Source organism: Micromys minutus (genome assembly GCF_963924665.1).
Source record: "Micromys minutus genome assembly, chromosome: 16".
In the NCBI taxonomy this organism is placed as follows: domain Eukaryota; kingdom Metazoa; phylum Chordata; class Mammalia; order Rodentia; family Muridae; genus Micromys; species Micromys minutus.
In genome coordinates, this window is record NC_137985.1 from 52,247,831 (window position 1) to 52,390,745 (window position 142,915).

At 48.6% G+C, this 142,915-nt stretch overlaps 3 protein-coding genes across 4 annotated transcripts; all 3 read right to left on the minus strand.

Annotated features, from left to right (window-relative positions):
• Positions 1-52,654: 52,654 nt before the first annotated feature.
• RPLP1 (ribosomal protein lateral stalk subunit P1) lies at positions 52,655-53,981 on the minus strand. The gene is made up of 3 exons (XM_080930210.1): positions 53,794-53,981; positions 53,333-53,407; positions 52,655-52,892 (listed from the first exon to the last, which is right to left on the minus strand). Exons 1-3 carry the CDS (start codon positions 53,863-53,865, stop codon positions 52,695-52,697), a joined length of 345 nt encoding a protein of 114 aa, XP_080786336.1. The 5' UTR covers positions 53,866-53,981; the 3' UTR covers positions 52,655-52,694.
• A 2,886-nt stretch (positions 53,982-56,867) lies between these two features.
• Positions 56,868-78,782, minus strand: KIF23 (kinesin family member 23; the record flags this gene model as incomplete). Its single annotated transcript, XM_080930606.1, has 24 exons — positions 56,868-56,990; positions 57,872-57,942; positions 58,539-58,617; positions 58,800-58,882; positions 59,597-59,824; positions 62,286-62,597; positions 63,035-63,214; positions 63,378-63,551; positions 63,864-64,021; positions 64,723-64,881; positions 65,182-65,308; positions 65,494-65,613; positions 65,698-65,777; positions 67,919-68,021; positions 69,599-69,720; positions 69,875-69,987; positions 70,811-70,852; positions 72,598-72,768; positions 73,499-73,608; positions 73,907-74,043; positions 74,235-74,340; positions 77,348-77,476; positions 78,446-78,515; positions 78,709-78,782. 24 exons carry the CDS (start codon positions 78,780-78,782, stop codon positions 56,975-56,977), a joined length of 2,964 nt encoding a protein of 987 aa, XP_080786732.1. The 3' UTR covers positions 56,868-56,974.
• A 10,271-nt stretch (positions 78,783-89,053) lies between these two features.
• PAQR5 (progestin and adipoQ receptor family member 5) lies at positions 89,054-121,297 on the minus strand (the record flags this gene model as incomplete). 2 transcript variants are annotated; one of them, XM_080929703.1, is made up of 7 exons in its annotated part: positions 89,054-89,295; positions 93,355-93,496; positions 95,209-95,305; positions 99,481-99,607; positions 103,531-103,736; positions 106,671-106,798; positions 121,247-121,297. In XM_080929703.1, 7 exons carry the CDS (start codon positions 121,295-121,297, stop codon positions 89,054-89,056), a joined length of 993 nt encoding a protein of 330 aa, XP_080785829.1. The 2 variants fall into 2 exon arrangements, with proteins under 2 accessions (XP_080785829.1, XP_080785830.1); XM_080929704.1 differs by lacking the exons at positions 103,531-103,736; positions 121,247-121,297 and having other exon boundaries at positions 106,671-106,710.
• Between the last annotated feature and the right edge of the window lie 21,618 nt (positions 121,298-142,915).

Below are 142,915 nucleotides of genomic sequence, written 5' to 3' on the forward strand. Positions count from 1 at the left end.
AAATCACAGTGCAGGTGTAGAAAGCAAAGGCTGGTGAGAGTCAGGGGTTTGCCTGAGAACGCAGCTAATAAATGTGAGAGTCATGATTTGAACCCAAACCCATTATTTTTTCTGTCACATGGGGTGTCAGGAAGGCTTTGGAGTCAAGGCAGGGTCCCTAGGGCAGTCAGTGCGTAACTGCTGTCCTCAGAAAATACACACTTGCTCTAGATACAGGGCCACAGGGAAGGCAAGCTGGCCCGGACCTTGGAGAATGGCTTGGACCCACGGGACAGGCAGGAAGCACAGTTCAAGGCCAGAGAGTAGGTAAAGGGGAAGGGGTTCTGGATCGTAGACTAAGGGGTGACGGGAGAGGGGATAAGTCTTCCCAGAACAGAGAGAACAGGTGAGTAACAGGAAGCAGGCTGGGCAGAGATAGCTCAGTCAGTAAATTGATTACACCAAAGCAAGAGGACCCTGGTGCTCATGGCCAGTCGGCCTAATCAATGAGCTCTGGGTTAAAGCCTCACATCCCAAGCAGAACAGAATGTGGCACAGAGGGACAGGACAGAGATGCTTGCAAGCAGCTTCTTCACAAGACGGGAGACTCCTGGAAGGACTAGGTGAAGAGGCCGGTGAGACTAAGCCGGAAGCCCAAGAGATTTCTAAAGCCTAGGTGTCCTGAACTAATGTGGGGGTGGTAAACGTGGCGGCTGATTTTGACTAGGGAGGAAACAGGCTATGCCACACGATGTCGGAGGATAATATGCTGCCTCCGTACACCGTCTCATTATTCCACACATTCGTTATCTGCCCAGATTGCGTGGTAGCTGCCTTTTGAGACCATCTTCTCTTTTAGCTCCCACAACTTCTCTTCGTGCAGGGCTGAGCTCGTAGCAGGAGCCCAGTAAAAACCAATAGCTGTAAATTTCAAGAATATAAAATGACCCTGCCCCCCACAATCTGTGAAAGATTGTTCCGGAGAGATAGCTGCTAACCCACTATTTCTCCAAAAAGCATTTAGCAGTAGTTATCTGATACCAGGTTGCTGAACCATGAGATCCCGCCCTGGAGGTAGAGAACACTCCTTCACTAGAGGCATCCAAGAAGAAACCAGCTATCAAGGGCTCTCTGGGGGTGGCAAGTCTATGTTGAGAAGGACCCTGGACAGAACAGCTCCCACAACCCCCACTATGTCTCAGACGCCATGGTTCAGCAATGCTGAGAATTTGATCTCGTGCTGGGTTGGCATGTCCCATTCAGAAATAACCAGACTAACTTAAAAAAAGAAATCTCTGCGCCTTATTCTATTTCTTTCAAACTCTTTAAATGTCAAGTTCCAGCCCAGTGCTCTGCCTTGCCGGGTGGTTGGATACCAAAACCATGAGTGCCGGGTTTAGAATAGCGCCTGGCCAGAGGGGGAGGCCGACTTCATGCGTGTCTATTTTTACAGCCACGAGACGCATCGCCTTCCCTCGCTGTTCACATCAATATCACACAGGGACGCTGACACAGGGCCATCTGTCCTCGCAGACTCGTTCTTTTGGGAAGGGGAAGCAGAGAGACGGAGAGGGGGATATGCCTTTTTTGTTGTAAGTCTGAGAGTTTGGCTTGAGCTGTGATAACTACCAAAGCTGGCCAGAGAGGGCTGGGGCTTGGGGACAGAGTCTTGGGGTCCTGTGCTGTCGGCTCCTGCTGAAGTTGAGACATTGTACAAGAGTCCGTTCAATTCCTCAGTGACAGGGTCACTTGCCTGCCACATGCTAGTTCCAGGTCACATAGATCTTTCCCAGGCTGGACGTCTCTGGGGATGAGAAGGTGGAGAGGGCCAGGGGCTAGCAGCAGAGGGAAAAGGTTCTTCCCAGACCATTTGGCACACTCAGGGAGGGCCTGTTACTGAAGTTGTCATTGTCATACCTTAGCTCCTGCAGCCGTAAAAGGCTGGGCTTGGGCCACTTCTCCTCAATAGGCCAAGTAAAGACACAGTGAAAATCAGTGCCCTGACGAGGTATGGGAGCTGTGTGAGATCTCTTCCTGGAGACAAGATCCCCCTCTGGTTGGCAACTGCCTTCAGTCCTTTCCTTTTCCCCAAGTGAGACTCCTGGAAATTCCATTTTTTTTTTAAATGGTCTGATTTCCAAACTGAGGGGCATCTCTTTGGGAGATCTTCATTTCAGCCAAGATGCTTCTGTGCCCAACCCACAAAACCACCCCAGCAGGAGCAGCCCCTGAAGCAAGGATCTCCAACGTCTACTGAGACAAGTGAGTCCAGGCCTGAGAACCAAACCAGAAGAGCTCCTAGTGGGCCCACACAAAGAAGGATGGGGCTCTGGGCTCAGTAGCTGTGTCCCCAGGACCTGGTTAGAGCTGGTGATCCTGAGAGCATTCCACATTGAGGACAGTAACCCGAAGCCTCAGACCAAGTGAGTGGACCGCTGGAGCGTACTCACTGGACACTTGCTATGAATGCTAATTCCCAGTGTCTTTGGGTGCTGTGTGGTTTGCATATGCTTGGCCCAGAACGTGGCACTATTAGGAAGTGTGGCCTTGTTGGAGGAAGTGTGTCACTGTGAGGGTGGGCAATGAGACCCTCCTCCTAATTACATGGGAGCCAATCTTTTCCCAGTGGCCTTCAGATGAAGATGTAGAACTCTCAGCTCCTCCTCCCCATGATGTTTCCACCTTGATGATAATGGACTGAACCTCTGAACCTGTAAGCCAGCTCCATTTAAATTCTGTCCTTATAAGAGTTGCCTTGGTCATGGTATCTGTTCACAGCAGTAAGACAGGGGCCTACTACACTTCTCCTCTTCCTCCTCCTCCTCCTTGTGGCCCTAACCTTAGCTGATGGCCTGAGGTGCCAATCAATCAGGACACACCCCACTTTTCCTTGGTAACAAATGTAGGTCTGGCCCCATCTCATTCAAATGCTCTGAAGGGGGACATGGTGACGAGTTCAGGAGACCTTGGAACTGCCAGTGCTGCCAGTCTGAAGCTGTCTGAGGAGCCTCCCACCACTGCCAACCAGGAGATAGCATCTGTAAAGGATCAGTGTATGACCAACAGATCGAGTCTCCCAATCCAACCCTTCCAACTCCACAGGGAAAAGTAACCCTAGCCGCACCTGGCTCTCCTAACATGCAGGAAGCCCCAGGTCTGTCCCCAGCACACATAAAACTAGGGATAATGGCACAGAGCAGTAATCCCAGCACTCAAATAGTTGATGTAGGTAGATCAGAGGTTCAAGGTCAGCCTTGGTTACATATTGAGCTGGAGGCCACAGGAGGACTCCAAAAAGAGAAAAAGGAAACACACACACACACTGACATGCAAACATACAGACACACACACACACATATACACACATACACACACACACATACACACAAATTAATTGTGAAGCTTAAAGCCAGCCAGAGGCTACAGACGACAAAAGACAAGAGATGTGATTTAATGACTTGGGTGAGCTCACGTTGGCTGCGGCCATCTATGAATGATGGTGTGTTATTTCCCTCTTGAACAAACGAGTCTTGAACTCACAGGTTTCCTTGCCGATTGGTCCAGACCATCTCCAGCAAGGCCTTGGCAATACTTAGATTCGCCCCCTGAGGAAGGGGTGATATAGACCAAGAGCAACCTTGGAGTCTCTGCTTTGCTCATATGACCTCAGGTCACACTCGTGCCTACAGCTGCAGCTGCGTGACTGAGCACATCCCAGTCTTTGGATGTCCCTGCCTGGGGAGCATCTTCTGGATCTAAGAGAGCTGTCACTCTGCTACAGCTCTGGGAACATCATGGACCAGGATCTTGTACTATTCAAAAATATCCAGACATGTGGGGCCCCTGGGAAATGGCGCCCAGGGAGGAGGCTCAGCCCCTTTTTGCAGCCCTCACTAAGCAGGTGTCATTGTGGTTATAAAGCTGTCTACCTTGTTCTCCACAGCACAGGAGCTTCCTCAGAACCCCAGATCTTGGGGAGGGGGAAGGAAGACCGACTCCAAGCAGATCCAGGCAGAGACAGACTGTGGTGTAAGGCTGGAGAGGTGGCTCAGGGGTTAACAGTACTTGTTGCTCAGAGGACAAGGGTTTGGTTCCCAGTGCCCAATCAGGCAATTCATAACCATCTGTGACTCCAGTTTCAGGGGATCCAGCACCCCTTTCTATCCTCCATGGGTCACAGGCACACACACAGTGTACACACATATATGAGAGCAAAATCTATGCACGGTAAAATAAAAATAAATACATCTTTTTTAAAAAGTGGGCACCACCAAGTAATGTCAGCTGAGGTTCCCTTATGAATACATACATATGTATTGTATGTATTTGCACATACACAAGCACATATTAATTCTGCAAGTGGTAGCCAATCAATAATAGGACAGGCACACTTCATAATCCTTTACCCTCCTTGTGGGTTGTGTAGTCACCCGTAGCCACCTAAGAAAGTCACTCAGAATTTATAGCTCAAAAGGTAAGATTCTGTGGGTTGCCATAAGTTTCCAACCAGACTTGTCTTGCTGTCCAGTATTGCTGCCCTGAGGCCAGCCTCTTATAAGGGGGTCCCCTGAGCCACCTTGGTGATGACTACAAGCTGAAGCCACAGGAATGCTCAGAATCTCCAGCTGACCTGTGTGAGGCTGTTGGACACAGAGAACGCTGAGTGCAGGGTACGGGGCTTCTGAGCTCGGAAGAGAATGTATAGGATGCGCGTTCTGAAGTGTGTACGCTAGGCAAACGGAAGGAAGGGGTCAAATGTGCATGCAGCAACCTGATGGATCTTAAAGCCACAGGGGAAGGAAACACTCAGCCCAAGGACTGTGATTGATAACCCATTAAAGATGCGAGGTGGAATCATTTTGTAAGAGTGTGTGCGAACAGGTTAATGAGAAAGCCTATCCGAATGACTGCTGGAGATGTGAGGGGGTGGGAAGAGGGAGATTAACCGCTGTAAATGAATTCATAAACACAGGGGCTTGTAGAAACCAGACGCAGTGGAGCCTCATGCAGGAAACTAGCTCAACCCTCTCTCTACACCTGAAGTGACAGGAAGCAGCCCTCTTTCCCACCTGGTCACTTGGGGTGATGCCACCTACTTCACAATGGCTTTTGAGAGAAGCTTCCTTGTGAGTGACTGATTTGTAGGTGCTGGTGGCTGGTGCTTGGTTTCATTTTGTATCCAGATTTATCTTCAGCTCTTTAGCTCTCTCACTTTCTCTCTCTCTCTCTCTCTCTCTCTCTCTCTCTCTCTCTCTCTGTGTGTGTGTGTGTGTGTGTGTGTGTGTGTGTGTGTGTGTGTGTGTATGTCTTTGTGTGTCTCTGTTTCTGTGTATCTCTGTGTGTTTCTCTCTGTGTGTCTCTGTGTGTCTCCTATCTCTGTCTCTCTCTGTGTGTCTCTGTGTGTCTCTGTCTCTCTCTCTCCCCAGACTACCCCCTCACCCCCCCCCCCACGTGGCACAGAGTGAGACCCATCTCCCCCATCCCCTTCCTCTCCCCGGGAAAACCCACCAGCACTCAGTAATCTAATGGCAGATCTCGGCTGCCTTCTCAGCCCTAGATCTCCAAGGCCCTCTGGTTGCAGCGTAGATTACCACCACCCCCTTCACGGATCAAGCCCTCTTGACTGTCAAGCAGGAATATGAAGGACACTTGCTCTTATATCAACTATGACTCTTCAGGTTGCACGTAACAGCACACAAACAGCTCAAACTCACTGAAATAAAAAACTGTTGGATGCCGGAGCAAGCCTGGTGTCTAACTCCGGGCTCAGTTCCTGCCACTTTAGGTGGGCACTGCCCAGCAAACCTCTCAGACACAGTGGCCTCTAGTGGTTACTTCTGGTCTTACACCTTCTGTATTGGCTAGCTTGGTAGGATCAGGAATCAACTAAGGGCAAGATTCCTCCTCCGTTCCAGGACTTCAGGGAGAGAGTGATCTCATCCCAAAATGTGCCTTGTTCTCTTTGGGTCATACGAACATCCCAGAACCAACCACCTTGGCCAGGGAAATCTCTGATTGGCTGGGTCTGAATTCCACGTTATAGCTCAATACAGGGGTAGAGGCACAATGCCTGAGAGTGGGGCCAAATAGAGGCTCTTGACAGGAGAAAGCAGGGACTGGTGAACACCAGAAGGGTATGTGAAACCCAGCGGCTCCATGAGACACAGTCAAATGACATCCCTGACCTAAAGAAGGACCTCGGCGCATCTGCCAACCATTGCTTTCGCTCATCTGCCGGTCACTGACATCAGCACAGCAGTGGTAAGTTGGGGTGGCGGTTAGAACATATTGTGTTAAGAACTAGAAATTCTAAACTTCAGTGTGAGCCCGACTGTCCTCAAGCCTCCATCAAAGGCAGGTCCTGCAGTCTGTGCATACAGTTTGTTTTACTTTCATAGACCGGAAAACATTTTTATTTTTTGAGACAAGGTCTCACTGTGTAGTTCCAGACTGACCTGGAACTCACTATGTAGACCAGACTCATCTCGAATTCACAGAGATCTGCCTGCCTCTGCCTCCCAAGTGCTGGGAGCGAAGGTGTGAGCCACTATGCCTATCTGCGTCACAATCCCTTAGTATATAAGTACAGTGTTTGGTGTCAGAGCGACAGTCTCAAACTAAAGACACTATGAATCTTTAAAGACACCGATCAGAATCTTTGTGAGAGGAAGAAATATTCTAGTCCATCAGAAGTCCTGTGCGTGTACGTGTGTGTGTGTGTGTGTGCATGTGTTCGTGTGTATGTGTGTTCATGTGTGTGTGTGTTTGTGTGTATGTGCGTACACGTATGTGTACATGTTCATGTGTGTGTGCGTCTGCGTGTTCGTGTGCATGTGTGTTCATGTGTGTGTTTGTGTGTGTATGTGCGTTCACGTATGTGTACATGTTCATGTGTTTGTGTGTACGTGTTCATGTGCATGTGTGTTCGTGTGCATGTACGTGTATATGTATACTTATGTATGGGTACACATGAAGAGGCCAGAGGTCAACATCTGTGTCTTCTATTGCTCTCATTTTTTGGGTCACGGTCTCTAGTCCCACCTGGTGCTCCCCTGTTGGGCTACACTGGCTAGCCGCCTATCTCCGTGCCTCTCAGCCCTGAGACTACAGGCAGGTGCCCCACGCCTACCTTCTATGTGGCTACTGAAGATCGGAGTTCAGGTTCTTAAGATTATGCAGGAAGCACTTTGTCTACCGACTCCCCCCGCCCCCCCCCCCCCCCGGTCTCATTCTCGAAGGCCTTTGTATGCCCAGGTCTTCCTGTCCCATCCAGGACGGGTGTTCCAGGAGGCTGAGCCCCTCCACACACCTTCTGAGTGCCCCAAAGATGCCTGGGAGGGTGAACACTTCCGAATTGGTTATCCCGCCAGCTGACCCACTGTCTGGCTGTCTGGCTGGCAGTGCAGCCTGGATCCCAGCAGTTGGCGGAGTTCCCATCTGTCTGCATATCCCACATCCCCACTGCCAACCAGGACTTACGCCCCACCATTAGACTTCGTTTGTGCCACTAATGGGAGCGTGGGCAACAGCTGCTGGAGCAGGTGCAAAGACAAACAGAGCCCAGCTCTGGAGAGAAATCTTTTGCTCGTTGGAACCAGCTGTAGAGACAGTGTGTCGAAGTGGGAGGGGGAGTTCTTTCTGAAAACCACAGAACAGGGTAAGTGTGGTCTGGGCCACCGTCACCTTGGAGTGAGTCTGATGGGCCAGCTGGTGGTCCACACAATCACCCCAGAGCAGAATACCCTTCTCAGAGCCTGGGATGTTCCCACCTGCTCTTCTCTCTCTACAAAGAGGTTCTTACTCTGCCCCCCAAGCCCCAGAGTTTCATCCGGAGCTTTCAGAACATACTCTCAGGCCCACCCCAAACCTCCGTAATCCAAATTGGCAGCTTAAAGTTTTCCCTGGTGACCACAAAGGCTAAGAAGTACTTGTCAGGCAGTCAAGATTCCACTCGCTGCCTGGTGCTAGTGCAACCACCGAGTGTACACCAGGGTTCGTGTGCACTCTGCAGGAGAGGAAGGCTCCCGTTTATCAGAAGTCCTGCAGTACCCCCACGTGTCCTGTGACACACACACACCAGCTCTGACTCAAGTTCTTGGGGAGCCCAATAAGGTCAAAGGAGGGGCCCGTGAAATGGTTCCGTGGATAAAGGTGATTGATATCAAGGACAGGACCCGCATAATGAAAGAAGAGAACCAATTCCCCCAAATTTCCCTCTGACTTCCTCATAGGACCTGTGTTTTACTCTTGCTACCCTCCCCCCCCCAATAAATAAATAAATGAATAAGTCAATGTGGGTCTAACCGTGTCAAGGAGGTAAGCATGGTGGTGCACATCTGTGACTAACTCTCCGGAGGTAGAAAGATCCTGAGTTCACAGGAAGAGCCTGTCTCGCAAAGCAGCAAACACAAAAAACGCTAGTGAGTAATGAGCAAGCAGGAGGGGCAGGCGCAGGGAGGAGGGGCCTGGACCGGAAGGGGAGGAGCAGCAGAGGGAAGGAGAGAAGGCAGCCAATGGGCTGGCTTATCCAAGGCTAAGGGAGTTTCTACGAGGTAGGACTTTCTGTTTGAAAACGGTGGTCACTCTGCAAAGATGTGGGTAGATGGGTCCAGAGAACGGAGGTGGCACCCAGCTGGCTGTCTCGTTCCCGGTGAGGCTCTCCAGTTGCAGATTTGTGGCCTAAATGCTCACTGAAATGGAGACTCCTGGGCCCCTGCCAGCCGTCCTGAGTCTCATACGAACCCTCATTAGATCCCTGTGGTATCTTGTCCACTTTGGCAAGGATTGGCCTTACTTTGAATTGGCCAGAGTTTCATTGCTGAGAGAAATAACTGGATGGAGGAAAGATTTGTTTGGGCTCACAGGCTCAGGGGTGTCAGTCCGAGCTCAGCTGGTCCCATTCTTTTTGACTTAAGATGAAGCAGCAGACACAGCATAAGCCATCCCATGCCCCAGTTGCTTCTTAAGTTATATATCTTCTTCATTTATTTGTGTGCATGTGCGTGCATGAGTGGGTGCGTGCGTGTGTGTGTGTGTGTGTGTGTGTGTGTGTGCATGTTCATGACACAGCATACATGTGGTGGTAAGATGACAACTCCCAGGAGTCACTTCTCTCCTTCCACCATGTGGGTCCCAGGAATCGAACTCAGGTCATCAGGCTTGGCAGAAAGCACTTTTGGCTGCAGTCACCTTGCCAGCCCCCTCCCCGCCCCAATCACTTCTTAATAAAGGTACCAGCTGGGCACCAAGCCTGAGCCTCTTCATCTCCAAACCCTCTGAGTGAGATGGGCCTCTATCTCAGATGAAGTGTCTCTGTGTTTAACAAGCTGCCAAGTCAACCACAGCCTGAGGGAGAGGACAATGGGGTGACACCTGGGAGAACCAGCGGAGGGATAAGTAATAGAGCGTCTGCTGGCCCAGCATGGACACAAGAAAACAGGAAATTACTCTGCTCTGGATACTTCTCAGGGGGCCTTAGGGTTACAGTGAAGAGCACTTTCTCCCAACCCCAGAGTTCTCATCCAAATCGTGTGTATCTATCCCATCTTCCTAACAACCTATGGGATTTACATATGGAAGTCCCACGATGGGGGAATAGACCTGCCTTGGGGACCCCATTGCCAAGCCAGCCATGGCCACACAATGTTCTGCTGGACTCTGAAAGCCTGGAGGAGGGGAGGTCAGAAAGGAAAAGACTGGGACAACGATAATACTTCCCAACAGACCTGTCTTCACATCAAAACTAAGTTCCAGAATGCTGAGTGCTCCAGGGCCGGAGGAGAGAGCATCCTGACCCTGTGCAGTCCTGCCGGAGTCCACCCAGGCCTCCTGCGTCTCCCCTTGCCTGTTGGGACAAGCCCTGAGAGCACTCTTCACTGACACTCAAGCGTATCTTCTCCGTGGGGTCACCCACTGTACTTCCAAGTTCATCCTTTCGCACCACGGCTCACCCAACTCGTACAGGCCTCCACCACGTCCTGCCCCAGAACTAAGCCTGCTCTGTAGCCTGTCTCTAAACAGCAGCTACTGGCGTCCTGTCTCTGACCACAGCTTCCCCTCCCCCAAGACTCTGTGTGTGTGTGTGTGTGTGTGTGTGTGTGTGTACACATGCAGGTACACACACGCATCTTTGTGGGCTTGAATCCAGGTCCTCACACTTGTTCAGCATCAGCCCCTCTCCCTCTTCCTGTAGGAAGCAGCCCATACATAGGGTCAAAGAGTCATGCTCACCAGAGCCCACCGACCTCATCCAGACTCCCTCCAGAACCCTCCAGAACCTAGAAACCTGGAATTCCTGTGCACCTGGGACTCGTTCACCCTCCCCTCAAGTGAAGCCTACTAAAGGGGACCAGGTCATATGTACAGCAAGGTCAGCTGCATGCATGGGGCTGTGTTGGGGACAGGGACATCATCACTAAAGTGTTTACAGAGAGAGGACCAAGCTGTGGTGGAAAGAGGACCAATGACGGTATGTCTGAGGCATCCTGACTCAAAAGCCAGTTGGTGTGAAGCCCCTCAGCTGATGGCTGCCCTCCAGACTATTTGGTAGATCTGAGCGTTCAGATGATCAGATAAGCCTGTTTCTCAGGTCAGGCTGCTAATGAGTCCTGCTTTTGTTGATTTAGACATCCGTGCAGTGGCCTGCGTTTGCACTTTTACCTCGGGCCTCACAGATGTTCTGGCCAGGCAAATGGCAGGCACCTTGACCCTCCGTGGAGCACACCACCCTCCTCTCCTGGCTCCTGATCTGAAATCCATTCAAGACCCACAGCGATCCGCAGCGTGCTGCCTGCACGGATCCTTTTCAGCTGTTGCCTGGAGTTTCATTTACTGGAAGACTCACTCATCCGTGGCTTGGTATGACTGAGCTCCTAATGGCCAGTCTGTTACAAATGTTACAAAAGACAGCCCAGCACAGGAGGAGGAGGGCAGACCAGTCATGGACAAGGAGGGAAAAGTCCCCTCCTCCCCACAAAGAACTCTGCACGAGCCTCTGGACCCGACCACACCAGAACCTCCTCTGCCTCTGAGCTTCACAGTTCCCCAAGCCGGTTACTGGCTAGAGCTGAGTCTCTAATAGCATCTCTGATTCATAGAATATGTAGGTTTCAGAGCCTGAGGGACCTCAGAAACCTTCATTAAAAGTTCAGTAGGCTGGAGACATAGCTCAGTGGTTCAGAGCACATGCTGCTCTTCCATAGCACCCAGGCTCAGTTCCCAGGATACACATGTCAACTTGCAGTCATCCGTAACTGCAGTCCTGGGACTTCTGATGCCCTCCTCTGGCCTCCATAGTCACCAAGGCATTCGATATTCATGCAGACAAAACATTCATACATATAAAAAATTTTTTAAATTCATTAGTTAAAGTGTTAGCCTTGCAAACACTGTTGAGAACCCAAATTGAAGCCTATGTTTAAAAAAAAAAATCCAGGGGCTAGAGAGATGCTCAGCAGTTAAGAACACTGACTGCTCTTCCAGGAGACCCGGGTTCAATTCCCAGCACCCACTTGGCAGCTTACAACTGCCTGTCGTTCCAGTTTTAGGAGGCCCAACACTCTCATGTAGACACAGGTACAAGAAAAACACTGATGCACACAAAATAAAAATAGATGAACCATTTAAGGAGCCAGCATAATGGCGCACAACTGCAGCTCCAGCACAGGGAGGCAGAGGCAGGAGGGTCCCCGAGGTGGCAGCCAGTCAGCATGTCAGAATGCCCCGGGTCCCAGTGAGAAAGTCTGTGGGGCCAGCAAGATGTCCCAGCAGGTGCTTGCCACCAAACCTGATGACCCGAGTTTGATCCCTGGGACCCAGGGGGTAGAAGGAGAGAATCAATTCCTGTAGGTTGTCCTCAGCTTTGTTCACGTTCAACATGAAACACGCAAATACATACATGTGTTCTTTTGAAAGAGTAACCTTGTTGAAAAGGACAGCTGAGGCTGTCCTCTCACCTCTGCATGTGTACAAATACAGGCAGGAACACACGTACACACACACACACACACTGCACCTGTACACACAATTATGCACATGAATAAGTAAATAAGCTTTCGCTGATTGCTGTGTATAGACTGCAAGACCAAGAAAGGTGAGAATAAAGGGTTATCCCTGTTGGCATCGTGCATCTGGTCCACAGTCCATGTCCTCGGCCTCACCCTGCCCCACGTCTCATCTCCACGACATCCCAAGAGCCGCCCCTCCTTCCCACAACAGCAGAGTGCCTTGACCTCAATCAGCCATTTCTTATGTTGCATATCTGTAACGAGATTGTCCACTGTGTCCCAAAGGAGGGACAGCAGAGCTCACCCCCTGCCCCCGGATTCACAGGACCAGCCCTAGTTTGGGCACACTGCAGGGGCGGAAGGCGGCTCACTAGATTTCAAAGCAGAGCCTCCATGTGTGACTGGCTAACCCTCCTCTCTCCCCATCCACCAGGCGTCTTTGAGAAAATGTCTCTCACGGGCCAGCCTCTAATCTAACAAGCCATTTCCCGGGCTATTAGCGGAAAAACGCCAAGTGAAAGCAGGAATGTTCCGTGGCTTCTCTCCCCGACATCTCCCTTTGTTTCCCGTGTTCTGCCCACGGCGCTCTTTCCTCTCCGTTCCCTTCTTCTTTCGCAGCCCGAGTTGCTAAATTGCTCATTGGCAGCTGCTCCTGTGGGCTCCATCCTTAAGTGTAACAGATACCCCGCGAGCCGTACTTCTCTTCAGGAGGGGCTGGTGAGGCGTGTGCTAAAATTGCATTTCCATTTCGGTGCCTATGTTTTTAAGCTGTTATTTTAGCATTTCTGACTACTTCACAGTTGACACCTACTGGTGGAAAATTAAATGAAACTTGGCCAAGAACAAGCCTCCCCTCTCCTCCCCAGGCTGGGTTCTAGCTCATTTTTATAAAGACACTCAGCTGTAGAGGGGCAGAAGGATGCTCAGACATGGAAACTAAGGGTTACCACGCAGTCCCAGCTTCTGCAACTAAAAGTCCCCTAGGGCAGAGGTGAAGAGGTGGCATGTCACCTAAGCTCTGAATGGTGTCTTCTCATCTGTGAGTTGGAAGTACACCTGCTTCATAAGGCTAATGAGCTATAAGCCCATACAATGACTTGAGTCTTTTCCAAAGCCCTAGCACATGCTAGGTCAATTAATTCTATCCTTATATTTTTCCTCTTGGGTGCTTTATGCCCATGTTCATGTGTGTACACATATGTACACGTACATGTGAAGACCAAAGTTCATGGTGTCTTTTTCTATCACTTGGTGCTTGATTTTTTGAGGCAACCGAATTTGGAGCTATAGGTGGGCAAAGCTAAGGTTGTGTCCAGTGAGCTCTAGGGGTCCTCTCTTTCCCCTGCCCCAGCACTGGAGTTACAGACACACACACTCCTACACCCAGCTTTTCCAAGAGCGCTGCAGACCTGACCCAAAGTCCTCATCTGCATAGCAGGTACTTTCTGGACTGAGCCCTCCCCCCAGCCCCTGTCTCTTATTCCTTCACCATTAAATCAGACAGACAGGGCTAAACAAGATCATCAGGATTTGGGACTGGCTTGTTGTCTAAGCCTCTTAAGTGACTACACAAAATAACTGAAAGGTCTGTCTCCTTGCTTAGCTGGACGGACCATGCCTCAAATGTAAGCGACACCATGACCGTGAGGGTGACCTCCACTGAGACCTTCAGCCATCTTCCTGAGGATGACATCCAGACTCCAGACAGCCACACAGGGATAAAGGTGAGGCTCAGCAACAGAGTGCTGGTCAAACACGCTTCACGTTCTGGACCCAATCCCCTGCAACAAAAGCAAGCACAGTACTAGTGACACTCCCTCCAGCACACTACATTTCCCAGCATCCTCTCCTCCTGCCCATCTCTCCTGTCACACCCCCAAGTGGGCTGTGGCAAAAGCAACTTCCTGCCTGCAACCTGGTAAGAAGCATGCTCTGTACCTGTGGTCTTTGCTCTCCCCTGACCTGGTGCCTCTCCCGAGGCCCATCCTGATGGTCTTGTCTAGCCCTTGTCTATCTGAACTGCCTCAGTAACGTTGCTACACCTGTACAGTGTTACCTGTAGGGCTAGACAAACACTTGTGTGAATGCTGGAGGAATTCGGGGACATACTCTTTTTGAGGTATAGCAGGAGTGGAGAACAGGACTACCGGGTGTGTCTCAACTGACAGAGTGCCTGTCTAGCATGCATGAGGCCCTGGGCTCACGCCACAACATCATATAAACCAGGTAATCCCATCACTCAGGAAGTTCAGGCTCATCCTTGTGTATGTGGTCAGTGTGACGCCATCCTAGGCTACAAGAATCCCTGTCTCAGGACAAGTGGGAGGATATGAAATGGGGATTGTATGTGAGAAGGAAGAGATTCAATATGTAAACACAGAAACTCCTTCAGTTGTGTTTAAATATATGCAGGGGGTGTGGATGAGAGCACCCCTATATTTGAACTATTTGGGAAGGGATAAAAGATATGGCCTTGTCAGAATATATCACTGGAGGTATATCCTTCTCTCTCTCTCTCTCTCTCTCTCTCTCTCTCTATCTCTCTCTCTCTCTCTCTCTCTCTCTCTCACACACACTCTCTCTCTCTCCCTCCCTCCCTCCCTCCCTCTCCCTCCTGCTATGGATTAAACTAAGGCACCATGCTTACCTGTCTGCTGCCATGCTTCCCACCATGATGGCCATGGATTCTAATGCTCTGAAACCACAAACTCCCAAGTAAATTCTTCCTTTAGGAAGTTGCCTTAGTAGTGGTGTTTCCATCACTGTCGTAGAAAAAGTAAGATGAATTCCAATCCAGACTCCAGTGGGATATTTTTATGAAACTTTTAAGAGTTTCTAACTCACACGCTGTCAAATTTTGAAATGTAAATTCATGAAATGGTCAACTTGACACAAACTAGAGTCCCTAGGAAGAGAGAACCTCAAGTGATGAATTACCTCCATCAGATTGCCCTTAGGCAAATCTGTGAGGCATTTTCTAGCTTGATGATGGATGGGGAGGCTCCGCCCATTGTGGGCTGGAACACCCCTGGGCTGATGGCCCTGGGTCTATAAGCAAGCCATGGAGAGCAAGCCAGTCAGTAGCACCCCTCCATGGCCTCTGCATCAGCTCCTGCCTCTGGGTTCCTTCAGTAATGGACTGTAAGCTAACCAAACACTTTCCTTCCCAAGTTGGTTCAGTCAGAGTTTTATCACAGTAACAACAATAGATTAAATAGATAGATAGATAGATAGATAGATAGATAGATAGATAGATAGTGGGGGGTCAGGGGGTGGATGGGTGGGTGGGTGGATGGATGGATGGATAGACAGACAGACAGGTAGGGGTGGATGGATGGATAGATAGATAGATCACAAAAAAGCATTAATAGTATGTTCATAATCATCATCAATTTAAATTGCTAATCCTGGAAGAAGTCACATCAGATGGATAGATGGACTGGATCAAATGTACTAGTATACAATGGCCAGATGTACAGCTGCCCATGTGTGACATGGGACAGGTGACCACATGTCTTCTATCAGTGGTAAAAGTAGTTCCGGACAAACAGGTGGAAAGTCAACTTCCAGCTGTCTACATGGGAAAAGTGAAAGCCAGATGCTCTCAGGGGCCATCGAGGCCAGGAGAAGCTACACTACAGCCCTGTCTCCAGGTCTCTCCTCAGTGCCCCCTGATAAGAACCATCCCCTCCCTCCCAGGCCTTGACCCCACACGGTCCTCATTCTTGTGCTGCATTTCTATAACCAGCTCACCTTCTCCAGTGGGCAGTGTGTCCCAGAGGAAGAACACCTCTCCTGCTGACCTCAGGGCACCAGCCCCACGCTGGGCAAGGACCAGCCAGGCAGTGAGGGTTTGAGAAACGTTCCCGAACTCATGGTTCGCCTGCTTAGAGTGGTGTTGAGCTGAGAGAAGTAGAAACAGGGAGAGAAGCCCAAAGGGCAAAGGAACTTGCAGCTGAGCCCCACCACCTGGGAACCCACTTGATGGGAGCATAGACTCAATTTCTGTGGATTGTCCTCTGACCTCCAGGCACAAGACTCCCCACCCATAAAACAAACAAATGACCGGCAGGCCCGGAACCCATGGCAGCAGAAGGTGTTTCTAAGAAGAATAAAAAGACAATGTAAGGAATTGGCAACTGGGAACACAGGAGTAAATGGGGTGAGACATGCTGCCCCCCACCCCAGCCACGCAGACCAACCAATATGGAAAACACCTCTTCCTGACTACACAAAAATGGTTGCCCTGGCCCTACAGGGATAAAGAGCATCATTAGGCATAGACAGAATTCACCTTGGTCCCATTTCTACCTCGTGACTTTGGCAACCTCCACCGCTCCCCCACCCTCTTCCCCAGCCCCGGGCTTCAATTCTTGGGCTGAAAATTAGCCCAACCTTTGATTCCCCTCTTGCCTTTTGAGGAGAGCCCTAGAATTTTCCATGGGGCAGTTGCACAAAAGAGTGCCATTTAGAACTAGAGCTGATGCCTGCTATGGGGACCCAGGACTGGGCTCTGCTCTTGGGAATGGCAGCTGGGGACCACAGGACGCCTCCAGAGGCCCCACCAGAGGCACAGCCTGCCCAAGAGGCTCCGCTCTTGTCAGAATATTAACACCCTGGGTGCATTTGTGTGTCACTCATGATTGCGACCACGGTTGCAAAAGAATTATGCGGCATGCATATTTATGAGACAAGCCCAGACAAAGACTACCGCATTTTAAAAGATGCAATTATCTCTAAAAAGTTCAGCTTTATTTTCATGCTAATGAATACAATATTTTTAAGCAAACCTAATTGGTTTGCCTGGGCTGCTCTAAAGGCCCTCAACTCATTAGAGCTCCGAGGTCCCCTTCAGAAGGGGCTTTAGACGGAACCAGGGGACCCGAAGGGGGCTGAGGCACAGCGCCCCAGCCCCCTTCCTGAGCTCTCTGTCTAGGCGACCAGGAGGGCCTCCAGGAGGGCCACCCTGGTAGTCTGGGAATGAGGAGATCAGGGAACTGAGGGGCAAAACGAATATCCTCCCTCCTCTGCAGGGTAGGAGGAGCCGCACCAGCTACCACAGAGCTCAGAAGTCTGGCTTCCTAGCAGTCATTGGAATGGCCTTTAGGAAGGAGACCTTTTCCTACCACACCATCAGCCAAGGGCCTCAGGGTAAAGTGGATCAGAGGTGGATAGCCCAAGGTCCTTATCGTTTGCATGGGGCTGGAGATGGAGCTAGCTAACTCTGGGCTGTAGGCTGTGCAAGCCTGGCTCCGTGCTTTCCCCTCACAGCCTGGTGGAGATCAGGTTGCTCTCACTACTTTACAGATGAAGAAGAGGAGCAGACCCTAGGTGTCCCCGTGACAAGCCTAAATGACCACCCTGCAGTTTAAGCAGGGTCTTCGCTTACATCCCTGCTTATGCCTGCACCCCCAGACACACGCAGGGCACGGGGCACAGCGCTCACACTGCAGCGCTCACACTGATGTGCTCTCTGAACAGTGGCTCTGGAGTCCATTCCTGCAGCACCATTCCCAACTCTGCGGACGTTGCTTCCACTGGCTTCCTGTGGGGCCATTTGAGGATCGTATGCCTGCAAAGGTGTACGAGAAAGATTTATGGGTCCAACCTGCACATTTCTGCTTGAACAACTCCCCTTAACCACGTCCTCGGGGCCAAAATCCAGGAGCCTAGTAACAGAATGCTGTTCAGGAAATGACAGTCAGGCGGGGGAAGCCAGAAGACCGGCAAAGCAGAAACCGAGGCAAGCATAGGCTGGGAGTCGGGGGCAGGGCAGCCTCCAGCCTTGGAGATGAAGAGAGAGAATGTGGCCAACTCCAAGATCTCCTGCTTTCTGGTCTGCAAACGAGGAGCCCGAGTCTGCTGATCTCTGAGGTCCCACTCTGCAGACATCTTTCATTTCTAGGAAGACTTTGCACGGGGGGGGGGGGGGGGGGCAACACCTCAAAGCCAGAACAGAGCTGTAAATAAAACAGAAAGGTGCTAACAGGATGACTGGAGCCAAGTTCCAGAAGTTGCCCTTTGACCCCCTTGAGCACACATACACACAACAATTTTTTAAAAATAAGAACAGGAAAAAGAGAAACATTTGTGAATAAGCCACCCAGGGTATGACTCTAGCCACCCCTGTTGGCATTCTCCGTGCCTGCCTCACAGCTGCAGAACCACCAAGTCACTGAGCGGAGAGCAAGGAGGTTTCTGCCGGGGCTGGGTCCCAGCAGCACGGCCAAGGCTGAGGAGAAAGCCAGTGGCCTGGTCAGACACTGCAGAAGCAAGGTTTCCACACAGCACTTGAAGCCTCACTGCTACCTAAGAGGAAACACCCCCTGCTGTATGAGGAAGTCACTGGAAAGCAAGGATGTTGAGTAGTTGGTCTGAGGCTACCTCGAGTCCGCCGTCTGCCCGACACCCCCTCCCCCAATTCGGTTATTGCTTTCACTAAATGTCCAAGGGTAGGTGTGTCCTGTAGGGCTGGGCATGGTGGAACAAGCCTGGAATTTAGGCAGCTGAAGCTGGGAGATTATGATGTCAAAGTCAATGGGGCCACCCAGAGACTCAGATAAGCAAGGGCTGGGGAGGTGGCTTAGTCCTCAATGTGCTTGTCCCCAAAACATGAAGTCCTGAGTTTATATCCCCAGAAACCGTGCAAGTGAAGGTCAGCCATGTGGCACTTCCCTATAGTCCCAGTCCTGGGGAGGCAGGGACAAGACGAGCCTTGGAATACATCAGCCTCGCTGAACTGGTGAGATCCAGATTTAACGAGAGACACGGTCTCAAAAAGTAACGTGGGACGCTGTCAACCAAGGCATGAATGTCAACATACACAAGCACATACATGCGTGTGTGCACCCAGGCGCACACACAAACATGTACACACATACAAACATGTATACACACAAACATGTACACACACATATGTACACACACATGTACACACAAACATGTACACAAGCATGTACACACAAACATGTACATACACAAATGTACACACACACAAGCATGTATGCACACAAACATGTATACACACAAACATGTATACGCACAAACATGTATACACACAAACATGTATACACACAAACATGTACACACACAAGCATGTATACACACAAACGTGTACACACACTTATGTACACACACACAAGTATGTACACACACATGTCTCTAAGCAAAGGGATGAACCCTACTCTGAGAGTGTTCACATCAGAGGCTAGCTGGGACAGCCTAGCCAGGGTGACCCTGATTCTGAGTCTAGCCACAAGGTACAAGACTTTATACTTCTCTCTGTAGAAACTACACTTCCTGCTACCCACAGAGCCTTCCAGGGGTCAAGTCTGTAAATCAAATGCTTCAGGAGCTAGACTCCCGACCTAGGGGCATCCCAGTAGGAACCCAACCAAAGCTCAGATCCACCCCCACCCCCCAGAGTCTCTACACCCCGCCTAATAGGCCTGGATTTATCAAAGTAATTTTAAGGGGGAATTTTATATGAAAGTAATTATGCTCCACTGAACTAATTTTATTAAATAGTGCTGCCTTAATGACAAACAAATCTGTTATTAATTTGTAACTGAGCAGCTATTTCTTTCAATTTGTAGCATCTGTAATGAGCCCTGTGGCCACTGCAGCCCAGAAGCACTGTTGTTGGGGAGCAGAAAGGCCTGGGAGCAGGCAGAACCCGGGGCCTGGCCTAGTGCAGCTAAGGACACCATGTACCTCCAAAGGACCCTCTGTCTTTGGGTTGTTTTTTCTCTGCAAGATGAAAGACTCAACCAGCAGTGCCTGGGGATGTGCACAGGACAGTATGGGGGCTGGTGGCGCTGGGTGGTGCCTGGAACTCCTCATCTATAAACTAGGGATAACAACACTGCCTATCAGTAAGCTGGGCATTAACTGAGCATGATGTAAGAGCCTAAGTCATCGGAAAGTGACACAAATCCCCTCCTCCTCCTCCCTACCTGGACACTGGCCAGGTAGCTCAGCAGCTGAGCGTACACAGCGCTCTTGCACAGAGTTCGGTTCCCACATTAGGTGGTTTATAACCTACGTATAACTACAACTCCATCAATCTAATATCCTCAAGCTTTAAAACACAGGCTTTAAAAAATAAATAAATAAATAAATAAATAAATAAATAAATAAATAAATAAATAAAATACTTGAAGTAAAGGTGACAGGGACTAAGACTTAAAATGAACAGGAGCCCGTGCCTACCGCCATAGTCAATTTTTGTCAACCTAACACAGATCTAGGTATACTCTCAACTGTTGAGTTACATCCATTAGACTGACCCATAGGCAAGTCTGTACAGCATTTTCTTGATTGATGTTTGATACGGGAGGGCCCAGCCCAATGTGGGTGGCACCACCTCTGGGTGGTGGTCCTGGGTCCAATAAAGAAAGCAGGCTTAGCAAGATAAAGAAAATAAACCAGTAAGCAGCGTTCCTCCACGGTTTCTGCCTCCGTTCCTGCCTCCAAGTTCTTTCTTGGCTTCCCTTCATGATGGATAACAGTAAACAGGAAGAAGCTCTTTCCTTCCCCAATTGTTTATGGTCCCTGTTTTATCACAGCATCAGCAACAACAACATTTAACACCTACCCAATGTTAGCACCTCCTAAATCTGGGTTTTCTTGGGCAACAGCCTTCAGCATAGATAATAGGAAGTGTGGAATCCTTCCCCCAGGTCTCCTTCGCAGTTTTAACTATGCAAAGCAAACCACCAAGGCTGGCCTTGTAGGTCAGCACCATCCTAGGACCAGCAGTAGCTCTCAAATGCACCACCTGGTAGACCCAACCACCAAGTCTGATGGGAAATGTGGTCCCGGTGACTCAGTCCCCCAAATGTACGTGGTGGGGTGTCCCCTGGAGAGTCTCAGCCTCTCTGACAGGTTTCTACACCTGTGCTGCTGTAGAGAAAGGGCTGGTGACAAGCATTGTCAGGGGAACTCAGGGTCAAACTCAGGGATGTGTGAAGAGGGTCTGGAACAGGACACAGAACCTGCCCTGGTTTTAATGTTTTCCTATATAGGTGAGGATGGGTGAGCCGAGCCTCCTGCCTCCACCTTGCAGTGCGGGGAATTACAGGCGAGTGTGGCCATGCTTGGTTTATGTGGAGCTTGGGATCGAATCTAAAGCTCTGGGCATGCTAGGTAATCTCTCTACCAACTGAGCCAGAGAACAGAGTCCAGAGGCCCAATCCCCAGCCTAGAGACAGAGTCTCCGCCAGTGCCCAGGGCAACAGTGCCCCGCCCAGCTGAGGAAGCGGTCCCCAGCCCCACTTAACGACCCGCGCTTGATTTAATGTGAGCAGCTGATCTCTCGACTTCCATTGCAAGTTTAATTTGGTGGGAAAGCGAGTTGGGGAAGTTCTAATAACACGGAGCCGCAAATAATACCAAAGAGAGTTTGCATTACGATAACTTTCCAATTAAAATGGATTAATGGAGGGGAAACAACGGCGGCGGCGTCTAGACAACATATTACCAAGTCCTTGGAGAAGGACCCCGAAAGGAGCTGGGGGAATGCAGGATCCAAACAGGTGAGCTTCAGAAGCCGGAAGCACGTGGCCTTGCGAGGGATCAGCAGGGGCGCCCGAGCCCGGTTGTCCCATCAGCTACAGCGCCTGGCTTTCTGCCATGTAGTGGGGGCGTGAGGATCAGCCTCGGGCCCTAGAGGCCTTTGGTATCTTACATTCCTTATTAAAATGCAAATAGTACCTTCACTCTGCTGGCTGGCTCCTGAGTGGGGAGGAGCCTGCAGCTACCACAAGGCACTTCCCGCCCTGCAAAGGCTGTGGAGTCTGGGGATTAACCAAGTCTGCCTCTGAACTTCACAGCAGTACCTTGAAGAATTCCCCACGTCGCTGAGGGATCCGAGTGGTCTAACCTTCATACAACCCAGCCCCCACACACACACATACACACACCCTGAGTCTTTGGCCTGAGAGGGACACCAAAATCTGGCCACTAAGGCTTGGACTCCTTCAGGCAGGCACCAGGAGGAAAGAAAGTCATGAACTGCAGCTGAAGTTCCTGAGCTGCCTCGGGCTCTCTGCCTCACCATCAGGTTAATGAATTCTCCATTCTATGGCGTGCTATGGCAACCAGGGTCCTCTCTTTCGCATGCATCTTATTCGTTTATTCATCCACTTACTTACATTAGGACAGGATCTCTTGTGTCCCCAGCTAGCCTCCAACTCAATGGGTACCAAACAAGATCTATCTTGCTTCCTTCATTCAAGCAGTGGGATTATAGAGGAGTGTCACACCCCTGATTATGCAGGGCTGAGAATTGAATTTAGAATTTCACGCACGCCAAGCAAGCAGTCAATGGGCTGAGTCACATCCCTGTCCAAATAGCCAGGCGTCTTCAGAGGCTAATATGTCACATCTTTTTCTGCAGAACTTGGACAGTGTCGCTTGCCCTGGCTGGCCTCTGATTACCTTTCCGTAAGTTGGGGAAACGTGCCTCTCCGCAGCTTCCCTCCTGTGTTTAATCAAGTGGGACATAAGAATTCCATCTCATTTAGGTCACATGTGGCTTTGAAGAGGGAGATTTTAGTAGTGGTCCTAGGGGCTGAGGAAAGGCTAGCTGGTCTACAGAGGCTAGGAGACCATGAAGTCCAAGATCCACACCCGCATTTCCCCAGCATCTCCATCCCACAGAGAATCTCAGCATCCTGAGCTCCTTGAAGTCAACAATCCCTAGGCCTGGGAAGGCTCTGGTTTCTAAGCACAGCAGTGAGCTAGTCCTGTGGGTGAAGCGCTGGCCTTGTGCTGCCCCCTGCAGGCCTTCGGTCCTCATTAAGTAGCCAAAGAGTTGAAAAAACAAGACCCCAATGGTGTTTGCTAGGTCTGAATAACTCCCTCCCTGAACCTTAGCTTTCTCCCGGTAAGACAAGGATAAAGGACAGCAGGGTCTCAAAGGCCTTTTAGACAGAAGTCCAAGTAGACAAGAGTCACTAAAGTCTGGACCACAGTGAAGTTCACAGCAGCAGGTCACTACCGACCCCTGCTCTGTAGAGTCCCAGCTCCAGTATTTCCTACAACCAGGACTCCTCCAATCTGTGCCTTTTAAAAAGCAACAGTAACTTGGTTACAGTGTGATTACTACAAAATTACTCCTGTGTGGTCCACAAAACACATTCACAACCATCTCACTTTGCATGGCAGAGAACACTAAGAGAAAGGCTGTCGCTAGTCTCAGCCAGCCCACAAAGTAGCCGGCCTGGGCTGGCTCAGATGCTGCGCTCACCAGTGAATAACCAGGCAGAGGAAATAGGCTGAGGAGGGAAGGGCCCGAAGAAACTTGCATCCTATATTGATTCCATAGTTACTTTTCTGCACGGTCTCATAAATGCACAACCATAAGGTGAAGTCGGAGGGTAACAAACAGCACACTAACATTTTCAACAGCCACGTTCTGCTCTAAAATGAAAACCCAGTTCTGCCTTCCACTAGCCCTGAGCCCTTCTGTTGCTCAGAGAAGCCTAACTTCCTTCCCCAGCAACATCCCTTCGCTGGCTGGGGACCCTCTTGGACCCCTGAGCCCCACCGCTCCCTTCTACGTAGACAGTTTGTCAGAAAGTCAAATATAGAACTATCACATGACCCTCCCCAAGGGTACTTACCCCCAAAGATGAGAACATAGCCCCACGTAGCTCCTGCTAAATGATTGTTCATGACGACAACTTCCATCGTCGTAAGATGTTAAAAATGACTTTAAGGTCCATAAGGCAAGGAGCAGATAAACACGCTGGTTTATCCGTTCAACTGAGTAATGTTCAACCAAACATTGTCACGTACTACAGTGTAAGTGAACATCAGAAACAGGATGGGAAGTGAGGTAGCCAGTCAGGACCACGTGTAATTTCTTCAGAGGTAGATTCAGGAGACCCAAGTCAGGAAGCAGGGAAGCGACTGCCTGAAGCTGGTCGGGAAAGGTGAGTGACTCGCTGGTGGGATGAAGGGCAAAAAAGTGGGCAGAAGGTGTGGCTACACATGGCTGGGAGTTCACGGGGAGCCGCCAGGTTATACATTACGATACTGGAGTTCTGTTTCATCTCAGTTTCCAAAAAATAAAAAATCCTGAAGAGACAGGCTGGCAAGACGGCTCAGACTGGCTCAGACTGGCTCAGACCGGCTCAGACGGGCTCTAGCTGGCAAGGCTGACCACAGGAGGCAGGAGTATTGCCCTCCGACCCTCACATGCATCCTACACTCGCCTTCCCCCACAGCACATACAGTAAATAAATGTGGAGAACTTAATAATAAAATGTTTTTGTTTGAAGCGACCTAGGGCCAGTAGGATGGCTGGATAGGTGAAAACACTTGCTGCCAAGTCTGATGGCCTGAATCTGAACGCCGGGATCCACGTGGCGGAAGAAGACTGACCGAAGAGCTGTCCTCTGACCCCCACATGCACACCATGGTCTATGTGTATACATAACACACGCGCACACACACACGTGCACATACAGTAAGTAAATGGACTTTTACAAGACATTTTAAAAAGACCTAGAGATAGCCAAGTCAAAACAGCAACAAGGTTGGAGAGAGAGGTGGGGGGAGAGAAGAGAGAGAGGGGGGAGAGAGGGAGAGAGATGGGGGGGTGATGAACAGTCAGAACAAACCATAGCCCATTACAAGAAATTTATTTGTGCTATTCGGTCAGCGGGTTGCCAGCTAAATTTAATATGGATCTATATACAAAGAAAACTCCTTGTTCTACATAATGAATATTTAATCATGCATGGGTCAGGCAATTTCACAGAAGTAATTAAAAGCAGTCTTTTGTTTATTGCTCAAAAATGATAGCAACCTGCTGTCCCGAGCCGCAGATACACTGACATCCTGAAAACATTACCCACTGACACATGTGATTAAAGAGGAATTAAGGGTCACTTTCTTCCTGTCCCCTCAGATGTCTGCTCAGAAGCAGAGTTCAGTTTCAGGGAGGTCTCCTCCCAGACAAAACTGGAGGCTAGGCCAGCCTCGATTGGTCCACACCTTCCCCAGACATAAATCAGAACGTATGTGAGGACACTTAGGAAAACCCCAGGAGAGCTGGGATGTTGCTCAGATGGTACAGCGTTTGCCTGGCATAAATGGTCCCCAACACTGCATAGAGACAGGTATGGTGGCGCATAGTTGCAAACCCGTGAAGGAGGGAGAGGAAGGGGGTCTAGAAGTCCAAGGTCATTCCTGGATTTATAGTGAGTCCAGTCTGAGCTATAGAAGATCCTGAAGACATCTGGGGGTGGGGCGGAGAACAGTGGGAGTGATCACCATAACACTATGGTGGTTCGAAGGAGAAACGCCCTTCACAGTCTTGGGCATTTGAACACTTGGTCTCTAGTTGGTGGCGCTGTTTGGAGAGATTTAAGAAGTCTGTCCTGCCTACTTCCAGTTTTTTGTTTTTTTTTTTTTCCTCTCTCTGCTTCCAGCTTGTGACTCAAGATGTGAGCACCCAACTTCCTGTCCCTGCCCCCGTGCCCACTGCTTGTTGCCATGGCTCTGCCCATCACCAGGGAACCGTAAGCCAAATAAAACAGAAAAATAATGCCATGTCCCATGCATACAAAGTACTTCCCGAAATGCTAGCCATTGTTGCTTTGTGTTTTCAATGCTAGGAATGGACCCAGAGCCTTCTGCATGGCAGATCAAGGACATATCACTGACCCTCACCCATACCCTGTGGTGGTTTTTTTTTTTTTTTATAACTCCTTCAAAAAGGTGGAGCCTGATTCCTCTCCCCCTGACTGTCCTCCAGGCTCAGCGACCGGCCACTAGCAATTAGACTGGAGTAACTGATGGTGTAGAAGGTAATACTAGGTCATTCGTGTACTCTCTTTGGGTGGGACGTTCACAGGACCTTCACAGCTGGCTGTCATGCCATGGGCAAGCCCCAAGAGCCTGGAGAATGCTTAGGTGGGAGGGAACCAAGGTTTCCTGCCAATGACTGGTGCTAACTTAAAAGCTAATGTGAACCCTGTCATGGAAGATGACACCCAAGTTTTATCTGCATCTTCAGAGGTGACATCCCAGGAAGACATCTTAACTATCTACCACCCGAGCCCCTAGCCAGACCCTGTGTCTCTCCTGGACTCATCTCTTGACCTACAGCACTGTGCATGTGTTTCTAACACAAAGATCTGAAGGGATTTTTTTTTTTAAAGTGGAGAAACACATAAATAAACCAGTCACCATTAGAAACAAGAGGACCTGAATCCATTATCTTTAAATACCCATCTCATGTTCTGCTAGTATCTGTGTGTGTGTGTGTGTGTGTGTGTGTGTGTGTGTGCATATGAGTGTGGGTACCTGTGAGCTTTGGGTGTTTGTGAGACACTAGATGTAAGTGCTGGGAACCAAACTTCGGTCCTCTAGAAGAGTAGCAAGTGACCTAAGTGCTGATCAATCTCTCCAGCCCCATGGAGTTCTTACAGAGGGAGGAGACTCCCACGACGGTCACCCCAAAGAAGAAACAGCCAGGAGACAGCAGAACCCAGGGACACCAAATGCCACCAAGAGAAAGGGAAGCGACTCATTCTTCCCAGCAGCCTTTGCAGAAATCAGCTCTACAGTTGCCTTGACCTTGGACTTCCAGCCTTCCAGCTCCCAGAGCCCCATGTCTGACTCAGACAGTGGTGGTAATGGTGGTACATCATGGCGACAGTCCTCAGAAACCGATGTTCGGCTGTAGGAAGCTGCTTCCCGGGTTGTATTAGTTGAGACCTTTGCCTGTCTTGTTCCACCGGAAAGATGCCCCTGTAGATGACAAAGCAGGCAGAACACAAGGATGGTGACAGGCAGAACTGGGGCAGTGGGCTTGGGAAGTGACAGGCTGAAAAGCTGTTGAGGCCCTTGGGTGCCAGATGCAAAAGTCAGCCCCTAAAAATAACCCTCTGTGGTGCAGGGAGCTCAGCAAGGGACCGTCTTGCCCTGAACCAACTCAGGTGAAACCTGTACTCCCCACGGCAACGGCCACACCCCCTTTACCCTCGGGGTTGAGCACGTGACTATAAGCGCAGAGCAGAGACCCAGGTAGAATAATTCGAATAATTCGTCTGCACCCCAACTGCTGCTGAGCCCAGAGACGCGGGAACTTTCTAGAGCCGCGGGCAATCAGGTCCTCACTGGACCGAGGCGCCGTATGGCTGACCTTTCTGCTCGAAGCCCTCTCCTTTGCCGGGGTGATACGCATAATTGAGATCTGTGAACAAAGAAAGATGAGACAGGAAGGGACTTGAGCGAATGACACCCCGCGTGCTGGGGCAGGGCAGGGTTCGTGCCCTCACTAACAGAGCTGGCCCTCAGCCCAGTATCTGCGTGACGAACATGAAAGCCACCAACTCAATTATCTCGAAGGCCTTTTCCTTCTCCATTTTTTTCTCACTACAGGGGCTGTGCACCCTGCCAGAGGCCTCCTGGTCTCCCAGCCCTTCATCCTACCCCCGCCCCACCCCACCCCCATCTCCCAACCCGTGCTAATGGCTGCCATGCTCCCGGCACATCCCAGGTTGCACTCTGCTGAGCAACAGGCAAAATCCGGAAAGCTGATCGGGTCGGGAGAGGGGCCGCAGAACCTCTCTTTCAGATGCGTCCGTGAAGAAGGCTCCAGGCTGGAGAGGATGCGGGGTCTGGAAAGTGTTTGCCTTACAGCATGAGGGCTTGAGATGGACCCGGTGTCAAAACATCCTGGTGAGTGTGGTGGCCATGGCTCCTGGGAGGCAGAGACAGGTGGATCCCTGGGACGCTGGTCAGACATCCTAGCCTAATCGATAAACCTAGGGGCTCAGTGAGAGACTCTGCCTCGTAAGATAAGGCGAATGGTTTCTAAGGAATGATTTCCAGTACCAGGTAGATTCTTATATCCACACACATTTGTATCCACACACATACATTCGCGCATGAGCGCTTGTGCATATGTGTGTGTGTGTGTGTGTGTGTGTGTGTGTGTGTGTGTGGAGAGAGAGAGAGAGAGAGAGAGAGAGAGAGAGAGAGGAGAGAGAGAGAGGAGAGAGAGAGAGAGAGAGAGAAAGAGAGACACTGAGAGCAGGGACCACAGGTCCTTTTGTTCACCGAGAAGCGCCATCTGCAATCACAGACCTGACCCACAGCAGGGGCTCAGTAGATATTGTAGCATGGACTAGAGACCACTTCATGCACACTGTATCTGGACATGCAGAACAGAAAAGGTAGCGGGCTTCACGGTCCCCGTGGTAAGGATCAGTTTCCTGCCACCTCACCCCGTCCCAGAGACAAGGACGTGGACACAACACCCAGAGCTGACCCAGAGCCCGTGGTGAGACTGTGGCTGCAAGCTTGTGCATTCTCTCAACCATCGGGCTAAATATAAAACGGGAGAAATGAAAGGGGATGTGGACAGGACACGCGGGAGATCGACCGAGAGGAGGAAGCAAAGGGAAGCCGGCGACCAGCCTGTTTGGTGATAAGCAAGATCATTGCAGAGGAAATTAAAAGTGAGTTTCCTTGGAGGAGCGGGGAGAGAGAAAGAAAGTATAACCGGTTCCCTCTGCTCCTGTGTTCCAGCCCACGTCCTCCATCTGCACCCAGAGCAGTTATGGGAGGGCAGAGGACTGGTCGTCTGAAACCCTTTCAGGCAGCTGAGAATGCAAACACATCCATACATGCATGTACGTATACACACACACAAGCACACACATACATGCACGTATACACATACACACCCATAAACACACACACTTGCACATGCACATATACACATACATAAACACACACACATACTCACACGTGCACATATACACATGCACACATCCATAAACTCATACCCACATATGTATATACACATACACACATACATAAACACATACACATGCTAACACACACATCAAAACCCCATCAAACTCACAAACAGATATACACATGCAACATACACACTCCAGAGAAATTAAAGACATAACATACAAAATAAATAAAAAACACTTCAAGGTTTCTGTTGCCTTTTTGGTTTGTTCTGTGTTATTGGGCAGTTTTGTTGGGTTTTGTTTTACATTATTTATCTGGGGACAGCACATGTACACCATGACAAGCATGCAAAGGTCAGAGGACAACTTGTGTGAGTCAGGCCTTTCCTTCCACTCTGTGAATCCTGGAATAGAAATCAGGTCTTCAGGGATGATAGCTGTCCTCACCCGCTGAGCCATCTCGGTGGTCCCTGTGTTACTGAGGGTTCTGTGTGGCCTTGTTTGTTTCGAGATACAGTCTTATGCATCCCAACATGGCCTGGAGTTCGCTGTGTGGAGGCCATTGCCCGGGACCTTCCTATGATCCCTGATGACTGAAGAGACTGAAACTTCATCTTCCTCCCTGACAAACCTTCAAGTGACTCTGTGGCCTACTAGACCGGCCTGGCTTTACGAGTCACTCCCCGCAGCAGGAGCCTGTCCCTCTTCTCAGTCCTACCTCATCAGCTCATCCGGTGTGGGGTCCCTGAGCCCCTGCGTGTGTCCCCTCCGATCCTTTGCTTTCTCCTGCCCTTCATTCCATCACATCTCATGGCACAGTACCAGGCTCCCCTGAGGCCCAACCCAGACAAGCCACTTTCTGCCCAGAACTGACGGCCACCCCAACGCAACGTTGGTCACCCCTCTGGCTTGTCTGTGTGCCAGTGTACCGTGGAGGGCTCCAGACTAGAGGGAACTGCACCGTTTGCCCGCCGGCATCACTTTCTGGAGTTGCTTCCTAGCTCTGTCCTCTACAGCTCTGCCAGGTCCAGCTGCTGGGGCCATCTTTGAAGACGTTCCAGTTAGGTGGGAAAATTCCCTGTCAGCTCCAGTAGCAGCGAGCTGGCCCCAACTCCCAGTGGATGAATGCCCCGAGCCAAATCCCCAGACCCTCCGAGTTGCCATGCAGGCAGACAGCCAACGGCCCCCAGAGGAAGACCCAGGGAAGATGCCATCGTAAAAGATGAAGGGGTGACACGGAGGAAGGTTAGACCGCAGCCAGAGAGGGAATGTGCTGTGTTGAATGGTACAGAATGTTCTCACAGGTGAGTCTGCCCAAAAGATAGCACAAGACCAGTCTAAGGCGAGGAGTCAGGAGCAGGATTCCTCACCTCTGAACTCCCACGAGGCTGCAGGAGTCTCTCTCCCTCCCTCCCCCCTCTGTCTCTCTGTCTGTCTCTCTGTCTGTCTCTCTCTCTCTCTCTCTCTCTCTCTCTCTCTGTGTGTGTGTGTGTGTGTGTGTGTGTCTGCATCCAACCTGCACATCCCACAATGAACATGTAGAGGCCAGAGAACAGCCTTCACCCTCAACCTTATCGAGACAGGTCCTACAAAATTTCCTACTGCTTCATGCTCCAGGCTTGCTGGCCTGTGGTCTTCTAGGGCATCTCCTGTTTCTCCCTCCCATGTCATAGTGGGAGCATTGGGATTACAGATGTGCACCACCATATCTGGCTTTATGTGAGCTCTGGGGGACATCTGAATCCAGGTGCTCAGGCTGCAGAGCAAGTAAGTGCCTTATCAACTGAGCCATCTCCCTAGGCCAGCCTTTAATCTTTCTGAGGATTCATTTTTTACATATTAAATTTATTAATTGTGTCCCCTACTCCCCTATGAATATGATGGGGGATGGGCACATGTGCCTTGGGCAGATGGTCAGATTTGGAGACCAGAGCCCACTCGTGAAGTCAGGCTCTAAGGTGGTTCTAGGAATCAAAGGTTTCACAGTAAGAGCATTCACCCACTGATCCTTCTCTTGGCCCAAGGCAATCTCTTCCTGTAAAACAGGTTCCTCACCCCGTGTTTGCCTGCATGTATGTCTGTGAACCATATGGGCACTTGGTACCCACAGGGTCCAAAAGAGGCCTTCAAATCCCCTGGAACTAGAGGTTCATATGGTCATGAGCAACCGTGTGTATGCTGGGAACTGAACCCAGGTCCTCTAGAAGAACAACCGGTGCTCTTAGCCACTGAGCCACCTCTCCAGCCCCTCCCGGCAGGTTTTGATAAATGCACTTGCTGGCTGCAGCAGCTGAACTCTGCAGTGAAATAGGAGGGGAAAGAATTTGACATCTAAAGCAGGGAAGGTCAATACATCAAAACAAAAACAAAAAAACAAAACAAAACAAAACACAGAAGGAGAGAAGCCAGTGGGCAAAGGGGCAGTTAAGAGTGTCGAGCAGGGGGAGTGACCCCAGCAGGATTCTAAGTCAGGTGGTCAGCCATGTTCACAGGCTTCTCTCAGAGCTTGGGAGAGTCCCCCACATGTGGATCCTGTGAGCACAGGCTCTTAGATGTGGAAGAAAGCAAAGGACTGATTCAACTCTGGGCCTCATCTGAACCTCAAGAGCTTGGGGACCCTCAGGACTCAGCTGGAATCGATGCATACATGAAGGGGGGGCTTCATCTAGAGGCCCAGGACCGTCAGCAGGTCTGAGGCGTCCCCTGCTGACAGCAAGCACAGTGGTGGAATGCTCAGCATCCCACAGACTCAGAGGAAGCCATTGGGCCTTTACAAAGAGCATCTACACACTCTCGCACATCAAGGCTTTGCAAGCATGTGTGCGTGTCCACCATGTGATGGTGTGACGTGTTAAACACTCTCCTTATACTTGGCCGAAGACCACAGCCACCCAGGGTTGGGAGTGTCCACAGAGAGCCAGAGAGGCAGGAAAGGGGAGTAACTTTCTGGAAAGTGCACAGCTTTGGTCGAGAGCCCAAACCACATCTCCTGACCCCTAGGCTCCAGCATTTCCCCCGGAGTGTCGTGGCCACTGTGAGGGAGGTTGCAGGCAGCATGGGTTTGAGGAGGTTCCTTCAGAGCATGTCCTGAGAGTCAGGAGGGAAGACAGTCAGGCCTTGTTCCCCGAGTGACTCCCAGCCAACACATTCCTGAATCCCTGCCACCATGACTCCAGAAGTTACACATGGCCTTTGTCTATCTACAAATAAGAGAGCCACAGGATGCTAGGGTCCAGAGGAGACAAGCTCTCGGCAGTCTCCCCTGCCAACATCTGTGCAGCCTAAGAATCTGAATTCTCGGCCAGACACCTTTCTAGTTCTACTCGTACATGGTGATTGTCTTCGGGAACTACTCCCACATGGTAAATATTTTAAAATCTATTTTTACTTCCTTTATGAAGCAAAAACAACAATAGGCATCCAATGAACTGCAGTCAAGGTTTTGCAAAATATTGAACTTATTCAACCCATCAAGAATCCATTTCTTCAAGAATGGAAGAATACTGAGAGTTGGGGTGTACCCCAGTGGAGGGGTGCTGAGCCTAACATGCTAGAAGCACCAGGTTCAAGACCCCAGCATGGGAGGAGTGAGGAGGCGGGGGGGGGGGGTGAATGCATCATGGACATGTTACATCATTATTTCTCTTTCTGTGTTGTGTTGTGTTGTGTTAGTGTGTTTGAGATAGGATCTCACGTCACCCAGGCTGACCTTGGACTTGCTATCTAGTCAAGGATAACCTTGAACCTATGATCCTTCTGCTTCTACCTCCCAAATGCTAGAATTACAGGCCTGTTCATGCTCTACCACACACCATTTATGCAATTCTGGGAATGAAATCCAGGGCTCTGTCCATACAAACCTCTATCAACTGAACCACATCCCCAGTCTACCACAAGTGTACGTGTGTGTGTGTGTGTGTGTGTGTGTGTGTGTGTGTGTGTGTGTGTGTGTGTATTTTAGGCCTGCCCGCATCTCACATCAATGTTTATTTTTCTATTGATTAAAAGGGGGAGGGGAAGGGGATAGTTCAGTGGTCAATAGTTCATGCAGCTACTTAAGAGGACCCAGGCTCAGTTCCCAGAACCCACACTGGATGGCTCACAATCATAACTCCAGCTCCATGGGATCCAGCACTGCCCTCTTCTGACATCCTTAGGTGCTTGTATTCATACGCACATATTAAGACACACACAAATACATACCTTTAATCCCAGCACTCAGGAGGCAGAGGCAGGTAGATCACTGTGAGTTCAAGACCAGCCTGGTCTACAGAGCTAATTCTAGGACAGCCAAGGCTACAAAAAGAAATCCTGTCTTAGATAGATAGATAGATAGATAGATAGATAGATAGATACATACATACATACATACATACATACATACATACATAGATGATAGATCATAGATAGATAAATAGATGATAGATAAATATATACATAGATGATAGATAATAGATAGCTAGATAACTAGATGATAGATACATGATAGATAGATAGATAGATAGATACATGATAGATAGATAGATAGATAGATAGATAGATAGATCATAGATAGATTGCCCACTTTGCAATGATGTGACTCAAATCTACCTCACCACTATTCCATGTCCTACAAAAGGGGGACACCTCACCTGGAAATTTGCTTGGGGAGTCTCAGAGATGACCATGTCTGGCTTGGCTTGCTGGCACATGCCTGTAATCCCAATACTCTGGAGGCTGAAGCAGAAGTATTGTCATCCAAGACTAGAGCGAAATTCATAGCTAGACTCTGCTTCCAAGACAAGAACATGGCTGAAAGGTGCCTGACCCATGGCAGGCCCTCAACGGGTACCAGCATCTTCCAAAGTCCCACACTTTGTCACATCGTGGACCACCTGCAAGGACTTAATAGTTCTCTATGGATTGATTCCTTTCCTCTGACAAACTTCATCTTCCACAGAGAGCAAGCCAGCAGAGCTGGGGAAACTCGGATGACCTCATTTAATCAACGTGTATCAAGCACTCAGCGTGGCTGTTCTGAGAACCAGGGAACAGCAACGATCCTTGGACCTTTCCCACAGAGTATAACCTCCAGCAGAGAGGTGGGGGACAAACAGAATGTGACAGCAGACACTGAGTGTCACACAGTGGCAACAGAGAATCCAGAGCAGGGCCACTCCAGAGACCCTACTTCATAAGACAAGATGGAGACCTCACCCAAAGCACCTAAGGCCTCAGCTTCAGGGTGACTTGCTGACTTGGCCCCTCCCTGTGGCCATTCCAGACCAAACATCACGTTCCTTATTGTTTACTCTTTTTCTGAAGAGAAATGCTCAAAGATTGTACGGCTGGACTCCTGAAAGGCTCAGTGGATAAAGATACTGATGCTAAGCCTACCAATTCCCTGGTACGTGTTGGAAAGGAAGGCACAAAGCAACTCCCAAAATGGCCTCCATGTGCGTGCTCCAGTGTGGCCTTCCCTCTCCTGACTAACAAAAGGCAAAACAAAAAGGGTGTTTTTGAACTGTTTAAACTCAGGCCTCACCAAGCCTTGCTTTGTTCCTAGTAGTCATGAAGAGCCCCTGAGACGGAGGCATTGGAACCTAGACAGAAGAAACAGGAAGTAAATACTTCTGACCAAACTTTCTGGGAATCTGTTTGCCTGCTTTTACTGTACGTGTATGCTCTTTTTCCAAAACAGAGTTTTTGGTAAACTGGGTCGGCAAGATGGCTCAAAGGGTGAAGTGTCCGTGGCTCAAACCTGACAACCTATGTTTGCTCTCTGGTGCCACATAGGTGGAAGAAGAAAACCAACTCGACACAAGATGTCCTCTGGCCCACACACACACACACACACACACACACACACACACACCATATACACCCACATAATAACAGTAAATCTTAAGAAGGAAAGTAACCATGGACAAAAGCCAAGTGGAGTCCCTGAGAAAGGCAGCCAGGAGGTTCTAAAAAGCTGGGCCACTCTGCTTTGCTGAGTTAAAGGCTCCATTTGAATTTCTCTTTCAGGCCAGGCGTCAAAGTCAAGTTGATCTGGGATTCCCACATCTTGAGTGACTAGCATTATGCCAAGGCTGAAGCCAGGCCCGGGAAGTTGATCTGGGGAAGAGGTAAGAGAAATGAGAAGCTGTGGAGGACCTGGAACTCTTGGGGTTGGACACTGGAGGATGAAGAAGGACAAACAGACAACCAGATTGCTCATCGCCTCTGAGGATGCAAAGGCACACAGGGTTGTGGCAAACAGTCCCACTGTTTCTTTTAAAATGAGTCACGGGGCTCAGTGACATGGCTGGGGGCATAAAGGCCCCCACCACAAAGTCTAATGATCTGAGTTCCATCCCCAAAATCCACATGCTAAGAGGAGAGAACAGACTCCCACAAGTTGTCCTCCGACCTCCATATGCACACCATGGCACCTGCGCACTTATGTGTGTGTGCCCACACAATAAATAAAGTAAAATTAGAGTATGTAGCATACGTCTGAGCATTCGCTATCACTGGAATGTACCTCAGAGAATAAAAACGTAGTCATCCCAAAATCCATCCACAGAGAGAAGCAGAACCTTCATCCATAGCGGCCAAGAGATGGAAGGTGGGCCAGAAGCAGCCTAACCGTTCACACTGAGGGTCCTCCCATGAGTAGAGACCACATGCATGACAAGCTGTGAGTGGCTGACACACTGTCCCAAGTGTCGTGGACACAACACAGGAGAGAAGGCAGATACATAAGAACTTACCTGCACCTTAGTTATAGGAGCTCCGCCATCACAGGCTGGTGAGCAGACGGGAGATGGGGGATGACTGACAGGCCCTGGGGAGATCATTTACCAAAACCCACCGAGTTGTGTGCCTCAAATGAGTGAATTTTCCTATCTATGGGAAAACCAACAGGGAAGTCACACCAAGCTGGCATACCAGCGTGTACCTGTGTCCCAACTCCTGGGGAGGCTGAGGTCACTGACTTGAAAGTGGGTGGGTTGGTTCACACCTGTAATGCTGACATTCGGGAGGCGAAAACTGGAGAATGACACAAGCTTAAGGCGCTATAAACTGTCTTGTAAAAGCTGGCAAATTAGCACAGTGGGTGTATGTAAGGACAGTGAATGCATGTGAGTTCAAGAGCAGCCCAGGCAGTGTACAGAAACCCCCTTCAAAGTGGAAACTAGCCCCCTAAAACGAGTGGCCAAGGTCACATACATAGTGGATTAGGGCTGTTAGCCATGAGTACTTGTTTATTGTTGGAACTAGTGGTGGTGAATTTTGGGGGCTGGTTTTACGGTAGGATGAGTGTCATGTATCCCTTAGAATTTCTATGTAGCAAAGGATAACCTTGAACTCCTGATCCCCCTGCCTCCCAAGTACTGGGATTACAGCCGCGCACCATCCCCCCTAGTTTATGTGGTGCTGGGGACCAAACCCAGAACTTCTTGTGTGCCAAGCAAGCTCTCTACGGATGAGGCCACAAGCCCAGCTAGACAGTGAGTAACTGGATGGCTCCTGGAACTGTTGCCTTTGGTTAGCAGTGTCTTGGCTCTGGGCCACAGCAGTACTGCTGACATGGGACTAGACCATCAGAAAACACGGTCAAGATCACACGGTGACCTACCTGCACGAAAAGCTGCTGCTGCCAGCGTGGGACTACAAGCCTCTTCCCTCTTCCCACACACTCTCCTCCAGGCAAAGGGCAGCTGGGAGGTCCTGACTGACTCCAGTGCTCAGGGCCCAGCTAGGTGCTCCCCACGGGCAGAGGAAACTGAGAGGTGGGCTCACAGATGATTTGAGTTCTGGGCGGCTATGGGCTGACCACTACCTACCATCAGGAGGAGCTTCCCACCCTTTGGCAGGGAGAAGTAGATGGACGGAGAGCCCATGCTTTGCTCACAAAGATCTAGTCTCCCCTAGAAGCTTTTCCCAGCAGTGCTAGCCAAGAGATTGAGATCTCAGAGACCAATGTGGCTGCTGGAATTGGTCTGTTCGAGATCTGACTCCAACCAGCAGGGTGAAACTATGCCAGGTCCCACCGGAGATAATGAGAGGAGAGAGGAGAGGGGGTGGGGTGCTCCGTGCAGGTAGTACAAATGAGCCTCAGGCCAAGCCCAGGAGAACCGGGACTTCTGGGTCCCTGAAGACCCTCAATCTCGCCTCAGGCTCTTCCTGCTGTTAGTGGGCTCTCTTGAGGGAGACTTCCAGCCTAGTTGATGCCTTGGTTCTGCTGAGCCAGTCAGGGTTGAGAGGAATTCAGTTGGGAAGGCTAGAGCCAAGGGGAGGGGGGAGCAGAAGGGAGAGGAGGAGCTGGGTGTATACAAGCTAGATCCTTGAGAGTAAACAGATGGACATTGTTTACACAGTGAAATCCTCCTGCTGAGATTCAGTAACATCTCCACCATTAGTGACCTTGGAGTGGGCAGGTCAAGGAAAAAGATGCAGGCCCCAGGCTGGAGAGATGGCTCAGTGGTTAAGAGTACTGACTGCTCTTCCAGAGGTCCTGAGTTCAAATCCCAGCAACCACATGGTGGCTCACAACCATCTGTAATGAAATTCAATGCTCTCTTCTGGTGTGTCTGAACCTCCACCCCCATACTGGCTGGTTTTGTGTCAACTTGACACGAGCTGGAGTTATCACAGAGAAAGGAGCCTCCCTTGAGAAAATGCCTCCATGAGATCCAGCTGTAAGGCATTTTCTCAACTAGTGATCAAGGGGGAGGAGGGTCCAGCCCACTGTGGGTGGTGCCATCCCTGGGCTGGTAGACCTGGGTTATAAGAAAGCAGGCTGAGCAAGCCAGAGGAAGCAAGCCAGTAAGTGACATCCCTCCATGGCCTCTGCATCAGCTGCTGCTTCCAGACCTACTTGGGTTCCAGTCCTGACTTCCTCTGGTGATGAGCAGCAATGTGGAAGTGTAAGCTGAATAAACCCTTCCCTCCCCAACTTGCTTCTTGGTCATGATGTTTGTACAGGAATAGAAACCCCGACTAAGACACCCCCCATATTTGGCTCGACTCTAATAAAAAGCTAGCAAAGGAAAGCGGGTCAAGGCTGCTGGCTAAAGGCAAAGTGGAAACTTAAACTTTTCACGAAGTTGGACCTTAAAGGGCTCTGGGATCCCCCAGAGCAGAAAATAAGGGACCAGTCACTCCCATCCGACCTGTGGTGGCTGAGTACCACCTGTATAAGCCAGAACACGTGCCCAGCTGCCCAGTCACAAGCAGGCGAGACAAGCATACAAAAGAGAAAAGAGGAGACCGGAGCTTGGGAAAGAATAAAAAGGGGGTGAAAGGGGAGCTGAGAGCCAGAGCTGAGAGCCAGAGAGACGGGCAAGGGGCTCAGCCTGTAAAGTCAGGCCTGGCGACCCGAGTTCAATCCCTTCCTCACAGAAAAGAACCAACTTCGAAAAGCTGCCCTCTGACCTCCATATGCATACCTGAGGTCCACACACAGCAATAAGTAAGAGGGATACAGAGAGGCTAGAAGCCTGCAGAGGCCCTGTGATAGAGTGGAGCATCTCTAAGACTCATCCCCTCCGGTCCCTCGTGCCCATGGCTTCTTGGCATTGCTCATACCCCTCAGCCTCCCTCATGCAGCTGGTCCTGAGGCCACCAGCTTCAACCTGTCAGGTACCATCTGCTAACTGCCCCTCACCTCCCGTCCAGCCCCTGGTTCTTCAGCCTAAGAGGCTGAGACTCAGGACTGGACAGGATGTGTCCTAGAGGTCCAGTGGACTCCTAGCATCAAAGATGGCGTGGGAAGACATTATCCTGCTGAGCTCCCTGCCCAGCTCCCTGAGCAGCGGCAGTTTCTGTGAGGAAGATCCCATGGGACTGCATCTTACTGGGTGTCCACTGCTGATTTCAGCATCCACCCTGTTTTTCCACTTCCAGAGAATGTTCTAGAGATAGGCATGGCACAGAGCCTGGGGAAGCCACCTAAGAGACCCAAAGTGTCACACCAAAAGAAGAATACCAGAAACAAAATGTGGCTGTTAGAAGCCAGCAGCTCTGTCCTCCCCACTCCGGGGACAGGCACGGGCACAAACAGGTTTCTCAGTGACCCACACACATGCCCCAGGTCTGCTTGCCCAGGCCCTGGGCTGGCACTCACACCCTGGCTTGCTTTCAGGGAAATGCCTAATCTGTTCTCCAGCCTGAGCTCTGTAAACAACCAGCAGGTGTATTTACTGAGAGCCCTTGACCTTCCGAACACAGTGACAAGGATCACAGTCGGCTCCTTGAGCGCAGCCGGCAATGTCCGTATGTGAAATGATTTGTCCAGTAAGCCCGTCCAGCGCCCTGCTTTAATTAGCACAACCGCTCCAGGGCAGACCTGAGATCCTGATGCAAAGCCCAGAGTCACCACCTAAACCCAGGGAGCCTGACTTCCCAACTGAATCTTGAGTGCATGCCTCCTCCTGTGCACGGAGCACAAGCCTCAGGAATGCCCTGCAGAAGCCTCCTGGTAACACGCTCCTACAGGACCACTCTTCCCTGGACTTAGACATCTTCAAGAGCAGGCTTGGTGGGCAGTGTTTACATGAGAAGAACAAAATGTTGCATGTGTGTCCGAATTGCAATGCACCCTTATCTTACATTGCCCTTTATATTACACACGTGTATACACGTGTGTGCCTGGGCACACATGTGGAAATTAGAGGACAACTTGAGAGAATCAACTCCTGCCTTCCATCATGAGAGTCCTGGGAATCGAACTTGGGTCCCTGACCTTCTGAGCCGTCTTGCCAGTGCTGGTGCAACTTTTGTTATTGTTGCTGCTGCTGTTGTTGTTTTAACAGAACAGTGCTTGAGAGGGATGGAGGGACTCTCTTAACAATTAGTAGAATGAATCAAGTTGTATTCTAAATGACATGAAGGTGAGACAAAGGGAACGGTGCCCTTGGCCATGGCCGACACTAAGTGGCAGAGTCCTGGGCAGAATGGCTGCTTGTTAATGTCCCCATTCGTCCTGCCACGGCCAGGAAGCAAAGCTATAAGTTTTTTACAGCCGGACACGATTGTGTGGAGCACGGATAAACACGGTGGCTTATTTTATTAGGTTTTAGGATATTGGTTAAGAGGCTTGGGCTGACAACTTACAATATAAATTATCCCCTTTGAAAATAATAGAAAAGTGGGGTGTGGTGACTAATACCCCGTGACTCCAAAGCTCTGGAGGTGGAGGCAGGAGGATCAGAAGTTCAAGGTCATCCTATCCTCGGCTACACGGTGAGTTTGAGACCAGTCTGGGATAGATGAAATTCTGTCTCAAATAAGATTGTCCCTGCTGAAACAAAGCAAGACACAAATGTTAAAAACAAAAGTGTTTAATATAAAACCAAGGGGCTAATGGAGATGAAGTTTCAGTAAGTACTGGGCCTGAGTCCAGGTCCCCAGCACCAACTCAGAAGCCAAGCAGGGCTGGCCGCAGCTGTCACCCCAACACTAAGGGGACAGAGACATCCCATGCACTTGCTAGCCAACCAGCCTAACTGAAATGGTAAGCTCTGGGTCCCATGAGAGACACTATCCCAAAATCCCAGGTGCAGAGCAGTAGAGGAGACATCAGATGTCAGTCTCTGCTTCCACAGGACGTCTTAGTCCCTTGTCCACACTCATTCAGACGCCCCACCCCCCAGTTTCCAGTAACCGATGAACTCACACACTTCCAGGTCAGAGACCTGTGTCATCTAAGGAAGTAGAATCACACAGTATATGCCTAGCCTAATCACTTTCAACTCCATCCCCATGGGAGCTCCAGGCAAGGGAGGAACTGGAGGCTGGAGAGACAGATGGCTCCGCGGTCAAGAGCAATGGCTACTCTTCCAGACGCCTCGATTTGATTCCCAGCAACCACATGGCAATTCACAATCATCCACAACTCCATTTTCAGGGTATCTTATGACCTCTTTAGGCCTCTGTGTTCACCAGGCACACACGTGGTGCTTAGACATTCATGCAGATAAAACACCTATACACATAAAATAATTTTAAAAGAGAGAGAGAAAGAGAAGAAATAGACAGCTCCTGAGAAACAGCACCCAAAGTTGACCTCTGGCCTCTGCAGACACATTCACACACATGCATGTATGAACACACACACACACACACACACACAGAGGAAAGAGGAGATTCTAAAGCACCTACCTCATGAGTCTCTCTCTGGTCCTCGGCTCTCAGGCAGAAATTCCCTCACTGACTTCATCCAGGCTGAGCCTCTCCCCCCCCTCCCCCCCGGCCCCCAGCCCATCCCGGCTCAGGGAAGCAGCGGCTCTCTGCTGGTACCATGGCGCCCCCTGCTGTCCACTCTCATTCCTCCTGCTGGATCAGGTCACACTGGGGTTCATGGGTTCCAAGGACTGGTTCCAGAACTCCACTTTCTCACTAATGCCTTTACCCTGTTGAAATCGATCCTGGAGCATGGGGCAAAACAGGGAGAAATGTGGCTATCCCTGTCTTCTACTCTATGACAAAAAAGGACCTCCCCCCCTCCGTCACCAATAAGGAAAAGAGGAACTCTGGATTCTGTCAGAGACAGCAAGGTCACCTTCACCTCCAGCTCTCCCCACTCTTTAGGTCTGGGTAAACTGAGTCTTAGGTTCCTCATCAGCAAATCAGACCCCACGTGCAGGGGATTGGGGGGAGGGTGACAGGACACTGTGTGTCTGGTACCCAGAGTCTAGCATCTCTTTCCTGACCCACAGCTTCCTCTTCTGGTGGACCGTAGGCTTCAGGCCGTCACCTGAGAAACTAAGGCCCAAGGGCATCAAGCCTTTTGCCTCAGATGATGGAGCTGGCAAAACCCATTGACAAGATTTCAACTCTGGCAGCCTGATTCTGATTGCTAGACTCACAATCACACTGTCACAGGGTGCCCCAGTGTGCAACAGAAACCATGGTGTCTCATATACTGCCGGATGTGTGGAGTCCGTGCAAGGGCGGGTAAGCAACAAGAAGGCAGAGCACCGAAGAATTTACTTCGATCAACACGGGCCATCCCTGCAGGCATCCTAGAGAAGCCATAGGCCGAGTCAAATCTCAGTACAGCGGTTATGGAGATTAGTGGAAACAGCTGTCCTCCCGAGAAGTGTGCACCCAGAAAGGCTGACGTCTCCCAGGATCACAGGGTCCTAGGGGGAGGAGGGAAGGATGGCCAGCTGGGTCCACTACGTAATGAACACATGGGTGGTGTATCCACCCAGACCAGGTACAGCCCAAGTCATCCTACCCTGACCTGACTGTAGTGCCACTGCACCCTGACATCTGCGTAGTTGGCTTTCCCAAGGCCTCATGGTTTCAAGTGAAAACTCAAGTCACAGCCCTGCGCCCCACACAGCAAAGCCGCACGCGGCTCCCCTTCCTGGGTCCTCACTCTCCTCTCAGCTCCACACGGGTGGTCCTCCTGGGCGCTCTCCCTGGAGACTTCGGAAAAACTCGATGGAAAAAAAAAGTGAACCACCTCCTTCCCAGCCTTCATTCAGAAAGACGCTTGGGTAATTGAAGAAACCTGATCTGGTCCGTACGATGAGTTCCGTGTCTCTGCTGCCCCCTGCTGCTCAAAAGAGGAATGCCACAGACTGCCCCCAACAGAGTACCAGGGAGGCCACCTTTGAAACAGGCACAGGTAGCCCTTGAGGTTTGTTATTTATTTCTATCGTTAATCGGCAGATGATAATGGTATGTATTTTCAGTGTGCCGTGTGGCATGTGATAACTGTAGAACAAGTGGAGATAAATAACCTATCCATCGCCCACAATCCTTATTTTCCACTGTGAGAGTGTTTCACGCTCACACTTGGGCAGTTTGGAAGTATATAACGCTTTTGTGTTAACTACAACAGACCTCAGGAATCTCATTCCTTTTGCCTGAATGATCCATAGACCCCCGACTCTACCACCACCACCCCACTTCTGGTAAATACCATTCTATACTGCTTTTATGCTGGATTCTGAAGCCAGGTATGAGGACACCTTCCTGTAAAGCTAAGCACTGGGGAGTCCGAGGCAGGAGGATCACCATAAGTTTGAAAGCAACCTGGCCTATGTAGTGAGTTTCAGGCTACCTAGGATTACAGAGCAGGACTTTGTCTCAACTTTGTCTCTTCATCCCCACCAAAAACACACACATTTAGGTTCACCATTGCTGTCATTAGGTACCAAGCTGACAGGGAGCCACGTCCCCAGTGGTGAGAAAGTGACTGTCACTGAGATGCATCCTCTGCTCAGTCCAGCAGTTTCTGGCTTTACATGAGCGATTTCTCATGTCCATCCTCCTGTGTCTGACATGTCCATTCGGGCTGCTGTCAAGAATGACAGACAAGACTTCCTTCATGAAGGCTGACTGACAGCCCGTTATGTCCCCAGAAAACTTCCAACCTACTTTTAACTTTCTGTGTGTTTATTTACTTTATTACTGGAGGCACACAGGCCAGAGTAGGCATGTAGAGGTCAGAGGTCAAGCCTGTGGAGCCGGGTCTCTCCTTCTACCTTTCTATGAGATCTGGAGGTTAAACTTAGGTCATCGGGATTTTATAGCAAATGCCTTTTATTCGCTGGTCATATCACCAACTCCCAATCTAGTGAGAGTTAGTGTTTTATGTAAAAATGAGATAAAGACTAATTAGAGGAGGAGACATTCAACCAAGCAGAAGATCACAAGCTCAAGGGAAGCCTGGGATACAAACTGAGTTCAAAGCCAGCCTGGGAAACTTAACAAGACCCTTCCCCCACCCCCAAAGCAGGTTGTTGTACTCTGGTAGAACTCTTATCGGGAGCCTGAAAGAAGTGAAGGGGGAGAAGAGAGAAGGGGGAAGAGGGAAAAGGAGAGAGCAGGGAAGGAGGGAAGACAAGGAGGAGGGAGGACTAGAAGGGAAGAGGAGGAGGAAGCAGAGGCTGCTTGAAAGGCCTTTTTCGTATTCAGTGATTACTCACTGTACCCTTAGTCATGTCCCCAGACCACAGTGGTCCTAAGCACACGTGAATCCCAGGCCAGCATGAGGTATTTGTCTCCTGAACAGTCACTCGTAGGCAGCAGGGCTCTCCCGAGTCCCTCCTGTGACTCAGATCCAGGTAAAAGCAGAAGTGGCGATGTCTCAGGGGCGCAGGGGACAGCCCTGAGGACAGCAGTGCCTGAAGTAGCTGGAACTACAGGTGTTGCCCACAACCACACTGTAGGTTTTGTTCGTGAGGGAGGCAAGCCTGGGGCCCCAGGAGGCAGGAGATCAGTTCAAAGTTCAAGGCTTGCCTGGGGTCAGGGCCAGAAGAGTATTATGTCTCCAGTGATGGCTCCTCAGTAGCTGAGGTAAGGCTCGTAAGAGCACCGCACAGACATGAACAACACTATGGTGGGTGTGCAGGAGGCATAGGCAGCTGAAAACCTCCTCTCCAGAGAGCAAGTTACACTTGGGCTTCAACTCCTTCAGTACCACCCTCAGGAACCCATCAGTCATTTTGAAAACCTTCTTGGGACTGGAAAGATGGCTCAGTAATGGTTCAGAGCAACGGCTGAGAACCCAGGTTCAATTCCCAGCACCTCCACGGTGGCTCACAACCATCTGTAACTCCAGTTCCATGGTCTGGCCACCGCACCCAGCAGGATGCACATAGCAATCAGACAAATGTCACAGCCACTAATCAGGAGTCATGATGCCAAGTTCTGTGGACATACAGTGTGGCACAGACATATGAGGTGCCCTCCCTGAGCCGCATCTTCGAAAATGGAAATGTCAGAAGGGCTGGGTGTACAGAAGTCCCTCCTAGATCTAAAATGCTGTGCTCTTTCAGAGGCCTAGCAGCTGCCCTGTATAAGAGCTAGCATAATGCACAGCCAAGAGTAGGAATGAAGCAATGGGTATTCACAAGGACTCAGCCTGCATAGGGAGCAAGGATGATCCAGAGCCTGGGAGACAGGGAAATGCTCTGGGCTGGGTGAGCAGTGAGATGCTGTGGAAAGGAGCTGAGTTAGGGGTTGCCTGGCAACAGCATTGGCTGGCCCTAGCAGCATCTGAAGAGAAATGAACCACACACCCCACAAGAGGCACCTATATGACCTGGCCCCTATCCCAGAGATCTGCTCTGATTCTTCCTCAGCAACACCTCGGCTTCTGGAAAGGAAGCAAACGCTTATGCAACGAGAGGCAACCGTTTCCCACCCTGGGGGCCAAGGTGAACAGTTATGGAGTTCCTGCCGACAGAGAAAAGTAATCAATTTTTCATTACCCGGGGAAGGCAACAGGATGTCTTGGATGTCAACAGTTTCTGGGCAACAAATCAAACCCGATACACAGGCACCTCACCTGAAAAGACATTCCAGTTACAAGCACCTGCTGGGATAGAAAGTAGACGAGGAGTCTTGCGAAGGCAGCAGAAGCCACCTCAGTCTCACATTTGAACTTGTGACACCTTTGGCAGACCTGTCAGACTATGACCCAAGTGGAGTCACCTAATGGAGGGTTCGAACACACGACGGTGCCGGTTAGAGATCAGCGGCTGTGATATGTTCAACGAAGCATTTCGAACATTCCAGCACAAGGGCTCAGACTGTAGGTACACACCCAGACAACTGCCCCTCACCATGAAAACGGACACTGAGACCAGGTGTGGTGGTGTAGATCTTTAACCCCAGCACCTGGTAAGCAGCAGGCAAAGTGCTATACATTTAAGGCTAGCCTGGTCTATATAAGTTGTCCAGACCAGCAAGGAGCTACACACTGAAGCCTTGCCTAAATAAATAGAACAAAAAAAGGGGAAGGAGGAGGAAGATGAAGAGGAGGAGATGCTGAAAGCCAGAGGGAGGAAGGGGTTGTCCCAAGATCTCAGGGTCACTAAGAAGAGTACAGCAGGATTGAACCCACAGCCCAAGGGACTGTGGGAGTGTACCACAGTCCCTAAATATTGAAGGATCACATGTAGTCTTGCAAAGAAAGACCCAGGGGTCTTCAGAAAAATGCTCAGCTACTGAAACCCAAAACCTAAAGGAGAGCACTGTGCTGCCAAGGTTGCTAGGAGCAGACAGAGCCTGGGTCCCGGCAGAGCTGGAGAGCTCTGCTTGGCCATTCTCACCTTCTGTAGCCACTCAAACAGGAAGGGAAGAAAAGGGGGAGTTATTCAACATGGCTACATTGTGGGGGAGGTGGATGATGAAGCCCAGAGAATGCCCAAATCCATCCTCAGGGTCTTGACACAGATTTAGGCTTAATTAGATGTCAAAAAGTAAACACCGCCAAGCAGCCCTGGCCGAGCTGCGTTCCTGCCCGTCACCGTCTGGGCTCCCCTCTGGCTGGCACCAGGTCTCAGACTTTTCCTTCTCCCTTCACAGAATTCTGGGGGAAATTCCAACTTCTTGGGGTCCACTGTTTCAATAGTGTAAAAGCCAAAGTGGGGCACAGAGTCTCTTTAGGATGTCCTCATTCCTGCCAGGACAAGTTACGTTGGAATCTCTTCTGTGTGTACAGTATTATTTTTGCCTCGGGGGCGATTCTAACCAAAACAGAAAGCATGACCCTTTCCAGGCAAGTTCTAGCGCTGTGTCAGGCCCGTGCTCCCAGGCTGCCTCCTGTGTTTGTGATATCCAGTGAATGTCAACGAAGACTCAAGAATGAGTCAACATGAGTCTCCCCGTATATGCCAAGGCTTGTTAGCAGAGTAAACGGTATGCTTAGCCTATCTTAGAAGAATCTTTGCTGAGTAAACAGAAGGAAGGGTTTGCTTGAGAATAAACAGAGCGAGAAGCTGAGGTGGCCCTAGGGCAGGAAGGTAACTCCACCCCCCCAACCCAGAGAAAGGGAAGCCAAGAGTCCTTGAAAGTCCTTGGCACAGAGGCCAGGAGGTTGAGGTCCAGGGAAGTGCTAAGGCTGGCCAAGGTCACGCCACAGCTCCCTGAAGCAAAAGAAGGCCTTTCTCTTCCACACAATCTCTGCTCTCCCTGTCTCTCACTCCAGGACCCACCCTTTCTGGTGTGTGGGCAAAAGCCCAGACCCTGACAGGATCCCACAGGAAGGAAGTCCAGAATGGAACGCATTGACTCTGAAGTCTTAAGACACCGATGACTTTGTAACTCTAGTACTTGGTAGGAGTAGGCAGGGAGAAGTGGACGTTTAAGGTCAGCCATCTCCTAACCGTGTGGGTTCTGGGGATGAAACTCAAGTGGGCAGACTTGGCAGTGAGTGCCTTGACCCACTGAGCCATCTTGGCTGCCTGGAAAATATTTTTGATCCCAATAAACCACCAATGTTTTGTCTTTCAGTGTTTACACTGACTCAGTATTACGGGGTGGGGGGTGATATTGGAGGGACTGTGGATAAGGAAATGAGACTTAAGAGCACCTGGTCTCATAACAACCTTTCTACTTCCTTCTTGGCCTCATTCACATGAGGTTTTCATTTTCCTAAATAAAGAGACACCATGGTCTGAAACCTTTGACCCATATAAACCTGTCAGTCTTAAAACTAATTTGATCCAACCACTGGCTAACACCATCTCAAAGAACTTATTGTCCCAGTCACACACACGAAACCTTCCAGTGTTTCCATTCCCCTTTAATTTACAGAGTCCTCCTTCCTCTTTCAGAAAGGGACTTAAAGGCTTGGATCAAAGTGCAGATATGCAGCCAAGTCAATGGGAAAGCCAAGTAAATTAACCAAGGAAGATCAGCATCAAGGAGCAGAGAGGAAGCAGAGGCGACATCTCTGTGGATCACTTCTGCCAGCAATGGGGCCATCAATCCTCAGCAGGCAAGGGGGGGGAACTAAGTCACAAAGCACCTGTCACTCTGAAAGGGGGCAGGACTGGTGAGAAGGCTCATACCTGAACAAGCCTGAGAACTGAGTTCAGATTCTCAGGACCCACAGAAAGGTAAAGGGGAACTGACCCCTCCAAACTATTGTGTTCTGACCTCCGCATGCGTGTCCTCGGGCATGCACACACCCACACCATCCGATAGCAATGAAAGAAAAATAAAAACAGACAAATAAAGCAACTAAAGGGGGCTCAGAAGTTAGAGGTGCTTCCTGGTCTTTAAAGGACCTGAATTTGGTTCGAGGCCAGCCTGATCTACAAAGTGAGTTCTAGAAAAGCCAGGTCAAAAAAAAAAAAAAATCTAAATAAATAAGTAAATGTCAGACCTAGAGGCACAGGCCTTTAATCCCAGCACTTGAGAGACAGAGGCAGATGGATCTCAGTGGGTTCCAGGCCAGCCAGATCTACATAGTGAGACCCTCTCTCAAAAACAACAACAACATACCCCAAATAAAAACAAAAATAGCTAAATACAATAACATAAAAATTAAAGGAAGATGACAATTATAACAATTTTTCAGATGACACAAACTTGCCGCAGGTCTCCATATCACAAGAATCTTTTTTATTTACAGAGCACAGCAACATTTCTGAAAGCTCATGGCAAATGCAGAACCGGTCCTCACGTGGCTACTTCTTTCAAGGAGCTGGGAGGGGCACAGGGCGCACCGGTTTGCAGGATGGCTCATCCCTAGCTCAGACAAGAGGTGAGTTTGAGAGTACCAGGAGAAAAGGCCAAGGGCGAGAGAGTAAATTACAAAGGAGGAAAGGCCAACTTCAAGTGCACTCAGCTTCCTCTGGACAAGATCGCAGGCTAACACACAAACTTGTCTTTTCTTACCAAGACACGGGCTCCCTCGCCCCTCACTCCAAGCTTAGAGCATTCCCATAACAGGCCACTGTGAGGCAGCACTGAGCCAGCATCCTTAGAAATTCATTATCCAGCACGCATACAATCCCGAGAGCTCTGTGTTGGACCTTCCCCATCGTTAAAACACACAACCTAAAAAAAAAAAAAAAAAAAAAAGGCTGCAGCAAATTACTTCTCTAATTTCCCATTTATTTGGAGGGGGCTGTATGCAGAGACATTCAAATGCAAGTCAGAGAAAAAAAAATTGTGCGGGTCATTTCTCTCCTTCCTTTATATGGAGCCCAGGGAACAAGCTCATACCATCAGGTGCGGCAGCAGGCATTTTAAAAAAATGTTTGCTTATTCACTTTACATCCCAGAATCAGCTTCCCTCTCTTCCCAGTAACCCCTCATGTAGAACCTTCCTCCCATTCCTCCCTCCCTTTCTCCTTTGGGAGGGGGGAGCCTCCCTCTAGGTATCACTCCCTGACACTAGCACTCCCTCCCCCACTCCCGCCCCTCCCCTCTACCCAGAACATCAAGACACTGTAACAGAGTCAGGGACAGCCCCTATCCTGTTGTTGGGGGGGGGCCACACGAAGACCATGTTCATCTGCTACATATGTGCAAGGACATAGGTCTAGCCTGGGCTCACATGCTTTTTGGTTGGTTTTTTGCTTGTTTTGTTTTAAAGAATTATACTTATCATATATAAGTACACTGTAGCTGTCTTCAGACATCATTACATCAGATTCCATTACAGATGGCTGTGAGCCACCATGTGATTGCTGGGATTTGAACTCAGGACCTCTGGAAGAGCAATCGGTGCTTTTAACTGCTAAGCCATCTCCCCAGCCCACTTTTTGGTTGACTCTGTTGGTCTCCTGTAGAGTCCCTGTCCCTCAATCCTTCCCCCAACTTTCCCACAAGACTCCCTGAGCTGCATCTAATGTTTGGCTGTGGGTGGGGTCTCTCAGAGGACAGTTATGCTAGTCCTGTCTGCAAGCATGACCAAGGACCATTAGTAGTGTCAGGGATTGGTTCTTGCCCATGGGATGGGTCTCGATTTGGAGCAGTCACTGGTTGGCCATTCTCTCTGTCTCTGCTCTTTGTCCCTGCACATCTTGTAGGACGGACACATTTTGGTTGGAAGGTTTTGTGGATGGATTGATGTCCTTATCTCTCCACTGAGAGTCCTGCCTGGCCACAGGAAGTGGCCATTTTAGGATCCATATCCTACACCGCTAAGAGTCTCAGCTGGAATCGTACCCATAGACCTCTGGGGGCTTCTCTGATCTCCCCGCCCCCTCCTCTCTCACCCTGTCCTCTCCCTACCTCCACCTCTGATATATATTTTATTTCCCCTTCTGAGAAAGACTCGAACATCCTCCATGTTGTCTGGCTTCTCTGGGTCTGTTGATGACAGCACGGTCATCCTGCACTTTGTGGCTAACGTCCACTTGTAAGTTTTGGGTCTGGGCTACTTACTCAGGATGATAGTTTTTAGTTCTATCCACTTGCCAACAGGCACATTTACCCACTGAGCCGTCTTGCTGACTTGTTTGCCTACTTTTTTTGACCTGGCACTATGTAGACCAGGCTGGCTTCAAACACACAGCAATCCTCTTTCCACCATGTGGGTCTAGGATTGAATTCGGGTCATCAGGCTTAGCAGCAAGTGTCTTTACCTGATGAGCCATCTCAGCAGACCAGCAAGACCACAAATTCCTTCATGTGCTTTTTTTTTTTTTTTTTTTAAGATTTATTTATTATATACACTGTAGCTGTACTTCAGACACACCAGAAGGGGGCATCAGATCCTATTACAAATAGTTGTGATTCACCGTGTGGTTGCTGGAATTTGAACTCAGGACCTCTGGAAGAACAGCCAGTGTTCTAACCACTGAGCCATCTCTCCAGCCCCTCACGCACTCTTTCAAGTAACACCTGCTCTGCTCTGTCCCTGCTGTAGGCATATGAGTAGAGAAAAGCCGGGTAAAGGGAAGCCTGGCAGCCTTCACCTTGGAGCCACCTCCTTCACTTTGGGACAGATTCCTGCTCCGTTCAGCCTGTCCTCTCATCTAATGCCTGTAACCTTTCCCCTCCAAGGCAGAAGTTCCTGAGATGAGAGAAAACGAGGCATAATCAACAGATCATCCACAGCCAATCTTACAATACCCTGTCCCAGACCTGTAGAGCACCCAAGTCATCTAACCCTTCCAGAAAGAGCTGGAAGGCAGGTCACCCACAATAAGGTTGTCCCTTTACTCAGGAGCACTCACCTCAGGATGGAAGACAAATTGCCCCTTCAAGGGACAACTGTAATGACTTCCCAGGAGCTCCACAGAACCAGTCTTGTGATAATCATGTCAGAATAAAGGCTGGTGACAGGCAAGGCTTCTTGCCCTGTGTGATCTTGTAGTGTTTGTAGTCCTGAAGAGCAGGACTGGGAGCCTAGATCACCCCACTGCCCCCAATATGAGTATCTTGATTAAATTCCTTTCCTGCCTTTCCCCTGTTCCATTTAGAGGCAAATCAGGCCTGTGACGGGTACATGGGGAACTGGGTTTTGCTCATTAGAGGCGCTGATCAAATACGTAGGTGGTATATACAGACTGCGTGCACCCCGAAGGGCCACGGAAGCTTATTCTTATTTGCCCCTTTGCTTTTAACAGCTTCCCAAAGTTCAGCAAAGCACAGCTGCCACCCCAGCCACCTGGATGTCCGGGGCTGGAGGGTTTCCAGCAGGTTCGAGTCCACTGTAGGCTGCATAGCAGAGTTCCAGGTTAGCCTGGTATAGAGAACATCCTGATTCAAAACTTAGAAAACATTTACAAGCATCTTGTTTTCTCTGGGCCAAACAGCCTTCTGCAACCAAGATGCTGGGATAAACAGGACAGCGGAGTACAGGCTATCACCAACCCCAGGGTACTGTTAGAACAGTTTCGTTAATACAAAACAAAACCCCTTTCAAAATCTGACACCCATCACTAAAACTCTTAACAGGCCTACGAGCGCCCCTAGCGGTTCTCAGGGGTTGTGAGCCACCATGTGGCTGCTGGGAATTGAACTCAGGACCTGTGGAAGAGCAGTCTCCAGCCTTTGTAGAACTGAAAACTACATATTCAAGACCAACAATGAGCTACACCGTCAGTGTCAGTAGAGTGCACATCATATAGTTACATATAGACAGTACCATATAGATGTACTTAACACCATCTTCCTATGGCAGTGGACGGAACTTAGTTGGCAGAGCACCTGCCTAGTATGTCCCTCTCTGCAAACCCAGTGCATTCAAGGCCAGGTAAGTTAGAGCAGTCATCCAGCCTGCGATGGGTCTCCTTAACATAGTTTGGGGAGCATTTTGGTTAAACTCAACAGTAGGTTCTCATCCACACTAGCTAGCTCAATGTTTAACACCAATGTTTACCTATGTGAGAAGCCTGCATTGTGTCCTCAATGAATTTTCAGTTTTGAGGCCCCATCTCTGTGGCACCTCATCTTCAGATCTCATGGTAGTCTCTGGTTGCCCACCTTGAGGGCAAGGGGCACCTCCCAACTCACCCAAGGTGAGTCCCACCCATTTTCTAAGTTACTCCACACATTTGCATGGTTTCCAGATTCAGGCCCTGCTTCCCTAATGCCTAACCCTACTTGGACCCCAGAGCTTAGGTGCTAGACAGGACCTCCTGGCTCAGGTGGTCTCACTATTGCCAAGCAACAGCACATTGCTGGGTTTATTCACATCTGGTATTGGATAGAGTTGCCCACGTAACATGCATAGATACATGTACCACAGCACCCACACTAAGATGGTGAGGGGCAGAACCAGGCTTGCCTGACAACTGCCTTTACCCTGAGCCACCTCACCAGATCTAATGCCATAACCCAGGTCTAGTCTGAATTCCTGATCTTGTCTAACACTGGGGTATCAGTGTAATAATTACCCAGGGTCCCAGTGCATGGAAGACTATGCCTCAACAAGAGGTAGGTTAGGCCCAAGGATCAAAAGACATCCATTTTAATCGGGCAATATAATCCTTAGCATTACAGAAATCTGAAGTGTAGACTGAATCAAACTGAGCAGACCTTGAAGGCCGGAACTAACAGCCAAACTAAAACAGCCTATGTCCTCCCACACTGTCCATTATCCTACACGTGGGGGCCATGTAGCAATTCCACCACGGTCACAAGCCTGTCACTGGGTCTTACCAGTTTTTCGTTGGGCTTTGATCTCCTTCACTGACATTTTTGGGACCTACTACCATCTCTGAAACCATGAGTCTTGTGGTACACAAGTGAGACCAGCCCACCTACAGGTTCAGCTCTTTATTAGACATGTTAACAAAGCAGTTTAGTCAAAAAGACCAAAGCCCATGTCATCTTCAGACTCCTCGGATTCTTCCTTCTTTGCTTCAACTTTCTTCTCCTCAGCTGGGGCAGCGGCGGCGGATGGAGCAGGACCACCAGCAGGAGCGGCTCCTGCTGCGGGAGCCGGCCCACCAGCCCCTACATTGCAGATGAGGCTCCCAATGTTGACATTGGCCAGAGCCTAACAACACAATATAGAAGTCTGTTAGTCTTGTCCTCAAGATTGAATGACTCAGTCCAGTTTTTCTCACCCAGACCAGTGTCTGGGATACAGTAAACCAATACTCAAGACTGATACATGAAGGCTAGTCCTATATTAGATATAAAAAAAGAACTTCCTCCAATAGGAAAATTGTTCTAAATAACCCAAAGAGCCAAGCGATGAACACTTCTAAGCTCCTTGAAGCCAGCCCCAACAGTTGGCTGACCCCCACATGACAGAAATAAAGCTAGTTGTATAAATAGAAACTCACTGTCTCAAATGTCCAAACTTAAGAGGCAACCAAACTCATCTTCAAATCATGGGGTGTTAGAAACCAGGGCCCGATAAAAAAGCCACACTAAATACAAACGGGGACCCAAAACTCAAGAATGCGGGTGGAAGTCTAACCCAAAGCTTACCTTTGCAAACAAGCCAGGCCAGAAAGGTTCAACATTGACACCAGCCGCTTTAATGAGGGCATTGATCTTATCCTCCTGGAACACAAACGGCAATCCGTCAGAACTACCAAATTAGGCTAAAACTAAGTTACAGAGCCCAATTATACCTACTTATGTGCACTATTTGGGATAAGGCCAACCTTATAAGAACAGCCAAGTTGTTGGCTCAGGACTAGATAGTCCCGCACGCCTGACTATCTGAGTACGAGGCCTAAAGCTCAGGTAAAACAACCCACTCTAAACACTTGGCCAGACAAGCGCTCTCGGGACCGCCATTCACGTGTCTCAGGTTGGACCGCACGTGGAGAACAGCGAATGAGCCCCAAAGGCCTCCACGTCCCCGAATGTCCGAGGGAGTCCGGGTGGAGCCGGGTGCCCGTCGCAGAAACACGTGGCCGCCCCGCGGTAACCCCCGCACTTACCGTGACCGTCACCTCGTCGTCGTGCAGGATGAGGGCGGAGTAGATGCAAGCGAGCTCGGAGACGGAAGCCATGTTGCAAACTGCCGGCACGGTGCTAGTCGCCGGATGAAGTGAGGGCCTCACCCCAACGCGGCCTTAGCTTCCTCGGAAGGACCGAGCACCTTGGCGGCAGCTGAGGAAAGGATCATATACGCCTGCGCGCAGCTTCTTATGGGGCCGCGCCGACCAATCGATGCCCGACGTGGGGCGGAAGGGGCAGGGCCAAGACCGAGTGGAGACGGTGTCTGCAAAACGCAGTTCCGGGTTTGCGCGTCCGGTTTCCGGTGCGGCCGGTCTTTGTGGCTTGTTTATAGTTTAAGTGTTCAGTTTAGGGTTTAGCAGGCTAAAGGGACAGCGATCCCGGGAAAACATACTGGTCCAGTCCGCTGCAGTCCTAGCAGGAGCGTTCCCGCGACTTGAATACACTGAAAAGTCGCTGTCCGCCTTAAGCTCTGCCGGTCACGTGGTCACCCCCCCTCCACCCTGGCGTGCCCGCAGGAATAGCACCGCGTCTGTGATGACGTAGGTAAATACCACGGGGGAGGGGGGTGGTCCGGAATGGCATATAAATGCAGTGTATCGAGGTTAAACTCTAATTCATTACATTGAGAAAGCAGAGGGGCAGTTGCAGCGCCCCCAAAAGTGCCTCGAACTTAAGTTCCAGGAGATATCTGACATCGGCAGACGCGCTCAGGTACACGTAAAAGTAAACACGTTTTTAAAGTGTCACTCGAGGTGTGCTGAGGGAAAAAACCCCACAGGAGGTAGGAGACCACGGAATAAATTTCGGCAACTAATTATAAGACCCCCCCCCCCGAAAACTAGAAACTAGGATAGTAACTTTGATGAGCAGACATCTAAAACAAGTATCAGTAGAACTAATGTTTTCCTTTACCTCTGTTGTAGTGCGGTGCTTTATCTCAGCAATAGAAACCACGAGTGCTCATATACACAATTAACTTAAAAAAAATAAAAATAAAAACAACCGTCAGGTTAGGGTACAGCTTGTGGAGAGGTGGCCTTGAGTTCCAGTGCTAGAAATTTGCAACTAGAGTGTCATGCATACTACAATAAGTGGTTTCTCTTTTAAATAATTATATATATATATATATATATATATATATATATATATATATATATATATATATATATATATATATATACACACACACACACACACACACACACACACACACACACTGTAGCTGTCTTCAGACACACCAGAAGACAGCATCAGGTCCCATTACAGATTATTACAGATGGTTGTGAGCCACCATGTGGTTGCTAGGAATTAAACTCAGGACTCTGGAAGAGCAGTTCCAAGTGGTTTCTTTAGTTAATAAAATTCTAAGCTCAGCACCACAAAGAAGCTATGAAAGTTATCAAAAGGAACCTAAGTAGAACAATATAGTTTTCACAGATAAGACTAAAATGGATAATTTTCTCCAAATAATAGCTCCAATCAAAATTCTATTCATGATCTCAATAGAATTTGACAAAATGGCCTCCCGTCTTCACACAGATACATATCCCTGACAGTGTCAAGTACCCCAGATGGCCTTGAACTTGCTGTGTAGTTGAGGATAACTTGGAGTGTAGGATCTTCCTCCCCTTGCCTGGATTGATTTTAAGTGTGCACTCCTACCCAGTTTATGCAGTGCTAGGGATAAACTCCAGGGCCTGGTTTACCCCATCACCCACATTCAGCTACATCTCAGACTGACATGACCTTACTAAACAAGCTGGTCTGAAAGTTACCCACGCTGGCCTTGAATTTGTGGTAACCCTTGTCTCAGCCTGCGGAAATGCTGGCCCTAGGTGTCACTGGCAATGCAGATAGGTTTGCAGGCTAGAACAGAGCCGTAGGCACACGCTCAGGCTAAGAACGTGATGGGAGGGTAGAATGGGTGCTTCAAAACAAAGCTCTACCAAAGAATATACATGGCTTTGGTGGTAGAAGTACCCTGCAGACTGAGGGTCTGGACTCACCCCTACCATCACAGAGAAATAAATAGAAAAGGCATGGGCAGGGAGATCCAAAGTTTCAAGTTGTAAAGGATACGTAAAGTCCCACACAGCCACAAACTTACTTAGTAGTTTTATTGCAAGGACTCTTTATCCTGAGAAAACAAACCCAGGGCTTATAATCTAGAAATACTCATTAAATCAGTGAGAATCTCTATTAGCTCATATAAAGTAACTGACATCAGGAGAGGATGACGGGGATTGAAGAGCTGCTAGTGAGAATGGTAAGAACAAATCTGTAGAAAACTCAGTTAAAGCTGGGTGTGCAAACAACCTACAAGCAGCACTTCTAGTCCTGGTCTTCACGCTCAAGAACTACATTATTGAGGGGACAGGAAAGATGTCATAGAACATTCTGTAGTCACCTTGAAATGTGTCATCTTAGAGCTGAGTGACAGAGTAAACTGGAGCACACTGAAAAAGAAACCCTGCCAACCCCCAGCTCCCGCCAAGGCCTTGACTGTGAGCACTTTCCTTCCCAGAACGTTGCCAACCAAAATTAGCCACTAGGAGCTAAGACAGTATATTCAGATGAGACAAACACATGGCACTCTTGATACCAGGCTTGGCTCATAACTTCGGGTGGGGTCCATGAGCGATATCTTTGCCTGTTTCATACCCCATAAAGACAACAATCATTCGTGGCCATATTCCTCTCTTCTCTGGTCTGTAGCCCACAAATACTGAGTCCCAGACACACAGAAGGCTGTAGAAGTGGGAGCATGCAGAGCGAACGACTACCACACAGCTTTGCACTTCTTAGTGCTTTATTTCAGCTTTTGGCATATATAAAGGTCAGAGAGTGAGTATATACATACAAAATCCCAAAGATCTTCCTAAAATAGTTTTACCATTGGCCAGCCATCTTTATTTTGAAAGTCTTAATTGTTAAATATGTCTAAAGTGCATTTTTTTTTTGCAGCTAATCAATAGCAGCATTTGTTTGTTTTTTATAAAACCTTAGAAAACATTCAGAACAGTTGGAAAATTCACAATAAAAAAGGCAACGTGCTCTAGATACATTCTTCTGCAAGATGACTCAGACACTGCTTCTGGTACAGCTTTGGAGAAATGCCAACACAAGTAAAAACATTCTTCTGCTACCAGGGCTGTCAATTCAAGGCTTCTTGCGCCTAAAACACAAAATCAACATTTAGTATTGAATTTCACACTTCTCAACATAGACTGGCAAATGACTCTTTAGAAATGTGTGAATTTCTTTTATCAGAAGAAAATTGAAGTCCTTGGAGCAAATGAGTATCTTATAGGATATGACAGGAGGTAACTCCCCCCACCCATGCTGAGCCTGCTAAAGTCATTTTCCTAATTTCCAAAGGAATTAACCCAAGGTTAAAATTTAGAGAAAGAAGTATAAAGATTGGTTTTATGAAATATAGAAAAACAGGCCAGCTCCCTAGCACGTGTTTAACAGAAGAGCAAGTAGTGTGCTTCCTTTAACACAAATTCTGTCGTTCAGCTTCACCATCTTTAGAACATGTACCCTTGGCCGGGCAGTGGCGGCACACACCTTTAATCCCAGCACTTGGGTAACCCTGAGGCAAGCCTGGTCTACAGAGTGAATTCTAGGACAGTCAGGGCTGTTTGTTACACAGAGAAAAAACTTGAAAAATCAAAACAACAACAAAAAGAACATGTACCAACTCATGAGCTCCATCAGGTAAGAGTGACACAAAATTCTGTCATCCTTAGAGTCTGAGGCATCTTGCAGAGAGCGAAGCCTTGTCTATGATTCCAAAAACAGCTGGCACTCAATATGTTTTGTGTATTATATGCCTTGTAATAATATTTAAGAGAAAGACAGCCCTACTTCATCTCTTTCCTGGTGCTCTCAACTCAGCCTCAGAAAGATTTAGAAGTGCCCCAGTGTAAGCAAGAGCTACCAATCTGCTGGCACCTCCTCCAGCAAGTCATGCAGGACTCTGGAAAGCCTGGCACTGCAGAGGCTGGGCACAGATTGTCAGGAGGACACAGCAGGGCCGGCCATAGTACTCACTTGGGTTGTGCGTGGTGCTGATATCCGGGTCCCAGCTGAGATCCTGCTCTCATTTCAACAGCAACGGAACACTAAAGGAAGTGACAGGAAAGGGAAAGGTCAGCCCTGTGACCCAGAGCATCCATTTAGATGGGCTCTATTGCGATGAAATCCAAAGTTGCTCTAGTTCAGCCAAGATGCCTAGGTTAGACCACTAGTCACACATGCAACTCCAGCAAGGCCCTGGAAGATTATCCAGGTATGTTTCCATTTTAGATAGGGAAGGAGAGCGAGTAGACCCGAAGAAGCTGGTGGCCAGGGCCTTGCCCGATTCTCCCCCTAGGAGCCTTTCCTCAGAAGCAGTAGTCACAGGGAGTACTGGGCGCTGCTGCAGGTTAGTCCATCTGCTGTGAATCTCATTAGTCTGGAGTAGTACCCATTCTTGAGCCCTGCCCCTCCCACCCCTACACACACACACACACACGCACACACACACAAAGAAAGAGGGAGAAGACCTTTAGTAAAGAACAGACCTAAAGATATTGCGAGTGTCCTACCAGGATGTTAGTTACAGGCCCCCAGGCTGCATGGGTACTATGTGGTTTTGCCTCAGCATCTTCAAAGAGCATTAAGTGCCACAGCACTATGCAGCTAATTTTAGCAAGCAAGTATTTAATTTTACCCCTACCCTTGTTTCTACATCGGTCCATTCAGACTCTGTACCATCAGGTTGGGCAGGCGCTAGTGTGGACGATCTTCGTTTTCGACTACTGAAAAAGGGGAAACATGATGCAACAATCACTTTTGCATCTAAGAATGGAAAACATCAGAAGGGGGAACCTTCTACACCCCTGCAGAGAATTTTAATGAGCCGCACAGGATATTCAGTTCCTAACAACAAGAGGCCAAGAAACAGCCCTTTAGAGAGAGAATTGTGACCAACACTCACCCAGTTGGAGATTCTTGTTTTAAAGTCTCAATATCAGTAAACTGAACCGATTGTCCACCACCTCTTGTCTTATAAACATCACCCTAAATCCAAGAAAAAAAGGTAAGTTACACTTGATATATCCAAATGGTAAGCAAACTTATCTGAAACTGATCCAAGACTCTTATCCATGTGCCCAAAAGACCCTTGAGCTGCTGAATTTACTGATCAGAATTTCCAGAAACTTTGTTCCATCTCCCATTAACAAGATGGTCACCACAGATAATCAGTACCCACCTTACTGCACCTATAAACTTAAAACCTGAGCTGCAACAAGGCTGTTGACCCAGCCTACCTTCCATGCTCTTGTTCTACCTGCAATGACTCCCATACATCACTGTCTTCTTATTCCTGACCAAAAGAAAAGCCCCCTACAAGGAGGAAAGGCTCTTCTTTCCAACAAAGATTTCTGGGAGGTTCAGTACTGAGTAACATCTTCATTTATTGACCTGTGAGACTATTAAACTGAGATCCTCCAGGTTTGGTGCAAGCATTTTATCTTGAAATGACAGCTAAGTAGGAGACAGTTATGCAGGTAAGGCACATAAAATAGTAAGTTTTTAAAAAAAAAGAAAAACCCAAGAGCCTAAGTCTATTTAAGCAGATCTTGTCTCAGCAGATTCATAACCTAAGCAATTACATTAATCTTCTGTTAAAACAAAAGTTCCACCCAACACCCATGCATGTTCCAGATCTGGTGAAGAGATAGCAGGACAAATGTTTCTCACTGGGATTCTTTTGTGGAAACTTGTTTTTACCTTAATTACTTTAGTCTGAATCTCCCCATCGGAGGCTAGTTCCTGGTGGGTCAGCATGTACTTCTCACACTTAGCTAGCGCCTTTTCATTTGCAACAGACACTGTGATGGCGTGAGGGACATGTGGCTGCATGACTGTCTCAGTTTGCACATTAGAGGCAGGTTTATGATCTACCCATCTGCTCCCTGCAGAGCGGGACCTTCTGTGTCGCACAGGAATTGGTGTGTTCTGATCAGGTTGAAAGAGGAATTGGGAAACAAGCACAACCCAGGATTACTGAGGTTCCGTTAGAAGTGCAGCAGTTACAATGCAAATTCACAGAAATCAAACCTGTCCACGCTAAACATTAGTCATTCAACGTTCTCTTCTCAGCCAAAACAACCAACAGGCATCTTTGGACAACAGTGTGAAGAGGAGGTAGTCTGCTTGAGAACACCCTTGCAACAAAGGGCAAAAGGTACCATGATAGTGACTTTAGGTCTTCCCCTTTATGGCTTGTTCAAGACAAATAGTCCATTTCAAATTCTTGATCAAAAACCAATAATCATGCCTGCTTTGCAAAGCAATAGATTAGCAGGTCTGTTAAAGGTACCAGCAGGATCAACATAACACTTAGGTATGTCCAAGGCATCCAAATAGAAAACATTCCTTATATACAGCCAGACCGAAAAGTGTAAGCTGTTGAAGCTCTGGTGTAGGAAAGGCCTGAAGAACACAGGAGGACAGGTACTGCACATATATTACCTAGTGTAAGTACTTCTCAGCACTTGGAGTAAAGATTTTTGTATTTCAAAGCACATGTCCACAAAAGCTTCAAGTATACCAGCAATTTTTCCCTCCAAACATTTCTTAAAACCTCCAAGAATCAAAGACTATAGCATGAGATCAACTTGTATCATATAATAAAAATTGTTTTCCAGTCAGATGCCATGTTAAACCGCATTTCACGTACACTGCACAGTAGCATGAGCAACTGTGAGCATCTCCAGTTCATAGAACTGCAGGCCCAGTCCTTGCAACCTAGCCAAGCGAGGGTTCCGATTCAGCGTCTGTACAGGAACCCAGCTCAACACAGCTCCAGTGACAACCAAAAACAGTCACAGTTTGCCACTGGGGCACTTCCATTCTGAGAATGGTCTGCTGGACACTGAATAAGAAAACCTAGCTCTAAGATGACAGAGGAGCTTCCTCAAACGTTTACAGTGTAATACACCCAAACCAAACTTTGAAAAAGGGACAGACTAAAAATATCTATTAGCAGTTATCACTCAAGTATTTTGAAAATCTTGACCAAAATGTTAAACTCAGTTTGCCTGGTAACTTCTGACCAATGAAAATGGACACTTTCTGCTGCACTTCTAAGGAGATTTGAATTTTGAGAAAGAAGTTAAAAGGCCATGTCTCTAGTACATCCTCCTGTCTCACAGCCCAAACCAGGCATTTTTTTGTACTGCTGGCCAGGTGAGGATTTACTAGAGCTGATCAGAGACCGATCACCATGATCTGCTCCCTACAAGGCTCAAAGTAAACTTGAACTAAGAACGTGAGACTTTAGTCTGTTGCCTCTAAGAACTCTGGGGCTGGCTAGTCACCCTCATTGGAAATCAGATTGCAGGGCATTTATCAATATTTTACATCAGCTAAGATCTTAAGCAAGTATTTACCTGCAAGACTATTTTACTTAGAACAATAATTTTAAAGGATTAGCTAAGATTTTAGTAAAAATATAATTCACAGTATTCACATGATGATTTATTCAAGTTCAAAGGAAAAACTATCTTAATATTAGAGAAATATAAATTGGGCTCATTTAAGCATCTTTGAATGAGGCAGAGCCTTTTTCATTAAGATAAAAACTTTCAGGGTGCGAAAGCTCTTGGTAGTTCCAAGAAGTTCAAGCAACAAAAACAAAAAGCCGGAAGCAGATTTTGTAGTAGAGACGTGTGATTGCTACATGCAGTGCACCTAGATCGCAGCAAGCGGAAGCCATCACTGGGCAGGCAGGACAGCGAGGTCAGCTACTCAGGAAACACTGACTTCTATCGTGGGAAAATAGAAAGGAGTGTCACGGCTTCAATGACCTTTTTTTAGAATGCATCAGAAGAAAGACCTGCATAAAATAACAGTGGATCTGCCAATGGTGGAGGCAGGAGAAAAATCTAACCCATTAAGAAAAAATTTTAAATAAAAAGATTTTTCTAAAAAAGGAAAAATTTGGGAAGGGGAACCAAAATGGAAGGGAAGGAGGGAGGGAGGGAGGGAGGGAAAAAATATAGTCTCATACATTCCATATTTGGTTTGAGGGAAATTATGGCTCACTAACAGAACAATTGCTTAGCATGCGGAGACCCCAGATTCAATCTCCAGCAACAAGAAAAACAGGAAAAAAAAAAAAAAGAAAAAGGAAGAATAGAAATGGGAGGGAGACACTCATGGTCTTTGGTTCTGTGCAAAGCCCCTTGGTCATGCAAGCAGTCTACTCTAGAGGCCATGCTGGCTGGCACTCAGAGCTCTTGGGCACACGCTTCTGCTTTCTCACATCTTAGTGTGATGTCAGGGAGGTTGTCAGAAGTCAGAGCTGCTTCATTCTGGAGCCCACCCATCTTTCTGTCGACTCCGGAGTCAGGTTACAGAGAGCAGAGGAGAGACAGTCTATCGCTACAAGGCTTTAAAGAACACTGGCACTGACCCTGCGGCAGCGGTCCTCTTGTACGCCTATCTCACTGCTGAACGTAGGGACCATCTCCCTGCCTTCAGTCCAGCACATCCCTCGCCTTCTGTCTGACACCATACACGTTTTACTTTGTCCTGGCTCCTGCTGCCTATGCCTTGCCAGGGAGGTGACATTGACAGGTGTGCTGAATGGAGATAGTTTCTGTTCCCATTCCGAAATACAGGAAGCTACAGAAATGCTGCTGCAAGAGTTAGAGCGTCTGTGTAGCTGTGGCTGGCTCATGAGTTGCTGGCCGCTGGAAATCTGAGCAATATTGTTACTAGAAAGCTAGAAAAATTGGAGAGAAATTAATGAATAAGACTGAAAAACTGAGAAACAATATTACTTTTCTATAATTTTACTACATGATGATTCAACATTGTAAGAAACTGTTTCCAGTCATTAATTTTTTTTTTGCGATACATTTTTTTTTGTTTGTTTGTTTTTTTTGTTTTTGAGACAGGGTCTCTGTAGCCCTGGTTAGTTTGGAACCCTGTGTAAACTAGGCTGGCCTCAAACTCACAGAAGTCTGCATTCCTTGGCCTCCCAAATGCTTGGATTAAATGCATGTGCCACTATGACTGGGCCATTTGTGCTAAGTTTTAAAAGTAGAAGTTTAAAAAATATAACATCAAACAAAACAATTCTCAGAGAAACACACTTCCCGGCCCCCAATTAGAACAACTTTTTTCTAGCACTAATCTAAACACGCTGCAAATACTCACAGGCAGGGGTGAAGGAGAGACAGACCTCTGGATGATTTTCTCCCGGTCCCGGTCCCGGGAAGGTCTCTCTGGCTTCTCGGGTTTGGGTTCAGTCACAATGGCCTTCAGCTGTTTGAGCTTTTCATCTTTGACCCAGAGTTTATTCTGCATCTCCAGCTGGGTGGCTGCCACCCGACGTTCCTACAGGAAGCAGTGACAAGTTACAGTCTACTTCAGTCACACTGTACACATCACCCACTTTATTGCTTGAAAATAGCAGTTCTCTACTTCCAGAGATTAGCAGATACCACTACAACTCTGCAACAGGCACAGACATAAAATATTTAACCTAAAATCAACTCACACATTCCTTCTGCCACTTCATCGTCGTTTCTGTCACCATGCCCTGCAGCCTGGCTTCTAGTCTGCGCTTGTCAGAGAACTCCCGCTGAAGCTTCTGATTCTGGCTTTCCAGCTCCTGCTGCAGATTACGCTTGTCCTCCTCATAGATCGAGGTTGTTTTCTCCAGAATCTCAATCTGCAAAAGACACCGCTGTGCTCAGCATCCGGTGTGCAAACATTTCACCTAACTGTAGAATAAATAGTCCCGAAATTGCTCACACTCACACACACACACACACACACACACACACACACGACCACGTCTGCCCTCTATTTCACCTGAATTCTCAGTTCTACTCAAGACAGAAGTTATTCAACAAGCCCCTCTTCAAGCTCAGCTCCACTCCAGGATTGAAACCCCGCAGGCTCATCGTCCCCCGAAGGCCCTCACAGCAGCGACAGGCATATGAGCTGTTAGAATCACACAGGAGGGAATATGGCCACAAACCTTATACTCCAAAGTCTTGTTTTTCTTCTCCAGTCGTTCTAATTCCGATTTCTGTCCCAAGATCACTCTTTCTTTTTCATTTATTTTTTCCTGAAAGCAGTTTTCCTTATTTGATAGAGAGTTGTCAAATTCTTTTAATAGGGCTTTGAAAGCCACACCTGAAACAGAGCATACAGACTTGCTACTGAGGGTACAGACAGAACCAACAAAAGCAGCTTTCATCGCAGGCTCTGCAGCAAATCCCTCTGTGTGCAGGGACCCAGAGAAGGCTGGGAAGTGCTGGCTGCATCTGTCTGCTCTGCATATGCCTGAGAGCCTGGCTTCAATACTGAAAAACGGGGGGGGGGGGGGATTTGGAAAGAAATTAGGAGTTTGATCCTTGAATGTATAGGAACTGTTCGTAGGTGTTCTGTGACCTCTCCTAACACTTCCAATAAAGCTTGGTTAACAAATGCAGAAACAGAATAATCCCATATTTGAGGTCAAGACCCTAGCACACCACAGTCATTCAAGGAGACAGTTGTTTCCATGACCTGACTGTTCAATTGTGCCACACACTTTTCATTTTTCACATTACTTCACTTTCCCTATGCCACCTTGAGACACAATTATAAGTTATAAATGAATTACAAACAGGAAAAACTATAAAGTGCCATCTTGTATCCATCACTATATTTTTAAAGGCAGAGGCACCCACTTTTTCTTCTTACATTCTTTAAAAGTAAAGTAGGGCTGGTAAGGAAAACAAAACTTTGCCATTCAGATTAAACAATGCCTTGAGACACTAGTCTCCCTTGAGAGTCACTACGATCTGTCTCCACCTCGGAAGCCACAGCAGTGTGACCCGCCCTGCCCTTACATTTCTTGTTAAGCTCCTCCATCATTAATTGTTGTAGGCAGTGCCGTTTCTCCAAAGCGTCGACCAGCTTTGGAAGGGTCTCCTCATCGTTGATATCCAAGAGCCTGCAAGGGGGCAGCGGCGGGAAGCTCTGTAGACTCACTTCAGTCACCAAAGGTTCTGTATTGAATTTAAAATTATAAAAGAACTTAGGCAAATCTGATGCTATGAACAGAGCCCATGAGCTAGTAACCTCAGAATTTTATGTTATTATTATTATTATTATTGTTTTAGCTTACATAGTGCTAGAGTTACATAATACTTCACTATGCCCTGCTTTAGGTATGGAATCTTTCAAAAATTAGATAAAACCTATGTTTTAGTTCAAAGTTTCTTGCATTTGGTCCTTGAGAAGATTTTTGTTTGTTTAATTACAGAAAGACAAGCAAAAAAAAGACAATGACAGACACCAAATCATACCATCTCCAACTGGGCCTCCCCGAGGCAGGTTTCTGTACCGTCTCCCCGGTGTCAGGCCACATATCACCCTGTCTGCTGGTCTCGCTACTTCGACTTCTTGGGTTACTTCAGCAAATCTCATGACTTGCTGCAAATACAAAACGGGGTCTGTAAAAGACGCCTACCTATCCTTTATGTATGACTAAACAGTCTGTCTGCTTATCCACTGACCCTGTATAAATCTACAAAATGTGCAGAATGCCATTCTTCACATCCAAGTAGCTGTTTTCCCTAGAGAAACCAAACTGCACCGGACAAATACTCTTAAATTACCAAGCTTTCTTCATAGTCTTCAGCTTTAGGATTCACACACACGATCATCCGAACCTTCCCTTCCCCATCGAAGTAGTTCTTGAACAGATGGGTTAGCTTTGAATCTCGATATGGAACCATCTATAAAAACATCCAAACGTAAGCACATTAGACAGTTAAAATGCACAAATTAAACAGGAACAAGCTGGGGAAGCTGCTGTGTACCTTGTTAGTCCCATACGTCTGGTTCTCTCTCAGGACTTCCATGCATGTCCTGAGTGTCATCAATGACTGATTAATGTTCCCTGAGAGGAGGTAAGAAACAAAAGACATGTGATCCACCAAGACACGAGCCAGAGAGCCTGTAAGACCGACTTCACTTAACTGCAGGATTCTCATGTCAAGTCCAAGCTGTCCATGCACGAGCCCACTTTACTTTCAACAGTACTGATTCTCAACAGCTTCAATGGCTTTCAGTGACTCTGTTAAAAAACTCTCCAAATACAAAATTCCTCTATTTTTATTTTACCTGTATTGGTGTTTTGCCTGCATGTATGGCATATCGGGGGATGTTGGATCCCCTGAAACTGCAGTTAGAGAATTGTGAGCCTCCATGTAAGTGCTGGGATTTGAACTCAAGTTCTCTAGAAAAGCAGCCAGTGCTCTTAACTGCTGATCCATCTCTCTAGCTCCACAATATGACCTTTTTGAAAAAAGATTTGTTTGCGTATTATACCTAAGTACACTGTAGTTGTCTTCAGACACACCAAAAGAGGGAATCAGATCCTATTACAGATGGTTGTGAGCCACTATGTGGTTGCTGGGATTTGAACTCGGGACCTCTGGAAGAGGAGTCAGTGCTCTTAACCGCTGAGCCATCTCTCTAGCTCCACAATATTACTCTTAGAGAGAGAGAGAGAATCTCTTTAATTTTAATTCTATTCAATTTTATTCTTTATGTCTGAGTGGTTTTGTCTGTATTATGTAAATGAACTACATGTGTGTTTGGTGCTCACAGAGGCCAGAGAGGCATCAGATTCCCTGGAACTAGAGATATGGATAGTTATGAGCTGTCATGTGGTTGTCAAAGTAAACCCAGGTCATCTGGAAAAGCAACAAGTACCTACCTACTTTTTTTTTTTTTAAGATAGGGTTTCTGTGTTGAACAGCAGAGAACTTGCTTCGTAGATCAGGCTGATCTATGGAACTTGCTTTGTAGATCAGGCTGACCTATGTACCTGTCTCTGCCTCTCAGGTTCTGGGAAAGGCGTGTGCCACCATACCTGATGCAAAAAGTGCTCTTACCTGCTGAGCCATTTCTCTAGCCGTGAATAAAATATGACACTTAATCCTATAGTCATTTAAATGAGAGAGGCCCCCATGAGCTCATATGTTTGACTGCTTGGTCTTCAGGTAAAAACTATTTGGGAAGGTTTAAGAGGTAGAACCTGGTTGGTGGAGGTATGTTACTGGAGGAGGGCTTAAAAAGTTTCAAAAGCACAGGCATTCCCAGTCTCTCTCCTCCCTCCACCCTCTGCTTCATGGTTGTGAATCTGATCCACAGCTACCCCATAGCCTACTTAATGCCTTTCTTCTTGCCGTGTTGTCATGGGCTCACCCTCTGAAACTGAAAGCAAGCCCCCAACTAAGTGTTTTCTTTTATAAGTTGCCTTGATCAAGGTGTCTTCATGGCAAGAGAAATTCTGTCATGGACAAAGTCATTTACTTGGCTTTCTTTTCTAGGGGTGGTGGTGTTAGAGACTAAACTCAGGCACCTCATACATGGGAGGCCAATTACATCCCAAGGGATCACTTCAGACTATATTTGGAAAGTGACAGAAGTCCCTCCTACACCCAGGAGGGACATGTTTCTAACAGTCTTAGGAACCAGCAAAATCTGTCTCTACATCAACAGGATTTCTCAGTCATCATCGCTTTTTTCTGACCTAACTCATTTGGATTTCTGAGCCAAGACAAGGCTTGTATAATCACAGCTCTAAGGCTTCAGATCTCAGACGGAACACTGAGCCTCCTAACTCCTTCATGCCTGTCACACAGATCCTTAGCTAGCTCCAATGATACACACCTGCAATCCCAGTCCTCAGAAGGGCTGAGGCAGGAGGACCAACAGCCAGTCTGGATTACCAGAAACAAAACAAAAACCAACAACAAACAAGTCAACTCAGGTGGGCTGGCAAGGTGGCTGAGAATAGATTCGCCTGCTGCCGCGACTGAAGACCTGAGTGTCAGGACCACAAAGGCGAGAACCCTTCCACGATACCTTCTGACCTTTATGCACACCCCAGACATGCATGCATACGGATAAAAAGGTAGAAGATGAAGGACTATGTTCAGTAGTTAATGCTACCACACCGATTAGGCAGACACCGCTCGACAAGCACAAACTCACGCTCCAAGCTGTGGAAAGCCACAGCGCGCCACTCACCAGCTTCACGCAATCTGTTCCCCTCTGCTTTGGTACGGTTGGTTCTCTCACTTCCAGCAAGATCTACCAGAGACAGCTGGCTTATAGTAATTTGCTCTTTTTCCTAAAAGGGAGAAAAATCAATAATGTAAGCTAAACTATACTGCATTACACCCTTAATTCCAACCTTACGAGGTAGAGACAGGCAGATCTCTTGTGAATCCCAGGCCAGCTTGGTCTATAAAGTGAGTTCCAGGAAAGGTCGGGCTACACAGAGAAACCCTGTATCAAAAAATAAAAACAAAAATCTCCAAACAACAACAACAAAAGATCCAGTTAGCATGTACTGAGTTTTAATGGGCAGTGTATGCAGAATACAAATGCCCAGGGCAGCAGAGGATGGAAGCTGGACGCTCACTCAGTACGAGTCCGCTACCTGGCTGTCCTCAGTGCAGATGTTAACTTCTAGAGAACAAGCACACTGCCATTCTGCTCTAACAGGTGTTATTTATTTTCTAGCATGGGAATTCTACACTTTGTTTTCAGCAACACACACATAACATAAGCAAAATAACCCCCCCCCCAAACAGAACACATTAAGCTAACAGTTTCACAGTACTCTAACTTATATAAAGAAATCAAAGTCAGGGCAGACATGCTCCGTGGTTAAGAGCACTTGGCAGCTTGGAGCCCTCTGTGACTCCAGATCCAGGGGGGATCTTCTGGCCTCCATAGCCACCAGACACACACGTGGTACACAGACATCCATCCAGACAAAACATTCATACACATCATATAAAAATAAAGCTTTTAAAAAGAAAGTAAAGAAACACCTAAATGGTATTTACGTTCCTAATTCATAGGAAATCAAATGTGGAGAAGACTTGTTTGTGGCCATTTTCTGACTAACAGTTGTTAACTCAGCCAGGCCGTGAACAAGAAGCTTCACACTGTTTCCTGTGAAGGTTTCAGTAATTCGCATGGCCTTGTGGGAAGGCCAGACAGCCGGGCAATCGGCATGAATCCGATCCGGATCCGAGTGAGCGGAGCTCACACTTTCCCACATTGAACAGTTAAAGTCATGACCAGTGAAACAAGACTTCAGTCCTAGCAGGGGAGGCTGAGGCAGGGAATCTCTGAGCTCCAGGCTCCATAGAGAGATCCTGTTATCAAAAACAAAAGGCAGGCATGGTGGCATATGCTTTAATTCTGGCCGTTAGAAAGCGGGGGTGGGGTGCGGGGGGGGGTGGGGGGGCAGCTTTACCTATACAGTGAGAAATAACCAAAAACAAACAGAAGAGGCCATGGATTTGAAAAGCAGCAAGGAAAAGCACAGGGGACGGTTTGGGGAGAGGAAAGGGAAGGGAGAGATTATGTAACTGCATTATAATCCCAGAAGAGAAAAGACACAAAAATGTTCAGAATCACGCTGGCCTCAGTACACGAGGCGATCTCACGAGGCAAGCAACACCTAAAACAATGCAACACTTTTCCGACAGACCTTTTAAAGCTTTGCAAACCCTCTCTCTTCACAACACTGCAAAACGTGTGCCATGCATGCTCGACCCTAGGATCTGATTCAATAGGCAGAGCCCAGAAACTGTACTGCTGACATGAAGTCATCAACTATTAACTCTACAGCAATATTCATCACCGTGGCAACCCCTAATTTAGGTCATCTTCTAAAGACTAAAACGTTACCTGTAAGACATTGTCCCCATCAGCATCCAGGGGAGCCTGGACAAGTTTAATGCTGAACACACTATGTGAACGACTGGACTCTCTGTTCAAATGGGTGTTAGCAATGCGTCTCTTTTTCTGACCTGTGATGACAGAGAAACCACCGATTAAAGCTGGACTCAGCCATTTATTACACCTGTTTTCTAATTAATCCAGAAGGGCTTCTGTTAAATCATAGCAACAACTCTAGGGGTTAAAACCACAGATCACATTTTTCAAATTCTAGTCGTTTCTGACCTCTCCAGAAAACCTCAAAAGCCTCCTCCGTGGACTTCACCTCTACTTCCGTACATCCTGCAACATACATGTTGTGGTTCTTATCTTCTCGGAGCGCCTTAGACTGTGGGAGTCTGTGGGAAACAAAGAGTTAGTTTCCTGAGACAACTGTCTTCTGAGAGTAAGGTTAAGTGCCAAGCAACACAATGTCCCCTTGCTCCTTAGCCTGCTAACAGAACCCAGAGCCTCTATGCAAGCTAGCTAAGTGCTGGACCACTGAGCACATCCCCAGTTCTTAAGTTTAGCTCATGGTTCTAAAAGCTGGAGAGTCCGTGAGTGTGGTGCTGACACCCAGTGAGGTGTCAGTCCTAGGACTGTGAAAGAACACGCTCCTAGGACAACCATTCTCTAATGGATGTAAATTTACTGAAGATCCCCCAAAGAAATCTCACCACCACCTGGGCCTGGCACCCACAGAAACTAGAAGAGAGCATTGGATGCCTGGAACTGAAGCTAAAGGTGGCTGTGAGCCACCACATGGTGCTGAGGATTGAACACCGGTCCCTGGAATGCAGCCAGTGCTCTTAACGTTTGAGCCATCTCTCCAGCCCATGTTTTAACTAATTTTCTTTGTCTGGGCTCAAAAGTGTGGAAGTCAGAGGACAATTTACAAGTCTGTTCCCTCCTCCTATGTTGGTTCCAGGGAAGGAGCTCAGGGTGTCAGGCTTAGCGGCAAGTACCTTTCCCTGCCCCTCCGTAGCCCCACATTCAGTTTTGTGAATGGTGAGGTTGCAGACACTTACCAGCCACCATCACTGATAATCAAGAAAGCAGGGTTTAGAGGGTAGCAGCCTGCCCACTACCAAGGGAAAGCAAACTACCTACAAACATGCCGCACATGCCCCACCCCCACTAGTGTTAACCACACCCTTTCCCTTAAGAGTCAACACCACATACACAGACTCTGCGCTCCTCATGGGTGTACTGCAGCCGTTCCACCTACCGAAGAAATAGGCAGACATTACTGCTCTAGAGCAGCCATCCTACAATGGCCTTTCAGTCCAGACTAGTGACTTAAAGCCTCCATGTGTGATCCTGTCACTTGGCTCCTCAGAAAAGAGTTGTGAAGCTCCTCACAGTAATCCACAATCAGCACTCACGAGATGACACCTCAGGAGGGCTCGTCTCCTTTGTGTGACTAAATCAACTAAGACAGTGTCACTTAGGACATCACTTAGGACAAGCCAAACAGACTCAGACATAGAGACATATTTAGTAGAGCTGGGCAGTGGGACACGCCCTTAATTCTAGCACTTGGAAGACGGGTAGATATTTGCGCATCTATGGCTAGCCTCATCTACATAGTAATTTTTTAAAGGAGTTAAAATGGCAGCAATGAAGGACACCACAGACGTGAGGGTAAAATAGGTACACACAAGACTGGAGTTGACACAGAGGACAGTTTAAAAGCATGAAAGTTTTTGTTTTGTTTTATAACCTAACCCTGTTATCTCTTTCCATTTCAACATTCCAAAAGCAGAGACAGGAAACTCTAAAACAAAGCCCCTTGAACAGTTTCCATCTGAAGCTGGGCTTGGTGGTGCCCACTGCTACCCCAGCTCCGAGAGGCTCCAGTAACTGGAGGCCAGTCTGTGCAACCCAGCCACACTGCCTCAAAAACACAGCTCTCATCAGAGGAGTGACAGATTTCATTCACTTGCACCTTTATACTGTTTGACTAGTCATGAGTAATCCAGGGATTCTCAACGAGTCCTTCTTAGGAAGGCAACTCAGTAAGCGCCTCAGAAATCCTTTTATCAGTTACAGCCTCAGCCAGAATCCATGTACTTTTCCTGTTAGTGAACACACTGACGTTAGTGGACATCAGTCTGTTTTCAGCTTAATGGTCCTCTAAATCCAGCTGTTTCCAGAGTAATGTCCATACACACACACATGTTATATGTAAGACACAGGGCTTCATGTTACTTATGTTCTAACTGGCTGCAGTAAACACAGATGCGAGACCAGCCTTCAGCTAAAGAATAAAACCACCGACAGTGCACTAGTCCCTTGACAAAAGATGTGTGTTTCATCTCTGAAACAGAGGCACACTTCTGTAACGCTACATGGTAATTGGTCTTCAGATTCTGCAAGGCAAGGCCCATGAACACCTAAGGAGTAGCATTTACCTCTGGCGAATGATAGTGCAGTATGGCTGTACACTAACCAGCAATGGATGAGCTAAGAATTACTTGTTCACACAAGTATCCATTCCATTGAGATCACCAAGACAAAAACAGCCAAAAAGGCTGCAAACTCCCAGCACCGTCAGGATGCTGAAAGGTGCCCCAATATTACCTATAAAGTTGAGATTTGTCTCAAACCTAAGGCTAAATTTTCAAAAGCAATTTCCAAGATCTTCAGGTAACTGCCTTAACCCACTGGTTTCCTAATACAACTACACTCTAAGTCTTGCCGGGCAGTGGTGGCACACGCCTTCAGTCCTAGTGCTCAGGAGGCAGAAGCCGGTGGATCTCCACTAATGCCAGGACAGCCAGGGCTACACAGAGAAACTCTGCTGAAAACAAAGCAAATAAAACAAGAAAAAGGAAGAAAAGTATTCACTGATATATGATTAGTATTAGTGCACCCTGAAAACAAATGCAAGCACTATGTCCACTTATACAGGAAACCGTGGGCTGCTGGAAGCCATTCAAGGTGAACTGAAGACTCTTCACACTTACTTGGGCTTTATGGGGTCAAACTGCACTTCTTCCAACAGATCATAAATGTAATTATTATAGATTTCAATGTAAGAGACAAATACTCCATAGACGCTGTCCTCATCAACTTCTTCTGCCTTGCAGAATTCTTGTACATTTATCATATCTGCGAACTCTGGATCTGCTTGTCGCCTACAAGAAAGCAGGTCAAAATCCACTCTGAGTTAGGATAAAGTAGAAAATGGCTGTGTTGGGTGGTTCTATGTACTCGACACAAGCTGGAGTCTTTAGGGAAAGGGGCTCTAAGTTGGAGAAGATATTTACTTCTGTAAGACTGGCCAACAGGCAAATCTGTCTAACATTTTCTTGGTTAATGATCAATGTGTGTAGTACCAACCCTGTGCAGGTTGGTCCTGGTTGTATAAGAAAGTAAGCTGAACCAGCCATGGGTGCAAACCAGAAGACACACCTTCCATGGCTTCTGTATCGACTCCTGCCTTGAGTTCCTGCCCTGACTTCTCTCAGTGAAGGACTGTTACTTGGAGGTGTAAGATGAAAGAAATCCTTTCTTTCCTAAGCTGCCTTGTTCGAGGTATTTTCACCTGTCAGAGTGAAAACAAACTGACAAACGATCTGCCACATAAAGCTGAAATCATAAGCAGCTTTACTCAGACTCAGGGTGGGCCGAGGATACCCTAAGCCCTCAAGATTCACAACACAGGAATTCACCCTCCCCCAACTCACAGACACCCTCTTGAAACTAGCTAGATAAAATACCTGAGCAGTCAAGAACACGCCTCAGCCCCGACTCACAAAAGTCGGCTGTAAGACTAACTTTTCTAATTTGTACTAACCTTCTCCAGACCTGTGGAAACTGTAGGACAGAATTCCACCCACCCCGGGTCACAGTGAAGTCACTCACTTGCTAGAAGGTGTCTTTGGAATGGGCATGGCTTCTCGTTTCTGCCGTTCTAACAAGGCGTCCACCTCACACTGTATCTCCATACTGTTCCTGTCGTTAGACTTAAACACCTGAGAGAGGCAAGAAAGGCTTGAAAAGAAGAACTTTACTCAAAGCACAGAAACATTTGAAAATAGGAGACACTCTAACATTTAAGCCTGGGGAAGGGCAAGAGAGTTGCTGGCCTGCAGCTCGAGCCTCTTTTTATAACACCCAAGTGCTGCCACCACAGGCACACAGCCACCGTGCCCACATCCGCGTCTATGCAAGAGTCAAAGTAGCTCCAATGTCTTTGTCTTTCCTCAGCATCCTAGATGTCTCAGCCCTGGGTCCATAGTAACAGTAACAACCCAGAGGAATTGTACTCACGTAACGTTTTGCTTGAAATGACCCTATGCTGTTAAAGATCATATTCAAACAACGAGGAAGCAGGCCTCCGGACCCTGGAGACCCTGTCATTGTGTAGGTTTTTCCACTTCCCGTCACGCCATATGTAAACAAAAGACCTACAGTGTAACAAGGAACAATGAGTTATAGTCAAAGTCCCACATAACATTGCATTGTATATTAACAAACCCAAAAAGGGCATCGCTCTAACGAGTTAAATCTGAATTCAATGTCAAGCCAAATATATAAATATTAAAAAGTTTTATCACAAGGTCAAACAGGGAATTCAGTTAAACTCCAAGAATCATACCATTCTTGCCATGAATGAGGTCATCTACCAAGGGATTAGCTACGACATCAAAAAGTTCCTTCTGGGTGGTGTGAGTGCCAAACACCCGCTTAAATGAGTACTGGGTCTGTGGAGAAGAGAAAAACATCACCACATGGGGCCCATTAGGTTAGCGCTGTATCGTCTACATTTGGAATGTTTCTGTAGCGAGCATTTCTAATCAGGACATGTTAAAACAAACAAAAGGCCCACCAAGAATGACCCTTAAGCTTGGAGCCTTTAGTAGTCACTACACACATAAATCACAGCCATCATAACAAATACGTTCAGTCCTAAAGTGAAGAAAGTCAGAGTCCGCTAACGCTGCATAGATGAGTGATCAAAATCAAGCACGTGTGCCCAGTGCTGGAGGCTGAGACAGGTGCCCTAGCACACTACGCCCCACACAGCTGCCCGCTATTTCCCTCACAGTGCTCTGCGGAGCCTCATGTCTGTTACGGCTCAGAGAAATGACAAGATCTCTTCTACTTGGCAAGATCATTCTTGTAGCTCTGCGGACGCCATTACACAAGATCCAAGATCATCTGTAAAAGCAGGCAGAGCACAGAGGCTTCAGGAAGGGCCCTCTGACTGGCACGCTGACAAACTTCCACCGCCGTCTTCCATTGCTCTTCCTCAGCCTGCAGCCAATGGGCATGTCTCAGTGCACAGATCAGAAAGCAGCTAGGCAGGGAACTCATGCTGGTAAGTTATATTTAGCACTAGCTAAAGTATCCGGTGCCCTGAATGAAGATAAAAACCACTCCCCCACCACAAACAGTCTGATTAGTAACCAGCTCAGAAGGAGCTGACAGGAAAGGACAGAGTCACGGTCCACTTTGCAGGACTGTCTGGATGTCCCCACTAGAAACAGATGGCGGAGGAACGCAGCTCCCAGGCTTCTGGGCTGGGCAACTGGCAGTGACGGTGAAGAAGAAAATATTTAGAGGGTAGCAGGGACTCAAGAGCTCCTTTCAGCACAGAGAGGAGCGGGGCAGCGGCGGTACGGGCTACTAACTCCAGCAGTTGGGAAGCAAAGGCAGGCAGATCTCTGAGTTCAAGGTTAGCCTGGTCCACAGAGCAAGTTCCAGGACACAAAAGCTACAGAGAAACCCTGTCTCAAAAAACTTAAAAAAAAAAAAAAAGAAGAAGAAGAAGAAGAAGAGAGAAAAAAGACGTGGGGTTGCCATAAAATTTTCAGAACATTTAAAACCATGGAAATGACAGAACGGAGTCCCCAGGTCAGGCATGGTGACTCAGGGAACACTACCTGTGTTCCCAACACTCAGGAGGCTAAGACAAGTTCAAGTCCAGTCAAGCTAATATGTGAGGCCCCATCTCAAAACAAAACAAAACAGAAAACAGAAGATGAGGGGGGGGGGGTAGGGAAGAGCCCGGGACACAGCCCACCTTAGTATTCAGAGGCTAGATAGGAGAAGCCAGCAGAAGGGGGCAGAGACAAAACAGCCTAGAGCTGAGAGGCGAAGGAGGGCGCTTCAGGAAGGGGCAGGCTGCTGAGATAATGAGACAAAGTCGGCAGCACAGGACGTGGGAGGTCTACAGACGAAACCACTGCAGCACTGTGCCCAAGCCCGGTGTGGTGGCTCAGGCCTGGAACCTCACCATAGAGGAAACTGAGATAGACAACATGCCACAAACTTAAAGGCGGCCCAGATTACACCCAGAATGCTCTCGGACAGACAGTTTAGAGGGTAAGACCCTGTGTCAGCAAGCAGAAGAGTGAACGGCAGTGTGAGAGCAGAGGCCTGAATCGATCGTCTATTTTCTGCATTCCCATATTCCCATGCCTTCAGCAAATCCGACTTCCTGCCTTATTATATGAACTACTTGTCTACTGACTGTCAGTTTAGGGTATAAAGTTCATCAAGGCAGCACAGGCTGACCTGGAACTCATGACCCTCTCACTTCAGCCTCCTAAACACATTTATTCACTTACTCATTAGGTATAAAAACTCTCTCACTACACCTCAGACATGCCTCTCATACCGCACTCAAACAGTAAAGGCAGGTGGATCAGCCACCAGTTCAAAGCCAGACTGAGCTAGAAAGATGAGAGATGGTGCTGAACATGAACAAGGTTCTGAGTTCACACCTAACACCACAAAAACCAAACAGCAAAACCCACTGGAGGCATCAAGAGACACACACTTCTAATTCCAGTACCAGGGAGACCAAAACAGGACGACCAGAAGAAGTTTTGAGGCCAGCCTAGGTATGACGGTCTGAATCAGAAAGGCCCCCGTGTGCTCATAGATTTGAATGTTTGGGTCCCAGTTGGTAGATGTTTTAGGAAGGATTAAGAGGTGTGGCCTTGTTGGAAGAGGTTTGCAATGGGGGTGGTTTTTAGGTTTCAAAGGCCCAATGTTTCTCTTCCTGCCTCGCGATTGTGTGTTAGAATATAAACTCTTGGCTACTGCTCTAGTGCCATGTGTGAGTGTCGCCACGTGTGAGTGCCAATGTACTCGCTATGATGGTGATCATGGACTCCAAAACTGTAATGCTTTCTAAGTTGCCTTGGTCATGGTGTCTCTTTATAGCAATAGAACAGGACAAACACGCTGGGCCACAAGGTGATATTGTCAGAGAAACAAAACCTTTTATAGTTGACCCAAATACACACTACTACTGTGGATGTAGCTCAAATGGAAGAGCACCTGCACAAGAGTCCTGGGTTCAAGCCCCAGGGAAGGGAAAAACACACAAAATGTCTCTTACTAAATGTTATCAAATCTCCTCGTATGAAGTTTAAACACAGTCAGGTGATGAAGACACACACCTCTAACCCCACCACTCAGAAAGCAGACAAGCAGATCTCTGTGAGTTCCAAGCCAGCCTAGTCTATATAATGAGTTTCAGGACAGCCAAGGCTGTAAGAGCCTGCCTCAAAAAATACAGAGACAGACAGACAGAAGAAAAAATCCCCTGAAAGCAACCCGCTAATCCCAACATACCAAAAGTCCATCTGCATGTCCTAGAAATGAAAGACATTTTAGATATAAGGTGGCTAAAGTATTCCTTCCCACACATGAATTAAATTTAAAACTGAAAACAACTTGGTCCCACCAGGAGCCTACCTCCTTGTAGTCTCCATTTCTGTTGAGCCGACAGCCCTCGGGGGTGTGGAGCTGCACAGTGGTACCATTGATCACTTCTACGCAGCATTCTTGGTCAGGAAAGCTCAGTGGGCGCACCCTGCAGTACACCTGGGAAAAACAGGGCGGCGTCCAAACAAGGCTGACTTTTCGCCTGATTTTCCTCGTGGCTTTTCTGATTTTCTGTCTGCTGAGGCACAGGTTGAGTCTGTGGCCCAAGCTGGAGCTCTGAGAAACCGGCTAGTGTGCAGGGTGCTCAGCATTCACCTGACTTCCCATTTAAGTTCTGCTTACTCATCTACAAATACCTGATCGTCAACACAAACTCCTGAGTCATCCAAACCAAATCTACAGCTCAGAAGGGCAAAGATTCATTAAATCAAAGTAAGTCCAGGTTAAAATATTAAACTGTAATCTCTTCACAGTTGTGCACAAATAAAATTGTAACACCACGAAAATCTCTCTGAATAGCTGAAAAAGCCACTAAATTCTTTAGAGTTGGATGCCATTTCAAACAGCCAGCTCAGGTGTGCATGGCAGCACACATTTGTAATAACCACACTTGGCTCATCTGAGGAAAACCCGTCCAGCTGCGCTCACAGCAGCCCGTGCAGTGGCACTAGAGACCCCCTGCAGTGGCAGTGAGGTGGCGGTATCCAGAGACTTCCCCCTTCCAGGAAGAGGTATCAACTAGATTGAGTTGTTCTACACTAGTCTCTCCGAACCTCACCACATACAGGTGGGGAGGGCTAGGATGTGAGACGTCCCCGCCCCATCCCAGAAAGCAGAACCCGGTGGGAGACCATTTAACTTTTCAAATCTAATTAGTGATAGCAGGTTTGCAGTCAGCAACCCAAGAGCTCCTTTTCCCCGGGCCAGTTAATCCTGTAGAGAAAGCAAACTTCCTGGCTAAAAGTAGCTTTATACAATTGAGTGATTTAACTGTGTGCTCTTTAACCCAACTTTCATATCGATTTCCTCCCCTCTTTCAAGCACACACAAGACAGAATGGACTAAAGAACACACACACACAACGCACATACATATACACACACACACACACTCACACACACACCTTACCCCCACTGGATCTTTAAGGTTTGTCTGAGATCCTTTTTTTATTACAGGTTTTCTGGGCATCTTAGCCTTCCTGTTTAAAAAGAAAAAAAAGGATAAATTTCATAGAAGACATCACAAATTCTAATGATGATGAACTTCCTGGGACTTAAAAAAATCACATCAAATAACATGAATATATAAATAAGACTAAGCTGTATTAGAGAAATGTGGCATATGTATTATAACTCATTAAAACTGTGGCTGGGAAAATATACTTTTGATACCAGAAGTGCCCAGGGGAATTTTTGTTTGATATATTTTTTTTAATGTTGGAGAGCAGATTCAGAGATTTGTTCATGCTAGGCATGAAGAGCAGATTGTTCACAATGCTGAAATTTCTTGCTATTTTCAGTAAACAATATAAAAAACATTTTGATTTATTTCAACATTCCCTATCATTCAACTTTTTCTTTCTCATTTATAGGCTACAAGAATACTTAACACAAATTAAAAAGGAAGATTCGTTTACTTTGTCGATCATTAAAATATTTTTCTCAATAGAGTCACACGTAAAACAGAAGCAAACCAGAGTTGGGCGATATACTGGGGTAGGTATCCTTAAGTAAATATAAAGTCTTTGACGTTTCCTCATTTGAAAAAGTTCCGTTTTGTGAGTGTGTGTGTGTGTGCGTGTGAAAGTAACGATTTCTAAAGCCAGCCCTCCTTTGCAGTAAAAGTGTAACCAGGATATGGCTCTCCCGAAGTGTCTAGGAATTGCTGAGGAATGTGGGCGTGGGACACAGAGTAGGCGGGTGGGATGGCCTGGGGACAAAGATAGCTCTAGGTAACTGAGCTGCAGAAGGACCCTGACCTCGAGGCTAGGATTAGGGAAAAGAAGCCGGTGAGCTCCACCGGGTCCCTGGACTTGCCACCTGCACAGTGGGCCCGGAGGAGGGAAGCTGGGGAAGGATGGCCAGCCCCGAGGATGGCAACCCGCGGAGGTGGTGACACACAGCCCCGGACTTGGAGCCAGCCTTAGCGGGCTGAGAGGACTGTGCGGGAGCGGGCGCACCGGGGTCGGCAGCCACCAGAGCTCTGAGGTGCGCAGCCCCGGCCTGCACGTCCGGACTCAGCTCCCGGGCAGCCCCCGGTCTCGGCGTGAGGAGGGCGGCTACCCCCACCCAGCCGTCCCACTAGTCCCCTCCTGGTACTCACGCCGACTTCATGACCGAAGGCTCCGTGCTATCCTGACGCGCGCGCGGGACGTCGGGCTCAGACCGGAGCAGCGCTGGCGGGAACGAAGCGGTGCCGACGGCGGCCGCGGGGACCCGGACTCAGTCTGCGGAGAGCCTGGCGGCGTCGCTGCAAAAGCCCCGGTGTGCGCCCGCCCGGCGCATTTCAAACGGGCCAATCAGCGACCGCCTGCGGCGAAGGGGCGGGGCCTCGGGGAGCGCTGGCACGGCCGGCAGGGGCGCTGGTCTCCTTGGCAACCCAGGGGGAACCTAAGGAGGGGACATCCCGGCCCTTTCCGTTCTGACGCAGAAACTGTGGTCTCCCTGCCTTTGTCCAGAGAACCTCTAAGGAAGTCGTGGTCCGGAATGTTTTACTCACAGACTGGCCGGCTGGCTTTCAGGCCACCGCATCATCTTAATTCATTTTACTGTATTTTATTTTTTATTTTTATTTTGACACTTAGTTCTACCTGTACATTTTATGCTACACTTACATTTTATCTTACTTTTGATGTTTATTTTCATTTGAGACAAGGGTCCCTTGTAGCCTGGGCTGGCCTCAAACTTACAGTGTAGCCCGCCCCCAGGATAATCTTGAAGACTACCAACTTGGCAATCGATCTTTTTGTAAGTTCCCTTCTCTGGCTCCTTCATTTCTTCTCTTCTCTTCCTCTCCTCTCTCTCTCCCTCCCTCTCTCATATATATATATATATATTTTATTTATTTTTTTTTTGTGGTGCTGGGGCTCAAGCCCCACAATGCTAGGTAAAAGCGATACCACTAAGCTGCGCACCCTTAACCTTCAAATTCTTGATTTTGATGTTTCTTGGATACACCGAGTTGAGTAAAACCCACTGTCCTTGTGCAACCACCAAAATCCACGCTTGTCTTCCGAAAATTGACTGTATCTCACTCCCCGCCGCACGCTGATGGGGATGTATCCACACCTGCGTTCAGTACCCGGGCTTCACTCAGAACTTCCTTTAGGGCCAGCATGATAAGGATACAGTCTTTCGAATGTTTACTGTTGCAAACTGCTACAGTGAATAAACCTGAAAATGCATCTTTTTATAGGTGGGATAAACGTCCAGAAGCAGATAGAAACCCAACAGGCTTCGCCGCCATCACCTTTCAAAGCAATTCCGTTTGACAGCCCTCTCACCTCTAAGTCACAGGTCTAGGAGACACTCTAGGGTGGGTCATGACCCTTTGCTTGAGACCTTCAGTGGGGCCCTGAGGCTGGTCTTCCTCCCTAAGTCACCTATCACCTGTCCCAAACCCGAGCACGTGCGTTGGTCACACACTGAATCTGCCCCCACGCGGAGGTCTCTCTTCTGACTCTCAGTCTTCCTTTCCTCTGGAGCCCCTGCGGACCCTCCCTGCACTGCTGATTTCAGCGCTCACCCCCAGCGCATCCCCTCAGCCCCGCTAGATGGCATCGTTGCTCGCTCGGCGCTTACCGGCGGGGGCGTGGCCCTAGCGTTGAAAGGCCGGCTGAGACTGAGGCTCTCCCATTGCTCCATCCGTAGGTTTTACTCCTGCTGCGCTTCCTCTCTTCTCTTGCTCCTATCCATCCATAGTAAAGCTCTCTAGCCCATTCCTTTTCTTAAAAGTACCATCACTACGGCCCTGAAAGAGCTGTACTTCTCCCTAGAATTATTAACGTAGACCAGAGCAAGTACAGAAAAGAAGACAAGGTGTATCTGGTAGACATTTTTTTTTAATTCTATATAAGTACACTGTAGCTGTCCTCAGACACCGGTAGAGGGCATCAGATCCCATTACAGATGGTTGTGAGCCACCATGTGGTTGCTGGGATTTGGACTCAGGACCTCTGGAAGAGCAGTCAGTGCTCTTAACCTCTGAGCCTCTCCAGCCCAAGAAATATTTTTATACAATATATCCTTATTACACTTCTCCCCTCCCACAACTCTTCCCAGATCCCCAGGAACTCTCCACCTGCCCACCTGTTTTTTAGGAAAATAAAGAGAAACTCACACACAGATCCATAAAAACACAAACTAGAGACCATTATATTCACAGAAAAGCCCAATTTAAAAAAAAAAAAAAAAGATTGTAGGAAGCAAAATGAGACAAAAAGTTTACAAATTACCATTGTGTTTGTTTTGTGTTAGCCAGCTACTGCTGGGCGCCGGGCTGCCCGTGTGATTTATAAGCAATGAGACTCCATTGGAGAAGAGTAACATTTCCTTTAAAAGCAGGTATCAGGAGAAGTTAGCTCCTGGCTGGGGGTGAGAGCCGCCTTACTTCCGTTCCTCAGCACCTGCACCCAGCTGGTTTGTACCCCTGCAAGTCCGGCCCTGGGAGTCCCTGTGTGGACCAGCCCTGTTGTGCCTGGAAGTCACCACACCCTCTGGCTCTTTCAAGTTCCTCTTCTACGAATCTCCCTGAACCCGGAAGGGAGGAGTGGACGAAGTCGGCCCACTTCAGACTAAATGTAAAATCTCTAGCTCTTCTCCCCACTGTATCCAGGTGGGTCTCCTTGTTGGTTCCCATCTACTGCTGGAGGACGCTTTTCTTAAGAGGGCTGAATGAGGAACTGAGGAGTCATTTTATTGCTGTTCCTTCAGCAGAATAATAGAGAGTAATATCTGCTTTCCCTTAGGCTCATATCCACTCTTGGGTTCTTGGCCACCCACACAGTGTCAGACGCTGGATCCATCTAACGGTGGCCTTAACTGGGGGCCTTTCTGGTTTAGTGTTTTGTTGTTGTTAACTTTTGTCAATGACAGGTTGTTAGTGGTGGGCTTTTTGTGATTTGTTTCTGGCTTTGATTTTTTTAAGACAGGGTTTTCTCTATTAGCCTTGGCTGTCTTGGAACTCTCTCTGTAAACCAGGCTGGCCTCAAACTCAGAGAGACCCGCCTAGATCGGTCTCCAGGTCTGTCTCCTGAGTGCTGGGATCAAAATCCTATACCGTCACCACCTGGCTGGGAGGCTTTTTTGAAAGTCAATATTTGATGGCTCAGTACTTCGAGCTGCTTACAACCACCTGTAAATAACCGACACCTTCCCTGTTCTCTAAGGGTACCTCTCTATTCCCATGCTTTTCCACTCCTAGACAGACACATACTTTATGTTGACACATTGTTTATATATAATTAAAACATAAAAATAAATCTTCTAAAACGTTATTTTATTTTATGTATGTTTGCCCCCTTGTCTTTGCAGAGGTCAGAGGGCATCAGATCCCCAAGAACTAGAGTGAGAGATGGGCACTGAGCCCAGGCCCTCTGTAAGAGCAGTAAGTACTTTTAACTGTTGAGCCACCTTTCCAGCTGTCTGAAACATAAATCTATTTTTTTTTCCTTAATCATACTGAGGATCTGGCGATGGAGCTAGACTGCTTGCCTAGCATACACAAAGCCCTGGGTTCAATCCCCAGAGCCATAGATACGGGGTTTGGTGGCACATGCCTATAAACTGAGTACTTGGAGGTAGTTCTTGTCAATTCTTAGCTCTAAAGCTTGTTCAGGACCAGCCTTGGCTACAGGAGACTGTCTAAAAGGAAAACAGTAAACCAGCCAGTCTGCTGGGTGTGTTGTGCACACCTTTAATCCCAGCACTCTGGAGGCAGAGGCTGGTAGATTTTTGTGAGATTGAGGCCTGCCTGGTCTAAACAGCAAGTTCTAGAACAGCCAGGACTACATAGAAAGACTGTCAAAAAAAGATAAAGAAAAATGTCAAATTTGAGGTATAATTTTATCTCACAAATGTATCTCACGCTGCCCCTTCCTCATCGGCACCCCCACCCCATCGCTTGGCAACTGCTTGTCTGAGTCCCTTCCCTGTTGTTTGGCTTTTCCAGGCTCCTCTTGCATCCAGAAGGAGGGTTTTGAAGTTTATCCCTGCATTGCCCGAACCAGCAGTTTGGACCTTGTCCTTTCCAAACAGCACTGCATTGTACGAGCGCTCAAGGTTCATCCAGTCATTAGCCGGTAGGAATTTAACTTGTTCCTCAGGTTGGTAATTATGAAGATAATTATGAATGAAAGAACTGTAACTTGCATAAAAGTCTGTATATATGTATGTGTATTCACACACACACATACACACACTCTCTTTTCTCTTGGGTAGGACTGTGGGTCTGGTAATTATACCTTTAATTTCTGGACACAAGGGTCTTATGCAGATCATTGAAAGATGCTTAAAACTACGTTTATTCCGAATCCACAGTGTGATAGTCAACATGCACTAAAACACGCGGGTGAGCAACTCCAGCAGTGGGAAGCCTACAAATGCCAATGAAGGGCAACTGCTAAAGCTCAGGTGTGTGAGCAGAGAAAAAATGGAGAAGGAGCTGTTCTGTAAGTCGGACCCCATTCCTCACACCTGACCAGTTGCTTTTCATTTGCCTCAGGTCTCCAGTTCTGTACAGTGGAAGCAAATGAACTGGTCAGGTAGATGGGCCTGTGTAAAAGACCCACACGGAATAAATAGACTTATAAACCATATTTCAAATGAATAGCGTGCACAGAAACTAGAAGGAATTATCCCAGCAGTTTAGACGGCCCAGGGCAGTGCTTCTCAACCTTCCTGGGGCTGCGACTCTTTAATATAGTTTCCTCCTGTTTTGGTGACCCTACCATAAAATTATTTTCATTGATACATCATAACTGGAATTCTGTTACTGTTTTGAATCATAAATATGTTTTCCAATGGTCTTAGGTGACCTCTGTGAAAGGGTGGTTTGATCCCCAAAGGGGTCAAAACCCACAGGTTAAAAACAGGTGGCCTTAAAAATCTATACATGTAGATTTTTTTAATAAATCTTTTTTAAATAAAGTTGTAAGAAAAAAAAACAGGTGGCTTACACTATTAGACTATTCCAGACAGAAGGAAACTGAGACACAGCAAAGTTATAATGACACCCTTTCTCACTCTGACATGGCTTAGTAAGTGTGAAACATGCTCACTCAAGGACTAAGCAAGTCAGAAAATTCACCCTGACTAGCTGGCTATTGGGAGCAAATCTCCCAATACTGTGGAAGGGGTTAGAAACTGGAAATGTTTCTAGCATTTTGCAGTATATTTCTGAATCTAAAATTACATTTTTGGTTTTTTTTTTTTTTTTTTTTTTCTTTAAAAAGTAGGATTGGGGACCGGAGAGATGGTTCAGCAGTTAAGAGCACTGACTGCTCTTCCAGAGGTCCTGAGTTCAATTCCCAGCAACCACATGGTGGCTCACAACCATCTGTAATGGCATCTGGTGCCCTCTTCTGGTGTGTCTGAAGACAGCGACAGTGTACTTATATATAATAAATTAACTAATTTGAATTATTTTAAAAAGTAGGATTGGAGCTAGTGAGCTGGATAAGGTAGTAAAGATGTGTGACTCCAAGCCCAAGGACCTTTGATTGAATCTGATAGCCAGAGTTTCATCCCAGGACATGTTTCTGTGTCTCTGTCTGTCTGTCTGTTTCTCTCTCTCTGTAGGTCTAGCGGTGAGTTTAAGTAGCACTGGGTGAATCATATGCAATAAGGTCCCAGGTTCCATTCCCAGCAGGGTCAGCTGGGGGCTCACCCGGGGACTTTTCTGAAATGCCCAGTATCCAGTGCCTTGCCTGCCTTGCGTCGTTTGTGTCGGCATGCTTAGACCTCCATGTGTGCATTTACACGGCTGGACCACATTTAGACAGGGTGAACTAAGGTATGAGCTCCTTTTCATCCAGTCTGGGAAGGAGGCCAAAGCAGAACCAGTTCTAGAAAGCGGAGGCTTAGACAAGATAGCGACTGATAGCCGCCTGGCCTGAGGTGCTTCACCATCCAACTCTTTCCACACAAGGCCGCCCAGGAAAGCCCTGGGGCAGTCTCTCGGGAGACGAGCAGTTTCAGAATTCGTCATTGTCTTCCAGAGTGCAGATGGGCGTTTCTGAAAGGAATGACCTGACTCCTCTCATCCAGTAAGACACCCCTTGCTGGCTCCAAGGCCCGAAATGTCTGCCCACTGCTCCCCAGCCAGTCTGGCTCCTGTGGCCCCTTGAAGCCTCCCCAGAGCTACAGGCTTATCAGAGTGGCCATACAATTCTCTGGGCTACCCTGCTCCCCAGCTCCTTAGGTCTGTTTCCTTGGCTGGGCTCATCTCTTTTTCCCCTGCTTGTCTGCCCAGCCAGTGGTAGGCGGCAAAACCAGGCCAGGAAGGGTTCCCTCACACCCCCTTTCCAGAGTGTCAGCCCTGCACCCACTGGTTTTGGTATTTGCTTTTTAAAGATTTATGTATACGGGTGACCTGCCTGTACATCTGTGTAATATGCTCACCGAGTGCCGTGGAGACCGGAAGGCCTGCAAACCTCTGAACTAGACAAGTGGTTCTCAACCTTCCTAGAGTAAGCGACCCCCAACCGCAAGTTGTTTTGACTGCTACCTCATAACTGGGATTTTGCTACTGTCATGAATCGTACTGTAAATATGTTTTGCTAACGGTCTCGGGGAACCCCTGTAAAAGGGTCATTTGACCTGCTGTGGGTTTGTGACCGACCAGTTGAGGGCCGCTGAGCCAGAGTGATCCCTGTTAATTACCTAATGAATCTCAGACTGGCCTCGGACTCATCATGGAACTGAACATGGCCTGTCCCTCCTGGCCAGTCCCCCGAACGCTGGGGTCACAGGCAGGCGCACTGTGCACCATGCCCAGTTTATGCAGTGCTAAGTATCAAAGCCAAGGGCTTCTACCAACTGAGCCACACGCCTGGCCCAACTTTATACCGGTTTTCTCCCACTGGAAGATCGGGGCGTGGAGTGTGCAGTAGACGGTGATGCCGCTGACAGTGTCAGACTGTTGCCGAAGAACAAACTTTGTTATGCAGTTTGCAATTAATGTACCAGAAATTTATTCTATCACTCACTCTCCCTTCCCCGGGGAGATAATAAAATAATGAAACCTTATTTCTTGACCACTCATATCCAAAATAGATTGGTCCCTGTCATCAGAGGGCAAGGCTGTGAGCTGCTGGCAAGGGTGTTGACTTGGCTGAGCTGCTTCATCCTTGGGGGAGGGTGTTAGGAGACAGGGTATCCCAGAGTCAGCAAACAAGACCCAGCACTGTAATGGACAGCCCCCCAAGGTCATCACCAAGTACAGATCAGAGACTGGTGGGCCTCTGTTGAAATTTATTTTGTATCAGCATTTCTGAACTCCCTGAAAAGACTATAAAAGCTGGACTTTAATTACAAATGTAACAAGGGATGGCGGTGTTTGGTCTCATGAACCTAAACAACAGCTTCTCCAAAGACAAGTTAATCCAGAACAGCCCTGCGCTGTCTGCACCCTTGATGATAAACAAGGCGACTGTGCGCAGACACACCCACCTCTGCCACTGCACATAGGACCAGAGGCTGTCATACTGTCTACCTCCATTGCTTCCCCCGTTTAGAGACAGGACCTCTCACTAAACTGCTGTTTGGATTCCTGGTCAGTGAGCTCCCAGCAGCTGCCTGTCTTTGTCGCCCGTGCTGCGGTCACACGCAGCCACACCATGGTTCCCTTGGCGTCTGTGGGCTGAGCTCACCTAGATGCTCGTACATCTTGCCACCTCCAGTCCTGTGGTATTTTTAAGGCAAAATGAGGAAGATGCTATGTTGCACAAGAACATTTGGTTATAAGCAAACAGCGAGGTAACGTTGGTCCAAAGATGGGCAGGCAGCCATGGTGAGATGTCCCTGCACAAATATTTTCCGTGTAAGGCTGAAGAGATTGTTGCACGAGGCTGTAGCACTTAGCAGAGTTGGCTGTTGGGTTTTTGTTGTTCTTGTTTTGTTTTGTGATTTCTTGTTATTGTTTATTTTTTAAGAAGGGGTTTAGTTGGGCTTATTGTTTAGAAGAGATATTGGCATCCATCATGGTAGGGAAGGCACGAATCCTGAGTGGGAGGCGGCTGCCCCAGCAGTCAGGGGGCTGGCTGACCACGTTTCATCTGCACGTAAGATGCTGGCACTTTTAAATCTGCACACACGTCTGAGAGCCTCTTCTTCAAGCCTCCTGGCTTTGCTTACTTTTCAGTCTAGTGTTTAACCCATGAGACTTCATTCTCACTTAATTGGTCAAAAAATATCAATAGTAGAAGACTTTGGAGAGAAAACAGGGACACACATGTGAATGGCAAGTTGCTGGGACTTTGATCACGTTGTAAATGAAAGACACCACAAATGTCTTCAGCATTTGCCCTGCCCTCCTGTGTTGGAATCCCGGGGACAGCCACATTTCAGAAACCTGCATTTAATGTAGGACAGCAGGACCCGAGTTTACCCCCAGGAAATGCACGTCACCAGCTTAACTGTGTTTCTGTTTCACGGGAAAGGTTGAAGGCAGGACATTTGACTGTTCCACCAGTGAGGTCAGCCTCTCTGTACAATAAATACTAAGTCTGGCAGCATGCTGGCATGCCAGCACAATGTCAGGCATATGATGTCCCCAAAGACAGCTCCTCCATTCTTGAAGAGGAGACAGGGAGCAGCTCCAGAGGCCACCATGCACGTCTCATCTGTCCTGCGGAATACTTTGCAGCAGGTACAGGGATTGAACTCCTGCTGTCAGATCTTCACTCATTGAACCATTTCACTCATCTGGGGAAGAAGCTTAGCTAAAGAAGTTCGTCAGATGTGACCTCTTCTGTTTTTAAACACCCATACAAAAACTAGAGAGACAGGGCAGTATGCTTAATATGACCGTTTAAATAGAATTGAGAACTTTTTGTTTTGTTTTGTTTTGTTTTTTTGTTTGTTTTTTTTAAGAGACAGAATCTCATGTATCCAAGGATAGTCTCAAACTCTCTAAGTATCCAAGGATGAGTTTAAACTTCTGATCCTCTGGTTCTGCTTTCCTGGCTCTGGAATTATAGGCATGAACCACAGGACTGAGTTCTGCTGTGCTAAGGATCAAAACCAAGGCTTCGGTGTAGTTGGTGCACACTCACCTTTAATCCCAGCACTCAGGAGTCAAAGGCAGGCAGATCTCTGTGAGTTCAAAGCCAGCCTAGCCTACATAGTAAATTTCAGGACAGCCTGAGCTACATAGTGGGACCTGTCTCAAATAAAGAACAGCCAAAAATAAACAAACAAACAAAAACAGGGCTCTGCACATTCTAGGCAAGTATTTACCAGCTGAGCTACTACACCCCAGCCCCTTAACACCCCATTTTAAATAAATTTAAAACTTAATATTTATCCATGTCCAGGACTTACACCCACATTGTTCCTTTTACAGACCACATACAGAATCCATGCATGTAAAGAAAACTCCGCCCAGAGAAATCCTTTTTTTCCCCCTATATGAACCCATTGGAAAATGTCAAGACATCAGTTGCTACGAATACTTTTGGTCACTGTAAAGCAGCGCGACACCAACAGCGTAACGCCGAAGCCCTGGCACGCTCTGCGATCACGTTTCCTTCTCATGTAATTCAGGCTCAGGGATCCGGTACAGAGCAGCTGAGAAATAAATGATGTTGCTGAGGCTGAAGATGATGCACAGAAGCATGGCCCCTGCGATCTGAGGCAGAGAGAAGGGTCTGGAGGTCGCCAGGAGCCACTCCTTCCTCAGGGTCTTGTCCAGAAGGATGGCTTCCATCTGCAGGTGTGTGGCCAGGATGACGCACACGTGAAACAGCTGGTGACTGTGGCCTGTGACAAACAGAAAAGGCCATCACCAGTCAGAAGCAGAGCGGCTCCCACTGCCAAGCCTGCTAATCTGAGTGCCACCCCAGGGAAACTCAGGACATCATCCATTCCCACTATTGTCCTCTGCGTGTCATGGCGTGTGCACACCCACACGTGTACATACACATGTATGTAAATTAAATGCTAAGGAGTCATCAGTCAAAGGATATATGTCCCGGGCTGTGATGTGCATTCGAACACGGCCCAGCAAGGAACCAGCCAAGAGGCCCTGTGCCTGGTTTTATTTGTTTGGCCTCACTTATTCTGGTGTTTTGAGACTGGGTCTCGTGTTACCCAGGCTCAACCAGAGCTCACTGTGTAGCTGAGGAGAACTTTGACTTTCTGGTGTCCTTGCCTCCACCTCCTGAGTGCTGGGGTTACGAGTTACAGGACACCAGTTTTACAATTTCCCTTGTAAGAAGCGCTTATAAAGGACCTGGGAGACAGCTCGGTGTGTAAGACGGTTCGGTGTGTAAGATGGCTCAGTGTGTAAGACAGCTTGCTGTGCAAACGGGAGAACCCGTGTTAAATCCCCAGTACTCATGAAATGTCAGGCATGGTCATGTATGGTCTGGGACAAAGCAAGTCCCAGATCCAGGCCTGGTGGTACACACCTTTAATCTGGGACATACCTTCTGTTGGAGACCTACCTAAGGACATTGGAAGAAGGAAGACTCGATCTCTTAGCCTGCTTGCCCTGTGGGACTGAGCATCTGTTAGATCCTTGGACTTCCACTCACAGCTGCTGCTGACCATTGTTGGGGAGTTGGACTACAGACTGTAAGTCACCAACAAATACCTTACCATATAGAGACTACCATAAGTTCTGTGACTCTAGAGAACCCTGACTAATACAGAAGTCAGCTGTAAGGCATTTTCTCAACTAGTGATCAAGGGGGAGGGCCCAGCCTATTGTGGGTGGTGCCATCCCTGGGCTGGTAAACCTGGGCTCTATAAGAAAACAGGCTGAGCAAGCCAGGGGAAGCAAGCCAGTAAGCGACATCCCTCCATGGCCTCTGCATCAGCTCCTGCTTCCTGACCTGCTTGGGTTCCAGTCCTGACTTTTTTTGGTGATAAAGAGCAATGTGGAAGTGTAAGCTGAATAATCCCTTTGCTCCCAAACTTGCTTCTTGGTCATGATGTTTGTGCAAAAATAGAAACCATGACTAAGACAGTCATGTATACCTCAGCACTCATATGAAATGTCAGGCATGATCATGTATGCTTATAATTCCAGTACTGTTGAGGGTGGAGACAGGAGGATTGCTGGGGCTTGCTGTTTGCCATCTGAGCTCCAGGTTTGGTGAGATATTAAGGCAACAGGTAGGAGACTAAGCATGAGGCACACAGACACACACAAGTACACACACATGTACCACCCACACAACCCAAGCACGCACTCCACATGCATGTATACATGTAACCCCTCCACACACCATTTTTAAAAATATTTATTTATCTATTTATTTATTTAATGTATGTGAATACCCTGTAGCTGTCAGACACACCAGAAGAGAACATTGGATCCCATTACAGATGGTTGTGAGCCATCATGTGGTTGCTGGGATTTGAACTCAAGACCTCTGGAATAGCAGTCAATGCTCTTAACCACTGAGCCATCTCTCCAGCCCCCCCACACACCATTTTTAAACTTAAAAATGTTCAGAATAGGTGAACCCATGGCAGGGAGTAAAAATTGGAATTCCCAAATGGACTTACACTTACTGTAATGGTACATTCACTGGAGGAATTGCAGCACTGTTTTTAATTGCAACAGTTTCTGGCTGTGGAGCTCAGCCTAGCCTTGAACTCACTAACTAGCATGGTCCTCCTGTTCCTCCAGCACTTAAAGCCCTAGGACTGCCGGTGTGCCTGTACCTAGATGTTGAAATGAGCACTGAACTATAAGTTCACAGTGGGGCTGGGAGCTCAGTCCAGCATGGTATCTCAGGACAGCCCCCAGGTCTTTTCTCTTGATTAGCCAGACAATAGTCAGACATACCTATGGCACCTGAATTTGTTTGGATTCAGAGTCAGCCTAGGCAGCGACACCCCTTCTTTGTGTTTGTGTGTGTGTGTGTGTGTGTGTTTGTGAAGACTCTGTGGTAAAGGTGCCTTCCACTGGGCCTGACCATAGGAGTTCAATACCTGGACCCATTTGGTAGAAAGCAAGAACCTGTTTTTGCAAATTGTCCTTTGGCGTTCGTATACGAACGCGTTAATCTGACATGCGATACAAATAAATGTGTTAGTCCTGTATGGAACCATAAAACCCGCTTCAGAAACATTCGACAGCCATGCTATCAGGGAGGGGCGCCTGGCCTAACACCTCCTTTTCAGACAGGAGCTGAGTCAGGAGGGTTGGACATTGGCAAGCATGCCCTGCTGTTTTCCTTCAGCCTTACTTAAGTTCAAAGCACAGGCGGTGCCTGCCTCCAAATGTGTGTGACGCAGTCAAGTGACCTCTGCTGCAGCTGAACCACAGCAGGAAGAGCGGCTTCTAATATCCCACTTACCAAGTCTCAGGGCTTCCTGTAGGCCAGGGGTAGCGAGGCGTGGCAAGCACCCTCCCCTATTACCAGATTTTTTTTTTCTGTTGTGTACCTCTAAGCCTGAGAGGACAGGACTGGAGTGAATTGAAGAAAATGTGGAGAAGCCAGAATGGCCAGTACTTGCCACACTTCTACCTGCCCCTGGGCCCCTAAGCCCTCATCCACAGCTCTGCCTTCCTTAAGGTGGGGCTGGAGTGGTAGGCGGAGGCCTGGGGCCTCCAGTTCCTGGCCTCTAACTGCTCTGTATATAAGCACTCAGTTTTGCCAGCCGAAGTCCCTTCTGATTGGACAGAAAAAAAAAGGAGACCAATCAGACCACACGGCCTATCCGGCGCCATCTCTGAAGCAGGTGCAGAGCAGGCTCCCGGCAGGGACAAAGTAGCTCCGTGAGAACTTGGGTGCTGGCTGTGCTGGGACAACTGGCCTTCCGAGGCTCTTGGTACCTAGTTAAGGAACTCTTGTACCCAAGGCTTGTTACCCTCCACAGAAGCCGCCCAAGGGTGCTGCGTGGCTAATATTGTCAATTTCACAGTCTCTAGAAACACCCAGGAGACAGACCTGTGTGTGTGTACGAGAGAGTTTCTAGATTGGTTCAACTGAATAAGGAAGAACCGCCATTCCATGGGCCAGGCAGGGGCCTGGACTGAAAGGGAAGGCTAGCCAAGTGCCAGCATTCATCTCTGCTTCCAGACTATGGAATGCTACCCACTGCCAATGCCACCCACTCATGCTGTGCCACCATGCCTTCCCTTCCCCAGTGGGCCGTATCCTCAAAGCATGACCCCAAACAAAGCCCTGCGTTTGTGGTCACAGCAACCGAAAAGTAAGGAACACGGGTGCTTTCCTTCTAGCCAGCGTCAGAAGTGGGAAGACCCCCTCCCCCATCCTGCGCTGGAGAAACAGGGAGGGAACGGGCAGGCTCCCTACAGTGTGTCACACAGACTCTGGGCGCTGGCCTCCCCCAACTTTGGAATTCCTGGCTTAGGAGGTCTGAGGTTGGGCCTGGAAGTTGCAGTCTCAGACCCTTTAGCTGCTGGTGTTGGTGAGACACTCAGTGGGAAACCATGGCTCCACATGACCTCAGACCCTCTTACCATGTTTAAAATAGACCTTCCCTGCACAGCTGCCCGCTGCCTTCAGTGTCACCTGCAAACCCATCTTCCTCCCCATGTCTGTCCCCCATGTCCACGCTGGGCTGGGAAATCAGACTATGTGCCCAAGGGATGGTTGTTAGAATGCCTACCTGTCCCCCTACTCCCTGGTCCCAGCAGTGCCGTAGCCACTCAAGGATGGCGTCAGTCAAGGTGTGACGTAGGTCACTGTCCCTGCCACTTGCCAAAGCCTATGCCTGATGACTCTCTCAGGGGTCACTCCTCTCCAGGTCCCCTACCATGTGGCTATACACACTCCATCAGGATGTTCCCACGACAGCTGGGACAGTCACCCCCCACTCCCGCCCCACCACACTCACCAATGTAGTCAAAGCGTCCTGGAGCCAGCCGCTCTGGCAGGTGAGCAGAGTACAGGAAAGAGGCCAGGAGGGTCATGACCATGTGCTTCTGGTGATACAACAAGGCTTCATTTCTTGAACTCTCCCCTGGGAACAGGAAGAGCTGCGGGTGTTTGAAAGAACAGATGGTCTTGAGCAAAAATCCGGGCCCACACTTCTCAGCGCACCAACACAAACTCCAGAGGGGCTGAGGTGAGGCAAGAGTAGGAGGACAGAAAGAGATGAGGAGGGAGGGAGACATGGAGGGGAGGAAGGGACAAAGTGAGGGAGAGCGAGGGAGGAGGGTAGGAAGGAGAAAACCATACTAGATAGTGCTGTGCTTTCTGGGGGTACAATGCAGGCATTAAACAGTCCTATTTGCACCTGGCTCCAGGCACCCCGATCTGAGGCTCGTAATGAAGGCTTCAAGGCTTAGAAGGAAAAGCTGGCAAAATGGCCGCAGCAAACAAATCAGATACTACAAATGTGATAGGAAAAAAGAAAACCTCTTTAAAAAGAAAAAGTCTTGGAAGCCGTTCTGCATCATCAAAAAGGACCGCTATTGGGCCTAGCTTGGTGACTCAAGCTTGAATTAACTGCCTAAGGCAAAACCGTTGGAAGTTCAAGGCTCATTTAGGATATGGAGCTAGCTGAAAGTTAGCTTGAGCAACTTAGTTCCTGCCTCAGAACTAGCCAATCAATAAATGGCTGGTGATGTAGCTCGGGGTGGGGCCTTGCCCAGCACACAGCACACAGAAGACCTTGGGCTCAACACCCCGCGGCAGCCCATCCGTGTATGACCATGATGCTGCTTCAAGGTTAAGCAGAATTTCTGTATTATTTTTACCAATCACCAAAGTAGCTTCCCTTACCACGAGGGCCCAGGCACACAAGGAAAGTGAGCCCGAGACTGGCCTGCAAGCCACCAATAAGTGGGGAGGTGAGGGTTGGGATGGAGCCAGCGCAATTCTGCTATTAATGCCGCCACCTCCTGCCCCTCTGCCCTGCCGTCCCACCGCCACTAGACAGCATCACAGGGCATGAGGTCTGCATGTAGCTGATAACGGCCATCAGCTGCGGCTCCTGGTGTGTCTGCACAAACTCCGAGGGCTGAGAGCAGCTTGCACGCCCGTCCCCAAGTCTCCTGTAGACTCACAGGAATTACAGAGGAAACACCCACTGCTCCCCAAAGGCAAACTCGCCACCTGAGCCTCACACTGCCTCTGGGAGAATCCCATAAGATGCATAACACCCAGGAATCCTCATTACCACCTATGCAGACGCAGATGCGAGCCTCCAAACAGACGGTGGGACCTAGGCTCAGGAAGGTTGTGTATCCTGCCTAAATCCCACGACAAGCAACCGTGGAGACTGGGATTTGAACCCAGGCCCACATGACCTGCAAGTGAGGTTCTTTTCCCTTCTTGTGTTTGTTATCCCACCTCAGCTCTCCCTGGTCCTTTCTGCCGCATTCTCCTGTCACCTTTAAGACTTTCATCCCTGGGCTGGAGAGATGGCTCAGCGGTTAGAGCATTGACTGCTCTTCCAGAGGTCCTGAGTTCAATTCCCAGCAACCACATGGTGGCTCACAACCATCTGTACTGGGATCCGATGCCCTCTTCTGATGTGTCTGAAGATACAACTGATATGGCCCAGTCATGCATGTACTGGGCTCTCCCCACAAGCTGGCACTGATGTCTATCAAGCCCCAGGCCACCAGCCTTGTCCAGTTGTTTCTAAGGCCCCAGTCTGTCTAACCGCAGTGCCCAGCATCCACTCCCGTAACCGCGGTGTTACGATTCCCTCGGCACTGCTGACAGGAAGAGATGTTCTTACCCTGTAGAGGATGGGGAGTGAGTCCCAAGTGTAGGGGTACGCGAAGGCCAGGACCCGGAGCAGCTTGCAGAGCCGGGGCTTCTGGAGTTCAAGAAACCTGAAGTCAGGGAGGAAATGGAAGCTTTTCAGGAATGCATATGTGTGCATTTTTGCACAATCCCGTGGACCACAGCTTCTCCACGAGCCTTTCTCGTTCCTCCCACACTGGTGGAAATGACAAAACCTCAGCGAAGAAGGAGAAATTGCTCTAAGAGCATGAAATGCAGTGGAAGGCAAACAGACGATGAAGGGCGGGCTTCAGGCCGACTCCCCGCGAAGGGCAGAAAGCAGACAAGCTTTAGAAGGTCAACACGGGGAGACAGGAAGTGGCCTCAAGCACAGACCCCGGGTCTCACATTCTACAGAAGCAGAGATGCACCCAGGTGATGGCCACACAAAGACCTGGATTCAAGGGGGTACTGGATAACCCAGAGAAGTTTCTAGAATATTGATACCATGCACCGGAACACCGGCCTGGGGAAAGTAAATATGCGAGCCTTCTCTCTTTCATGAGCTGTCCTGCAACCCTCCAATGCAAAGACTGCACTGACTGGAGAGAGGCAGGAACCTTCTAGATCGGGGACCTAGAGAGAGGCAGTATCTTTAGATCTTCAGCAGTACGGAAACCCAGGATGGCTACCAGGGGTCCAGGGTTGAGCGAGAAGACCCCACACAGAACTGCGGCTCGGGCTGGAGATGTAGCTCAGGTATAGTGAAGACCAGGCTAGCGTGCAGGAAGCCTGGGTTCCATCCCCAGCGCTCATACACCAGACTCGATGACACATGCCCGTGACCCCAATACTTGGAGGTCAAGGCAGGTGGATCAGAAGCTCAAGGTCATTAAAAAAAAAGATTTATTTACACTGTAGCTACTACCTTCAGACACACCAGAAGAGGGTGTCAGATCTCATTACAGATGGTTGTAATGAGGACACAGGCTGTCTCTAAAGCTGCGTCTGACCTGTCCCTTCCTCACAGTGTTGTTATAAGGAAGAAACGAGGCACCACCACCCTTAGAGTCCCGCACAGCCCAGATTCTAAACATTGCTCTGAAAACAAACCCTCCCTGCCCGCCACAGCTGTGCTGGGACAGAAGGTAAGAACAAGAGGCGACAGGTTCTGGGGGGGGGGGGCTAAGGAGGAGCTGAGAATAGACACAGCTAGAATTTGGCCCTGATCCCCTGCACCGCTGACAGGCCCAGCCTCTGTCTTTCTTCCCCCAGGAGCTCAGCAGAAGCTTTCCGGTTGCAATAGGTTGGTTATGTGTCTGCCGTGTCTGGGACGGGCTCACTCCTAGAAGTGGGCTGGCCACTTACACATAAAGAAAATCTGGCTCTGACTTGTCTAGGGCTGTGCCCCAAAGCACAGGTTTCCTGTGACTTGTCACCAAGCCCGAAAAAGTGCTTCCCCAGGGGGCAAATGAATCATCCTCTCCAACAGCAAAGCTGGGTCTACAAAAGGTGGAAGCAGAGTAGGAGAGAGAAAGAAACAGGCAGAAAACGGGGAGGCGCAATTCCACATCTAACCACAGGATGTCGCCACAGCCAGAGATTCCTGGAGGTAGCAGCCAGGGCCAGAGATCCCTCCAAAGCTCTCAGCCAGTATCAAGCACAACTGGCTTAAAGGCCCCGGGACTGAGAGCTCTGCCCACGAAGCATGTGCAAGGAAACACTGGATTTGGGAAGAAGCCTCCCTTTTTAGATTAGGTTGAGTCAATAATCATGGCAATTCATTCCCTCTTGGTCCTAAGACAACCTGTCAGAGCCCCGTGTGTCTAGGTGCACGTCATTCACATGACCTGCTTCCCTTGTTCTCTGTTCTGCCCCACAGAGCAGTAGCAATTTCCCCTCTCTGGTGTGTGCATGCGTGCGTGTGTGCACGCATGCCTGTGTCTCGCCTTTCCTGTTCTTGGAACCCTCTGAAGGCACAACCTTACTCCACCAGCTGTGTCAGATTTTTCACACGGGTCCCCAGAGCCCAGGCCGACTTTGATGGTTAGGTGAGTGGGGACAGTAGCCCAGGTGTGCTCTCTGGGTCAGCAGAAATAAACTATGTCATAGTCAAGGAGAGGAAGCCCCAAACATGGGGTCACAAGACATTCCTGGGTCAGTGCCAAATGCCTTCATCCAAATTCAGCAGGCGTGCTAAATACACAGCATGCATGGCTGGACCTGCATGGTCGGGGTGTGGGGGTGACTGTGGGCGAGAGTAAAGCAATGTATCCTGGTGGTAACAGGTAGTCAGCTTTAAAAACTTCATTTAGAAGGTTGCAAACATCCCAATAAGCTGCACTCTGTGCTCTTGGGAAAGACGTCTCGGCCCACAAACCATAGGGACTGTATCTTCCACACCCATGTGCGGTCTCTATCCCTACTACCCACATCCTTTGCTCCCTCTGGCCCCCAGTTCTGATTACCAGAGCCATGAGGAGCTTAGGGACCAAGTACACAGGGACAATAACTAACCCAAAGACCAGATTCGGGGCTCTGCCCAGGAGCCCAGGCAGCCACAGGAAAAGGCACTGGGGCACACTGCGACTCTGTGGTGACTGAGCACGCCTCTGACCGTGTATGCACCCCCAGTCACCCAAGACGGAGGCCCAGCCCCTCTCCCCACCACCTGCGGAGTCTCCAGATTTCTGCCATGGTGCAGAGGCTGCAGAACACACAGTTTAAGGCCTCCTGGAATTGGGACACAGTCTCCGGGGGCAGAGACTTTATTTCCTGGCTCTACAGGTAGATTCAAGCTCTGCCCAGCTTTCATGGAATTCTGTGATTCCCAAGAAAACGAGAGTGTCTCTCCCCATCTCCCAAGAAGATCAGAGAGCAGTTTCCCAGGGGTGAGCCACAGGAAAATTCAGTGGGACACACCAAGCACGACACTTGGGACTCCCGGGGTGGGCCAACCAGGCCTGCCTCTTGTCCTTCGTGAACATTCTGGCAGATGGGGGGCAGACTGGGGTGAACCTATCTGATGCTGCGTAAAAATGTATCTCCCTTGTATTAAAAAACAAACAAACAAACAAACAAAACAGAAGAACATTCGAAAACACATCCTGGTAGGTTCCCCACAACCCGGGTGTCACCCAGAGCAAACTGGAACAAACTGGAACAAACTGGAACCAAAACCATGCCACAGAGGAAGCCCTTACTCTGCCTGCCTCTCCCTGGAGAGGGGACAGTACAATTGGGGTACAGAGGACACGCGTGCAACCTGAGTACTTCTCCTGACCTGCCACTTCCTGACACGGTGGCACTATGTAGATAGGGCTGTTGCCTTGCTACAATCATTTGGACGGTTTCCTAAGCAACCAAGGAAGCCTGTTTTCAGGAGGCTCTCTCCTGCAAGGAGCAGTGTCAACTAGCACAGATATTCCCATGACGACGCAGTTCATAATCCACCCCACAGAACTCTACATAAAAGGGGAAAACAATGAGAGGATTAGAGACGGAGCCGGGCGTGACTCACGGCCACCTTTGAATGTTGTTCGTCACCCCTCGAATGCCATTCCCACCCATCTCTGTGAGGACTGCCCGGCTACAAGGGACCTTCCCTGTCCAGGCTTGTGTGTATGACCTAGAATCTTCTATCCCAAAGGGAGCTGTGTTGACCCCACTGTACAGGTGATGGAATTGGAGTTCAAGGGACACACACGGTGACTTGTGTAAGCAGTAAAACCATCTGTAGAACTTACAGGGACTATAAAAACAATCCTAGTGTAGGGGCACTCGTGTTTGAGCTATAAAGAATTTCAGTGCATCTGGTCACACTTGGGGCTTTCCCCAAGTGTCCAGTGTGACAACTGATACTGTCCACCAGAGGATCTAGAGTCCTGGAGACAAATCTTGGGGTAGACCTATTAGGAAGTTTCTAGGTTAAATTAATCCAAAGGAAAGACCCACCCTAACCAGGGTGACCTCATACGACAGGCCGGTCTTGAAGGGAGAGGAAAGCATAAAGGTGGCTGGCAGCAAACACCGTCTATCCGCCTCAAACCCCGGCTGCTGTGGCTCCTCTGATGTGCTGTGAGCCAGAGAAAACCGGTCTTCCTTTAAGTCACCTTTGCAGGTGCTTTGTCCCAGCATGGGGTAAAGTAACTGATACACTGCACAACAGAAGCTCTACTTGGAGCCTCTTCCACTGATCCCAGACGCCCATCCTCGGGGATGCTGGCCTGGTGCTCCCGGCTAGGTGCTCCCACGGCCTCCCGCCCGAGGTCAGAATGCCCGGTACCTGGAGTAGCAGGAGAGGCCAGTGCTGAGGATGGTGTTAAGCACAGCCAGGGCTACGTAGCACTCATGGAAGGTACTGCAGACCAGTGCATCAGGGAACGTGTACGCGGAGTAGGCGATGGCCGAGCCTGCGGAAGAAACACCGTCCTTGAGATGCAGGCCCGGCCACAGCTCTGTGAGGACCCCTGGGAAAGACTACCTTAGTCTGTCTCCTGCATAGACCTAGGAGCTAGCCTGCCTCTGTATCGTCCCAGAATACCCTCCCCTTGCCCCTCTGTCCACTAAATTCCATAAGGCTACATTCCTTCAGAGATGTAGGTGTGTGTGTGTGTGTGTGTGTGTGTGTGTGTATGAGTGTGTGTCTGTGAGTGTGAATGAGTGTGAGTGTGTGTATGTGTGAGAGAGAGTGAATATGTGTGAATGTGTATGTGTGAGTGACTGTGTGTCTATGTAAGTGTGGATGAGTGTGAGTGTGTGTCTATGAGTGAGTGAGTGTGAATGTGTATGTGTGAGTGAGTGTGAGTGAGTGAGTGTGAGTGAGTGAGTGTGAATGAGTGTGAGTGTGTGTGTATGTATATGTGTGAGAGAGAGTGAATATGTGTGAGTGTGTATGTGTGAGTGTGTGTATGTATGTGTGAGAGTGAGTGAATATGTGTGAGTATGTGTGTGTCTGTGTGTGTACACATTCTGTCTTCATAATCCTGTCCCATATACAGCTTACATGTATTTTACACATGAGCATATGGAGGCATAGGGATATCTAGTAACTCATCTAGAGTCACAGCAGAAAAGACAGAAGTAAGCTTCAAACCCAGACGCTTTGGAGATGGATGCCTGCTTCTAACCACAAGCTGCCACTGTGATGGTTCCAAACTCATCTGCCTGTGGACAGGGTGCTCCCCCGAGAAGCTCAGCATCACAGAAAGGGAGGGCTCCCCCTAAAGGCCGAGGTGTCCTATCAGTGGTCTAGGGGTGACCGGTGACCATGTGTGGTTTTGGAGTCAGCTATATCCAGACCTTCTAGAGAGACTACAGGTGAAAGCCGTTGGTTGGAGGGACGGAATCACTACAGCCCATCTCGGTGTGGCTGGGACCTGCACCCTTACCTGCAGGGCACGTGGGATCTAGCCCCAGCTCGCCTGTTTTTCTAATACAGTGGCTCTCAACCCTGCGAATGCTGTGAGCCTTAATTCCTCATGTTATGCCGGCCCCCAACCATAAAGTTATTTCACAACTGTCATTTTGCTGCTGCCACGATTCATAACGTAAACATCTGTGTCTTCCGACTGTCTGAGGGGACCCTATGAAAGGGACATTCTACTTCTGCTGGGGTTGTGACCCACAGGTTGAGAAGCACTGTCCTGATACTTCAAGAACTTTGGATCCACAGCTACAGGCCACTCGGCAGGTGGATCCATGACGCTGAACATGGGGACGAGCAGCTACAGGCCACTCGGCAGGTGGATCCATGACGCTGAACATGGGGACGAGGGACCACAGCTTGGTGGTACTCACTTGTAACTCGCGTGCAGGGGAGGCAGACACGATGGTAAACCCCAGGGCTCCCTACCGGGCATCCTAGTCTAATCCGTTCAGTCTGGTGAATAATTCCGTCTCAAACAAAAGTGTGAGGCACCTAAAGGCCACCCAAGGTCCCCTCACCACCACACACACACCACTGATGCTGACCCTGAGCTAAAGTGTGCCCCCAGTGCAAGAGTAACGGGGCTCAGACACACCTGAAGACACAACAGTCTTGACCTGAGCCTCTAGGGTCCTGTGAGGGATGGGTGTCTGGGATGAGCCAGGTAAAGGTGATAACTTGTCACACAATGGCTGCCCTGCGAGATCGACTCAGACTCAAGATGAATTTGTTCATAACCCACTGCTACGGAGATCGAGCCGTGGGGAAGTTAAGAAACTTGTCTAAGACTGAACTTGGGATGGCGGCAAGGCAGACTCTGGATCTCTGAGCGCCAGGTGAGATGTGTACCACAGGGCTGAAGAGATCAACTTCCGCTTCTGCCTTCCATGTCAGTCAGCTCACGACCTGTAACTCCAGTTCCAGAGGACTGGCCTCCACAGACACCCACACATGCAGCACACAGACATGTACAAATACAAATAGTTTCTCAAAGGTGTGTGTGTGTGTGTGTGTGTGTGTGTGTGTGTGTGTGTGTCAGAGGCTCAGCACACAGCTGGCCAGGAACTCCCCCAAATGCTCACTTTTCCTAGAACCGAGGAAGCAGCTCAGTTGTTAGCATGCACACACACAGCCTGAGTCCCAGCACTGCATAAAGCAACTTAGTGGCACATGCCTGTTTTCCCAGCACTCAGAAGATGGAGACAGGGTCAGAAGTCAAGGTCATTCTTGCCTACATAGAAGTCTTGTCTCAAAAAGAAAGGAAAGTAGAGGGGGAAGAGAAGGAAGAAGGGAGGGAGGAGGGAGGGACGGAGGAAAGGATGGGGATGGGGAGAGAGAGAGAGAGAGAGAGAGAGAGAGAGAGAGAGAGAGAGAGAGAGAGATCCTTCAGGAAGACCTCACCTCGGGTAATATAAAGCCTGAAAGCCTGCCAGTGAGCTGGCAGGAAATGAGTCAGGAAACTCCTAGACAACACCTTGGAGCTCCTGGGCAGAGCCTCTAAGAAGCTCCAGGTCTGAGCTAAGCTGACAGTGAAGGCTCATGGGTCGGCCTGAGTTTGATCACTGATTAGATAGGGAGGAAAGTAGAGGTGGGGAGGATAAACTGAAGCTTATTAGCATTCTGACTTGAGCAAGCAGGGTGACACCGCTAGCCAGGGACCTGAGAGGAAGGGCAGGGCCAAGGGGGGACAAGGGTGGGGAGAAGTCTCAATCAGCCTGGCTTCAGATCCAGTGTTTAAAGATAAGGTTTAGGGGCCCCTTGTCCAGAGATGGGAGGCTGTCCCTGGCTGTGTTAGAGGAAAAGCCCTTGTTAATTCTGAGTTACTTACAAGTCAGAGTGAGTGAGCCCAGTTATGGAGCAGAGGAGAGAAAAGAACTGGAAACAAATGAGAACGGGGGGGGGGGGGGGGGGAAGGACACGATGGGGCTGAGGCTATGGCAACCAGTTCTTAATGACGGGAGGGAACTGGACAGTGGAGCACTGAGCAGTGTGCACATGTGTGTATATGTGTATGCATGTGTGCACATGTGCATGTGTGCGCGTGCGTGTGTGACACATGCAGGTGAGCTCTGGTGAAAGAAGCAAGGGAAAAGGATAAGGCTAGCCTCCTCCTAGAAAGATTCTTGCAAGAGCAGGTAGAGTGGGGCCAGGAGGGAGGAGAAAGTCAGTGCCAGCATCCCAAGAGACAGATGTATGACCCGGCTTCTCAGTGAGGAAACAGAGTCAAGGATGGGAGCAGGCCAGCCAACTGCACCGCGGTTCACACGACCCCTGCAGCACCGCGGGCGAGCCTGTGGTGCCTCTAAGCCTCTGGGCCAATTTTGTGACTAGACCATCCTTTCTCTACCAGGTGTCAGCCCTGATATGCTGGGGCCAGCCCATGGTGGCCAGTGAGGGCAAACCTGGGAACTTTCAAAGTCCTTCCAAACCTGTGGTTAATCCTGGCCATCTCTGAAACTTAAAGTAAGATCACAGTACCCGAAGTCCTAAGCACATGGATCTGTGTGATGGAGTTGGTGTGTGGTGAGGGTGCTCCTAGGCTTCTTGTGTGTGATGGAGTTGGTGTGTGGTGAGGGTGCTCCTAGGCTTCTTGTGTGTGATGGAGTTGGTGTGTGGTGAGTGTGCTCCTAGGCTTCTTGTGTGTGATGGAGTTGGTGTGTGGTGAGTGTGCTCCTAGGCTTCTTGTGTGTGATGGAGTTGGTGTGTGGTGAGTGTGCTCCTAGGCTTCTTGTTAGACCTGTACACCAGGGGCAGGAAGGGGAGCAAAGGCGCATTTACACCATGGGGATTGGAAAATGCTGAGCAGGGTCCTACATCCTCACGACTTCCAAAAACCCACCAGATCTCACGGGAGACAGGCAGGTGGTCGTCCTGGAGGAGGGGACAGAAGGGCAGAGCCTCACGTACCCAGGCTGAAGAGATTGACGGCACCATAGTCCAGAAAATAGCAGATGTGCCGGGCGTTCCTGGACATAGAGCTGAACGTGTGTGCGCAGCTGGATGCGAGGGGGTACACACAGCTGGTGCACATGTACACAAGCATAGGCCATGAGTAGCTGTCATTCTGGATGTCTGTCATATACAGTGCAGTCATGAACCTCCACATAAAGAACCTAGAACAAAACATGCACCCGCTCAATCCCCTGGTGATGCTTTTCTCCTTCCGCCCCACTGGGAGATGGTCCTGTGAATCTCCACGCCATTTACAACAACGTAAACTAGGGAGGTTGTGGGAGGCTGTGTCTTTTTGACTTGAAGCAGTGAACTGGGGACAGACAAGTCGGGTGAGAAGACAGTCCGTGGGGACAGAATCCTCCCAACAGCATCGTTCCCAGGATACTCCTCGGTCTCAGTTTACATACCTCTAAGAATAAGGGTCTCGTCTCATGGTACCTCTGAGTATTGGGAAGGTCCTTCTAAGTCACATTTGCATGGCCTCTAGCCATAGGCAGGTCCTCTCTACACAACCTCTTCCTTCCACAAACCACCACTGGAGAGCACTGTCTCCTTTCCACAGTGTCTATTAAGGAAGGGGACTCCACAAATCTCATTAACAGGAGGAGGGTCACAAGGCATTTCTGGATACAAGTGTGATCTTTCCCTGTTGTCTAGCATAAGTTGTGATGTTCTTCCCAGATTTTTTTTAAAAAAATCAACAACATATCATTTCTCGTCCTGCTTGCTTGGGGCGCCCCAGATGCAGGTTTTCCCAGGCTGTCCCCAGCGCTCTTGGAGCAGGCCATCTATGAGCCTGGCTGGGTTCGGGAGCTGTGAGCAGTGCAGAGGGCTCAGCTGCTCATGGACCTCAAGATACACAAGCTACGGCAGGCAGTGCACAGTGGTGTAACATTCAAAACAGCCGGAACCTAGACAGACATATGGGAGGTAAAGGAAGATCATCCTTAGCTATAGAGAGTTCAAGGCCAGCCTGGGCTACATGAGACCCTGTCTCAAAAAAACTAAACCAAGCCAACAAGAGAGCCAACTGTGGCCCATCCTCCAGTTGGAACACCCGTTCGGAGTCCTTACAGTCACAGGCACAGAAAATGTGCTCTGTGGAAGACATGAACAACAGGAGATCACAAGAGAAATGCGGGGCTGGGGCACATAGGCCACCCTCCAGGCTATTAAGAAAGCTCTGGGGGGGGGGGGGCACAGGTGCCCCAGCAGCTCCAGGGAGGAGAAGCAGGGCCAGAGAGGCAGCCTAACCCTGTTTCCTCTGCCGTCTTCAGTTTGTCCACATGGACAGGTTGTTGATGCTGCTTTGAAATAGGGCCCCAGCCTATAGCCCAGGCTGGACCTCAGAGCCACCACACTCAGCACAACGGCTTTAAGCCTTCGGGAATATTGACTCTTATGTATAAGGTGTGTGGTGTGTTGGTGGTAGTGATGCGTGTGTGTACGTGCACAGGCATGCTATAGATCACATATGTAGGGCCCAGAAAACAACTTTGTGGAATCCGTTTTTTCCTTCTACCCTTACATAGGCCCTGGAGGTCAAACTTGGGCAGCCAGGAGTGTCTTTACTCCCTGGCCAGCCTCGCCAGCCTCTTCAACACGTGATGGCTTTCTTGAGCCGCACCTTGTTGCCGCTGCCCAGACTAGGCCCCAGGGCAGTCAAGATTCTCCACAGATGACACCGAGACTGCTTTCTCCCTCCGCTCCGGTTAGTTGCCGGATCCCCACTCTGACTTCCGACATCTAGTTGGCCTGGCTGTTCACTGAAGCCCAGGGACTTCCTGGGACTGAGGTCCACACGTCACACTCACGGACTCACTACCTGTCTCAGCTTCTCAACACAACTCAGGGGATTTGCTCAGGCCTGGCCTGGGCCACCAGCTGTGTCTAGTCAGTCCGCAGAGGTCTGAGTAAAACAGTGACCTGCTGCCTCTGAGGTCCTCGGGGGCCTGGCAGATACCCAGCTCTCCAGATGTACAGGTCTGTTTCCTCCGATTCAACCAAGATACCCCAGCGTTTGGGAGGCACTGCATCTGCCCCGAACACACACATTTTTCTTGTCCTTAGTGTGTGAGCAACATAACAACCTTTGACAGAACATTTACTTTGCCTCTCGGGTCCTTTAAGGAGTCTGGGGATGATTTCAAGAAGGTATGAGGAGAGAGATATGTAGATACGGTGCCACTTGACAAAGGGTGGACCTCCAGGCTCTGTCTCTTTAGGGGACCCTGGAACCGATCCCATAGATGTTCAGGGAGAGTTGCACCGTGATGTGGGGATGTGACGGCGACCTGCTCTTCCTCTCCATTACCAGGCAAAAGCACAAGGTGTGTAAAGCGGCTTTCCTGGAACCCGTCTGCCATCCTGACCTCCCAGAGCTTGGCTCCATCAAAGGTGACCAACAGTCTATTGTTACTCTTCCTGGACAAACACAAGCACCCACAGCCATGCCTGTGTCTTTTGTTGTTTCCAGAGAAGGCTTCATGTAGCCCAGGCTAGTCTCAAACTCACTACACAGTTGAAGATGGCCTGGAGCTTCTGGTTCTCCAGCCTCTGCCTCTAGAGTACTGAGATTACAGCATAGGGCTGCCGTGCCTGGTTTATGCAGTGCTAGGGAATGAACCCAGGGCATCTTACACACACTTCACAAACTGAGCTAGCTACATCTCCAGCTCTCGTATCTTTGCTTTATCGGCGTCTTCTCTCCGTCTTCACAGCAGCCCCAAGAAATGGGAAGAGCCGCGGCTGCTCTGTAGGCAGACAATGCCAGGCTCAGAGAGATTCAGTGGCTTGCTCAAGCCAGTGACACTTTAATAAAGACTTCTTGGAGACCTGCAAAGCCTCTAAGACTCAATGAGATGAAGACAAATGCTACTCAGTCAACAGAAGCATTAGAATCCTATGGCTTCCCACAGCCTGACACTTAGTCTGTGGTAGTCCCAGCTTCTTTTCCCTCTGTCATAATACACCTATACCCATGGGGGTGGGGGGCCCTCTGGCCCTAGCTCAAAAGTCTCCCTGCCAGCAACTGTGTTTTGCAAGTCAGTCCCCAGGGATCCGAGATGGGCTGTCCAGGGGGCGGAAGGTACCAGAAGGGTAGCAAGTGCGTCCAGATGTTGAGGGTCTCATTGGTCATTTGGAAGAGGCTGAGGATGCAGGCAGTGGCGGAACTCTGAGGGTGTCGGTAGCCAAAGAGGATTCCCTGCTCATGGAACACCTGTGGAGGGAAGACAGGGAAAGGGGAAGGAGGTGAGACAACGGGAGGGGGTGTCCTGGCTAGCACCGTTTCCCTCCCTTCCTGCCTCTGTCCACTCGGCTCCCTGTCCTCCAAGCCGGCTGAGAGACCCAAGGGCCACGTTAGCTTTGGAAGTGCTGTCTGGCTTTTCATTCCGGCCGTGCTTACCCTTGGCATGAATGTTGTCTAAGAGTCCGTGTTTGTACTCTGCCTGAGGCCTATGGCCTGGTCTTTAGATGCCTTCCTGGCTGGCTCGCATGTATGCTGTCTGCCTGAGCCAGCCGACCCTGGATGTCAGAGGCTGGAGGGCAATCTCTGCAGAAGATCCTCCTAGTGGGATGATGTATGCACAAGGCGCTTCATAAAGGCCTTTTGATGATGAAGGCTGTGATGCCAAAGGCTGGACTGTGGGAAGAGGAGGCCACAGCAAAGACTGGCCACAGCAGGATCATAGAGCCGTGGTCCACAGAGAGGCCTTCGGGAAAGCGCTGCTCTCTCTCCCCCCAACACCTCCAGGAAGGAATGTAGACTGGTCAGGTAGGACTGGTGGGTTTTGTCTTATCTGAAGTACTGTATTATATCCATTTAAAATGGTGACAGGAGGGATCAGAGATGTCTCAGTGGGTGAGATGTGTGTTGTGCAATCATGAGGTCAGATTTCAAGCAGCAGTGTAAAGTGCCAAACACAGAAAGCAGGGAATTCCAGTGCTGGAGAGGTGGAGACAGAAGGCTCCCTGCGGTTTACTAGCCAACCATTTTACCCAGCCGGTGAGTCCTGGGTTTAATAAGAGACCCTGCCTCAAAGACTGCAGTGACAGTCGAGTGTGGTAGCGCACCTTTATCCCAGTACTGAGGAGGCAGAATCAGGCAGATTTCTGTCGGTTCAAGGCTAGGTCTCGGCAGCAAGTTCCAAGCCAGCCAAGGATACACAGTGAGATGTATCTCGAAAAACCTAATCGATAAGCTGTTGAACAATGAGGAAGATACTCAGTGCCAGTCTCTGGCACAGGCACACATACGCACAATGACTGACAAATGCCCAGGTAAGCGCCCCCGCTCGGAATGCAATATCGAGTGAAGGAGAGTGGGGAATGTGCCTGCCACATCCTAGCTCCGGAGACGATGTGCCCACAGTGGGGCAGGGGTTGGGGAAAGCGTAGAAAGGGGAGCTGGTTTGATAAGAGGAAATGAATCTTCCTCTCCACGTTGCTTAGCACAAGGTTCCTGCACACTTCTCACATCTGGGGCCAGATGGTTCTTTGCTGTGGAAGACTGGCTTACTGTGTGTCTGTTATCTGCTAGAAGTGCACAGTAACTAACCCTCATCTCCTAGCCAGGCTGTGACCACCCAGACTGTCTCCCAATATTGGAATCATCTCCTGGAGGCAGCATCTAATCCTGGTTAAGAACCACCAGTGTTTGTTTTGTGACAAAGGCTTGCTCTGTGCCCAGGCTGTCCTCAAACCCTTCCCAGTGCTCCTGCTACACCCTCCAAAATGCTGAGACTACACACATAAGCAGTCATGCTTGGCTAGAACATTTGGTTTCAATGGTTCAAACGGTCATAACCTTTGGAAGGTAACCTATAGCTCGTGAGATAGGTTTGTGGGTAAAGATGCTTACAATGGTCCCAGTTCACTCCCCAAACCCACATGGTGGGAGGAGAGAACTGACTCCTGCAAGCTGTCCTCTGACCTCCACACACGCATGTATGCATGGATAGACATACACACATGCATGGATAGAAACACACACACACATGCATTGATAGAAACACACACACACACATGCCTGGATAGAAACACACACACATGCATTGATAGAAACACACACACACATGCCTGGATAGAAACACACACACACATGCATGGATAGAAACACACACACACACATGCATGAATAGAAACACACACACACATGCATGGATAGAAACACACACACACATACATGCATGGATAGAAACACACACACACATGCATGGATAGAAACATACACATGCATGGATAGAAACACACACACATACATGCATGGATAGAAACACACACACATGCATGGATAGAAACACACACACACATGCATGGATAGAAACACACACACACATGCATGGATAGAAACACACACACATGCATGGATAGAAACACACACACATACATGCATGGATAGAAACACACACACATGCATGGATAGAAACACACACACACACACATGCACACACACAATAATTATACAGGAGTGGGCTAACAGAGACAAATTGCTACAGTGACACTCTGTATTTAGTCCCCATGAAGGAAGTCAGGTCACAACACATTCTCAAGCTTCCACTTTGCTCTCTTGTTGGGGGAGGGGAAACTGCAAGAGCCCCACTGGCTTGGCATGCACGAAGCCTCAGGTTCCACCCATGACAAAGCCCTGTACAGAGTACGGCTGTTCCCACCCCTCACTGTTCCAGCCAAGAATCCCCACAGAACAGTAAAAGAAATAAGCAAAAAGGCATGTTTCAAATCTCAGCTCTTAGGAGAACGAGGCAGGAGGATCTCTACAAGCTCAAGGTCAGCCTGGCCTACAGAGCACTGATGCCCCCTGTGGTACACCATGGGAGCTACAATGATGCCCCCTGCGGTACACCGTGGGACCTACGAGATGGGGCAGTGGTGACCAGCATGGTAGGTGTTACAGCTTATTTCTTGAGGCTGTGTGATAAAATACTCTGACCATAAGCAACTTAGAAAAAAAAAAAAAAAAAAAAAAAGGTTTGCTCTTTATAATCCCAGATCTCAGTCCATCACTGAGGGAAGTCAAAGTGGGAGGTCAGGGCAGCCCTGAGCTGCTCCACACACCATTACCTCCGATCAAATTCATCTCACAGCCAGTAAATACAGCAGCAACTGTGGGGAACACTGCGTGCTAGCTAGCTTGCTCACAGGCTCAGACTCAGCTAGTTTTCTTACATAGCCCAGGGTTACCTGTACAGGGAATGGTGCCGCCCACAGTGGGCAGGGTCCTCCTACATCAATTAATAGTCAAGAGAATCCTCTATAGACATGCCCACAAATCTGACCTTCCTCACTTGGGAATCACCTCTCAGATGACTCTAGGCTGTGTCATGTTGATGGTTAAAACTAACCATGGCAGCAGATATGTTATGTTGCTTTCTGATTTTTGCTACAAATTTTAGGAAACTGTTAAGTTCAATTCTGGGTAAACTGGTTAGGCAGTGGGAATGGAGACAGAGAAGTTGATTTATGGTCTCATAAAGAAATACAGTTTGGGGCCTGGAGAGATCGTTGATCAGTTAAGAGCACTTGCTGCTCTTGGGCAAGACCTGGGTTCATTTTCCAGGACCCACATGGTGAGCCACAATCACTTGTAATTCTAGTTCCAGGGGATTTGACATTGTCTTTTGGCTTCCTTGGGCACCAGGCACACAATATGACTCAGGGCCAGTGAGAGGGGTTGTAGGGAGTGGGGTCATTGCATGTTCTACTTTGTCAAAGAATAAGTACTACATGTTGTAAACTCAGATATAAGAAATCAGTAAGTTTCATTTATTTCTTGGCTTGTTTGTTTATTTTGTTTTTCTAAGACACGTTTCTTTGTGTATCCCTGGACATCCAGGAATTCTCTCTGTGGACCAGGCTGGTTTCAAACCCAGAGATCCACTTTCCTCTACCTGGGATTAAAGGTGTGTACCAACCCTGCCTAGCTATAATTTTTTTTTAAAAGAAATACAATTTCTGTTAGGTTTTGGCCTTAGCTAATAAAAGTGATTTGCTCCATTTCTTTTTTTTTTTTTTTTTTTTAAGACAAGTCGTCTTAAATTCTGTTTGGGAAAGGATCTCTGGTAGCCCAGGACAGTTTTGAACTAGATACATAGATGACCTTGAACTTCTGTTCTTCCTGACTACCTCCAGAGTGTTTTCATAACAGCAAGCACCACAGTGGTTTATAGGGTTCTAGAGATAGAACCCAGGACCTGTGGCTTACTAGGTGAGCACCTCCACAGGGGCAGCTTCCCAGGTTTTCTTTCAGCTTTGATCCACCATTCCGCTGAAGTATATGGCTTACAGTGGACATTCTCCTACAATGGGCACAAAAGTCTTAACCTGGAGTTTCCACCAGGGCTATGGACAAGGAAGCAAATGGGCCTTCTACCTTTGAAGCGTGTGGAATGGGCTGTCTCTAGTTTGGGAGCATTCAGAAGGTCCTCCCTCAGAAAACGTGGCTCCCAGGAGCTTCTCACTGATCCATCAGACTATGTGTCTTAGTCAGGGTTTTACTGCTGTGAACAGACACCATGACCAAGGCAACTCTTATAATGACAACAATTAATTGGGGCTGGCTTACAGGTTCAGGGGTTCAGTCCATTATTATTAAGGTAGGAGCATGGTAGCATCTAGGCAGGTATGGTTCAGGAAGAGCTGAGAGTCCTACATCTTCATCTGAGGGCTGGTAGTGACTGGCCTCCACCCACGGTGACACACCCACTACAAGGCCACACCTACTCTGACAGGGCCACACTTTCTAATAATGTCACTCCCTGGGCTAAGCATATACAAACCATGACACTATGTTTTAAGTGTTTGTTATTTTCTTTCCCCTTAGAATAAAAATCCAGTCAGGTTGGGGGGGGGGGGGGCATAGTGGGAAGCTGTCTCAGAACTAAGAGAGATTATTGCTCTAGCAGAGGACCTAGTTCAGGTCCTCGTATCCACAAGCCAACTCAAAACTGTTAACGCGGGCTGGAGAGATGGCTCAGTGGTTAGAGCACTGACTGCTCTTCCAGACGTCCTGAGTTCAAATCCCAGCAACCACATGGTGGCTCACAACCATCTGTAATGGGATCTGATGCCCTCTTCTGATGTGTCTGAAGACAGTGACAGTGTTAGTGTACTCACATACATAAAATAAATAAATCTTTAAAAAAACAAAACCGAAAACTGTTGGCACCAGTTCTCAGTGATCCAGTACCCTCTTCTGGGCTTTTTGGGTACTGCATGCATATACGTGTGTGTGTGTGTGTGTGTGTGTGTGTGTGTGTGTGTGTGTGTGTGTGTTGTGTATATATGTATTGTATATGCATATATAAGCAAAATAAAATGCTCATACACATAAAGTCAATAAAAAATAAAGGGAGGGGAATAGGAGCAGGGTGGGGGAAAGGGATAACATCTCAAATGTAAATACAGAAGTATCTAATTAAAAAAAAACTTTTAAAAAGTTTTCAAATGAGCTAAAATATTGGTTGCTTATTGAAATGCAGACTCCAGAAACGAGTGTTACTATCAGTGGGTTGCTCCGTGTGAACTAGCTAAGCAGATCCTGGCTTTAAATTACCAGCTAAGCCACAGCAGGGAAGACTTTATTCAGGACCACTGGGGCACAGGCAAGTGGAAGTCTAGAACCAAGGAGCAGACTGAGGGCTAGTGGCTGGAAAATCCCTGCGATCCCGGAGGGGAGCCTGGCTGAACCAACCTGACAGGATTCTCGCTGGATACAAGCCAGAGTGACCAGACTTATCTGGGAGTGCGGCAGATGAAGTTGAGGATTGGGCCTTCTGGCTGCCCAGAAAAGGTCACTGGCAAACTGCCCAGGCGACTAAACATGCAAGCAGCAAGCATACTCGGTTCTGTGGGTCCTGGCATTCTGGCAGAAGCCTAAAGGGAAGAGAGCTCCTGTCAATCACATTTAAGAATCTAGCCCCAGGACTGGGGGTGTGGCTCAGTGGGTGGAGAGCTTGCTTAGCAAGCACAAAGCTCTGGGTTTGTCCCTCAGTCTGGCATAAACCAGGCAGAGTAGTGTATTCCAATAATCTCAGCATTCTCCGTGTCAGCAAAGGGGCCAGGAGTTTAAAAGCCATTCTTGGCTACATATGACTTTCAAGGCCAGCCTGGGCTACGTGGCTAAAGGGAGGACAAGAGGAGGAGGAAGAAGAGGAGGAGAAAAAGGAGGGAGAGGAGGAGGAAGGGGAGAAAGAAGAGGAAGAGGAGGAAAAAGGAGGAGGGGGAGGAAACAAGAGAAAGAGGAGGAGGGGGAAGGGAAGATCTGGTCCCAGACCTGAGGGTGGGAGAAGAGATCTTTGCCACAGAAATCATGGTTAGGTCCTGATTAAAATATCTTGCCTGGGGGTTGAAGAGATGGCTCAGGGGTTAAGAGCGCTGACTGCTCTTCCAGAGGTCCTGAGTTCAATTCCCAGCAACCACATGGTGGCTCACAACCATCTGTGATGGGATCTGATGCCCTCTTCTGGTGTGTCTGAAGACAGCTACAGTGTTCTTATGTATAATAAATAAATAAATCTTAAAAGAGTCTGCCTTTACAGGTCCAGCTATTTTGACCTTTGCATGTATGACAAGCCCAACTTCATGCACATGGTGAGGCTGGATATCAGGTGTATATCCTCCTGAGAGGCCATGCGGGTGGGTATGCTGTCTAGAAAAAGACAGCTGCTCTCTGTGACCCAAGAAAGAATGGCTTTCACTCGAGATAACACAACGCATCCATCCCTGCCCTCCCCAAACGGAACCTCTGTTTATTGGACGGAACTGCTAGCACTCAGGTGAGCTCCTGTTCCCCAGGCTCTGAGCACACGAAGGTCACAAGTTCCTTCCCCCATGACAACCGAGTCTCAGCAAAGCACTCGGCATGGAGTTACATGGGTTACATACATCAAGACAGCAGAGAGAACACTTGAAAACAATTTTGTGTTCCAAGCTCAGTTTGATCCAAAATGGCAAATTACAATCATCTCCTCGCTACTCTGAAGCCTGGCTTAATTTCCAGCGATACCTCCCCTTCCCTCCGCTCCCAAACCCCTCTGAGTTAGCAGGCACCTGCTTATTTGCACAGCAGAAGCATTTTTTTAGGGTTCCGCTTTGCATCCACAGTAGCGGAATGGGCAATTTGGAGTGAAATTGAAACCAAGTTGCGTGCAGCCTTATTAGGAGTGAGAGCCTCCAGGCACCTGGGGCTGAAGGAAAAAGCAGCCGAGCAGGCTCAGCGCCACAGAAGGTTCCCCAAGACCCCAGTGTGCCAGCGAAGCCTGAAATTCCACCCTTTGGTTTTTCTAGCTATTAGATTGCAAATCATCCACGGGGTAATAAAGGAGAGTCTCTGTCCTGTGGTGAGGAAAGGAGGGAGTGGGGTGGAGAAGCAAGGGAAGGCAGCTGCCTTCTAGGACGTACTCTTCACTTCCAGCCCAATTGCCACAGAATCTTCACAATCACCTTGTAAAGAAGAGTCCTTGGTTGTCCTCATGCAGAGGTGGTGGTGGTGGCGGCATCTTCCCATGTTCCCAGCAGCCACAGGAGTCAGGTTGAAATCTACAGGCCTCGGGCCTCCACTTTCTGCCATGATGCACCCTCTCCCACACTGCTAAGCCAGACAGTTGAGAAATACAACTGTCTCCCTTTTCCTGGGGTACAGGGCACTCCTACCCTACTCTGAGCCTCAGTTTCTTCTTTAAGTATCTTTAAAGGCAGAATTATGTCTCCCCTTAAATTTACACATTGAAATACTACTATCCCAACACACTGTATCTGAAGTCGACCTCGAACTCCCCAAGTACCCAAGGATGACCTTGGACTTCTGATCCTCCTGCTTCTACTTCCTACGTATTGAGATTACAGGAGTGCGAAACTATCCTCTGATGGAGATCCAACCGAGGGCTTCATTAGTTCTAGGCAAGGGTTCTTCCTGAGCTACACCCGCAGCCCTGGCAATAGCCCCATGAGGATAACACTTAAAATTAAGCCATTAGATTGGGTTGTTATCCAGTGTAGTTGGTGACTCTCAGAAGAGGAAGTTTGGATTAACAGAGTCCCCAGGTGTGGACCCCAATGCGGAGGCTACAAGAGGGAGGTCCCAGAGGAACAGCCCTGCCCTCATCTTGAAGCTGGTCTTCGGTACCCAGAGCCGGTACCCAGAGCCAAGAGGAAATAGCCAGTGGGGTGTAGTCTTCTGAGCTTCCTCCACAGCTTGTCAGCATGTCCCTAAACCCGCTCTTTGGCAGGTCACCCAAGGGTCTCACTGCACTTGGGTGGTTTGTATAAGAGTCTGCAACTATTTATGTATTATTATCTGGGGCACATTTATGCAGCCCAGGCTGAACTCAAACTCGTTATGAGGTTGAAACTGACTTCAAACTCCCAATCCTCCTGCCTCTAGAGAGCTAGAATTACAAGGCTGCCAAAGCAGGCCTGGAGGAGAGGCTGAATTTCTAACAAGCTTTCTGGATGATGCTGTTGCCTCGGTCCTTGCAATCCATCTGCCCTCTGTGCCCAGAATCCAGTCTATCTCAGCCTTTAAGTAAGACAACAAGATGGATACAGGGTAGGGTGTTAGTTCCAGTTTAAAACACCCCCATGAGGTCACGTACTGGGGGCATGATTCCCTGCTGTCGATGGGCCTTTGGAAAATGACTGAATCCTGAGGGTTCTCACCTAGGCAGCAGGTGGATGTGCTAATGGATGCTCTGAGCTTTATGTGAGGTGCTGAGAAGCAGGCGGTGGGGCCTGGTTAGAGGAAGTTGATCAGTGGAGGTGTGTTATGGTCTTGGTTATACCTTGTCTGAGTCCCTTCCTGCATCCCTTTCCTCTGCTTCCAGGCTGGTGTGCCACAATCCTTCCTCCTCTTAAGCGGTTTGCATCAGGTGCAGTGGGAAGACTTACCTAAGTCTAGCCTCAGTGGTGCATGCTTTAGTCCCGGCACTTGGGGAGAAGGAAGAGGCAGGTGGATCTCTGAGTTTGAGGCCAGCCTGGTTTACAGAGCTAGTTTCAGAATAGCCGGGGCTACACAGAGAAGCCCTGTCTCGAGACAAATCAAACAAGAGTGTTACCTAACACAAACACACAGGGATGTGAAAGGCCAGCACAGGGAAAAGACAGAGACCCGGAGGGTATCTGGGGAGAAGTTTTTAGAGTGATGCAAGGTCGCTGGGTTTCAAGATGGAGAGACTCAGGAGCCAAGGACTGGGAAGAGCAAGGAGCAGGTTCTCTCTGCATCATCTTTAACTGGGATTCTGGCCCATCAACCTATGCTACACTTGTAGTGCACCGGGCCAAAGAGAATAATTACTGGCGGGTTACCATTTGTTTTATTTCTTCAGTGCTAGGTGAGGCTAGACCCCTGGGGCCTCTTTTACTAAAGCCACCAAATTTGTAAGAACTGGTTAAGGAAGTAGAAGGAAGCTAATAAAGGCCAGAACTTGACAAAAATCAAGACAGGTGTACATGTTTTGAGCTGCTTGCTGAAGTTGTTAGCTTTTTTTCCCTTCCAGATTTATTTTTATTTTATATGTGGATGTTTGGCTTGCATGCAGTGTCTGTGGAGGCCAGAAGAGGGCGCTGGACTCCCTTGGAACTGGTGTTACAGACTGCTGCAGGATAACATGGACTGGGAGGCCAACCTGGGTTCTCTGCAGGAACAGCCAACGTGTTTTACTCACGAAGCCATATCTCCAGCCCCTGAAAGTTTTTTTTGGAAACAGTTCAGAAGTGTGTACCTCATTCTCTAAATGATTCCAGGATGAGATAATTTTCTGAAACATGTAGCCAATTTGACCTTAAAACTATGTTCATTTCACGCAGTGAGAAAGCTAAGAAAAAGAGAAATGTGGATTTTGTTTAGAAAGATACACAATGATTAGAGGAAATCAACAAGGCAAGAGATCTCCAATTTGGTCTGTTGTGAAAAATTATATTAATTCTGAGTTTGAGTTCTCTACTGATATTAGTTATGGAATATTGTTAGCCAAAGCTTTAAAAAAAATGTATCAACGTGTATCTATGATGGGCTACATAGCAGAAGCTAGCTCAGTCCCCTTTCCAAATTAGTTTGAACTATTTCACTTTATGAAGAATTTTTAAAATAGACATCTTTGGCTAAGGGTGTAGCTCAGTTGGTAGAGTGCAATAAAGAGAGTTACTGGAAACCAAGAAAGAGTAAAACAAAAAATCTCAGCTGGGTATAAAACATCTCAGCTGGGTATAAAACATTTCAGCTAGGTATAAAAAACTTAGCTGGGTGTGGCGATTCACATCTTTAATCCCAGCACTGGGAAGGCAAAGGCAGATGGATGGATTTCTGTGAGTTTAAGGCCAGTTTGGTCTACATAGTGAGCTCTTGGACAGCGAGCTATGTAGAGAGATGATCTTGTCTCAAAACAAACAAAAATAAAACCTTCCAATAATTCAGAATTCAGAGTCTTCTGATAATCTGTATATGGGTTTTTGGTAAAAATCTATACTGTCATTGAGAACCAAGATGTCTCAAATAGGAAAAGCTCCAGGCTTGGCAGTTCCCAGGGGCAAGCACAAAGCCTTCCTCGGGGATATCCACCTTAGCTCAAGCATGCACACTCAGAAACGGAGCATCTTGAAGGAGGGGCAGCAGCAAGAGTAGGGTCAGAAATGGAGTCACAAGAGTTCTAGAGATGGCTTGGTGGTTACGGGCACTTGTTCTTCCAGCTGGCTCAGGTTCAGTTCCCAACATGGTGACTCACAACCTAGTTCTAGGAGATTCGATGGCCTCTGTGGGCATTTTCAGGGGTGGGGGATGCAAAATCTCAAAAAAGTATATTTTTAGGGAGGCAGGGGGAAATGGAGTCACAGTTAGGTGTGGAGGTGCACAATCACAATCTCAGCACTTAGGAGGCAGCAGGAGGATCACTGTAAGTTTGAGTTTGAGGCTAATCTGGTTTATGAAGAAATTTCTCATGATTGCATTTGCACAACTGTTCAAAGTGGCTTTCTTCAGGCAGATGAAGTCAGGCATGGCAAAAATAGCACTCAGCCAACTCCCTGGGGTGTGTGTTTCCTACATCTTAGACTTGTTTGAAGTCTGGTCAGAGTTAGGTGACCATTGAATTTGCAGTGGACTTTTATTCACATTATAAAAGTCTGTTTATTTACTCTGTGTGTGTGTGTGTGTGTGTGTGTCACAGTGCTTGTGTAAAAGTCAGAGGACAACTACTGGGAGCGGTGCTTGCTTCCCACCATTTGAGTCCTGGGGACTGAGCTCCGGTTGTCAGGTGATATTTCCACAAGACAAAACTCAGCCAGCTCCAGTCTTTTGGGAAAGTGTTTTGGGTCTAAGGGCACACTCTCGCCCTCATCACATTCCCTTCTCCGGTCAACCCACTCCCACCCGCCAAGAATTCAAAGTCCTGGCCTACTTTTTACATCCAGGACGGTTCTGAAAGGTGAAGCCCACTGCACAGCCCTAGTACGATGAGAATGTGAATGGCTTATGTGGTGGGAGAATCTTTGATGCAGTGGCCCCTCCCACATCCTGTCATGGCCCCTCCCACATCCTACCACAGCCCCTCCCACATCCTGTCATGGCCCCTCCCACATCCTGCCACAGCCCCTCCCACATCCTGTCATGGCCCCTCCCACATCCTGCCATCCTTGATTCTCAGAGAATGATCCCTAGTTAACTCTTTGTATGCTAATTATTAAAAAAGATTTATTTATTTATTTATTATGTATAAGTACATGGTAGCTGTCTTCAGACACAGCAGAAGAGGGCATCAGATCCCATGACAGATGGTTGTGAGCCACCATGTGGTTTCTGGGAATTGAACTCAGGACCTCTGGAAGAGCAGTCAGTGCTCTAACCACTGAGCCATCTCTCCAGCTGCATGCCAATTTCTATCTCAGAGTTTGTTTCTGGGAAACCCAACTGAAGATGCTATCCTTTCTCTTCCCCTCTGTGGTGACCTCGGAGGCCACCTGCTCCAGATGGTGTAGCTAGGAGTGACTTCCTTATAATCTGCGGTGAAAGCAGTCTTTGACACTTCCAGTCACTGAGGTATCTGGGTTAACTTGTTTGAGACAGGGTGTCACATAACCAGAGATGACCATGAACTTCTGATCCTCCTGCTTCTTCCAGTTCATGGTTGCTGAGATTACAGACACACAGCAACTGGGACTTGAACCTGGGACCTTTTGCATTCTAGATAAATACTCTTATTTGATTGACCTACCTTCCCAGCCATCCTGGGTAACCTTAAACCTCTGCTGTCTCTCTTGGGCCTAGTACAGCTAGCTGTTCATAGTAAAACAGTTGGAGTGAGCTAGGTGGTGGTGGTGTATACCTCAAATCCTAACACTCTAGAGGCAGGCAAATTTCCTAGTTCACAGCCAGCCTGGCCAACAAAGCAAGTTCCAGGACAGCCAGGGCTACACAGAGAAGCCCTGTCTCAAAACCAAAACAGATCGAAGAACGTTGAAGTGATCTCTGAGCTAGGAGCTGGAGAACATGCCTAGAAGCAGAGGAGTGAAGAGAAAGTAAGAACGTGACCCTCTCCCCAAATGACTGGATGGGAAGGCAGGGGTGGAGGAAGCAGACACGTTTGCACGGGACAGTGAAACAAACGCAGACCCCCCTATTGCACACTGTTAGACACACAGCCAACAGAGCAGGGTAAAAACATGAGCCACCAAGCTGAAGTCCCAATTCCAAGCGGTTTACACAAGGCACAGTTAAAGCTTAATGACAGGAAGGGTTGAAAGACTGAAGGGAAAGATGACTCAAATAATAAGAAATTCGGCGGGCCTGGATTGCATCACTAGGTGGGACCCAGACAAAGGGCACTGTGAACACACAGGCATCTTTTCCTCACCAGGAAGAGGCACAAAACTAACTTCTCTATGAGGCATGTAAAATGTTATCACATTTATTTGTTGTGTGTGTGTGTGTGTGTGTGTATGTATACCCATATGCATAAGTATGCACGTGTGTGGAAGCTAGAGGACAATCTCTGGTGTGATTCTTCCTCAGGTACCATCCATTTTGATTTTTGAGTCTCTCATTGATCTGAGGCTTGCAGACAAGGTTTACGGTGACTGGCCAGTGGTCCCCAGGGATCCATTCCTGTCTCTCCTAAGCACTCACCAGATTCTTACTTGGGTTCTGAGATTTGAACTCAGGTCCTCAGGCTTTTATTTATTATATGCAAGTGCACTGTTGTTGTCCTCAGACACACCAGAAGAGGGTATCAGATCCCATTAGAGATGGTTGTGAGCCACCATATGGTTGCTGGGAATTGAACTCAGGACCTCTGGAAGAGCAGTCAGTGCTCTTAACCACTGAGCCATCTCTCCAGCCCAGACCTCAGGCTTTTACATCAAGCACCTGAGTTATTCCCCCAGCCCCCCGAAACTTATCTGATTAGTCTCTTTCCTGATCCCTTCCTCTCCTGTGACGTAAGTGACACAGCTCTCCTCTGAGCTGCTTTACAAAATACTTGTGTGCCTTTGAGATCCTGTGCACTTCAGAGGAACCTGGTAAGGACAGAAATGTCCACACGTCTCTGAATACTGTAGAGAAACACCGTGCACACAGGAAGAAGTCAATAAAAAATATCATGAATGAATAAACCCAAGACTCACACTATGTTCCCACTAGTCACACCCTCAGAAGCGTGGGCAGAGCAGGGAGTGGATAGCCCTGCGAGACCAGAGGCAGGGCCCTGCTAATGGACTAAAGGCTAAAGGGCCACGGATGGTGGCTTTCTTCAGAACTTCCTGCGTTCCTCATCTTGCCCCACAACTGCCCATGATTTTGCCCAGCACCATCTCCCTGGCGTAACCTAGCTCTAGAGCTTCAGATCAGAGACTGGCAGGCCTCTCCTCAGCCTCCCACTGGTGACACTGGGCTTGGTTAGGGACTGTAAGACATCGCTGTTGACAATCAGCTGAGCAGGAAACATCCCACCGCAGAAACAGTACTAACTCAGTCTTGCAGGAAGGAAAGTGGACCAAGAGACAAGGGTACAGTCCTGTATTTTCTCTACAATGCAAGATAGAAGTACGCAAGTTTGGCACAGCATACAACCAAAAGGCGAGGGCTTATAGAAGCAGGGTGTCTTCGAGTGCTGTGTCAGGGTAGCTGTATGGAAAGGAGGCAGGAGCCACTAACTAAGCCCTTCTCCATTGCCCAACCCTAGGTCTGGCCTGGCCCTCCTGCAAGAGTGATGGGTAAAGCTAGGAACGGTGGTGTAACCTGTAATCCCGGAGTGTGGGAGGCTGAGGCTGGAGGATTGCTCATTTGGGGTCAGATTGTCTCAAATAAAATAGAGGTGTGGGGAGTAAGGGAAAGAGAAAACACATGTGCAGAGCCGTGCTAAGGTGACCACTCTCTGGCCGACTTTGGAGCACCACAGAAGGCCCCAGGCAGCCCTGCCCCACCCTGCAGCTGTTACCACTTCCCCTGGCTAGCCCAAATCTCTGCTCTCTACTGACTTTGCTTCCCGATGCAGCATGGCTTTGCCAGCCTGGTGCACGGGTGGGGCAGGAGTGCTGGTTTCTGCAGGAGGTTCGGAGGGGCACCTTGTAGAGAAAGGGCCTGTGAAAGCATCCTCAAGTCCCATATTTCAGGGGCTGATCTATGGCAGACTGTGGAACTCAGCCATGGGATGAAAGTACTCACCTGGGGCACCTGGTCTATGCGGAACACCCTGGGGAACTTCAGGCTCAGCATCTTCACACGAGGCTGGGGAAGGCAGTTGAGGTCACTCGGCCTCTCAGCGGGTCCCACTCAGAGTCCTGACATACCAGGGATATCAAGGTAGCTTCGCTGAAAGAGGGCGAACAAGAATAAATCAGGTCAGACTCCACCTAACTTCAACTGGATACAGTTCCTAGTGGTTCAACTATTGGACATTTTTTTAGAATGTTAGAAAAAACAAACAAACAAAACCAAGATGTCCAAGATTCCCATGGGGAATATAGCTCAGTTGGTAGAGGGCTTACCTGGCATGTATGAGACCCTGGGTTCAATCCAAAGCACCACATAAGACAGACATGCTGGTACATCCCATGAATCCTGAGGAGGTAGAGTCTGGGGGATCAGAAGTTCAAGGTCATCCTTAACTCCTAGCCATCCTGGGCTATTTGAGCCCAAGTCTTTTTTTGGAGGGGAGGGAGGGTTTTTGAGACAAGATTTTTGGGTAGCCCTGGCTGTCCTGGAGCTGGCTTTTGTAGACCAGGCTGGCCTTGGACTCACAGAGATCTGCCTGTCTCTGACCCTTGAGTGCTGTGATCAAAGGGGTGTGCAAAGATTTCTTCATTCCTCACCCTGAGAATGCCAGCGATTAGATCCTCCCGTGGCTGATTACCACAAGAGGCAAGTTCTGACCTTCAAACTCTGTATGCTAGAATTTAATCCCCAGTGTGGTATGAAGTAAGGCCTTTGGGGGTAATGAGATCATGAGGGTCCCACTCTTATATGAATGGGATTAGTACCCTTTTCATAAAGGAGGCCTAAAGGAGCTTGCTTGCTTTCTTTCTCTTTTTCAAAAGATTTATTTATTTTATGTATGTGAGTATACTGTAGCTGTCTTCAGACACACCACAAGAGGGCATCAGATCCCATTACAGATGGTTGTGAGCCACCATGTGGTTGCTGGAAATTGAACTCAGGACCTCTGGAAGAGCAGTCAGTGCTCTAACAACTGAGCCATCTCTCCAGCCTCTAAAGGAGATTTCTTAACACTGGGCCTGGGGGAAGGAGGTGGGGGACAAAAAGAAAGAGCCGTCTGTGAATAGTCTCAGTATGGACTGGTTAGCCTCTAGAACTAGAAGCAACATGTTTTCATTGTTTATAAACTACCTGATCGACGGTATTTATTATAGGAGAAAACAATAGGGCTGTGAGGGACCCGAAGCCACCTAGTCCCCTCAGAGGGGAGAACTGGAGATTACTTTGAATTAGCAAGAGCTGAGGCCTCACACTCTGCTCCACCACAGGCTGGTCTGAGGGAGCCAGAGATGTCTCAAGCTTGTGCCACCCTAGCTTGTGATATAAGTAGACTGTGGGGGGGGGGGGGTGGTTCAGTTTTGCCTCCAAGCTCCCAATGGGAGGGAAAGAGAGAAAACCAAAAAGAAGAAGGTTGTCTTCTGTCCACCTACGCTTGCAAAAGCACACACAATAAGTAAACTAAATACATTTTCATAAAAAATTTAAAGGGGGCAAGGGACTATGTTCTAGTTCAAGGAAGAATTGGCTCTTCCAGGGGGCTGACCACACAGCTCTGTCACACACACGAAACAGGCCGGGCAAAAAGCCAAGGAGCTTCTTGGAGTCAGAGCAACTTGGAGTAAGCAATGAATTTGGTCGAACACAGGATTAAGACTGTTTAGCGACTGTAAACAATATGAACTACGCACAGCTAAAGTTCTCAGACAGCCAAGAAACAGAAAAACGCTGCTTTAGCACAAAGAGGACAAACTGGGGACTGAGCACAGTGTGGGCCTTCTCTCTGCTGTCACCCCTGGATCTGAGCCTCCTTAGATTCTTCATGTCCCCAGACAGACAGGAATCTTCTCTGCCTCTGAGGGCCTGGGACCTTTCCAAACCTCCCTGGTTCACCAGTCATTCCTCCTGGGACCTCTGTGGCTGACTGGACACAGTATCACACACACACACACACACACACACACACACACACAGAGAGAGAGAGAGAGAGAGAGAGAGAGAGAGAGAGAGAGAGAGAGAGAGAGAGAGGGAGGGAGGGAGGGAGGGAGGGAGAGAGAAATGAAAGAAGGGCAATTGGATAAGACATGCGGCAACCTCTGACCTCCACACGCACACACATGTGAGAGAATTGGTTCTAACTAAAGGGAATACATCCTAGAACAAAGCACCAAGGCTGAATTTCTCCTGAGAACCGGAGATGATAGATGTGATGTGTGTGGTCTGGATGGTGAGTAGGAAGCCACTCCTGCCAACTCAGCAAGCTGAGGTCAAATCCCAGATAAGACAGAACTTGACCGACCTGTTTCAAAAGTGCAAGGCTTCTGCTGCATCCAAAGCAACGAGCCTCTCCTAAGACTAGATTGTTAGCCCACATTTAAACTGTCCATCTTTATGCTTGTCAGCAAATGCAAAAGACCAGTGGCTGACAGTGGGAAGTCATGGCACACAGCCGATCTTAACACTTTTCAGACATCACTGAGCCTGGAATTAACTCCCTCATCCTTTTTAACTCTACCCCCTGGGAAACAGGCTCTTCATTTCACAGACCCTAGAAAAACCAGACTGCAATTTTCAGGATCACCAACATGGCAGCTTGGGTTGCTGTGACAAGAGACAAGCTTGTTCAAGGGCTTCTGTTCAACTTTTAATTCTGTGCCTGTGGTAGAAACACTCTGATAAAAAGGCAACTTAGGGGCAAGTGGTTTATTTTAGCTAAAATTCCCAGCCTGTAGCTCATCACTGCAAGGAGGACTGGGGCAGGAGTTTGAGAGAACTTGTCACATTGTATCCACAGTCAACAACAGAGAATGCATGATCACTTGTGCTCAGTTCACTTTCTTTACTCTTAGACATTTCCGGAACCCCTGCCTAGGGGATGATGTCACCCACAGTGGCTTAATTTTCCTGCATCAATTAATTTAAGATAATTTCACACAAACATGCTCAAAGGCCAACCTAATATAAACAATCCCTCATTAGGGCTCTCAAGTTGTGTCAAGTTGACAATTAAAGTTAATCATCATAGCTTCTAAGATAAAATCCAAACTCATCAGAAAGACACAGTTTATTAGTGCTTCTTAAAAGAGTTCATCTTACTGGAGTTTTTTCCATGGTTTTATAACAGAAGGGCTGGAGATCTTTCTCCGTTGGTAGAGTGCTTGCTTAGCACACACAAAGCTCTGGGCTTGATCCTGAGCACAACATAAAACATGTATAGTAGTTAGTACACACTTGTAACCCCAGCACTCAGGAGGCAGAGGCAAAAAGATAAATTCAAGGTCATGCTTGGCTAAAAAGAGAGTTCCAGGACAGAATGGGATATGAGAAACACTATCTCAAAAAGTAAGTAATATATCCACAGGACTTGATGAGGTTGTTCTGAAATAGCCTTAAAAATTTACGAGAATAAAATCATAACCAGGAGGCTTCATGTTAGGACTCAAATTCAAGGGCATCCAAAACTTAATAAGGAGTAAAAATGAACTTGGGGACTTTGTTTACCTCGTGAGAGATGTTCTGCTCTTTTAGGTCCCACCCCTAGAAGACAACAAGCTTTGGTTGGAATACCACCCTGTACCTTAAGGGCTACAGCTGAAGGCTTTATACCTTACCATGCTGGCTAGGTTTATGTCAACTTGACACAAGGGAGAGTTATTTGGGAAGATGGTAACTACATTGAGAAGATGCCGCCACCAGACTGGCCTGTGGGCAAAACTGTGGTGCATTGTTTTTCTAACTGATGATAAGGGCCCAGCTCACTGTGGGAAGTGGCATCCCTGGTGGTCCTAGGAGCTATAAGGAAGCAGGCTGAGCAAGCCATGGAGAGCAAGCCAGTCAGCAGCACCCGTCCATGACCTGTGCACCAGCTCCTGCCTCCAGGTTCCTGCCCTGGGTGAGTTCCTGCCCTGAAAGCCTTGGATGATAGACTTTGAGTTGTAAAATGAAATCAATCCGTTTCTCCTCTGATTGCTTTCGGTCATGGTGCTTCATCACAACAATAACTACAAAACCTGAGATACCTACTAAATACTGCCATACAAGTTGGCCCCAAAGAAGCTGGTGAGTTGTTTTCCCAATGACAGGTTCCAAAGATTTAATACATTTTAGTAATGTGAATGAACCAACAATTAGTCACATTATTAGCACAAAATTATGAATTTAGTTAAGCACACATTTAGAATCTCAACTCTATTTAATACAGTAATTAATTTTTTTCCTCATATTGCATAGAAGTAAATGTATTGAAATCTTTACCCGTGCAATCCAGACAACTTCTTCATAAATACTATTACCTTTTTGAGTTGCCTCGTACAATCTGACTAAAGAATATTGTTTAATTCTTCATCTAGGATATTAGCAGATTTTAGCCCGTGGGTCTTGACCCCTTTGGGGGGCCACATATCGGATACCCTGTATATCAGATATTTATTTTATAATACACAGTGGCAGGAAAATTACAGCTATGAAGTGGCAGCAAAATAATGTGATGGTTGGGGGTCAGCACATGAACTGTTCAAGGGTTGTAGCACCAGGAAGGCTGAGAACCACTGCGTCATACAGAATCTCAAAACACAGCGCCTCATCGAATCGAGCACTTTAGGTTGAAGCTCTTGAACCTTCTCCTACCCTGCTCTCTGTCACCTTTCTCCAGCTCATTCATGGCGGCATGCTCCTTTGTAGATCCTGACTCCAGGGGGCCCTGGCCCACATCCAAAAGAGAGTATGTTTCGAAGAGAAACAAAAAGATTTTGAGCAGGCAGGCTGGCCTGGGGTCCCCGCTGAGCGTCTGTTTGTATAGGCCACACTGTGTCCAGTCATACATTTCAAATGCCGCCCATTCTTCACAGAACTCCAGCATGAGCATTCTTCTTGACGGGTCTTTAGGCCTGGATTTCTGAAGTATCTCATGCCTTAGAAAGCATGTGTGTTCTCATATGTGTGCATGTGTGTTCTCACATGTGTGCATGTGTGTTCTCACATGTGTGCATGTATGTCATCCCTCAGGTGCCATCTGCCCCCTTTTTCAGACAGCCTCTTTCTCTGGCCTGGAGCTCACTTAACAGGCCAGCCCAGGTGCCTGTCTCCACCTCCCAAGTGTTGAGATTACAAACATGTGAACATCACAGCTGGCTTTCTAAAATGTAGGTTCTAAGGACAGAAGTTTGTTACTGACATCTAATTTCTTCAACCTTCAGCATCTTTGATTTTTGAAACAAGGGAGACCCTGTTTCTACTCTGGCCTTGAATTTGCTGACTAGTTGAACGTGACCTTGGACCTCTGACTCTGCCTCCACCTACCAAGTGCTGGGATTGTAGGTGTACTTAAAAATAATTCTGCCAATATCTTTGCTGTGTACATCTGCCATCTGCCCAAGTATCCAGACTTCCAATCTCCTGTTTCTCTTTAAGTTGTCTGAAGCCCCCAGCTCTGCTCTTGGTTTCGTTCTTGGTGCTAGGGATATTACCCAGGGCTTTATGCATGCTGGGAAACATCTCCCCACTAAGCCCTAGCAAACTTTGATCAAATAGATTTATTGTGCTTTCCCTCCTACTAACCAAATGCTGTAGGGGGATAATGGCTGTGATCCTCAAGATGGGTGAGGACCAGGACCTCACCTTTCCATCCCCAAGCTGTCCTTGTTAAAGATAAGCTCGGTGCTGGCTGCCGAAGACTGCATCCCGATGCATGGCCATTCGTGGGCTGTATTATACTGTTTACAATCTGCTTTTAAATACTTCATATGGAGGAGCTGGAGAGATGGCTCAGCACTTAAGACCACTTATCCCAGTTGCAGAGGACCTCAGTTTGCATCCCAGAACACGTGTGCGGTGACTCACAACCAACCACATATAACTAACTGCAGCTCCTGGGGATCTCACACCCTCTCTGGCTTCATATACTCACTCATGTAGCTACACTGACACACACACTATAGTGGCAGCAGTAACCTTTAACTACTTCACATAGAGAGTGTGCAGAGGTAATGTTCTAAGTGTTTGTTAGCATCTAAGAGACCAACCTCACTCCAGAGGAGAACTTGGGTTCAGCTGGGGTCACTGGGCACCTACACCTAAGAGTCCACTCAGGAGTACAGCAATTGTGTTTCACTAGAGAAACGAGTGGGACTAGAGACGTGTAAGTTAGTGAGATTCAAAGTCCATGTGCCCTCTGGTGTGCACACACAGGGACAGCTGCAGAATAGCCAGAGAGGCTGCTCCTTCCACTGAGCCCAGGCGAGCCCATAAGAGAGAATTGACATGTGGAGCACTATGCTACTGTTACAGAATTGAATGGGGGGGACTATGCTACTGTTACAGAAGTGACATGGGGTGCACTATGGTACTGTTACAGAACTGAATGGGGGGATCAATCCCCAGTCTTTGAGATTAACAAAGGAAAAGGCTCTTTAACACCAGCACAGGACCCATTCTGGCTAACACAGAGAAGGGAACTGGCTTTGCACAGAAAATTTTTACAGCGTACCCAGGTCCTGGGCTTACACTTCCACACACAGTGTCAATCTCTAATGTCCCAGCCCCAGAATATACTTTGAACAATATAATTTAAACAGACAGGAGACTGCCAGTCTGGCTACTTGGGCAGGCGAGAAATTTACAATGCAAATTATTGGCAGGTTTATTTTTAAGCGCAACAATGTTGCTCTTTTAAATAGTTATGATGCTGAGTTCCTAACCCACCTGCTTAGAACACTGCTAACCTTCCAGCTGCATGGCAGGCAGCGCTCCTTAGCTGAGTTCTACTCCATGCAACTTAATATCTCCTTTCAGTTTTTAAAAGATTTATTATTTTATGTATATAACATACTCGCTGTCTTCAGAAACACCAGATCCCATGACAGATGGTTGTGAGCCACCATGTAGTTGCTGGGAATTGATCTCAGGACCTCTGGAAGAGCAGTCAGTGCTCTAACCACTGAGCCATCTCTCCAGACCTAACTTAATATTTCCTAAGCAAGCATATTAGTAAATCTTTTATGGCATTAATTTTATTACTTCGGGTTTCTCCTGCATTACTAACAGACATCTGTCATCTCAGCCTCAGGTGAACTCTCAGGCAAGGTGTCTTGAGGGTCCCCAAAGGTCACGTAGCTTGTCCTGAAGTCTTTATGATGCCATTCTGCTAGTTTGCTGAAACAAATATGGATGTCGGAAACCCAGAACCAGCTTCTCACTGCAGTGGGTTAACAATGGGCATGGAGGTATGGTCTAATAGTCCCCAAGCATCTAAACAACTGAGCCCTGGATGGCATTTCAGTGACCTTCAGGCACTGTTAGCTGGAAGACACAGTGCCATTTCCATGTTCCAAAAAGAGAGAAAATGATGCCAATTACAATCAGGAGATGCTGTTGACTGGAAATGAATTCTAATTTTAGAGTTGCTAAAATGTTAGGCTGGAGTGTGTGTAGGGCCCAGAGAGGCGAGAGAGATGGTTCAGTGATGGGTGTGCCTGTCACAAGTGTACGGGGGGCCTAAGTTCAGTCCCCAGTGTTCCTGTAAAATGTGTGTCTGTAATTTCAGTGCTGGGGAGGTGGGGACAGGAGGACCCCTGGGGTTCTCAGGTCAGCCAGCCCCCTGAATGGCTGTGATGGTTAATACTGTCACCTAGGAGACAGGCCTCTGAGGGTGTTCGTGAGACATTGTCTTGATTAGGTAAAGAGGGGTGGAAAGACCACAGTTCTGTGCTTGAGTCTCGGCTGCCTAAAAAGGAGAAGGCAAGCTGCTATCCATCTTTCTCTAGCAAGCTCTGGCCACCATGTCCCCCACTGTGGAGGGCTGTACCCTCAGACTGTGAGCCCAAACAAAGCCTTTCTCCTTTAAGGTGCTTTTGTCAGGGTATTTTGTCATAGCAATAGGAAAGCAGCTAAGACAACGTTAGAGGGCAGGGTGTGTGCTAGAACTGGTGGGTGATGAAGCCTCTGCACTAAGTGACAGTGTGGCTTTCGGGCAGCTTATGTCTGTTTATCATGGTCACTCTTTGAACCTATCTTTCAACTCTTCTTTTATAATATTTTTAAAAAAGATTTATTTACTTACTTTATGTATATGAAGATGCTGTTTTCATGCACACCAGAAGAGGGCATTACATCCCATTACACATGATTGTGAGCCACCATGTGGTTGCTGGGATTTGAACTCAGGACCTCTGGAAGAGCAGTCAGTGCTCTTAACCACTGAGCCATCTCTCCAGCCCCTATTCAAGTCTTCAAGAGGCCATCAGGAACATCTGAATTTCGCTCCGTCTGGAAGACTATGCACCAAACACCAGCTAACTGAGAAGCACCACACTATCTAGATCAATAATTTGATACAACATCACACAACTTCCTCAATGAACAACAGTTCATTGATCAGCATAAAGGAACACAGCCACTTCTAAAGATGAAAACTCAAGACTAATGACACATTTCTTAACTTCTAGAAAATATTGCATCAGAAAATAAAATTATGGAATTATGGGTGGGGCTAGAGAGCTGCTGGCTTAGCAGTTAAGAGCACTGGCTGCTCTTCCAGAGGTCCTGAGTTCAAATCCCAGCAACCACATGGTGGCTCACAAACCTCTTCTGGTTTGCAAGTGTACATACAGATAGAGCACTTATATACATAAAATATACAAATCTATTGTAGGCAGCGGTGTACACCTTTAATCCTAGTACTTGGGAGGCAAAGGTAGATAGATCTGAGTTCGAGGCCAGCCTGGTCTATAGAGCAAGTTCTGGGACAGCCAGAGCTACAGAGAAACCCTGTCTTGAAAAATATTGCACACACACACACACACACACACACACACACACACACACAAATAGATACAATAAAAAAATTAAAGCAGACAAATGAAAAAGATTTGAATATATTTGCTCCGAAGACAGCAATAAGTACATGGGAAGACACTTTAGCATTAAGCCCTCAGGGGTATACAATTCCAAACCACAATACAACATTTCGCCTCCATCAGGATGTCTACTATCAAAAATAATTTAATAGAGTGTTTCCTGGGGAGGGAGCTTAGTCAGACTGTTATCCTACCATGAAGACTCCCAACACCTACACACAAAAGCCAGGTGCAGCAGCGTACACATTTAATCTCATCACTGGGGAGGCAGAGACAGGAGGATCCCTGAGACTCACTAGATAGCCTCTCACTACATCAGTGAGCTCCAGCTTCTGTGAGAGACCCTAACCTCAATTAACAAAGGTGAGGATTCAGCATCAACCTCTGGCCTCTGCACATGCACGGATGTATGTATACTCACAGAAGAACACAGAATAACAATTTAAATGTAATATACTTTTACCATGGTAGAGTATCTTCTTTCAAGCGTGTGTGTTATAGCCTGGTCCAGAACCCAGGCTGTTTTAATACAAAAATGTATTCTCTCCTAATCTTCTAGGAAAAAACCCAACAACAAATACAATATCATGTATTTCCTATTGCTACCAACCCGTCTGCAGAGAAGTGGACCTGCTCAGCCCAGCATTCTTGCTATTATGTAGATAGACATTCTAGATAAGAAAGGACTTGCCTGAGGCCAGTGGACAAGGGCTAGGCAAAGTCAAGATGAAACAAGCTCTCTAGGCAAAGGGACCTGCACAGAGACGTCTGTAGAACTGGAAAAGCCGGTAGTTCCACCCTGCGGGAGCCCAAATCTGAGGGAAAAGAGCAAGCTCACAGGACAGGCAAGCTGGCTGTATCTGATGCCATTGCTCAGCTAAAGGACACAGATCTCCAGCCAGACTTCAGCCAGTGTCTGCACACCCACCTCAGCAAACAGAAGCAGCCTGTGTGCTCAGGAGCCACAATGCTGGGTCTCTTCACAACGTGTCTGCCGATCAGAGTGTAGGCCACATGCTGTCACAAAGCCAATTTTCAGAGATACTAGAGCAGAAAGTATCAGGACAGGGGCCAGCAGCTGGGACACCTACTGGGGTGGGGGTTTAGAACCCAGAAACTGTTGAAAGTGAGTGAGTGAGTGAGTGTGTGTGTGTGTGTGTGTGTGTGTATGTGTATAGTGCACATGTACATTTGTGTCAGTGGAGACGAGTCATGCTATCAAATATTCAGTGGTATTTGTGAATTGGAAAAAAAATGTTCCAGATCACCAGCCTCAGAGAGTCAACAAGAATTAAGCCAAACTCTGAGGCGCTCTGGTGTCTAGACAGATCTCAGTAGGGCTGAAGTAGTTATACAGGCTCCAGGAGGGCGGGTGCTCCAGTCGATGGATGAAGGAAGGGCCTGTTCTGTCTGCCTTGCTGGCTACACAGGAGCCTTCTCTGCAGGCAGCCCCAAGAGAAGCCTTCTGCTAGACCTGTCCTGCACCAGAGGAAGGTCCACACCCAGAGGCGACAGGCTTAGTCCTCACCTGCAGGGTTTACTTTCTAACCCAGCTATCTCCCTGTGGGCCACGCAGAGGGAGCCCAGGCCTGGAAAATGGTCACTCATAGCCTCTTTTCTGCAGTTCCCTGGGGCAGTTGAGGGTGGGGGATTGTCTCCGGGTCTCACATGTCTCCGACTGTTCTGTGGACCTTCAAGATCTAGCCATGTCTGCTTCCTCCAGGAGGACCGCCAGTCCTACTTAGTCTGACTTCAACCTCACCACCCCTGACTGCCTCCAAGTGGTCTTTAGGGTCACAGCCAAGGTGCGTGTTTCCTGCTTACCATCTGGTACCCTTGAATGTGGAGTTTCAGTTCTCAGCTTTGGTCCTCATAGGAGGCTGGAGGACTGAATGAATCATGGATCAAGGCTCTCTGCCTAAAGCAAGCCTGTAGCGAGCCACTCAGTGGATGGGACCCGGCACTGACAGGAGGCTGATTCTGAGTCTTGAGGGTGTGCTCACCCTTTAAGCCACTATTCAGATGGCTCAGTGGCAGTCAGGGCTTGCTCTATTTTTATGAGACCTTGTATTCTCTCTGAGCTTGTACAAAGCGGTTTGCTCTCCATTCACCCACTCCCCCCGGGGTGAGGCTGCTGAGTGATCTAGCGATCTGGGCACTCTGCGGACGGGGCACGTAACCATGGCAAGTTCCTCAGAAGACTGGGAACACTGGTGAACAACTGGGTCAGACATTTTGTGGACCCAAGGGCAAAGCTGAGTACACGGGACCTGCAGGGAATCCTCACGGAGGGAGAGCCAGGAGAGGCTGGGGTAGATTTGCCCTGGGGGTTGTAAGCTTACAGAGTGTGAGAGCTCAGGAGCAGAAGGGACCGGTTGAGCAAAGGTTCAAAGGTGACGGTGATCTCTGAGCTCCTCAAATGGAAGAGAAGCTGTGTGTCCAGTTTCAGCTATGTGGAGGCAGAGCTGGGTGGGGGTGGGTTGTGGGAGCCATGAGAGGAAAACAGAATGTCCTGGCAAATGTGGGGTGTGGCTTTGTAGGTAAAGTTGTTCTGAGCTAATTTTGCTTCTCAACTGTTTTCTCAAGCCTGGTGGCTCACTCCCTTTGAGTGGCAAACCGTGAGGCCAGGCAAGAAAGAGGTGGGTGGAATATGGGGGTCCCACCCATCTCCCTTCATCTCTTTCCCCATTCCTGCCCTGCGGGCCTCACCCAGTCTACAAATAGGCTTGCCAGCCACACCCTGACTTTCCCCTTTGCTCTGCTTAGGGTAGCGCTCAGCCTCAGCCCCACACAGGGCATACCCCTGGCTCAGGCCAGCCACCCATCCAGGTGTGGTAAAGGGCAGGGCTGTCTTGATCTGGGAAGGTTGCCAGAGACAGCTCTCAAGCTTCTCTACAGAGTGACCCAGACTGGGACCCTAAACCTCTCCTAAGGAGGCTCCCAGCAGCCTGAATTCAGGAAGGAGATGAGCCAAATAGACAGATCCACTTGAGCAAGGAAGAGCTGGGCGTGCCGAACTCTGACGGAGAGTGCAGGGCAAATAGCTTTCTGCTTTCTAAAGTGTTTTAAAAAACCAGAGCCATTCTGTGATGATGGCCATGTGACATTATGCATTTGTCAAACCCACAGAAGGCACAGCACAGAAGCCCTAATATAAACAAAGATCCTGGTTAATAACAATGTATCGGTATTGCTTAGCTCACTGGTCTCCGGCTAGGGTGTGACGTGTACATCTGTATCCTAGCAGGAGACGGAGGCAGGAGAAACGGGAGCTCAAGACCAGCCTTGGCTACACCAGATTTTGTCTTAAGCAAAAATATCTCTGTCTCTGTATACATTGTGCATTATGCATGCCACTTTAGCAGCGGGGCATTGGGGGACAGAGTGGAGAGGAATCCTAGGGAAGGCTCTGCACCTTTTATACAATTGCTCATGTAAACTTAGAGAGATGGCTCTAAATAACCAAAGCAATTAAGGACAAACATACAAGCTGGGGCTTTCCCAGCACTCACAAAGCCCTGGGTTTGATTTCCAGTAGTACATAAACTGCAAGGTGTAGTGAGACAAGCCAGAAACCTCAGTACCCAGGGAGCACCCGATTCCAATCCAAAGAGAGAAACGGAGTAACCTAAGCTTGAGGCTCAGAGCACACAAAGTCCTAGGCCCCCATTTCCCATCAGACTGGAAGAGGTGGGGGCCCTGTGAGAACCAAGGGCCCCAGGGCAGGTCCACAGTTTACAGATCGGCAGCCAGGGGGCTGGTGAAATGGCTCAGAGAACGAAGGAACTTGTTGCCAAGCTTTATGACCTGAGTTCAATCCATGGGACCCATACGGTCGAAGGAGAAAGCTAACTCTGTGTGCTATACTCTGACTTCCACATACGTGTGTTCCCCACAATCAGTCAATCAAATATAAGTATTAAAAAGTATCTGTGGCCATGTTTCAGAGGAGAGGTTGAAGCTTTAGATAAAATTGATAGACAAAGAGAGGGAAAGCCAAAAAGCACCTGAGTTTCCTCCAGAGGAACACAGAAGAACCTATGGGATAGAGCCGGGCTGGTGGCATTGGTGGGGTAGGGTGAGGACCAGGATTATCCTCAGCCTTAGCTTTTCTAGCTTGGCATGAGAAAAATTTTGGTGTGAGAAAGGAAGCCCTCCGGACTCACACCCTCCCACGTGATCACACCCTCCATGCTCACACACACACACACACACACACACACACACACACACAGTCACCGGGCTCACACCCCACCCCACGCTCACTCCCCTCCCTGCACTCACACTCCCCCTCACACCCCCTGAGCTCACACCCTTTGAGCTCACACACCCCCATGCTCACATCCCCACGCTCACAGCCCCTCACACAGCCCCACAGGCTCGCACCCCTGCACTCATCCTCCCCCCCCCCCGCATGCTCACACCACCCTGCTCACTCACACCCTCCACGCTCACACTCTAGTGCACATCAGACCCAGGTGCACAGTCCACGTTGTGACAGTGCCGAGAAGGAAGCCTCTAAGGACCATAGAGAAAAAAGGGGGGTTAGACTCCGAGAGAGGGAGGGATGGAGTCTGAGTGAGATCTTGAGGTGAATTCTCCCCTTGCCGCCCCCACCCAGTGCTGCAGTCTGAGAATCCACTGGGAAAGGCCAGAGGCAGGCAGAGGACAGCCAGTCTCTACATCCACAGCTTTACTGTCCGCAGTTTCAGGGACCCATGAGCAACATCAGTTCCAAAGTACTAGTATTTACTTGTGATCTTTCGAAAGAAAGACACCACATTCACACAACTTGTGTTAGGGCACGCTGCTGTGACTGTTCTCTTTACGTGGCTGCCGCTGACCCACCTGTGTACCCAATTTAAAAAAATTACCTAAATACATTTATTTGGTGTGTGTGTGTGCGTGTATGCACGTGTGCAAGTATCAGTGTGATGCAAAAGTCAGAGGACAACTTGTAGGAGTGGGTTTTCTCCTTCTACAGTATGGGTCCTGGGGCTCGAACTCAGGTCGCCAGGCTTGGAGGCAATCACCTTTATCAGCTTTGCCATGCTGATGCTCCTCTCTCCCCAGGCTGGGCCTAATTTCTATATTAATCTTTGTCATAGTATACATTTATCAGAAGGGACATTGCATCTAGTGATTCGGTCACACCCGTGGTTTCAGGCATCCCCGGTGGATAAGGAGACTACTGTGCGCCAGCAGATCTGTCAAATTTAGCTTGGAAGTGGCAGAGGGGCTAAGTGGCAGGTGGGCAGGGTGAACTGGATGGAGAGGCAGTGTATCCCCATCAGTACCAGGTAAGCATGCGCTGCCTGGTTGCGGAGACCGGCAGCCTCAGGATGGTAGCAGGGGAAAGACCTGTTGGGTGGCGAGGAAGAGTCTAAGTAGCAAATACAAATTGTCAGTATCTGGAGTGCGAACCCTACCCAGTGGAATCTCATCCGGCCGATCTTCAATACCCTCAGCTACCATGTGTGTTTGGCACTCTTCCATGTGCACTTGGACAGTGTGCTGGCTGGTTCTGTGTCAACGTGACACAAGCTGGAGTCATCACAGAGAAAGGAGCCTCAGCTGGGGAAATGCCTCCATGAGATCCAGCTGTAAGGCATTTTCTCAATTAGTGATAAAGGGGGGAGGGCCCAGCCCACTGTGGGTGGAGCCATCCCTGGCCCAGCCCATTGTGGGTGGAGCCACCCTGACCCAGCCCATTGTGGGTGGTGCCATCCCTGGGCTGGTAGACCTGGGTTCTATAAGAAAGCAGGCTGAACAAGCCAGGGAAAGCAAGCCAGTAAGTGACATCCCTCCATGGCCTCTGCATCAGCTCCTGCTTCCTGACCTACTTGGGTTCCAGTCCTGACTTCCTCTGGTGATGAACAGCGATATGGAAGTGTAAGCTGAATAAACCTCTTCCTCCCCAACTTGTTTCTTGGTCATGATGTTTGTGCAGGAAGAGAAACCCTGACTAAGACAGACAGTGACCTGCTTTCATGTCCTTATCCCTTATGAGGAGGACTGGAGAAGTGGCACTAGCTCTTAGGAAGGTGGAGGTCGTACTTGGTGAAGGAGCATCCAGCCGAGAGTGACTATTACCCTTGTCACAGCCTCAGCCACCTCAGCGCGAGGACGGTCTCCCCTGTTCCTTCTGCACCGTGCTTATGAAGCCTCTGAAGACAGAGAGTGTCCCCTCAGCCCTGCCACTTGCTCCTTCCTGTACTGACACCCTCCTCCCCAGTGCTGCTGATTCTGGGCCACAACTGATGCAAGCAGGGGGTTGCCATGGCGACCTCCCAGCTGGGCATTAAGACTCAGAGAGGGAGCTAAACCTTTTCTTTTTCTTTTTCTTTTTTTTCTTTTTCTTTCTTTCTTTCTTTCTTTCTTTCTTTCTTTCTTTCTTTCTTTTTTGCCAACTATTGTAAATATTTACCACTAGGCAGTTACTAAATATCTGGAAAAAGGGTGGGTGCTATTCCTCAGCGTACTGCACAGAAAAGCTGTCATACACCCATGCAAACCCCAGCCTGTAAACAATGTTACAGACCTGTCCATGACAGGAAACCATGTCATGACAAGTTGTTAAAGCGAAAACAGGTTATGTAATGGTGTAAACTTGTCACACCATCCATATAAAGACTCGTTTAACGGTTTAAGGACAGAAAACAAAAATTAGTGGAAGGCTGTCCCCCAAAGTGTTGGCTGGGGTTCTCTCACAGAAGTGGGAGCAAGGCAGCCAACCTAGGGACTTCTTTTCTTTTTTCTAAGTTTTCTCCAATGTTGGGGTTGCCTCACACGGAACCACACATGTGTGGGGCTGTCTTCAAAGTGACCATGCTGTCTAAAAGAAACAGAAGAGTATGTCTTTTGAGCCTTGGCCAGTCTTGGAAGATTAATCTGTGTCCACAAACTCAGACTTGTAAGTATTGAAGTTCCTGAGATCACTTCTAACCCTTCCTGTAGGTCCCTATCCTTTCTCCTGGCCCAGGGACAGCACTGGCCTTGGAATTTCTCCATTCAGGGTAGCTGGGGTCTAAGGGATATTGTTGAATGACTTAGGGAAAGCCAAGACTCTTAGGGCTGAAGCCCAAGTTTTTCTCTAAGTTGTCACCATAGTGAGGGTGGGAGTGACACGTGGCCCACGCTGAAAGCACTAGGAAGCTGTCATATTGAGTACCCACAGTAGCTAGCCACCATACAATTTCTCTGCATCCCCAGGGAGCAAAGCAGATACAGGCTCGCTTAGCACCTCTGGTACTAGACTGAGCTTTCAGCGGCTTTAGAAACCTCAATAACTACATTGTCCGGGAGTGCCTTCCTCACGGTTATGCTGCTATAAGACAATCCAGAGTTGTAATCTCGGCACAGAACTGGAGGTAGGAAGATGTTGTCCAGGATAGTTTGGGCTACAAGACAACCCTGTCTGAAAACTAAAATCACGAAGTCTTGGATGATCTCAGATCCTTACTGTGTCCTGACCTCCGTAGTCTACCCAGTTCCAGCCTCACCTCTGTCCTTAACACCAGGACCTTCCTACATGTCTTTGTGCTTGCTGTTGGCCTAGCATCTTCCTTCTGCCTTACCTCACTGGTTTGTTGTGACCCTTTGGGAGGTGAACGACCCTCCCATAGGGACAGCCTAAGACCACTGGAAAATACATATTTAATTACGATTCATAACAGCAGCAACATTACAGTTACAAAGTAGCAGTGAAAATAATCTTACAGTTTATGGTTGGGGGTAGGGGCAGGTCACCAAAACATGAAGAACTGTGTTAAAGGTTTGCAGCATTAGGAAGGTTGAGAACCACTGCTTTAGAGGGTGTTTGAGTGTGTGAGTGTGTACGTGTACTTGTGTGTACGTACAAATAGAGGCTGAGGACAACTTCAGGTATCATGTCCCCCATCCACAAAAAAACTTTTTCTAGGGAAAAAACATCATGCACAGCTGTGGTGGTGGCCCACACCTTTAGTCCCAGCACCCAGGTGGCAGAGGCAGGAGGATCTCTGTGAGTTTGAGGCCAGCATGATCCACATAGCGAGTTCTACACAGAGAAACCCTGTCTTGAGAAACCAACCAACCAACCAAAAACAAACAAGTAAAATAAAAAGAAAGAAAGAAAATCCCATACTTGTAACAAAATGATCCTAGCCACATTTTTCTTGATGTAGAGATTCTGCCTGCTTCCTGAGCATGTCCTGGTTTCAGAGTGTGTGCGGCAGCAGAGTATGCACAAGGCCCAGACCTACAACACGGACAGATGCAGACAAACAAACGGCACAGATTTTAATGTTCTAGAACCTCTCTCTCTCTCTCTCTCTCTCTCTCTCTCTCTCTCTCTCTCTCTCTCTCTCTCGTGTAAATTTTCCTTTACTTGGGGCTCAAATCCATTTCTGTATCCCGAATTATCCAGATTCACATTTTTAAAATGCCATTTTGCAAAATCCAAATATGTGAAGGACACAGGCCTGACCCCATGGTAAAAAACCCAACGTGCCTGGTCAGGGCTGGCAGGGGCAATGGGTGCTCAAACCATCCAAGGAGTTACCTCAAGCTCTCAGAGAGTCAGAGGAGGGGCCGCCAGCAAAAGCCCCAACTCCTGGGCTCTGGAACACAGGAAGAGCAGCAGAAGCAATAGAGCTCTTGCCTTAAATTCAGCGCCAGGGTTCTTTGAGAGCCTACCTTCCTGCTCATTGGCCCCCAGGGTAGGTGCTACATACAGCAGGCTCCTCCCTAAGGCTGGAAAGGGTCACAGACAGTAACCACAGGCCCTGGCTTCCAGTGCCAGCCAGCCTCCCAGCCCGCTCCGAGAGGCTGACCTACGTACCTCCACCCTCTCTCCAGCTACTAATCTAATCAAAAAGCCTCCTGAGACAAAGCAGCCACAGTGTGGGAGCCTAGGCACAGAGGATGTAGAGAGAAGATAAACGTTTTCACACTCTGTGATCACACTGTGCAGTCCTCAAGTGCCACAGGCCCCTCTATGGGCCTAGGGCTCCCCACCTTGGACGAACAGCTTGGAGCTCTTGATGGGGGATCCTCAGGTGAGCTGATGAGAGGAGGCAGAGACAGGGCCTGGAAACCTTCTCCGGCAAGCCACCCCAAACACCGTGAATCCAGGGATCTGATGGTCCTCCCCAAAGCCAACCCCTCCTCCCGGTCTACCTCTAGCTTCCTGAACCAGAGGCCTCAGTGTACCTGCAGAAAGACCACGAAGGCCCATTCACGGGTTCTCTTCAGATCCTGTCCCAGGGTCAGTTCCCAGACACAGCCAGATAAGGGTGTCACTAAGTGTCTATGCTTTGTAGCCTTGGGTATGCTGGGAGGCCGTCACACAACCCAAAGCCAGAAGCATCAGGACAAGATTGACAGTGGGTTGGGTGAAGTGGGGGGGGCAGCTACCAAAGAAACCGCCTTACATATGACGCCACAGACCCTCGGTAGCATGAGTGTCACTGCTTGGCCAGGTGTTGTCTACCTTAGCCATCCTCAGAATCCTCGGGAGGGACAGCAAGGGACAAATAAATCTGAGAGTACCTGCCTGTGGTCTTCACACCATAGGGGCCATTTTATCCTTCCTATGTGCCATTCCTGCAGCTTTTAGATGACCGTGCACACAGCCCTTACCTGCCTAGAAAATTCCCATTTCCTTCATCGTGCCCCTCCCTCCTCTGTGACCCCAGATGGCACCTTAGGCTTAAGAATGGTCTAAGAACTCAGCTGACCCAATCTGGGTGGCAGCTCCTACCCCTCCTTCTGCTGAATGCTCAGCCAAGCCAAGAACATAGGAAATATACATAAAGAGCTGCCCAAAGCTGGGGGAGGGAGGGAGTCCAGTGCTGGTACCCAGACAAATTGAGGAGAGGCTCAGGATGGAAGCAAGGATTGGGCTAGATCCCAAAGCCAAGGTCACATTGGCAGAAGAGAGACTAGTGTCTCTAGAGAGCCTAAAGCAGGAAAGCCACCTGTGAACAGGGAGGCCTGCTCTCCCTGGGTCTTGAGATGTCAGAGACGGGAACGTAGCATGGCAGGGTGTGGTGTGATGTGTGGTGTGGTGTGATGTGGTGCGTTTATGTGTATGTAGTGTACTCTCACTCCAGGCCACAGAGCTCCAGAGCGAGGGTCTGGGGAAATGACATTCCATCATCTTCTGGTTGAGGCCTGCACTCAGGAAAAGTGTTCTTTGGTTAATCATTAACCACTAATTTCATCTACTGGACTTTCAGGTGGTGGTTATTAACCAGCAACACCATGGGTGAGCCGTTATCATTACCCTGAGGACGCACCCCAAGGGTAGGATGGGAAGAGAGCAGCCACAGAGCCAAACGAAGTGTAAACTGCCAGGAGGAAAGTCACCTGAGGGACTGGCAGGCATTCAGGTTCTCGGGGAGCCCCCCCCCCCAGGCCTGGCTGGGAAGGACAGATCCGAATCCAGGGAGGAGTTAGACATGGGGAGCCAGGGTGATACCCTAGCCTGCGAGGCAGTGACTGTTCTCACAGTGACAATGTCTGCTCTCTTGAGTCCTATCTGCAGAGCATCCTGAAGCCTCTCTGCTGTCTGTTTGACAGGGTCTAGAGTCTCCTTGGAGACAGACAGAAAGGGAGGAAGATTGAGGACAGAAGACCAACCTTAACACTGGGCTGAATAAAAAAAGAGAAAGCCCGCCTGCGCCGAGGGCAAAGCCCGCCTGCGCCGAGGGCAAAGCCCGCCTGCGCCGAGGGCAAAGCCCGCCTGCGCCGAGGCCTCTAAGCCCAGCTATTACTGTTCACTGTGTGAAACCCCTCACGGCGCTTAGGAAGGGTAAGTGGGCCTCTCTATGAATGGTGGCAAGAAGAAATCATAAGCATTTCCAGGGAAGAAACCCTTGTCCTCAGTGTCCTCCAGACTGCTGGGGACACGGTGTGAAGTTGGGGATGTCCTTAAGAGGAACATGGACTTCGCCTCGGTCCTTGTACTCCTTAGCCTTGCAGTGGCCATAGTGGGGCTGGCATCAGGGTGAGGCTGTGGATGCCCAGGATCATGCCCTACGAACAGGGACAGGCCAATCCTGTGGGCAGGCACCAGTCCCTGGCACTATTAATGATCCTCGGTCATGCTTGCCAACAGGAGCCCAGCACAACTGTCCTCCGAGAGGCTCCACCCAGCAGCTGACTGAGACAGATGCAGAGACCCGCAGCCACACATTAGACAGCGCTTGGAGAGTCTTGTGGAAGAGTTGGAGAAAGGGTTGAGTGCCCCAGAGGAGATAGGGATTCCACAGAAAGACCAACAGAGTCAACGAACCTGGAACCTTGGGGGCTTCCAAAGACTGAACCGCCAGCCAAAGAGCACACACACGGGCTGGACCTAGACCCCTGCACAGATGTAGCAGATGCGCAGCTTGGTCTTCATGCAGCACCCCCTCCCAAAACTGGAGCAGGGGCTGTCCCTAACTCTGTTGCCTGCCTGCGAATCCTGTTCCCCTAGCTGGGCTGCCGTGTCTGGCCTCAGTGAGACAGGATGTACTTAGTCCTACAGTGACTTGAGGTGCAATGGGTCGATTCTTGGGGGTGGGGGGGAAGCTCATCCTTCTCAGAGGAGAAAGAGAGGGGGAGTTGGGGAGAGGCTGTATGAGGGGAGACTGGGATGGGGGGTGGGGTGAGGGAGGCTGCAGCCCAGATGCAAAGTTATTGGGGAAGAAAGTGTCATAGTCATGGTGTCTTGTCACAGCAACACAACAGTGACTAAGATGGGGTGGAAATGTGGGTGGGGGTTCATCCAAATACATTATATGCATGTATGAAATCCCTAAATTTACATATGCACACACACACACACACACACACACACACACACACACACACACACACACTATATTAACTGCAGTGCCCAGCTCTGGCAAGCTTTTGGTATGTGACACCATTGGTCTGTGACATTGAAGGCACAATTGGCCAAGCTCTGGTTCCGGAAGCCCTTCAGCTTCCCGGGCAGGAATCATTTAACTGCAGTCAGTCTGAGTTTTCACACAGGTGGGCTGGCCTTGGAACTGCAAAGCTAGGAGCCCAGCTCAGACCTACAGGCAGCCTTTATTACCCACAGCTTCCCCTTTGCAAGTCAAATCTGAGGTCTTGGGTCAACTGAGGACATTCCCAGCTCTGCAGAACCCCCTGCAGAGGCCTTAACCCTTTCCCTGCCCGCAGCCTCTGGCATCCATGCCTCAGTTCCTCTACTCTGTCTAACCCCCAGAGGACACCCTGGCAGTCCAGAGAAGAGAAAGAACCGGTGCTCCAGACACCCCAGAGACAGCAGAAAACCCAGCTTTGAATCTGTAGCTGTGGAAAGAGTCTTGCCTAACCAAGATCACGCAACCAGCTGGCTGCTCAGGGAGTAAGCCCAGGAGCTTCCGCTTGGAGATGTTATGATCTAGAAATCGGAGCACCAGCAACCATCTGGGGACAAAGATGGAGAGTAAACTGGGCCGGACTGGAAAGGGGAGGAGGGAGGGAGAGGACCACAGAGTCAAGGACTTCCTTTCTTTCTCTCTCCCTCTAGTCTCCTGGTAAACCAAACCTTCACTCTCCTGTTTAATCTCTCCTCTTTCTTTTCACTTAAAAAAAAAACAAAAGTTCCAGAGAAGACACAGACCAAAAGCATGCAAGAGATGCGCTGCGAAGGCCCAGCCACCTAGCCTAGAAGCCACCTGTCCACTCAGGAAGCTTCTTCCTCACAGGCTGACCTCTGCCTCCCTCCCACCTCTCACGAAGAAAGGTTTCTAGCTAGCAACAGGCACCACTG

Bases quoted from the DNA above. Each gene is read 5' to 3' on its own strand.
- RPLP1 (XM_080930210.1), bottom strand. From the start codon at position 53,865: ATGGCTTCCGTCTCCGAGCTCGCTTGCATCTACTCCGCCCTCATCCTG. The intron at 53,408-53,793 runs GTAAGTGCGGGG...TTTGTGTTCCAG, and splicing joins ACGACGAGGTGACGGTCACG to GAGGATAAGATCAATGCCCT. The intron at 52,893-53,332 runs GTAAGCTTTGGG...TTGTGTTGTTAG, and splicing joins GGCCTGGCTTGTTTGCAAAG to GCTCTGGCCAATGTCAACAT.